The 111866-nt window shown below is 32.6% G+C and overlaps 14 protein-coding genes and 1 non-coding gene across 21 annotated transcripts in view; 4 read left to right on the top strand and 11 right to left on the bottom strand.

The window, feature by feature from the left end:
- The first annotated feature begins 1588 nt into the window (after positions 1-1588).
- Positions 1589-5514, top strand: LOC116002939 (probable GMP synthase [glutamine-hydrolyzing]). Its single transcript, XM_031243130.1, has 5 exons — positions 1589-2081; positions 3519-3576; positions 4099-4182; positions 4298-4439; positions 5061-5514. Exons 1-5 carry the CDS (start codon positions 1682-1684, stop codon positions 5319-5321), a joined length of 945 nt encoding a protein of 314 aa, XP_031098990.1. The 5' UTR covers positions 1589-1681; the 3' UTR covers positions 5322-5514.
- A 4347-nt stretch (positions 5515-9861) lies between these two features.
- On the bottom strand, positions 9862-13378 carry LOC116001788 (phosphatidylinositol 4-kinase gamma 7-like). Of its 2 annotated transcripts, none has more exons than XM_031241730.1 (3): positions 13133-13378; positions 12383-12476; positions 9862-12276 (listed from the first exon to the last, which is right to left on the bottom strand). In XM_031241730.1, exon 3 carries the CDS (start codon positions 12172-12174, stop codon positions 10285-10287), a length of 1890 nt encoding a protein of 629 aa, XP_031097590.1. In that variant the 5' UTR covers positions 12175-12276; positions 12383-12476; positions 13133-13378; the 3' UTR covers positions 9862-10284. The 2 variants fall into 2 exon arrangements, with proteins under 2 accessions (XP_031097590.1, XP_031097591.1); XM_031241731.1 differs by having other exon boundaries at positions 9862-12271.
- Positions 13379-20094: 6716 nt separating this feature from the next.
- On the bottom strand, positions 20095-31713 carry LOC116001882 (putative late blight resistance protein homolog R1B-14). Its single transcript, XM_031241826.1, has 4 exons — positions 31455-31713; positions 31181-31269; positions 20775-23001; positions 20095-20356 (listed from the first exon to the last, which is right to left on the bottom strand). The coding sequence occupies exon 3, from the start codon at positions 22972-22974 to the stop codon at positions 21886-21888; it is 1089 nt and encodes a 362-aa protein (XP_031097686.1). The 5' UTR covers positions 22975-23001; positions 31181-31269; positions 31455-31713; the 3' UTR covers positions 20095-20356; positions 20775-21885.
- Positions 31714-37035: 5322 nt separating this feature from the next.
- LOC116001904 (putative late blight resistance protein homolog R1A-4) lies at positions 37036-50274 on the bottom strand. Of its 5 annotated transcripts, XR_004094325.1 has the most exons (7): positions 50100-50274; positions 49396-49489; positions 44988-47196; positions 43742-43837; positions 40071-40162; positions 39801-39837; positions 37036-37309 (listed from the first exon to the last, which is right to left on the bottom strand). XR_004094325.1 is itself a non-coding variant. In XM_031241855.1 (6 exons), the coding sequence occupies exons 3-5, from the start codon at positions 47167-47169 to the stop codon at positions 40101-40103; spliced, it is 2340 nt and encodes a 779-aa protein (XP_031097715.1). In that variant the 5' UTR covers positions 47170-47196; positions 49396-49489; positions 50100-50274; the 3' UTR covers positions 37036-37309; positions 40071-40100. The 5 variants fall into 5 exon arrangements, 4 of the variants coding, with proteins under 4 accessions (XP_031097715.1, XP_031097717.1, XP_031097716.1 ...); XM_031241855.1 differs by lacking the exon at positions 39801-39837; XM_031241857.1 differs by lacking the exon at positions 40071-40162.
- A 4763-nt stretch (positions 50275-55037) lies between these two features.
- Positions 55038-57219, bottom strand: LOC116001481 (putative late blight resistance protein homolog R1B-16). Its single transcript, XM_031241353.1, has 2 exons — positions 56770-57219; positions 55038-56705 (listed from the first exon to the last, which is right to left on the bottom strand). The coding sequence occupies exons 1-2, from the start codon at positions 57217-57219 to the stop codon at positions 55038-55040; spliced, it is 2118 nt and encodes a 705-aa protein (XP_031097213.1).
- A 4397-nt stretch (positions 57220-61616) lies between these two features.
- Positions 61617-64870, bottom strand: LOC116001749 (putative late blight resistance protein homolog R1B-11). 2 transcript variants are annotated; one of them, XR_004094273.1, is made up of 3 exons: positions 64748-64870; positions 62007-62413; positions 61617-61893 (listed from the first exon to the last, which is right to left on the bottom strand). XR_004094273.1 is itself a non-coding variant. In XM_031241685.1 (2 exons), coding segments are annotated over exons 1-2 (1533 nt in total). In that variant the 5' UTR covers positions 63539-63575; the 3' UTR covers positions 61617-61892. The 2 variants fall into 2 exon arrangements, 1 of the variants encoding a protein (XP_031097545.1); XM_031241685.1 differs by lacking the exon at positions 64748-64870 and having other exon boundaries at positions 62007-63575.
- A 1333-nt stretch (positions 64871-66203) lies between these two features.
- Positions 66204-68233, top strand: LOC116000878 (40S ribosomal protein S10-1-like). The gene is made up of 5 exons (XM_031240742.1): positions 66204-66305; positions 66415-66463; positions 66538-66817; positions 67226-67361; positions 67925-68233. The coding sequence occupies exons 1-5, from the start codon at positions 66303-66305 to the stop codon at positions 68003-68005; spliced, it is 549 nt and encodes a 182-aa protein (XP_031096602.1). The 5' UTR covers positions 66204-66302; the 3' UTR covers positions 68006-68233.
- Positions 68234-69110: 877 nt separating this feature from the next.
- On the bottom strand, positions 69111-73213 carry LOC116000870 (protease 2). Its single transcript, XM_031240734.1, has 11 exons — positions 72706-73213; positions 72208-72371; positions 71899-72121; positions 71669-71813; positions 71363-71572; positions 71058-71192; positions 70825-70953; positions 70360-70736; positions 69833-70052; positions 69559-69752; positions 69111-69471 (listed from the first exon to the last, which is right to left on the bottom strand). Exons 1-11 carry the CDS (start codon positions 73080-73082, stop codon positions 69240-69242), a joined length of 2406 nt encoding a protein of 801 aa, XP_031096594.1. The 5' UTR covers positions 73083-73213; the 3' UTR covers positions 69111-69239.
- A 761-nt stretch (positions 73214-73974) lies between these two features.
- On the bottom strand, positions 73975-77363 carry LOC116003173. The gene is made up of 5 exons (XM_031243336.1): positions 77084-77363; positions 76905-76973; positions 74948-75634; positions 74467-74804; positions 73975-74385 (listed from the first exon to the last, which is right to left on the bottom strand). The coding sequence occupies exons 3-5, from the start codon at positions 75497-75499 to the stop codon at positions 74292-74294; spliced, it is 984 nt and encodes a 327-aa protein (XP_031099196.1). The 5' UTR covers positions 75500-75634; positions 76905-76973; positions 77084-77363; the 3' UTR covers positions 73975-74291.
- Positions 77364-89367: 12004 nt separating this feature from the next.
- Positions 89368-89440, bottom strand: TRNAV-UAC. The gene has a single exon. It is a non-coding gene; the product is annotated as a tRNA-Val (tRNA).
- Positions 89441-92309: 2869 nt separating this feature from the next.
- Positions 92310-93698, top strand: LOC116002979 (cytosolic sulfotransferase 12-like). The gene has a single exon (XM_031243167.1). It carries the CDS (start codon positions 92533-92535, stop codon positions 93553-93555), a length of 1023 nt encoding a protein of 340 aa, XP_031099027.1. The 5' UTR covers positions 92310-92532; the 3' UTR covers positions 93556-93698.
- A 1770-nt stretch (positions 93699-95468) lies between these two features.
- LOC116001522 (cytosolic sulfotransferase 12-like) lies at positions 95469-96696 on the bottom strand. Its single transcript, XM_031241399.1, has 2 exons — positions 96035-96696; positions 95469-95875 (listed from the first exon to the last, which is right to left on the bottom strand). Exons 1-2 carry the CDS (start codon positions 96661-96663, stop codon positions 95770-95772), a joined length of 735 nt encoding a protein of 244 aa, XP_031097259.1. The 5' UTR covers positions 96664-96696; the 3' UTR covers positions 95469-95769.
- A 2932-nt stretch (positions 96697-99628) lies between these two features.
- Positions 99629-101001, top strand: LOC116001520 (cytosolic sulfotransferase 12-like). The gene is made up of 2 exons (XM_031241397.1): positions 99629-100313; positions 100419-101001. The coding sequence occupies exons 1-2, from the start codon at positions 99685-99687 to the stop codon at positions 100816-100818; spliced, it is 1029 nt and encodes a 342-aa protein (XP_031097257.1). The 5' UTR covers positions 99629-99684; the 3' UTR covers positions 100819-101001.
- A 3807-nt stretch (positions 101002-104808) lies between these two features.
- Positions 104809-106116, bottom strand: LOC116001521 (cytosolic sulfotransferase 12-like). The gene has a single exon (XM_031241398.1). It carries the CDS (start codon positions 106067-106069, stop codon positions 105053-105055), a length of 1017 nt encoding a protein of 338 aa, XP_031097258.1. The 5' UTR covers positions 106070-106116; the 3' UTR covers positions 104809-105052.
- A 3053-nt stretch (positions 106117-109169) lies between these two features.
- Positions 109170-111866, bottom strand: part of LOC116001480 (protein RKD1-like) — a 3365-nt gene continuing 668 nt past the window's right edge. The window contains exon 3 of the mRNA XM_031241352.1: positions 109170-109316. Coding sequence (XP_031097212.1) covers positions 109170-109316 — 147 coding nt within the window. The remainder of the gene's footprint in view (positions 109317-111866) is intronic.

Raw genomic sequence — 111866 nt, 5'->3', positions numbered from 1 at the left:
TATATATATATATATATATATATATATATATATATATATAGTATGGTACGATTCTTGAAAGAAAGTGTGGTGTGTAGTGGTCCTTTGGTGATCGTAGCTACTAGCTAGCTAGTGGATGAATGCATGTGTGAGATTCAACGTAATTGAGTGGTCCAATTGAAACATGTTTCTTCAAGGGCGTATTATCATTTCAATTTATCCCTTCTCTATGGCGGCGTGATCGGATTATTAGAGTGCAATGGAAGGGGAAGGATGCACACTCCTCCTCTACAAGGCCGAGTTGCTTTTGGCTGATTGTATTGGTGAAACGTGACTTGGCATATAGCTAAGAATGCCTATCTTGAAAACCTTATTTGCTTTTATTTGCTTGGATTTTCTCTCTTTTTTAATTTGTTGAAAAAAAATTGCAATAAACTAATAAGTATAAAACAATTTATGATATTTAAAACACAAATATAATAATTGGTGTAAGTATATATAGACAATGATAGTGTATATATTAGATTTTTGTGATGAATTTTGTATCATAACTTCTTATAATAAATTTATATAGTGAAATCAACTAATTCACAATAAATATAAAAAATTGTTACACTTATCATGTCATTTGATATAATATTTTGTACAAATATAAAATACCTATCCAGTAAAAATTAATATTTTATCAATATATTTAATTTAAAACAGAGATGGATATATAGATATATAAGGTAGAATAGTGAACATATTAGATTATTAGTGGAGACCACTAGGCACTAGAGTAGTTTGGCACGCTAACCAAATTATGAAATCCTTAAATTGGTGCCATAACTAATAATCATTCTACCGGTCAATTTGTCCGACCTATACAATTATTGTGGTTGTTTTTGCAATTAATGCTGCTTAGATATGATTCTATGCATGTAAGCACATAATAGTCACATATAAGTACATAAATAATATGAAGCTAAGGTTCAAGGCTACTATCATGGATTGACGTGAAAAACATATATGGTGTACGTGTTTTTGTCACATATATTAAGTAGTGCTCTAGATGATGTATAGGAGTTGCGTTAATTGAGTAGTGAGACTCTCTTTTTTGACCCATTTTTTGATATAATAGTTCGTACACATAAAATACCAGTTTAGCTAGTAAAATGAACACTTTTTCAATATAATTAATTTTTATATTGGTTGGTTAGATTTTTTATTTTGGTGACAAGGGAAACTCACAAGTACTACTCCGAAGGTAGACATTATGTCAACTTCATGTAATAGCCTACAAATCGCACAAGAGATATAAACTACACTAAAAGACTCTATGCGATGAACTCGACCAAAAATATTAACAATAATCGACCACACAATAGATATAAACCACACTAGGAAAACCAACTAGTTCCTCTCTCTAGCTAGCTACATTTTTTTTTTTTCAATTATAAAATTGAAACTAGCTTGATAGACAAATTGATAACAAAGAGAATATATGACCTATTATATCTATCTAATATTGCTTGACATTGAAGAAGAATATAGTAATACCTAACCCAAAGTCCAATGAAACACACATTCTACCTACATACGAACATCCCATTTTCGATCATTAAATCTTCATTAATTCTCTCAATTCAACCACTGTACTATTTCACCTGCTAAATTCTCCCCAAAAAAACCCCCTCACCATTTCTTCTCCTCTTTCAACATGTCCAAACAAAGCGCGAGATCAAAGCATGCAATACTTGACAAACAACCCCAAAAACCATCCAATAATTACTTCATATTCTCCAACAACTTGAAGAAAGTTCACCCCATTAATAATGGCCTCCACAAGACTTGCTCAGCACTTTCCCTGTCTTCTCTCTCGCTTTCGTTATCTCAGACGTCCAATGATTCCTCCCTCACTGACTCTTCTTTATCTCCGTTGGATCAAAACATATCTCTGGCGCTTGCTTTGATCTCTTCGCCGGAAAAAAGAGGCTCTCGCCCGCCGGCTACTAGAAATGCCCGCCGGCAGCGTTGTATTAGTCCGGGCCGGAATATTCCTAGCCCCAGTTCTAGCGAGGACGAGGTGAAGAGATGCAACTGGATTACGAAAAACAGTGGTAAGTTTCATTAACTTCTCCAAAAAAAAAACAAAAAACAAAACAAAAAACAAAGGCGCAGTAGTTAATTAATTTGTATATATTAAGGTATGGAGTAAAAGTTTTAATTTGTTTATTAGGAGAGTTTAATTTTTAGAGTGGCTTGTGTTTAAAAAGGAAAATAATTATGTTTATTTCAATATAATTTTTATTTTTGACTTATAAAAATAATAAGTATGCCAAGTTTAAGTATATATAAGTCGAGTTTACCGTCTCTCAATCCAGTCATGTCATGAGATCATAGTGAACTATGTAGCACATAGTCATATGAGGATTGGAATTTAATTTCCTCGGCCCTATTGTATTCGTAACATGATTCTTTCTCACCACTGATTAATTTCATAAGAGGGATAATAATGATTATTAAACATGCCACTTTTTAGCAGAAGTGAGGTTAGTTTACCTCTGCACATACACCCCCAAATAATAACGACAAGTTACCTTAGCTTCATCATCCATAAATTAAAAGAATATTGTCAATATTCTCATAAATACTATAATTCATACATAGTCAATGGGTTTTGTCAATTACATAATAAGGATTAATTTATATACATATATTCAAATAAGTTTTATCAATTAAATATTACATATTGATTTTTTTTTTTCATTTGATGAGTCTTTGATTTACGGGAAAGGTCACGAACCTTTCTTGAAGGGACACTTTGGATAAAGTCCGGCCACAGTACGTGTGGCCCTAACTGATAAATAAGTAAATAACCTCAAAGAAGTAAACCAATATAGGTTGTCATAGTTGGCCGGCTTAAACCTGCAAGAAGACCAATATTAGACTTAATATTTGGTATAAAGAGAGAATTTTAAGTTGGATCCTCTTAATCCAAATGGTCAAAATTCTAAAACAGGGAAGGTGGAAATTAATTTATTTCATAGCCAACAGAAACAATCTAATGAATTAATGATTGGCTGAAACCTGAAGACTTACTAAAATAAGAAACATTGATAATTTCATTGTATACATGCATATTAGGTAGCATGTTGTTTTAGCTTTCGTTGTACCAACCATTAGTACTATGCATTACCTCAAACTTGTGAATTTAATCCATTATATATTAGCGGTTGTTAGGTCCATTGATGCTTCAACACTATCTAACCTATAAACAAAAATTTAGTCTAGATGCATATAAGATTTTGCATGGCCAGGTTTGAAGAAATTTGTCGTTTTTCTAGCTCAAAATGTTATGCTAGTTGAGTTTTTGGATGGGTTAAAATCGAATTATATTGAATGCTATATATAATTACTTTTTAAAAAAAAAAAACTTATCAGATTAATTATAAGTTGGGTCAGTAGTGCTAATAAAAAAAATATATATGTTGGGTTTGTTGGAATAAAGAATTTATAATGAAGTGATAATTAATATAATATAATTTTGCATGCAGATAATGTATATATGAAGTTCCATGATGAATGCTGGGGAGTTCCAGTCTATGATGATAAGTAAGCATATATACAATAATCTCTTTCAACTTCATTTCTTAAGAAAATTAATTTACAATTAGCCCCCATTGATACATGAGAAAGAATTGTATATCTTACTAATCTTAAGTCTTAGTGCTTGGATTTACCTCGTGTACTTTGCGAATTATTACAAGGAACAGATTTAACCCGTATATATCTATCTCGGGTAGTGATTAGGGTTTCCTTCGTTACCTAAAAAAATGATGTGCCCCATGTCGCCAATTAATGAGAATTTGGGCTAATATATATAACTTAGGTCAAATATATATATCGAGCTGACTTTTGTGGCGCGATTAGAGCCTAGGTTCACAGAGACGGATCTACAGTGGGGGCAGCTGCATAAAAGCCAGCTCGATCTACAGCTAGGTTCGCAGGGGCGGCCGAATCTATGGCCAAATAAACAAAAATTCTGAACTTCATTTCAGTTCTCAACTGGATTCTTGTGTACTACAAAAAGATTTGTTTTGAAGAGTTAATTGCTAAGAAATGTTTTGTGAACAGTCAATTGTTTGAGCTGCTTGCACTGTGTGGCATGTTGATGGATTTTAACTGGACTCAAATTTTGAAGAGGAGAGAAGTACTGAGGTAACATTTAAGGAGACAAAACACTTAATTGTTTCGTTCTACGATGAGTACTCTTTTGCTGTGTGAATTGAAAATCATTTTACTTTGGACTTTGTCATATCTATCAACAATACAGAGAAGCTTTTGGTGGGTTTAATGTAAACAATGTGGCCAAAATGGGGGAGAAAGAGATTCGAGAAATTGCATCCAATAAAGCATTGATGTTAGCAGTCAGCAAAGTAAGGTGCATTGTGCAGAATGCCAAATGCATAGTGAAGGCATGTTTCAGCTCCATCTACCCTTCTTTATCTTTTACTTATTATGATCTTTTTTCTTTTTTCTTTTTCATACTGCATTGATATGGAGACAAAATAATCCGTCCAACCTATATATAATTAGTACTGTCAAAGTGGACCGAAACTCACGAACTGACCCGTGACTCATGCAGGTTGCGGACCAGGCCCTATTTTTTTAAAAAAATTGTGTACTGTGTACACATTATATATTCATGTATACATGGTATATACATAGTGTATTGTGTACACATGCATGAATATATATGAATTCATGTGTACACATTTAAAAAAAAAAAAAAAAAAGCCCGCGGGGCACACCAACCCGCGTGGGGTGAGCTAGGGTTGCATGAACCCTAGCCAGCGAGCCTAACGGGCTGGCTCGCAAAAGCCCGCAAAAATTAGGCCCGTAACGGGACATGCTTAATGGGCTGGGCCGAGCCGCTTTGACAGTATTATACACCGTCGAGCCTATGTTTCCCCCTCATACTCACGCTATTTAAACTCTTTTGTTGGGCAACGGCTTGGAAGGCTAAGCCCAACATTCTGCTATCGAAATTGAAACGAGACACTGACTGATATATATATATATATATGTGTGTGTAGATAGTGATTGAATATGGATCATTCAGCAGCTACATGTGGAAGCATGTGAGCTTCAAACCCATCATCAACAGATTCAAATATCCAAGAAATGTTCCTCTGAGAAGCCCCAAAGCGGAGATGATTAGCAGGGATTTGGTGAAGCGTGGCTTCCGGTTCGTCGGTCCGGTCATCGTTTACTCCTTCATGCAAGCCGCCGGCATGACCATAGATCATCTTCTGGGTTGTTTTAGATACAAGGACTGTGTTAATCTTGCTAGCTAGCTCAAAGACCTTAGCTTGGAGACATGCCTGAACTGATGTATGTATGTGAAATTGAAATTCATTCATGATTGTAACACTAGTTGTTTTTGTTTCCTTTTCTTTTCTTTTAACCAATAATAATAGTAGTGATAATAATATGGAGTGATGAGGTAGTTAAACTCGATCTTGTTGTGTTAGAATTTGGAAATTTGGATTATTGGTTAGTGTTAATGTTAATGGTAGATTTCATTCTAAAATCTTGTTGTATGTTTTGCTCAAAAGGCATTTATAGTGTTAATTTGGATCGAATTGTATGCATGTAAAACAGGCTAGCTACATCTCGAAAGTCCAAAAGTGCTTCAATAATTGGGCCATTAAGTTTGCTACACTATACAATGGGATGCACAAACCCACAAATACTCTCATGGCAATTATTTATATTGTTGACCAGAGTACATCTAAAGACTTCGAATCAAAATGATGTCGTTTTTATATTTAAGTTTTAAAAGATTATGTAGTTTCCCGTTTCTCATGTTTCAATATAAATTTTAATTTATTCTAGGTACAGAATCAATACTCTTTAGGTATAAAATTTCATAACACGAGATATAAAAATTCACAACACAAAACACATACACATGTTATATATTTACTTATTCTCAAATATGATTTGTGTAGATAATATATGTCCTATAGACACATAATTTCATAATACAATACATAAATTCACAAAATAAGACACACAATAATATGTTGTGTGTTACACAACTACTAATCTATTTAAGCTACATAATTCATACACTTAGGGTGTGTTTGGAAGCTCGGAAAATGATTTCCAGAAATCATTTTCCGGGCTTTGGGTGTTTGGCAAGCATTGGAAAACCCAGTCAACGGAAAGCATTTTCCGTTGACTGGGGAAAATAACCCTCATTTGGCGGAAAATGACTTCCGCCAAATTTGGGCGGAAGTCATTTTCTGCCCACAACAACACACACACATCACCGTTTCCGGCGGAAACCAAGTGCTTTGGTTTCCGGCGAGGAACCAGAGCACTGGTTCCTCGCTGCGGAAACCAGAGTGGTTTACGGCGGAAACCAGATCTTGTTTCAGCCGGAAACGGGGGGTGGGGGTTTTAAATTTTGATTATTATTATAAATTTTAAATATTATTATAAATATTATTATAAGTATTTTAAATAAAATAATAAAAATATATAATTATATATTTCTATCCATTTTCCGGAAAATGAACCAAACACACAAATACAGTTTTCCAGAATGCTCCAAACACTGAAAATTAAACCATTTTCCGGAAAATGACTCATTTTCCAGAAAACATTTTTCAGAAGTCATTTTCCTCCTTTCCAAACACACCCTTAAGGTACAGAACTGCATACATAAGACACAGAAACGCATAACACAAAACACATACATATGAGAGGTTGTGGGTTTGAGCCTCAGTGGAGGCGATATTAACTCTTTGTGCTTCAATAGGTTAAGAAAGTAGTTATGAACAGATACTGCATTATAACAGAGTCGGTAATACTAAAAAAAGCCATTTATTTCTCGTAAGCTATTGTTATCCGGTTATCCCTGCAAATATTCTCACTTTCAAAAGCCAAATATGGCAGCTGCCATTTAGCAAGCTTGCTATACATGTATACATAAAAATAAAAAAATAAAAATTAATCCACATCATTTAACAAATAGCTTGTAATTTTTGTTGGGTTGAGGACAACCTTATATAGCTAATGTCACATTATGAATGTGATTTTAATGGGAAAACAATTTTTTTAACCTATAAGTGTATAAATCAATCGATCAAATCACTATATGCTTTGATTTTGTGTTAGTGCTTCTAAAATCGATTGATTTAAAAAAAGTAGAGGTGGATTGCAAATGATAAGGCATTTATAAAGGAATAACCATGCCCAGGCCCCATAACACTACACTTTTAGGTAGAAAGAATCCATCCAATTTGTCTCTTTAAACACGTCTCTAAAGATTCATAATTATTTGATTAATTTCTTGCTAAAGCTGCTAGAGTTGTTAATAATTTGTAAACCAAGACCCCTTTGTTTTAAATGGAAATTAAAATTCGCACCCACTTTTCAAAAGTGTGTAGGACTCGACAGAGCATCTGGAGGATATGATGTACACTGCCGCTGACTCGATTCTGTACTTACAATAATTAATTTTTATACATGTAAACAAAAAACTTGATAATTGCTGACACATAATATGATAACTATAAGTACAAAAACTGTCAACTGCAGGCACATAATGTGCCAACTACAGATTGATAATTCATGGTGTTAGACTTAAATTATCACGTAGGAACATAATATGCCATAAATAGGATCGTACTAACCTCCGACCTGGACTTGCTCGTAGTAGTGGAAGCGGAATGGCTCTTGAACTGTAGACTGTTGGTAATCCTAGATGGTGTATTGGTGTAACAGTATGAGTACAGTTATTCAGTCCAACCATACTTCTTAACAAGCCTAATCAACTTGCACCACTTAATTAAGACTCTAATATATAATATATGATATATATTATTAGGAAAAATCTCACACATGATCCATGATATAATTTACCTACGCCAACCAAACTGGTTATTTGATAACTAATTAATCTTAACATCTAAAACTAAAGATTCAACAAGTTATAAGTTACATATATATAAGGGAAAATGGTACTTTTGGCCCCTCAATTGTTTTGCTTTTGGAAATTTAGCCCCTCACAATTGATTTGAATAAATTTGGTCCTTTAATTGTACATAATGTGTTACATTTAGTCCCTATTATTATATAATTAGAAATTTTGTTAATAATTGTACATTAAGTGTACATAATGTGTTACATTTAGTCCATATGCATTTTGAATGTTTTTTTTTTATTCAAATCTCTACATTATATCCTCATGAAAAAAAATGATAAATATAACCTCATGAAAACAAAAATTACTAACAAAAATTCTAATTATATAATACTAGGGACTAAATGTGACACATTATGTATAAGTAAAGGACCAAATTTGTTCAAATCAATTGTGAGGGGCTAAATTTCTAAAAGTAAAACAATTGAGGGGCCAAAAGCGCAATTTCCCATATATAATTTGATAATGGTGAACTTACATAAACTTTGTTGAAGATAAAAGCAAGCAGACAAACCTCCCATTCTCCTAACCCCACAGGCATTCATCGTTGTTCTTCCATCGTTATAACTTAAATTACAAGCAATATAATGGAACAAATGCCCACTGCATAAATTAAAGAAAAAAAGGTTTCTTTCTGTTAAATAGGTAACGCTGCAATGTGGAAACAGTGGGAGACAGCTATGAGTCCCGTGAATTGACACCACTAACGTACCCCACACAAATTATATGTATACAGAAACTCAAGTTGTCAATATAAAACAAAAACAAGCAATGGCAACATGACAGGAAGACACGCCCATTGTTTGCTGATGAGATTGACCTTTCGTCAATAGTTAATAGTGCAGATTCCTTATTTATCATCTTTGGACTGAACGTGCAATCTTGTCCCCCTTTCCTTATCATTGAAATGTTAAGTTTACCACTTTATATATATATATATATATTAGATAACTAGAAAAATCTGCAGTAATTATAGGAGAGTATACAATGTATTTTCAAGCTAAAAATTGCAATGGGGTGCTAACTCTCATTGTGACTCGAACTTGAAACATTGTGGTTACCAAGTTAATTGTTTCAATTAAGTTGAGGTAGCTAATAGGAAGTGTTGCAAAAATCCCGCCTAAGCGCCGTCGGCCCGCCCTAGCATACCACCATAATCCGTGGTCTAGGCACTGACATGACGCCTAATCGACCGTTTAGCTATTGTTTTCTAATGGGTTATTTCACTCAAAACGATATCGTTTTGAGCGAAATAATCCTAAATTGTTCAAACTCTAATATTTTTAGGTTAATATTTAATACTCCTATTTTATAAAAAAAATATTAAAAAAAAATACACACCTAGGCACCGATTAATCGCTACCTAGGCGCCCCAGAGCGCTCGAGGAGTGCCTAGCGATTTTTTCAACCATAGTTAATAGTTGGGATTACCTCCACCTTTTATCTATATTTGATTTACAAGTGAAAGCAATGGTCAATGGATCATAAAGAAAAAAGCTAACTTAAGTTACCTATAACTGAGGCTAAAACTGAAAAAGCTAATAAGCACACTTGAAATTTTTATTCTTTTTTGAGAAAAAAACGGACGAAAATATATTAAGTTAGACCAAGGTTCAATACATGAGAAATACAAGAAAAATGAACCGAGAAACAGTCCGCACAAAAATGAAACTAAAGGTTAAAAAACTCTCAAACTAGTACTTTAACATCATTGATAAGTAGATCAAAGTATGAGATGAGTTGATCACTGTGAAGAGCATTGATCACTTGATTGCAGTCAGTTTCAATCTGAACCCTCTCAAAACCAAGCTGCTTAAGCCATTAAAGAGCCTCTCGTACGCCAAAGGCTTCATACTTGCTCATATGCAAAGCAGATGGTCTTATCTCCTGATCCCAAATCATATACAGAAGCCGCTAAGATATCTCTATTGGAACATTATTTGCTTAAAAGAAATACAAACAAAAATGACAGTACAAGAAAAAAGAAATCCAATATTTACATTGCTTTCTTGTTTCTCTTTTCACATTACACTCTACAACTTATTTATCTAACAAAGTCTTGAGTAAAAGTCTCATTGCTCGATCGGCTGCTGCCTACAAAACTATATACAGCTCCGGCCTTCTATTACCACTCCCGCCACCAACGGAAGAAGAAAAACCAACCAACCACCTATTACCTATGCTAGGATCCGAATCCTTTACTTTCCACAAGCCAGCACACTCTTATTCCATACCTGCTTCTTATACTGATAGTAAGAAAGTGCCTTTAAACTCAAACCTAGCAAGAATGACGTTCCGAGCCGCTGAAGCTGCTTCTGATAAGGTCAAAACTGGCAAGAAGTTCCAAGCCTCTGAAGCTGCTTCCGACCCACGGTCACTGACCTCCGCTTTGCAAATGCGGGGTAGAGCAATTCTTGGAACTTCTCTAAGAATGTTGCCCACTCTTCCTCGGTCATATCTGCCAGCTTCACAAAGCTAACGCTAGCAGGGAGCTGCTCGTCTGCGCTCCGGTGCCCAGATGATGAACAAGCCAGGTATCCATTTTCTGGTTTTGTTCCGGAAGGATTATGGAGCCCGAGTTTCTTCTCACCCGAACTGGTATTTTTAAGAGACTTGGATAGAATTGGAATTGGAATGTGCTCGTTGTTAGTCACAACAGGACCACCAGTGGACATCTCTGCCTCCTCTTCACTTTCCTCTTCCTCTTGAATACTCTCATCGAGTTTAGAAAGCGGCCATTGGCCATTCCCTCCAAATGCAAAATGAAATGCATTCCTGGTCATGAACTCAGCAGAGGCTATTTTTGGCATAAACTCGTACCTATAATCTTCACAGTCGATGTCAAAATGAAAATTCCCATCATCAACTTCTACTCTGGGAGATAACATCTCTTCCACTGCAATCAGTTTACTTGTCTCAATACATACAGTCTCTAGTTCACTCGGCACCTCATCACCACTACGGAATTCTCTGCTCATCATCTCACCAATTTCTGCTAGGCACAGCCCATAGGCAGCAGCTTCCTTGAGGAAAATGGTGCAAAGGATCAATACTCTAAGGCAAGCTTCACGAATCATTGGGAGTTCACTTCGCAGCATCTCAGAATCATGGAAAGGATCAAGCTTCTTTATGTACTCGAGTTCATCATCTGAGAATGGAATAGAAGCCTGTGGCCAATGAATCCACTCAAAGTATGGATCCTCCAAGCTTTCTGGTAAGCAGAGGCCGTGGTCAATAGGAACGAGTTCCACTTGACCAAACCTCCCAACACCATCAAGTTTCCTAACTAAAATATTTCCTCCATGCCTATCTGTGTTAAAAATCCTAATATCTAATATCCCAATACGATGTACAGCAGCAACTGGGAAGCTTGAGGTTCCATAGTCACTGGCATCAAAATCATGCTGGATAAACTTTTGAAAAGATGCAATCTTGCTGACAAGTTGGCTCTCCTTATGAGGTTTGTTCCCATTTACACCATCATTTACATTGAATATTGAATGCGTGATTTTCACCAATGCAGTGGGTGGCACATTAGCAAAATGATCATAATCAAGCAGATATGCAGCAACTTCTCTGAAACCTGTTTCGCCGACCCTGACTGAACGTTTCAAGCCAGGTTGCCCTAAAGTTTTGCCCACAAATCCTTTTGGATTGTTTGGTGCATATGGTTCTTCATCAGTTGGTTTCACAATGGCAATACTGTCTCCTTTGCTGTTTCTAAAATAATATGCACCCCCAAGTCCGCTATGGACTCGGAGGGGGTCAACCCCAGCCTTCATTCCTTTAACAATTTCCTTGACAAGTTGTTTTGTTTTGGCAAAGCTACTAGACTGCCCCAATATCTCAATAGGACCACTTTGATCTCTCTGCTGGATCTCCGCCCCAGTGGGTGAAAGACAGGGAGTTGATGAACTTCTATGCATATAGTTCCTAGTCAAAAGAAGTGCAGAATCATTCCGAATGGCACTGAGGTCATTCTTCAACACCAAATCACCAAATGTCAAAGAGCTCTCCTCAGTTGGGACATTGAGTGCAAGCTGCAATCTTCTTTTCACAGTATGTGCATTGTCATTGCGGTCTAACTCCATCCCAAGTACACAACCAGTTTCAGTCTGCACAAAAACACGTCTGCTGCCAGCAGGTTTCCCTTCCATCCTCTTATTTCCATGGTACTCCCTTCCAAGTGGACTTTTGAAAATTGCCACAGCCATCTTGGTCAAAACAAGGTTGTCTGAGTTAGTAGACAACCAATGACAACACAAGCCTTCAGATCTCACTAACAGAGATGGCAACAGCCAAGAGCCTTCCCTGCACTGCCAATTTGGAGCAAAAATCAGAAACCAATCATGAGTGGACAATCATCAATCAGCAAAAAAGGATCTTAGTTGCACAACAAATCTCCAAATGATGTCACCTTACCAGAAATCAGAACAAAGGAAGCAGTACACCAAATCCTATAATGAGTGAGCCATCTGAGGGTACGGTATTAGCAGTGGACTACAAATTCTACAATCTGTAAAAAAGAAAATTATATTGTTAAACAAATCAGAAATTTAATGATAAAATTTATTCAGAATGTCATCAATATGAAAACTCACTGACTCTCATGACAATTCAGGAAAATTGCACCATGTTCCTTAATATGGTAGGGGATACCCAACCACTAATCCACAGTTATCCACTAATGTCTAGCCCAACAATCTATATATAAATACCTTTAGAATTCCATTAGCACTTAGAATTCCACTAACTTAACAAAAAAAATTCCTTTTTAATAGGAAAGAATTTAGTATTATCACTTGTGTACTGCTAATAAAAAAGAGACAAGTATTAAGTACCACCTCAATCCATGATCAATGCCGTGATAAGTAAGACAAGACTGTATTCTCTAAGTATTAAGTATTACCCAATCCTTCGTTAAATTACAAAATTGGCACAAAAAAAAAATTACAGAATAGCATTAACCCCCACAAATATTTTACATTCCATTTCCCTGAAAATGGACTCAAGAATCCATCATCTCTACCAAAATCACTCTACGCATCAATTATGGAATTCATCTATGGAAGTTCCTAAAGGACCGGCATTGAAGACTACGCCGAGATAGGAATTACTCCAAACATTACGAGATTAAGAACAAAATCTAAGAAATCGAAGTCAAAGACTGACCGGGGTGGCAGATCTTGGAGATCGGTTAGGGTTCTAATTCCCCGGCGGCCGAGATTTCACAACCACCGTTCAACCGCCCGATTCAGAAGGCTCAACGGCATAACACAGCGATCGGCAGAGTGAACAGACGCCGATACAAAGCCACGAAACCCCTCGTCGTCGTAGTTCTGTTTCGCCTGCGCCGGCAATCTCTCTCCCTCTCTCTCTCTCTCTCTCTCTCTCTCTAGACTCTAAATCTCAATATAAAAATGATTTATTCTGCGATGTATATAAAGAAGATTCACTTTCTCTCTCTTCGAAGGTTCCTTTTTCTTTCTCTTTTCCAGTCTAAAAAGAACCCGCGGTTAACTAACCGCGGTTAATCTGTGTCTATCTGGCGCCACATTAGAGACCGCGATCGTGGCCGTTAGATTAATAGTGCTGTCGAGATCAGGGGCCCAGCAGGCCTGGGTGACGTGGAGATAAGATATTGGATGCTGATCTGGCAGAGCCCATGGTAATTGTGTGATCTGGCTCTCCATTGGTGTGAAACGCCACGATTAATGTGTTACACATTTTACATCTTTTTCAATATACTAACAAAATTTTAGAAAATTTGTATATTTAATAAAGTTATAATATATGTTTTGTTATTGATAATATAAAAAAGAGAGTATAAATCATTAAAAACAAAATACGCTACTCAATTATTGTTACTTAAGACATTACAAGATTTTCTTTAGCGTGCGATTTGGCCATGATATATGATGCAATTCGTTGAAAATGAGCAATGTTGTTGAATCAAAAGATAAGTTGATTGTGACTTACACTAACTTACCAGGACCATTTGGTCTATTTTATTTTAAACATATGATACGAATTCGTGCCTAACTTTGCGAATGAATGTTGATAAAGTATTTATCGTTTTTAAGATAATCTTCTATTTTATGAGTATAGGTAATAAGAAGCTAACAATAAAGTGATATATTATGGCCATTTTTAGTATAAAGTGAGCTAGGTGTTTCTTTCAAAAAAAAAAAAAAGAAGGTGAGCTAGGTGTAGTTTACGTAATTAAATGTAAATGGAAAATATTCATAAAGTACAAGCAACAAATAGTTCATGTATATAATTAAAGGCACATGAGAAGAGTTTTACTCCTTGATGATATGCATGACTTTTTGCTTTGAAACTTTTTGACATTTCTCAGGATTTGAGTATGTATATACTATTTTTTAAAATACATTTCTCATTCATTGGCAAAAGTGAAATAAAAGAAGAAGAAAAAGATGTCAAATATCTTGTGATTTGATAACATCACTGTTACTTACCGTAAGAAATTAAAGATCTTAGGTTTGTTAAACACATATTATGAATAGGTTAGATGCACTAAAAAAAGAGTTGTGTGGAGGTTGTTAACTAGCACCAGGGCCGGTCCTGAGCACGGGCGGGCTGGGCGACCGCCCAGGGCCCCATGTTAGAAGGGGCCCACCCATGTATATGTATATGTATTATACTGTTATAATTAGTAGTGTTATAATTATATTAGAAAATAAAAAATTAAGAATAGATGGACTCATGGAAGCGTAATCCATGTGTGACTGCAAGAAGTTGGGAATCGACGCTTAATTAAATAATTTAGAAATAGAATCAACACGGGGACACATAAATACATAATTATCTATTAGAATCGACGCCCTAACCGGCTAACCCATTCGGCTTATTCAATAATTTTTTTTTTCCAATTCGATTAATCCTTGCATCTTCGTCGACGATTAACGATTGTTCATTTGTTTGCCGGTTTGGGCCCATTGTCCGTTGTAACTTGTAAGTTTATTCTATTTGTAATTTGTTCTGTCTTTATTTCCTCTGCAGCACTGCACAAGCAACACAGCACATCTATAGGACATTAGGGATTTAGGGTTATAAATCTATAATCCTCTAATGAGTAATGCAAATATGTAATGTTTAGATTTTGTGATTTCTGTTATCCTCAGCAGAGAGAAGTTTTTCAAATTTGAAATTATTGAAAACCAACTTCAGATCTTCAATGTCACAAGAAAGATTGAATGATTTGGCGATTTTGTGTATTGAGAAAGATATGCTAGAAAATGTTAATCTTGATGCAATTATGATGATTTTGCATCGAGTAAAGCATGTAGAAATTTATTGTCATGATTACTTTTGTATTTAAAAAATGTTAAAAATTTTCTAATCGTATTTCATGTTATTTGATATTATTATTTTTTAGTATTATTAAATTTAAATTTTAGTTTTTCATACAGGGGTCCATTTTTTTAATTTCGCCCAGGGCCTCTAAAATATTTGGACCAGCCCTGACTAGCACCTTCTTGTGGAAGTCATTCAATCCAGTTGGGACCACCGGCTTACTAACACTTTTATTTGCAAGAACATAATCTGAGACAATTTTTAAATAAGAATGTGAAATTGAGAATCTCATAACTAACATTGGCAAAATCAAGTGCACTTTAATTGTATTGTAACATTGATTGATTCAAGAGGTTTATAATTGTATTATTATATACTCTATATTATCTTTAGTGAGTAAAAGCCAATAACAAAATACAAATTCTAAAAATTCTAAAAATGATTCATCATAAATGTGATTAGGTTAGAAAAGGATCGAATCCAACCCTTGGGAGTCCAACTTATCTTTGCTCTAGAGTTTTGATTGATAGATGAGGTAACAAATTGCATGTAATTTATAAGATTAAAAGCACTAATCTTTTGTCTCTCGGAGCGAGCAAGATTAGTTTGGTGGACCTGGGTCGTTAAATGGACAAAGAAAAACTTGAACCACCTCAAAAATTTACACGCACACACAAAAAAAAGCACTAATTCAAATTTAATATCTTATATTACCAATAAGATGGAATGTAATCAAATTCCATAGTTGTATTTTAAAAATTTATCAACCGAATATTAACTATAATTTTGATTCCATTTATGATATGTAAACCCATGAAAAAACACGCCATTAACTCTTTTTTAAATTGATGAATCTAAGCTATGCTTATGGGAATGAATGATTAGAGTTTGGCAATTTGTAATGGTGGACATGGGGTGGGGTCCATAATGTAAAGAAATCAAATGGAATTTCCAATGGTCAAGGTAGGCTAGCTCATGACATTGACTTGAATGTTTCACTCTAGTCATGGTTGGATTAGGAGTTACGTACGTCCGCTATTGGGGTCGGTTTATTAATTTCGTCAAAAACAATTACGGGATATCCATTCGTCCACACCGTTACAAACAACAATATGAGTTGTATTAGATTAGACGACAAAAAAAAAAACAAAAAAAAAAATTCATGTGCAATAAAATTATTACTTATTTTAACTTTTAACGTAATAACAATGATTTAACTTGCATTGTATAGATAAATTTTAATATCATTGTTAAAAAAATTCAAACACAAATAAGTATGGGCCATTTACAATACATTTAGTTTACATAATGAATTTTAAGTGAATATAAATACATAGGGATTGGAATAGAGCAAGGAATGTAATAAGGATTTCATTCTATTATATTGTTTGTCAAAATAATAGATTTCAATAATTGTATTATAATTCTTGGTTGGATTAAATTTTAAAGAATAAAAATACAATAAGCATTCAAAAAAGACAAAAATACTCTCCATACACATAATTTATGCAACAACAACAACAATAGTTTCTCTTTAATTTGGCTTCTAAGTCCTAACCATTAATAATAACATGTCCCACAGGATAGCATGGAGTAAATTAAGGTGACTTAGTGATCTATTAGGTGGAGGACCAGTGCTTAATGTCTACAAGGACCCCATCAGATTATGTGAAACTCTACAGTAAGGATGCCAAGGCTCAGTCATATGTCTATATCCACAATCTATCACTCAATAACCAATTAAGTTGTCCGTGCTGATACTATTAATAATACTCCGTAACTTGTTTTGGTGTTTAGACGGTTTGAATTTGCTCCCTTTGTTATTGGAGTTTTGATGGCGTTCACACCATCAACACAACACGAGGAACTTGAGTAATATTTGTTTGGAGGCTCAAGAATCTTAATTTTCTCTAGCTAGATTATATTAAATGCATTTCATTTTCCATGTGTCTTTTGCAATTCCTAGAATTTAAATGTTGTGTTGCTTCTTAATTTTATGCCTATACTATATATTAGGCCATTTTATAGACAATTAAGAAGGATAGACTTGAAATCATTTTAATTTGAATTTACTTCCTACTCAATTTGAATGAATGATTAAAACTCCTTATTCTGCTATTGCGTTCTTTATCAAGTTTGAAGTTTTGGTCATATCAGCCAACATACTTAGGTCTCGATCCATATAACCCAACATCCAAGTAGTATAATATTATAGTATTGTAGCTGTTGGTTTTCCTCATCATCTCAAAAAAATATACTAGTACAGTTAAACTAAATTCGGTTGTAAAACCAGATTCAAAGCCAAGAAAAAATGTGAACTAGCTCATCAGTCACATTTTTTTCCCTTCTTCTTCCATATAATTTGTCATTACTAGGTTAAAGAAATTATCAAATATTTTGTTTTTTGGGTTGGAAATATGTGTGGATATTTCTTGTGAGTTGTGAACATACTCTTTTGTTGAACAGGTCAAATGTCATCCTCGTACACAGTCATAAACAAGTAAGCACAAAGAAGGAGATCACATGTCTAGATCATGGTTAGTTGAGCTAAAAAAAGGCTGTGTATTTGGACTGAACTTTACTGCATGCCGTGTACTATATAATATAATAATCAAGAATTCTTGCTGGAGCTGACATGATTCAAATCTGCTCTTATCCATTTTATAATTATTACAATCGGCTCTATATATTGTGTTTATAAGCAAAAATACCAAAATGATTCATGTATTTATGTTCAGTTCATCAAAGAGGTTGAATAAGAGGATTAATGTTGTACTTTTAGTTTAGATCTTTGGAGATGTGAATATTGGTATGTGTAAGTTGGATGACAAATTCCAAGTAAAAATATCAAAATTATTCATGTATTATTGTTCAGTTCATCAAAGAGCTAAGGTTGAATTGAATAAGAGGAATAATGTTATAGTTTTAGTTTAGATCTTTGAAGATGTGTGAATATTGGTATGGGCAAATTGAATGACAAATTTTTGCAGTCATATTAGTATGGACTTCAGGTTCATGAAACTCCACTAGATGGAAGTTTGGGCATTTTCTTTTTATTAATGTTGTTGGTGTTGCAGGGGGTGGGGGTGGGGAGGCGGCGGCTTAGGTAAGTTGACCTAATAATCAGGGCCGGTCCAAACATTTTAGAGGTCCCGGTCGAAATTAAAAAAAATGGGCCCTTATATGAAAAACTAAAATTTAAATGCAATAATACTAAAAAAATAATAATATGAAATAACATGAAATACTAGTAGAAAATTTTCAACATTTTTTAAATACAAAAGTAATCATGACAAAAAAAATTTACGTGCTATGCAAAATCATCGATAATTGCATCAAGATTAACATTCTCTAGCATATCCTTCTCAATACACAAAATCGTCATTAACATGGCCTTGATCATTTAAATTTTCTTTAGATTGTTTTAAATTTTCATTAAATGATTCTGATTTTTTGAAAAATTTATTTATAGCTCATCTTTGTGATTCTATTAGTTGCTCTACTTGTTTTCTTCTTCTTCTTCTTCTTTTTTTTTTTTTTTTTACAATCACATAAATGTTTTTTAGGTAACTTTATATAAAACAATTTTAAAAACTGTGTATAAGAAAAGAACAAAAGTATCTAAACAAAGACAGAACAAATTACAAATAGAAGAAAACTTACAAGTTACAACAGACAATGGGGCCCAAACCGGCAAACAAATGAACAATCGTTGATTAATCGAATTGGAAAAAAAATTTATTGAAGAAGACGAATGAGTTAGCCGGTTAGGGTGTTGATTCTAATAAATAAAAGATAATTAGGTGTCCTCGACTCCCCGTGTCGATTCTATTTCTAAATTATTTAATTATGCGTCGATTCTCAGCTTCCTAGAGTCTCATCTATTCTTAATTTTTTGTTTTCTAATATAATTATAACACTAATTTTTTATTTTATAATATAATTATAACACTAATTATAACACTATAATAGATATATGTATACATATACATATATATGGATGGGCCCCTTCTATCATGGGGCCCTGGGCGGTCGCCCCCGCCTGTGTTCAGGACCGGCCCGGCTAATAATAATAAAAATAACTCAATGGGATAGCTCAAGTGGCAAGTGAGCTCTCTTTGTGGGGAAGAATTTTGGGAGAACCCAGGTTCGATTTCCCTTGGGCCAGCTCCCGTGCCTCCGTAAGACAGACAAGGGACGAGCAAAGACCCAAGATTTACCCAAAAAAATATAGTAATAATATTTTGAATGTTCACAATTTGTATACTACAAACACACAATGTTAACATACACAATTTATGTTTAAGACTAGAGTCCACCTTGTAAGGTGAACCTTGGTTCATGATATAAATTAGCTTATTGTGCATATCAAATTCCAATTTTAAATATTACATGTATATTTTTTTGCAAGCACAATTAATGAAGGCCGAATTTTCCGTGGATTATAAATAAAAAGTATATTTTTAATATATTAAAAGTACGTTATTTATATACTAAATATATATTATTTGATCGATAATATACAAAATAATTTATCTTCCGTACTCAAATAATATACTTTCAAATAATGTAGCTTCAATATATAAATAAAGTACATTTAGTAATTAAAATTTATATTTTATTTGTAGTGCACAAAGCTGTAGAAACCATGATCTATGGAATAATAGACTTCAACATGTAGTGGATTTTTAGTATTAATCCAATGCATTTAAAATTTTGCTTTACACACTGATCAAATATTTCAACAAAAGCATTCTAATTATTATATTTGAATAGAATGCGTGTATAGACTAAATATAAAGAAAAGAGTTACAATATAGAAATATTAATATTATTATTCAAATTTAAAAGATAAAGTAATATCAAGTTGTGATTACTCTATGCATCACTTTGGTCACACACCTAGTCTCTTTCTCCTCTTTTTATTTTAGCACACATGCCATCAAATTTCCTCATCCTGGCATGTAGAACTAATTTGAATTTATTCCAAGGTCTCATTCACAAACTTCGACTCATGCTCCGAGTTGAAAGTAGGATTATCATGCATTGACTCATGCTAAGAGTTGATCCTAGCTGGCCCTGTCAATCATTTTAATAAACAAGAAAAGAGATTTAGTAGGACTCGACATTCTAAAAGTAAAAATGCATTTTAAAATATGATCCTAACTCTATTCTGTACCACTAAAAAAGTGATTTGTAAATATACTATCATTAGAGAAACAATATGAAAGCAACAAGATGTATAAAGCCAAGCCATGGTTTTATGAAAGTCTTTATATGACTGACTCATAATAGGACGACTCATAATATAACTCAATTTTGTATTCATTATATTGTATAGACATGCCAATTTCAAAAATGATAACGAGAAAATTTTAGTGAATTGAGGAATTTCCAGGGCGTTTGATTGGAAGGAGGGGATTAGGGAGAAAAAGGAATTATAATTTAGTGGGTAAGAATTTAAATTACAAACACCCCATTAGTTAATTTCACTTACTGTCGATGTCGATGTCGACCTGGAGTTGCTCATTTCCTAATTCCCGTGCGCATTCCTCAATTTCCTTCACCCAACTGTAAACAATGGGATTGCAATGCTTCACAGAGATCATTTTCAATGTTAAAACATCCTCAAAATCAGAAGGCATCACTTGTAAGTGCCTACAGAATATCAAAGTTAATTGCTCAAGGCAAGGAAAGGACTCAGCAGCACTGTTAATATTCCAAATTTTAGTATAATCCCAAATTAATTGGAGGCTTTTGAGTTTTTGGAATTTGGTTTCCTCCCCCACATTCCATGTTAAGCCCTCCTCAAACATGCATTTCCTTAGTACTAGAGTCTCAAGATTGGGAAGTTGTGCAATTGTTGAAATTGCAAACACCGAAAGAGTAATAGAAGTCAAACGTAGTTCCTTGACACTTGATGGAAACTTGCTGAGTTTAAGATCATTAAGAAGATGTGGACTTCCATTACCACTCCTGGCACTCACTAAGATTAACTTCTCAAGATGATGGAGAAAGTCAATTTTAGGAAAGCTTTCAGAACTTGAAACCTTACAACTCAAAGTTCTGAGACACGGAAGCTCTCTCAATAAACATTCATGATTTGGAGTGAAAGGACATTGCCATTCCCAAGTTTGCAATTCTTTTGAACAAGTAGGAATTGCTTCATTCATAACTGATCTTGATTTCTCCTTACAAGAATCATCACATTCGGCACCAATAATAATCATATGTCTCAATCTTCTCATATTCCAAAAAAAAATTGGGAAATGCACACTTACTGAGTGCAACTTTAATGTTATGAGAAACTCAAGATTCTCTAGTGATACTGGTGAGACATCATCTGCATTAGCATATTTATCTCCATCTACCTTGAGAACTAAATACCTTAGATGAATCAGTGAGTTAACTTCAGACAAAATTGATTGGTGCACACGGATTGCCTCTAAATCCAAAATTGTGAGATGTTCAAAATTTTTAGCAATCCATGAGCCATTATATAAGGATCGATCAGTATAATGGCTGAAAACCAAAATTGTGCGAATAGAAGAATTCCATGGTACCAATTTAGAAGACAGATGAGATATCCCTTGGAAATGCAAACATATTCAATGCGGGGTAAAATTGAGAGTCGGATCCCACTTCTTTTCCATATTATTAATTATCTCCAAGAAAATTTCTTCTCTAGCTTTTGTTAAGCAAAAATCACGTACCAAATCATGAACCCTGCATGCTAGACTTTGATAATTCTTTCCAGACATCATAATTAGGTTACTGCTAACTAGATCATTTAGGTAATCCCTTGCCTCATCTTCTACTCTCCCTTTCTCTTTCATTCCTATGATGAATCCTTCAGATATCCATAGTTCTATTAGTTTCGAAACTTTGATTGCCTTATCCTCTGGGAATGCAGCAAAATAAAGTAAGCATGGTTTCAAATGATCTGATAAATATTTGTAACTAAGCTCTATCGCATCATTGCTCTGTATTCTGTCTCCAAATGTAGCATGTGAGTTTAGAGTATGAAGAAATTCACGCCACATTTGCTCACTCTTTTCAACTTTTTCAAGAAGACCCGCTATCAAACCAACTGTCAAAGGTAATCCCCCACATTTTTTAGATATTTCTCTACCAACATTTTCAAGCTCTTCAATACATCCCTTTTGTTTAACTAACATCATTTGCAATAATTCCCAACTCTCATCAATAGTGAAGAACGGAAGACAAATATGTTTGGCATCAGAAACCACACTTTCTTGTCTGCTTGTTAAAACAATTCTACTTCCATTGTCACATTCGGGGAAAACTCTATTCAACTCTTCCCATGCTTCCACACTCCAAATATCATCCAACACTATGAGGTATCTCCTCCCCATAAGTCTTTTGCGAAGTTCTTCAGCTACATTGTCAATCTCTGTCTTGTGGCCACAAACTTCATTATATATTTTGTTCAACAAGTTCTTACAATCATAATCTTGAGAAACAATACACCACGCACGCTTATCAAAGTGGTTGACTACATTTTTCTTCTCATACACTCTCCTCGCTAAAGTTGTTTTTCCCAATCCGCCCATACCAGTAATTAAAACAACTTCCCTCTCCTTTGACCCATAAATAAGATGCTCTATGATAGTTTTCTCTTCCTCCTTGAAACCCACAACTATACCATTATCTGGATTAGACATGTTTGACATCATTTTGATCTCGAAAAGCTTGTATTATGCCTACAATTACCGAGTTTGGTTAAAATATAGGAATAAGGGTCAAATTGGTCACTGAACTACACACAAAAATGCAATTAGGCCACCGAACTAAAAAACAATGCAATTGGGTCCCTGAACTATACGAATTCATGCAATTTCATCTAAAATGACATGTTTTACCTGATGTGCTGGTTACCAGTTTTAAAAATGATATTTTAAATAAAAATAAAAGATCAAATTAAAGTAGGAAAGTGATAAAATTATGAGAGACAAAGCACTTGATAAGGGACGCGACGAAAACAGAAGAGTATTTTCACAAAAAGGATATAAATTAATATTAAAGTTTTTACTTTTTAGGAAATATAAATGTATCTTTTAGAAAATGAGCTGTCATAAATTGGAAAACTTAATACACTAATAGGTAATTACATGCAATGTTTTATGGGAAGTGAGAATTTGAAAGAAATAGAGATCAGAGAATAAACGAAGGGGAATTGATTTTTGGTGTTAAATGATAGAGGGGAAGAGTTTAGACTTTAGAGGATGGTGGTCAATTGTGTGGATGCGTCATACCAATGTGAACAAAATGAGTATTGTTGTAGATAAATATAATAGAGAATAAAAATAATTTCTTAACAATTTTCATATTAAAATAAATTAAGCATTCCAAATGCAATATTGATGATGAATAGTAAACCTTAATTTATTTTTTGCTAAAAGTAAAATAATATAATAAGTTTACTGATGTTGTTGAATAGTAATTAAAAAGTTATGCAATTAAATTATAACATATGAATTCATAAGTTTTCTTTGTGTATATATGATTGGAACCTCAATTATTGTTATATATAACTATTCATCTTGTAAACTCTTATTGAAATTTTGAAATATTATTTAACATAGAGAGAAATTTTATCTCATGCACAGTATATCAAGTTGTAATAAAATGTACATTTTAATTAAAGAAATATAGATTTGGAATAGAAAATTAAAATTTGTGCTATAACAGATAATGTGATTTAAGTAAAAGTGAAAGATAGTAACTTTGAAAATGTTTTATCATTATACATAGAATAAATTAAAATATACAAGTTACCGTTTCATATTTTATTACACTAACATTATTTTTATTCATGTTATAACCCTCCCAACATTGTAGATAGTTATAATCGAGAATACACATTATGTTCTAACAATTTTTATAAAAAAAATAAACTCAATTTTTAAATGTGATAATTATGAGTCAATAAAACTTTAACTTATTTTTTATTATTAAAAGTGATATGATCATAATAAGTTTACTGATGTTGCCGAATAGTAATTAAAGGGTTATGCAAGGTGTGTTTGGGGGGTATCATTATTAATAGTTTGGGAAGAAATGAAGAAGGGAAATGAAACCCTTATTTAATAAGGGTAACCCAGGTTCTCCCGAAATTCTTCCCCACAAAGAAAGCTCACTTGCCACTTGAGCTACCTTATTGGGTTAACATATAAATTTATTGTAAGTTTTCATGGTGTATATGATTGAGACCTCAATTGTTGTAATATATGAATTATCCATCTTGTAAACTCTCACTACATATTTTGAAATGTTATTTTTTCCTATAATATTGATTAGATAATGAAAAGTGTGCATTAAAATTCTTAAAATATAGAGAAATTTTGTCTCATACATAGTAAATCAACTTATAATAAAATATACTTTTTTTTTGAATGCCAAAAGAAAAACTTCAATTATGATAACAAAATATACATTTTAATTAAATTAATATTAAAATTTTTGAAATAAAATAATTAGTAAACAAATTTTTGGAAAAAAAATGTTTACTACATAAAAATTTACTATAGTCAAATGATTTTCTAACTATTGACATTTACCAATTTTTATTATTGGCTTTCAATTTGACCATATATAAATGGTATTTGGCTATTACTTTTATTCCTAATTTGATCGTTTAGTTAAATAATTATTTAGTAAGTGTTAAATGTAAAAGTGTGAATATAAAAATTGACGTGTTACTAAAATAGACAAATTATAGTCATGAGCTTCATGCATTAGTTAGGTTCATCATTAATGGAAATGTAAAGAACATGTTAATACATAAGTTAACTTAGACCAGATTATTAATAAAAGACTTACTACTATAGTCAAATCTATACTATATATAAAAATAATATCCTCCTCCCAAGTTTTCCCGCCCAAACTCAGGGGCATTTTAGTAAAATGAAATTAAGAATTATTTTATGGTTATTTTATCAATTAACCATTTATATATTTCCATAAAATTTATTGCCAATTACCCAAAAAAATTAAAACCTCTATCATTCTTCCTAATTTTATTCCAACAGATTTAAGTTAACGTCAATTTCTCTCATATAAGTTCCGAGCATGAGATATTGTTCCCTCACAACTTCTGAACTCGGCAAAGTCGGCATTCATTTCATATGTTTCCGATCACAACTCCGATGGACAAGCTCAAGACTCAAGAGTAAGTGAAAATCCTTTGATTTCTTTCTTTATTTTCATGGTTATGCTTTGTTATTCTTCCTTTATTTCATCATTTAGTTTCTGATTTCATGTTAACAATTTATTTTGAAATTTTTTGTAATTCAATTCGGTGATATATCGTTTCCTAGCGATAACGAAGCCCCATCTAACTCCTCTGAGAAAGCTACGGTGGTGCATGCACCAAGAATTGCACCGACCTACTTGAATCGGTTTAAAAAGATGGTTTCCAATGTGTCGTCGCCGGCACCGGTAAATCGCAAACATTCATCGGCGTCATCTAGGGTAAACGATAGGGGTTAGCGGAGGAAGAGGAGAAAGAGCATACCATATTCTCCCCCAAAAGTGAAGCAGAAGAAAGATTTTGTTGACTACAAGTGAGTGGATGGGAAAAAGGTAAACGTGGTTCAAGGTCATGAATTACATATTGGGGTTTTCGACGTGGAAGAACTGATGAAAATTGTTGAGTGTTTTTACCAGTATCAGCAATTGGGTCAGAAAGGGCAATGGATGAGGAGCAAATGGCGTGCAAGGGTTTAATTCAGTTGTTGTTACAATTATGTAGTGTGGTAAAATTACATATTTTTCTATTTCTAAAAGTTATTTTTTTGGAGAAGTTTCTGCGTATTTCTTTTTTAATTTGGTTTGGTTGTTGTTATAAATATGTTGTAGTAAAATTATTTGCTATTCCTATCCCTTAGTTGTGTTTCTTTTGAAAAGTTTATCTTATACTCTTGCATATTATTATGATTTTGTGATAGGATAAAAATAGTAATCCTCCTGGCATGGTATAATCAGATATGAAGAAGTAGATCTATTGCATGAATAATAATAATATAAATTTTATACATTGATATAATCCTGTGTTAAGATAATAATAATAATAATAATAATTCAGAATTCTTAATATAATTTTCTAATGTAGTTTCCTAATATTAATATTAATAATTCAAAATGCTTAATATAAGTTCCTAATTAATTTTTTCTATTAAATCTGTTTATAACGGTAATTACAAATATAATATTAAGAAAAATTAGTAGGATTGATAATCGATTTCCTAATATAATTTTTTATCTTACATAAAAGGCTTCCTCCCAATTTGTTTTTTTAGTACTACCTATCATATTTTTATTAATTGATACTTTTCCTAATATATCTAACCTAAAAGGTTTCATCATTTTTTTTTATAATACTGATCCATATGTTAATCTATTTATTTTGGTAATATATATAGGTAGTAACCATACCATCTAAATAACCTCGTGGTAATTACCAACTGTATTTAACATCTAAATTTATTATGGTAATTAAACATTGAGAATTCCTTCTTATGACGATTATATTTTGTTTTACTGCAAATAATATCAATTACCTGTGCATTTCCTTTTATTACTTTTGAATAATATAAAATCTTAAAAATTATAGAAATAAATGAATTAATACTTTCCGTTATTTAAATTTTATATTTTTATATAATCAATTAAGGAAATTGATAATACACCTATTAAGTCAATCATATTAAATGATATTTAAAAAATTATGATAATTGTTCCAATTCACAGATTATTATGCTAATCCACAAATTATTACGTCCATACAATTATGCAAATTATTCAAATTCACAGATTATTACACATAAAATTATGCTAATAGTTACTTTTGAATAAAATCTTTAATTACAGTAATTAAGAAATTAATTCACACATTATACTTTTATTAATTTTTTTTTATACTTGCCATAATATAGCTTGCCATACTACAGATTTTATCTAATCAATTAAGGAAATAAGTGGTACACATATTACGACATAATTAAAGGAGATTAAAGGTACACATATTACATCAATAATTAAACAAAATTAAACTTACATGTATTATCTATACTATATATAAAAGTAAAATCCTCCTATTTCATTTTTCGCACCCAAACTTTTGTAGTCAATTAATTAAATATTTTATTGGTCAAATAATTAATAAAATTTATTTGGTAAGAAAATGTAAAATGCAAATTAACTAATATCTATTAATNTTCTGATTTCATGTTAACAATTTATTTTGAAATTTTTTGTAATTCAATTCGGTGATATATCGTTTCCTAGCGATAACGAAGCCCCATCTAACTCCTCTGAGAAAGCTACGGTGGTGCATGCACCAAGAATTGCACCGACCTACTTGAATCGGTTTAAAAAGATGGTTTCCAATGTGTCGTCGCCGGCACCGGTAAATCGCAAACATTCATCGGCGTCATCTAGGGTAAACGATAGGGGTTAGCGGAGGAAGAGGAGAAAGAGCATACCATATTCTCCCCCAAAAGTGAAGCAGAAGAAAGATTTTGTTGACTACAAGTGAGTGGATGGGAAAAAGGTAAACGTGGTTCAAGGTCATGAATTACATATTGGGGTTTTCGACGTGGAAGAACTGATGAAAATTGTTGAGTGTTTTTACCAGTATCAGCAATTGGGTCAGAAAGGGCAATGGATGAGGAGCAAATGGCGTGCAAGGGTTTAATTCAGTTGTTGTTACAATTATGTAGTGTGGTAAAATTACATATTTTTCTATTTCTAAAAGTTATTTTTTTGGAGAAGTTTCTGCGTATTTCTTTTTTAATTTGGTTTGGTTGTTGTTATAAATATGTTGTAGTAAAATTATTTGCTATTCCTATCCCTTAGTTGTGTTTCTTTTGAAAAGTTTATCTTATACTCTTGCATATTATTATGATTTTGTGATAGGATAAAAATAGTAATCCTCCTGGCATGGTATAATCAGATATGAAGAAGTAGATCTATTGCATGAATAATAATAATATAAATTTTATACATTGATATAATCCTGTGTTAAGATAATAATAATAATAATAATAATTCAGAATTCTTAATATAATTTTCTAATGTAGTTTCCTAATATTAATATTAATAATTCAAAATGCTTAATATAAGTTCCTAATTAATTTTTTCTATTAAATCTGTTTATAACGGTAATTACAAATATAATATTAAGAAAAATTAGTAGGATTGATAATCGATTTCCTAATATAATTTTTTATCTTACATAAAAGGCTTCCTCCCAATTTGTTTTTTTAGTACTACCTATCATATTTTTATTAATTGATACTTTTCCTAATATATCTAACCTAAAAGGTTTCATCATTTTTTTTTATAATACTGATCCATATGTTAATCTATTTATTTTGGTAATATATATAGGTAGTAACCATACCATCTAAATAACCTCGTGGTAATTACCAACTGTATTTAACATCTAAATTTATTATGGTAATTAAACATTGAGAATTCCTTCTTATGACGATTATATTTTGTTTTACTGCAAATAATATCAATTACCTGTGCATTTCCTTTTATTACTTTTGAATAATATAAAATCTTAAAAATTATAGAAATAAATGAATTAATACTTTCCGTTATTTAAATTTTATATTTTTATATAATCAATTAAGGAAATTGATAATACACCTATTAAGTCAATCATATTAAATGATATTTAAAAAATTATGATAATTGTTCCAATTCACAGATTATTATGCTAATCCACAAATTATTACGTCCATACAATTATGCAAATTATTCAAATTCACAGATTATTACACATAAAATTATGCTAATAGTTACTTTTGAATAAAATCTTTAATTACAGTAATTAAGAAATTAATTCACACATTATACTTTTATTAATTTTTTTTTATACTTGCCATAATATAGCTTGCCATACTACAGATTTTATCTAATCAATTAAGGAAATAAGTGGTACACATATTACGACATAATTAAAGGAGATTAAAGGTACACATATTACATCAATAATTAAACAAAATTAAACTTACATGTATTATCTATACTATATATAAAAGTAAAATCCTCCTATTTCATTTTTCGCACCCAAACTTTTGTAGTCAATTAATTAAATATTTTATTGGTCAAATAATTAATAAAATTTATTTGGTAAGAAAATGTAAAATGCAAATTAACTAATATCTTTATTTGGTAAGAAAATGTAAAATGCAAATTAACTAATATCTATTATTGGTAAGAAAATGTAAAATGCAAATTAACTAATATCTATTAATGGTAAGAAAATGTAAAATGCAAATTAACTAATATCTATTAATTGGAAGAAAATGTAAAATGCAAATTAACTAATATCTATTAATTGGTAATATCGTTTTTATATTCACGTATCAACACTATTAATAAAAGTAAAATTCTCCCATTCATATTTTCGGCACAAGATAATATTATTAATTAATTGGTAAAAAAATTAATAAAATTTAATTGGTAACAAAATTGTATTTACCAAATTCTGTGAATAATTAAACCATTATAATTGTGGAAATAATTGAAACAAATTCTGCGTAATTTTATAAGAAAAAATAATTTATTAATTATTATTATTATTAATTACACCAATAATAATAAAAATAATTCGAATACTTATTTATACTTCTATATCTAGACTACTATTAATAAAAATAAAAATATAAAATCATTATTTGTGAAATTTCCGCAAAAACAATAGAAAAGATAAAATAGAAAAGAAAAAGTGATATTACTAATTGATTTAAAATATAAAAGATCATAATCTATACTTCTATACTATATATAAAAGAAAATTATAATCCTCATATTTTTATTTTCCCGCCCAAACTTTTGTAGTCAATTAATTAAATATTTTATTGATCAAATAATTAATAAAGCTTATTTGTTAAGAAAATGTAAAATGGAAATTAACTCATATCTATTAATTGGTAATATCGTTGCTATATTCATGTATCAACACTATTAATTAAAGTAAAATCATTTATCGAAAAACGAAAATGATATTACTAATTGACCGAAAATTATTTTAAAACTTTGATAAAAAATAATTATACTTTCATTTTGAAAACTTTAAGTTATTTAAACTTTAAAAAAATTTAATTAAACATGGGTTGTTAGATTTTTATAATAATCAAAATTAATTCATTCAAATATGGATTTGAATGAGGAAGATAAAAGTAAATGTAATATGGTGAAAATGAATATGCTTAAAGTATAAAAGTATAATTGCACATATATTAGTGTAATTGACTAATAATAATTGCCTAATAATTATTATGGTAATTAAGCTAAACATTGGTTGTTGAATTTATTTTTATAATAATTATAATTAAATTATTTCTCATTTTTATTTTAGTAATAAGTCATATTACTTATAGATCTTTTTAAGATAACGGTAGATAAACAAGTCATATATTATTCAATTAATTGAGTAATACTTTTGCACTAATCTTATAATCAAATAAATGTACACGTTCAACATTAGAATTTTTTATAATTTTGTATTTATTTTTATTATCTCAATATATAATAAAATAAAATGTATCCGTGCATCGTACGGGTAATTGGACAATTATTTGTTCTAATTCAAGCAAGGAAAACATCATAAAACATAATCGATCCAACCAATTTCATCAATTACGCTATATAATATTCGATGTTATAATTTATATAATTGTATATCAATCCAAATATTCTTAAAATATTATAACGAATTCATTACGTGCAACGCACGGCGAAAATACTAGTAATAGATAAAAGAGTTAATTTCGTGAATAGTCTTTGTCAATTTTTACAATCAACTAATTAGCCTGTTCCAAATTGGTCACAAACTTCATACTAGCAAGATCAGAGCTTACTAACCTTAGTAAGTGCGTATAAACTTTGATCAATCTGGAGATGAACACTTTGAGTTAATTGAAAAAATTAACTTGTCAAAGATTATAATTTGCCTGAAATTAGATAAAGATGAAAGGAAAGAATTCTTAGATTCACACAAACTACAATTCATAAACTAATTTAATGAACATTACATAGCCAACAACACAACAGCAAAAACTAAGCAAACAAGTGAGGAAACAAATACTAAGAATATTACAATATTATTACTCCATATTATATTGCAAAAACAACTTACCTCTGATCTGATCTGATCTATATAAGTGAATGGGCAGAGAAATGAATTTCAGAGCGACTATATATCCAATATCTATCTATCTTTAAGAAATCTGCAGATTTCTTAATTAAAGTAGAAAAAGAGCTGAGGAAGCTAGGAAATGGAGATCAGAGAAGAGAGAGCATTTGGTAGAAGAAGAAGAAGAAGAGAGTGGTTTATATGAAAATATGAAAAGATCGCTCGAGATAGCTGCAGATCATTAATATATGATGAGAGATTGATTTTTGGGTACCGTGGAAGACAACATATATGCTTTAAGCCCATTTATAGATCAAGTTACAAGGAAATGCATGCTGTTCATTTGTTTTGTCTTGCATTATTATATTGATTTTGGTAGGAAACCTAAATGAAATATTGATTGTCCCTCATGCATGTCGTCTAGCTTGACTATTCAAATGGGGATTCATTTTCTTCATTTAAATTATTTATTTATTGTTTTATAATTGACCTTATATTTTTCCTGAATAATAATAATAATAATAATAATTGACCTTATTTTCTTAGCTTGACTCTTCAAAAGTGGATTGATTTTCTTCATTTAAATTATTTATTGTTGAATAATTGACCATATCGTTCTTTTAACGAGGTTTTCTCCTTGCCTTATTACCCTAACCGGCAAAAGACCGCAAGGAGGTAAACCAATACCCATAGCTGACCGGCTCAAACCCAATGGTGGACATACGGTGGGATACGGTCCATAATGTGAGGGAATCAAATGGAATTTCCAATGGTCCCATTTGTCCACACCGTTACAAACAAGGAACAAAGATTAAAAATAAAATAAAATTATTGTATATTTTAACTTTTAACGTAATAACAATGATTTAACTTGCGTTGTATGTATATGATGGATTTAATTAATTGGATTGGTCCGAATTATTAAACCCGATAATAATAGGAATGTTACCAAAGGATGATTCGATAGGGAAACTAATGAATAAATGTCGCGGGGACAATGAGCTATTTTATACTACAAAGCTCTCTAACCGCCCCCCTAGAAAGGAGGGGACGGTTGTAACCGTTGTGGACCGCGTCCACGCGCGAGGCTGGGGTCGCCCGTGACGAGGTCGCTCATGATGAGGTCGCCCCAAGTTGAGGTCGCCCTCAACCCGGATCGTCCTTCGTGTTGCTCCACGGGTTGCCTTCCTCCTCTCCGGGTCGGAGTTCATCTCTAATATATCCATCACTATAAACTTTACTATCACTATTAGAAACAATTCAAACGAAAATAAGTATGGATTGTTTACAATATAATACATTTGGTTTACGTAATGAATTTTGAGCGAATACGAATACATACATAAAGAATAGAATAAAGCAAGGTATGCAATAGGAATTTCATTCTATTATTTGGTTTGTCAAAATAATAGATTTCAAGAATTGTATTATAATGTTTGGTTGGATTAAATTACGGCCCGTGGAAATGAAATTACTGAGAATGTTGATTATATCATTTAGTTAGATTTAGAATGTTAAGGAATAATGATTATAAACATCCAAACAAAGGCGGTATTTATAGCACGCCAAAATGTGATTTAAAAAAAATAAGGATGTGCCTTTCTACAGAGTACTGATTAAACATAAAAGAAAGATTACGCTAAAAAGACAAGAAAAACATTATTATTAAGTTTAAAAAAAAAAGTAATAACAAGTAGTTGTGGTTACTCCATGCATCAAACTAGCAAGGGAGAGAGGATTTGCATGTTTTTGTCCCCTCCAAAGCGTCGCATCACGGCCTGGATCAAATGGTTCAAACCCCCATCGGGTCGTCTTAAACTTAACACGGATGCCACCTTTTCTAGCTTTGGAGCCGCAGGTGGCGCTTGCATAAGAGATTCAGCGGGGCATCTTGTGACAGCTCTCTCTTTCCCGTTAGATGCCTCATCCGCTCAGGAAGCCGAAGTCCTTGCCCTTCACTTTGCATTAACTTGGTGTGCCTCAGCAGCCAAATTCCCCACATTCGTCGAGGTAGATTCCTCCAACTTGGTTAGTTATGTTCAATCTGACTTGCTGAATATTCCTTGGAAAATAAAAAATGCGGTCAACCAGATAAGAAATTTGCTTTTATCTTGGTCAGCATCCCTGTCTCATATTTACCGGGAGGCAAACAAAGTGGCTGACGCTCTTGCTCTCTTTGGTATTAGCCGATCTTATCCTTCAATGTATTTTGACTTCTTCACCTTGCCGGCTCAAGTGCAAGATGCTTTTTTGTATGACTTTAGAGGCTTTACTACCTCTCGTTTGATTAATCAATGAATCTGTCTTTCGATTAAAAAAAAAAAATAATTCTTACCACAAAGGAAAAATAGTTGAAAAATAAAAATTGACACTAATTTAATTGTTTTTTTAATACAACTGACCCTATTACATTGTAGTGTCTGTTCAACCTACTGAAGCATAAAAAAGAGTCAATTCACCCCACTGAGCCTCAATCTCATGACCTCCCATATGGGAGAATCACTACATGTCATCTGAGCACAAGGTGTTTGACACACTAATTTAATTGTTAAAATAACAATACTAGTAATAATAATATAAAATACAAAATGCCATCATGGTGGTTGTTATTATTATTGACAAATGTATGTGACAATGTATTCCTACAAATAATATAATTAATTTCAATTTGACATATTCATTGATAAACACTTACCAACAACTACAACATTTTTTTTATCCTCTCATTCTCAACCATAATCGCTTTGTCATTTTCTACTGTTTATTTTCAACTTACATTATAAAAACATGTATATATTAATTTCAAAGTAGAAATAAAAAGGAAGAAGAAACGGAGAGAATATAGTAGCAGAATTGGATTGGAAGAAACTGCTTTAATTTATAATAAGAAAGAAAATGTTGAAGGGGAGAGAACTGTGACAATGTATTCCTACAAATAATTAATTTCAATTTGAGGCATTTATTGATAAACACTTTCCAACAACTACGTACCACAATTTTTATCCTCACAACCATAATCATTTTGTCATTTTCTAGCATTTATTTTCAACTTAAATTATAAAAACATTATATATATATATATATATATATATATATATATATATATATAGGGTTGCACTCTGGTGCGAACTCTCGCCCAGGTAGGAAATGAGAACGCTCTACAGCCGTCCACGTGTCCAGATCAATGAATCAGATGCAATTTTAAAAAAATGACGTGGTGGCATTTTCGTAAATAACTGGAACTTTGGTGCACCTAGTTTTACTTAAAAGTGCACCTAGTTTCACTTACAAGTGTACCTATTTCCGCATCTATTTTCACTTACAAGTGCAAGTAATTTACCTTATTAATATTCATGCACCTATTTTCGCAAATACTTTCACTTACAAATGCAAGTAATTTACCTTGTTAATATTCATGCACCTGGGTGCAACCTAGGTGCACCTAGTTATAACATTAGGTGCACTTAATATTGATGCTCACTGTACAATTCACCTGCACCTGTAATACATTTTACTTGCATCTGCAATACATTTTACTTGCACTTGTGCAAGTAATTTACTTTTTTAACATTCATGCACCTGGTTGCAACCTATATGCACCTAGTTATAGTAATAGGTGCACCTACTTATAACATTAGGTGCACTTATTATTGATGCTCATTGTACAATTTACTTGCACTTGTAATACATTTTACTTGCACGTGTGCACCTATTTTCACTTGCAGGTGTAAGTAATTTACCTTGTTAACATTTATGCACCTGGGTGCACCTATGTGCACCTAGTTATAACATGACGTGCACCTAGTTATAACGTTAGGTGCAACTACATTCCGGACACGTGGCGCGCTGTGATTCGTCTGCATTTCTCTCCTGAGCGGCCAGTACGCATTTGAACGCGATCATATATATATATATATATATATATATATATATATATATATATATATATATATATTTTCGGCTTAAACTGTTTTTTCGCCTGAACTAACGTTTCTAGAATGCAATTCTTTGTATAATATGAACACGAATTATGTTGAAAATAAAATATATAAGTATATATGCGCAATTCAAGTATCAATTTAGACTTTTAGTTGAAATGGAACATATATTTTAATTTGATATCAAAGTCAACCATGCCAAATATCAGAGACTATGGTTCACATGTTGCTTAGAACCCATCAAAAAGTAATCAGCCCGCACACATCACATGAGAGGAGCGTGACTTTTAGTTGAGATTGAGCACACACTTCAATTAATTAATTTATATTTTTTCAACAACTCTTGCACGTTTTTTAATCTGATTTTGATAGAAAGATTATAACATTTTGTTATAAAATATGATTGAATATGTTTAAACATGATTAAATTAGTGTCAATTTTTTTAATTTTCTATTTTCAACTATTTTTTCTTTGTGATAAGAATTAAAATATAATAATATTAACTTAATTTGATTTGTTTCATCAACTTTATATTAAAAATAATGTAACAACTATTATTTATTTGAATTATTGCAAGTGAAGTTATTTAAAGGGAAGGGATGCCCTAAAAAGCTTGAAAATATTGCGAAAAAATATCTAAAAGTGTGGGGAGACTACCTTTGATAGTTGGTTTGGTAGTCGGGCTTTAGGAGGAGTTGAAAAAAAAAAAAGAGCAAATGTGACAAGAAGTTCTTAATACATTATAGCTTGTTGGGAAAATTTTACTTGAGACAGTTTCACGTGAAACATGTAGTACTTTTTAATTAAAATATAGTACTTTTCTATGCATTAATAGTACATTTTAGCTAAAAATATTATTTTTAATTTCTATAAATAAAGTACCTTTAGTATATTAAAATTTATATTTTATTCATGATACACAAAGTTGTAGAAACCATGGTCCATGGAATAATAGACTTCAATTGTAGTGTATTTTTAGTATTAATCCAATATATTTAAAAATTTCCTTTACACACTCAAATATGGAGTATTTCACTGAAGCATTCTAAGTATTATATTCGAATAGAATGCGTGTACAGAGTACACTACACCAAAAAAGTTATTTACTGGCAGTTAATTTGTTATTTCGCGACAGTTCAGAACCGCCACTAAATTGTTTAGATGCGGTTCTCCAACCGTGTCTAAATAGTGTGTCGTGAAAGATTTAACAACAATTTTAGACAACTGTGAAAATTGTTGACCAGTGCATTGCATTTAGCGGCAGTTTTGTAAACACCGCTAAATACAAGGTAATTTATTCCTTTAAATTTTAGTTGCGATTATTAAGTGCCGCTAAATATTTTAAATTAAATTAGTTACGGTTATTAAGTGTCGCTAAATATTTTTTTAATTTATTTTTAAAAATTTTAGTGACGGTTATTAAGTGTTGCTAAATATTTGTGTTTATTTGTTTTTATAATATTAGAGGCACTTATTAGTGTGGCTAAATAATTTATAATTACATTTTAAATATTTATAATTATCATTGAATTATATTTCTTCAAAAATCTTTATATTAAAATGCGTATTAAAATCACAAATAAACTCTATGTACACATTTTTTTTTGAGTACTCTATGTACACATTTAATTGGAAAGAAAATCAATTGTAACATTCAATAGAATTCAATAATATATTAATATTTGAGCATAATATTCAAAAGCAACATCAAGTGATCAAAAAATAGTAAGCACCAACATTTGACAAACTCCAATAACATCAAGTGGTGAATCCATCAATTCATTCCTCTCTTCTTAACCTTCAACAGAAGTGATAAAAAAAAATACTAAACATCAACATTTGACAAACTCCATCAACAGCAACAAGAAGTGTTGGGTTGAATCCATCAACAACAGCAACAAGTGATCCTTCACAAACTCCTAGAATATAACATCAATGTAAAAAAATAAAAATAAAATGAAATAAGAAACTCAACACTACACATGTGAAATATGTTCCTGATATAGAAAGTGAAGATCCCTCTATAAACCTAAAGGAAGAGAGAAACAGGAAGTAATAGTAGAATTGGATAACATACACCATTTCACTCAAAATGGCAGGACTAAGAATTTAGACAGTTTGTGGTTTGCAAAGGGCAATTAATTAAAGTAGATACTCTCATTAATAGTAGAATTGGATAACACCATTTCACCTTTGCTTTTTAATAAATAGTTCCAAGATGCATCAAATGTCACTCAAGCTTGGTGAGAGTCAAAAAGTCAATAGGCATTTGCAATGAAAGAAATTAATAATAAGGTAAATTACTTATCTACAGAGTATTAGTTTCAATTTTCTATTCCAAGATTTTGACTCAACCATCTCTAAATCATCCATACTAAAATATTCCTTTCTTTTAAAGCCAAAAGTAGTGTGGAGCCAAATGGGAAGTGGAGCAAGGCATTAGAAAGAAAGCATCATATTTCTATTAAACGGTTTTCAGTAGCCATTTATCTAATAGTATGTGAAGAAACAGTATTAGCCTTAACTTGCAATAATCAAATTAAAGTTAGAGTTCTGGATTTCACAGTAGTTTATGGCTATCAATATGAGAAACCAAGCATATGCATTGAATTGAGTTACAGTAGGAGAAATATTAATATTGACTCTAGTTCAGGTGCGGTCGCGCCTTAACGTACAGTTAGTGTGGTCACACCAATAGTTATGAACATATGCACCCATAGAGTAAGGAAAAGCATAACAAAAATGCACCATTACGTATGCATAAAAGCATCAAACAGTGTTTAGAAATGCACCATCAATATAGACTTGGTAACAATTACCATTACGTACGACTGTTACAATACTTAATGACACCACATAATGGCCATTTAAGAGCCCAAATAACTTGCACCGTTTAATCATTTTCTTAATGGAAAATGTTACACATCTTTGTTATTAATACTTTAATTGAAACTTTTACAAGCTCAAAATGTAAAATTGAAGTTTTTTCGTGACTCGAATATGACTAAGAATCAGAAGCCTTATTTCAAAAAAAAAAAAAAAAGAATTAAAAGCCTACTCATAAAAGCTTTTTTTAATCTATTGAAGTGTAAGAGCAACCTCATTTGTTGAGGTTTTTGTGGGTTTTTAGGTTGCCAAGTATTATAGATGAGAGAAGGAAATGTGAGAAAAATAAAAGGGAGAAAATAAAACAAAAGTCTAACAAATGAAAGAAAAAAATAAAATAAAAATGATGTTTTACGCGCCCAGTGTGCGTGGTGCAGATAAGAACCCAGAAAAATTTGGGAAATACAAAAATAGAAGATCAAAGTTAGACTTATAACTACCCTTTTTGTATTTCCTGCTCTATTTGTATATCTTTTTTAGATTTATCATTGCTTCCGTTGAATTCTGTTTTTATATTGAATTGAAAAAGCCTTTATTTCAATTTTATTATGAAAGTTTTGAATTGAAAAAGCCTTTATTTCAATTTTATTATGAAAGTTTTCTTTTTATTTATTTTTTCATTTCTTACACTTTTTTATATCTAGATTCTATATGTAGTGCCAATACAAGTCCTTTTGTTTTTATTTTCATTCATTTAAATGAATATATGAATTATTCATATATTAGTTATTAGTCTTTTTTTTTTCATTTTTCAATTGAACCAATTTCAATTGAAAATGGAATTTCTCATTTTTCAATTGAACCAATTTCAATTGAAAATGGAATTTCTTTTGTTTTTTTTATTGGGTTTTTTCTCAACATTTCTATTGACAACAGCGTATCAAACGGGTTTTTTCTCAACATTTCTATTGACAACAGCGTATCAAACAAATATAATTCATTTTAATTGTCAATTTAAGTAAAGATAAGTGAAGTGGATCTATAACCTCAAATATTCTTTCTCATCAAGTCTCTTCAGCAAATCTGCAAACAAGAGGTTTTAGTAGGAGTCAACATTCAGCAAATCTGCAAACAAGAGGTTTTAGTAGGAGTCAACAGTAGCCCTACAAGAGGTTTTAGTAGGAGTCAACAGTTCAACAGTAGCCCTACAAGAGGTTTTAGTAGGAGTCAACAGTAGCCCTACAGCACAACGAGGTTGAAATATAATTCATTTTAATTGTCAATTTAAGTTCAGCAAATCTGCAAACAAGAGGTTTTAGTAGGAGTCAACANTATGTAATGCCAATACAAGTCCTTTTGTTTTATTTTCATTCATTTAAATGAATCATTTTTCAATTGAACCAATTTCAATTGAAAATGGAATTTCTTTTGTTTTTTTTATTGGGTTTTTTCTCAACATTTCTATTGACAACAGCGTATCAAACGGGTTTTTTCTCAACATTTCTATTGACAACAGCGTATCAAACAAATATAATTCATTTTAATTGTCAATTTAAGTAAAGATAAGTGAAGTGGATCTATAACCTCAAATATTCTTTCTCATCAAGTCTCTTCAGCAAATCTGCAAACAAGAGGTTTTAGTAGGAGTCAACATTCAGCAAATCTGCAAACAAGAGGTTTTAGTAGGAGTCAACAGTAGCCCTACAAGAGGTTTTAGTAGGAGTCAACAGTTCAACAGTAGCCCTACAAGAGGTTTTAGTAGGAGTCAACAGTAGCCCTACAGCACAACGAGGTTGAAATATAATTCATTTTAATTGTCAATTTAAGTAAAGATAAGTGAAGTGGATCTATAACCTCAAATATTCTTCAGCACATCTGCATAATTCATGTTAAATTCATTCGCAAACGAGAAGATAACTTCTTCATCACATCTGCAAAAACGAGTTCTGCAAACAAGAGAAGATAACTGAAGTGGATCTAGATCTATAACCTCAAATATTCTCAGCACATCTGCAAACAAGAGCTACTGAAGCACAAAGAGGTTGCCTCCACTGAAGCTCGAACTCATTCCCATCATTTATGTAGGAGTGTAAACTGGGACACCCGGTGCCACTAGACCACAAGGTCTTTGGCATGTACACACACAATATATATATATATATATATATATATATAGAATTATAATCAAATGAGACAAGCTATTTAGGTGAGAAATGCGAACTAGTACGTGAGTGCACACAGTTTACTACGCGGATGCACACAGCCCGAAGTGTGTGCACTTAGCCTACATGAGGGCACACAGTTTACTACGCGGATGCACACAGCCCGAAGTGTGTGCACTTAGCCTACATGAGGGCACACAGTTTACTACGCGGATGCACACAGCCCGAAGTGTGTGCACTTAGCCTACATGAGGGCACACAGTTTACTACGCGGATGCACACAGCCCGAAGTGTGTGCACTTAGCCTACATGAGTGCACACAGTTTAGGGTGTGTGCATTCGTGAAGTAGACTATGTGCACTCACGTTGTTCGCATTTCTCACCTAAATAGCTTGTCTCATATGAAGTCAACCCTATATATATATATATATATATATAGGGAAAATGACACTTTTCCCCCTGAGTTGTTTGCTTATAGCACATTTTCTCCCTATGTTATTTATGTAACCACTTTATCCCCTCAATTGTTTCTAAAGTGGCTATTTTCCCCCCTCTATGTTAAATAGATGTTTGGGTTGTTAAAAATGAGGGTAAAAATTGCATTTCCCTTATTATTATTATTATTATTATTATTATTATTTTATTTTATTTTATTTAATGGTGACGTCGGACGTCCGTTTGCGATTGGTGACGTCCGTTTTTACCAACTTTTCTTATATGGATTATAATTATTAGAACGCTCAGATGATGGAAGGTGTACATAAAGATTATGTACTGATCAAATAGCTGATTATATAACTCCTAATTTATTTCTAGAGTAAGTGCCTATGACCAATTTCTCCAAAATTACATGACTTTGGAGGTTAGGTACAAAGTCATGTAATTTTGGAGAAACTAGTTGTATTTTGCATTTTATAATAAAAGAATGAAAGCAAGTAAATTTAGTAATGACTTTGCTTTGTATGTATCCTAAATTATTTTTAACAAAAGGAAATGCAAAAATCCACAGGTGAAAGAATGGATTATGGGGAAATTGCTTTTTTTTTTATTCTGTAAAAAAAATAGAATAGGCAGTGTGTAAAAAAAAAGACACCTCCAGTTCCATTAATAATAATAATAATAATAATAATATTAATATTAATATTAATAAGTGAAATACCATTTTTACCCTCATTTTTAACAACCCAAACATCTATTTAACATAGAGGGGGGAAAATAGCCACTTTAGAAACAATTGAGGGGGATAAAATGGTTACATAAATAACATAGGGAGAAAATGTGCTATAAGCAAACAACTCAGGGGGAAAAAGTGTCATTTTCCCTTATATATATATATATATATATATATATATATATATATATAAGTTGGCTCATATGCGGACTGTAGTTTAGATGCGGTCATGTGGCCTAATCAGCACCGTCCAATTTCACTAATCTTACTGAAATTTGCGTATGTTTAAGTGGAGTTATTATGGTAATTTTAGTATTTATATTACATGATTGGAATGGTGCATTTTAGTACATAGTGTGGTGCGTTTTAATACATGCTGTGGTGCGTTTTATTACATATGTTGGTGCATTAACTGTGTTGTAGAATGGTGTGTTTTAATCTATCCGTTGGTGCATTTTCATACGTAGAATGATGTGTAACTGTGTTGTGGAATGGTGTGTTTTAATCTATCCGTTGGTGCATTTTCATACGTAGAATGATGTGTAACTGTGTTGTGGAATGGTGTGTTTTAATACATAGTGTGGTGTGTTTTAATACATGCTGTGGTGCGTTTTATTACGTATGTTGGTGCATTAACTGTGTTGTAGAATGGTGTGTTTTAATCTATCCGTTGGTGCATTTTCATACGTAGAATGATGTGTAACTGTGTTGTGGAATGGTGTGTTTTAATACATAGTGTGGTGTGTTTTAATACATGCTGTGGTGCGTTTTATTACGTATGTTGGTGCATTAACTGTGTTGTAGAATGGTGTGTTTTAATCTATCCGTTGGTGCATTTTCATACGTAGAATGATGTGTAACTGTGTTGTGGAATGGTGTGTTTTAATACGTCGTCTGGTATATTTTAATACATTGAATGGTGTGTATTTTAACATATGCGTTTCTAATAAGTGTGGTGCATTTTAATACGTATAACGGTGCATATTTTAGCACATGTTTTCTAATATGTGTAAATTAATATGTGTAAATAGTGTATGCTTATAATCTGACATGAGGCACGCTGTGGTACATTTTAATATGTAGAATGATGTGTTTTATTAAGTATATTGATGAATTTTAAGTGAATAGACGCATTTGTGTATATTGTGTGGAATGGTGTGTTTTATTGGTCCTCTGGTGCGTTTTAGTACGTAGAATGGTGTGTTCTGTAACATACATATATTGCGCGTTGATTTGATGAGTTGATATGATCTAATGGCTGAAAATAGGCCACACGACCACACCTAATGACCAGGCCACACCTGAACTCTACCCTATATATATATATATATATATATATATATATATATATATATATATATAAGGTTGACATCATATGAGACAACACCTTCCCGTGAGACGGTGAATACACACAATCTACTTTATGAATGCACACACCCTAAACTGTGTGCACTTATGTTGTGCTAAGCGCACACACTCTAGGCTGTGTGCATCCGCGTAGTAAACTGTGTGCACTCACGTTGTGTCTCACCGTCTCATGGAAATGTGTTGTCTCATTTGATTGTAAATATATATATATATATATATATATATATATATATATATAAAAGCATTATTTAAAGTAATTCCCAAACAAGCGTAGCTAGCATCTGCCAATGCACCTAAAAGCAATAACTTGTGTGAGATTGTGTCACAGATCTTTATCCGTGACACAGGTCGGGTTAAGATGAAATGTAATATTTATACTAACAAATATAATACTAAATTAAGAATAAAATATTTATCACTTATATGAGAAAATGTAATATTTTTTAGAAAAAAATGTAATATTTTTTAGAAAAAAATGTAATATTTTTACATCTTTATGTAAAAGTATTACATTTTTATCAAAAGTATTATATTTGTCTTTATAAGTGCAATATTACTTATAAGGGAAAAATATAATATTTTTAATAAAAAAAAGTAATACTTTCACATAAAAATATAAAATTATTATATTTTTCCTTATAAGTAACAAACATTTTGTTTATGATTTAATATTAGATTTGCTAGTATAAGTATTATATTTATATATTAACATGACACGATCCGTCTCACCAATAAAGATTCAAGTGATATTGCAAGTTGTAACTACTTAGTTCATGCATCAAACTGGTCTATTGCTCACACAGTCACACTTCTTTACTTGTTACCTCTTCGCCAGTGCCGATTTCGATCATGTCTTCTCTTCATAGGCCCTGTCATATTTGCTAAACTTACATCTGAATCAGTACTTATCATTATTCCTCCTGTCAATAATTTTGAAAAACAAGAGAAGAAACTTAGTAGGACTTCACGCACTACACCAAAAGTAGAAATGTATTTAAATTAATTTCTCTTCTCAGAAGCTATATATATAGACAGAGAATGAGAAAAAGAGAGAGAACTTGGCCGTAGGAGAGAAGAACCACTTAGAACCACCGTCAATTTGGAAAGATGCAGGTGAATTGACATACTTTTATTCTTATATCTTACTATAATAACTTACTTTATATATATATATATATGCATTATTGCCAAGAAAGCATTCTTGTTTCATTTATTATATCTAAAAACATAATAAGTCTCAATCAAGGTTATATCCTTGATTTATGTCCATCTTTTTGTATGCTAATAAATGTATACATTTTACTTTAAATGTTGTACACTTCAATGTTATTAGAGCGAAATGCGGCAAAAGAAAAAGAAGGAAAATCCATGGACCGACCCCATCATCTCCACCCCGTAAGAACTACGAGATCACCCGAAGGACGCCTTCGGCATCCGGGGGTCATAGACCGACCATAGAACCCTGTTCAATAAGTGGAACACATTATATATCCCTACTATATTCTTGTTATACAAAATTACCCTTACACTGTTATAACACCATTACTTTTTAATTCCATCATTATTACCATACACCTATATCTATCATATATTTTTCATATTCTTTAATTATCATTTTATTAAAATCATTATATTAATTTAATAGTTTTTTTTAGTACATTAATTTAATGGTTGATTATATTTTAATTAAATTTCTATGAATGATAAATCATATGTGTGTATGTAAAATAGATATATTATTTGTGTATATATAATTCAAATTATAAATTTTAATTATTTGTATTTATTAATGTTTTAATATTGGGCATAAACTTTCGCGCATCGCGCGTACAAAATAATAGTTATAGTATAAATGTTAAAGTTTTAATGAGAATAAAAATATTTAAAGATTATCAGAAAAATGGTTTGCATTTACAAAATTCATTTTGAAACACAAGTAGTACAGTTCAACATAGTTTTTAAAAAATTTATGAGATATAATAATGTGTCTTACCATTCTTAGCTTTATATAATATCATCAAAATGAATAGGTACGGAGTATAATATTAGAAGTTTGTTCATTTCACTTACTTGTTAATATAATCTTGAGATGCTCATCTTTTCCCATTCCTTGTACATCTTCCTCAATTTCCTTCACGGAACGTTCACATGTATCAGTGCAGCCACGCACAGAGATTAGTTTCAATGTTAAAATATCTGCCAAACTATAAGGCACCGTCTGTAACTTCCAACAACCATTCAAAATTACTTGCTCAAGGCAAGGAAAAGACTCTGCGGCACTGCTAATATTCCAAATTCTAATACTAGGATTGTTTAATTCCAGGTATTTGAGTTTGCAGAATAGGATTTCCTCCTCCACATTCCATTCTTCCTCCTCAAACTTGCAAGCCACTAGTATTAGAGCTTCAAGATTGGAGAGTTGTGAAATTATTGACATTGTTGACAACGAAAGATAAATACTCTCCAAATTTATTTCCTTAATATTTGGTGGAAACTTTCTGATTTTAAGAAGATGTGGATTCTCATGATACTTCGGAAAACGGGGATCATGTAACTGGAGAAATTCAAGATGATGCAGCATGTCAATTTCATCAGCAAATGGATATGGCGAGACCGCACAATTCAAATATTTGAGATGGGAAAGCTTCCTCAATAAATGTCCATCCGTCCTTATACACAGAAAAGTCTCCAAATCTAAGCTCTGTAAGACTTCTAAACCAGAAATTGTTTCAATACCACCTGCTGGAGTTGGTTCTGTTGGGCATGAATGACAATCATAGTGGCAGATAGTCATATGTCTCAAACTTTTCATATTCAAAAAATATTTTGGCAAATGCAATTCGCTTTCTGAAGTCAACTTTAACGTTATGAGATGCTGAAGATTCTTGAGTGACAATGGTGAGACAGAACCACGTCCAACTAGATAGAGAGCTAGATACTTTAGATGAATTAGTGAGTTCATTTCGGATAAAATTGATTTGTCCACAGTAATGAACTCAAAATTCAAAATTGTGAGATGTTCAAATTTTTTGGCAACCCATGAGCCATTATAAACACCAGATCTGGTTGTGTGAATCTTTGGGTAACCCAAAATTGTGCTGATAGGAGAATTCCATGACACCAATTCATTAAGAATCTTATTACGACCCAGTCTATGGAAAGATATTCGATGTGGAGTAAATTTCAAAATCGGATCCACTTCATCTTTCATCTTAATTATGTGCAAGAAATTTTCCTCTTTAGCTTTTGCTAAGCAAAAATCATGTACCAAATCATGAACAACACAACATAAGATGCCACCATCGTAATTCCTTACAGAAACCATTATTAAGTTACTCCCAACCAAATGGTTCAAATAATGCTTTGCTGTGTCTTCTACTCTCTCCACCGCCATAATCTCTATGAACCCTTCAGATATCCATAGTTCTATTAGATAAGAAACTTCAATTTCTACATCCTCTTTGAATGCACTAAAGTAAAGTAAGCATTGTTTCAAATGATGGGATAAATGCTTGTAACTAAGTTCTATCACATCATTGCTGAGCATTCTGCTTCTAAATGCAACTTGTGAGCTTAAAGTATTAAGAAATTCTTGCCACATTTGCGGACTCTTTTCAACTCCTTCCAGAAGCCCGGCTACCAAACCAACTATCAAAGGTAGTCCCCCACACTCTTTAGATATTTGTTTTCCAATATTTTCAAGCTCTTTAGGGCATTCCTTTCCTTTAAATAACTTCACTTGCAATAATTCCCAGCTCTCATCAACAGTGAAGAATGGAAGGCAAATAGGTTTTGCATCAAAAACTACACTTTCTTGTCTGCTTGTTAAAACAACTCTACTTCCATTGCCACATGAGGGAAAAACTCTGTTAAACTCTTCCCATGCTTTGAGACTCCAAATATCATCCAACACTATGAGGTATCTCCATCCCATCAGGCTTTTGCGAAGCTTTTCAACTATACTACCAGTCTTTGTCTCCTTGCCACAAACTTGATTATATACTTTGTTCAACAAGTCCTCGAAATCATATTCTTGAGAAATAGTACACCATGCATGCTTGTCAAAGTGGTTGACTACAGATTTCTCCTCATACACTCTCTTCACCAAAGTTGTCTTTCCCAATCCGCCCATACCAGTAATTAAAACTACTTCTCTCTCCTTTGACCCATTAACAAGTTGGTTTATAATTTTTGCTGCTTCATTCTCAAAGCCCACAACTTTATCATTATCAATCTCATAGATGTTTGACATCTTTTTTATCTTTGGAACCTTGAATTGCTTCAAGAAGTACCGGTTTTGGTTAGAAATATGTTCAATTTTTTTTAAATATTAAAAAATTAACATAAAATAGTTAATATAAAATAAAAATAACTATTTTCAATATAATCAAAATGAATATTTTCAACTTCTAAAGTATTAGTAAAGATGAGTATCGCTATAGATAGTTAAAATTTATAACAAAAATGATGTCCTAACAATTTTCATATTAAATAAATTTAGTTTTCTTAATGTGATATTGATGAGTCAGTACAAACTTAAAATTTTCTCACACAAAATAGAATTGTAATAAAATGTACAATTTAATTAAAGAAATATATATTTGGAATATAAAATTAAAATTTGTGTTACAACAAATAATGATTGATTTAAGTAAAGAAAGGACAAATTATTCTTAAATAATTATAGTATGGCATTTATATTCGTTTAAGATCAAGATTCTAAAAATAATAGCTTTCACTTTTTTTTTAATATAGTTGAAAGAAACAAACTAAATTAAGTAAATAAAATAAATATTATTATATTTTGATTATTACCAAAAAGAATAAAATAGTTGAAAAAATAGAAAAATAAAAACGAAAAAAAAAACATGAATTCCATTTTGTGTATACTAATATAATAATAATAATAATAATAATAATTATTATTATTATTATTATTAAAATGTTAGAAAATATTTCACAATGAGTAAGTTAATAATAATAAATAGTTTATAGAATATTATTTTTTTAAAGTGTGTACATAAATTTAAAAGTAAAAAGTAAAATAAGGCCAAGTAACTTTGAAAATGTCTTATCATTGTACTTCAGAAGGTTGAGAAAGTAGTTATGAACAGATACTACATTGTAATAGAGTCAGTAGTATTAAAAAAAACATTGACAAAATCAAGTGCACTTTAATTGTAACATTGATTGATTCAAGAGGTTTGTAATTGTATTATTATATACTATACTATATACTATATATTATTTTTTAGTGAGTAAAAGCCAATAACAAAATACAAATTAAATTATAAAAACGATTCATCATAAATGTGAATAGGTTGGATTTTTGTGTATAATATTTGATAGAAATGAATTAGAAAAGGATTGAATCCAACCTTAAGACTCCCACTTATAAGAGAAAAAGTAATACACTTTTCATAATAATAAGTAATGTTGACAAGTGCCACTTACTTTTATAAGGGAAAATATAATACTTTTGAGGAAAAATGTAATACTTTTTAATCAAAATATAAAAGTATTGTATTTTCCTTTAAAAGTATTACATTTACCCTTATAAGTAACAAAAATTTTATTCATGATTAGTATTACATTTGAGCATATAAGTATTATATTTGTATCTTGACCCGACTCAATCCGACCCGACGCACACAAGTTTTTGCCATATATTAATAATAGATAGATTAGTAGATAGTAGATATTTAGTAGAAAATATATTTTTTGGTAAAAATATAATTTTTTGTGGGTCCAACTGTCAAAGTGAAAGAAAATTTTGTTGCAGCTTAATTGGATGATAAGACTATTTGCACAACAAATCTTCTCTCGCTTTTAAAATGACTAAATTTATAATTAATTATTATTCATTCTTCATCCATTTAATTGCCTTTTTTCTTTTAAAAATAATCTCACTTTCACGTCAACTTATAAAAAAATATTATTTTCTTTTATGAATAAAATTTTTTCTACTATTAATCTATTATATCAATATATAAATTACTTTAAGATATTAAAAAATAATTAAAAAATTTAAATTACATCAAATTATTTTACCAGAGTCAAATGATAGATGAGAGAGTAAATTTTAAGAATGATTTCGTAGCTATTGTCATTCACGGTACCAATTTATATTATTGGCTTTTAATTTGACCATAAATGGTGTTTGACTATTAATTTTGTTTCAAATTTCGTTCTTTAATTAAATATTTATTTAGTAAGCATTAAAATTAAAGGTGTGAATGTAAAAATTGACTAGTTACTAAAATAGACAAATTAAATTCATGAGCATCATGCATTAATGAAAATGTAAAGAACATGTTAATACATACGTTTTAATTTAGACCAGATTGTTAATAAAAGACTTACTATAGTCAAATAATAGATAAAAGAGTTAATTTCATAAATAGTGAGCTTTGACAATTTTTATCATCAACTAGTTAGCTTGTTCTAAATTGGCCACACACAGCAAGAGCTTACTAACCTTAGTATAGCAAGTACGTATAAACTTTGATCGATCTAGAGATGAACTCTTTGAGTTGATTGAAAGAACTAATTTATCAAAGATTATAATTTACCTGAAATTAGATAAAGATAAAAAGAAAGAATCCTTAGATTCGCACAAACAATTCATAAACTAATTTAATGAACATTACAGAGCCAACAACACAACACAACAGCAAAAACTAAGTAATTAAACAAGTGAGGAAACAAATGACTTTACACTTAAATAACAATATTATTATATTTGAAAAACGACTTACCTCTGGCTGATCTGTAAGTGAATGGGCAGAGAAATGAATTTCAAAGCTACTATAGTGTGCATACTTAATATTGTGATGATAATATACTTTAATTAACTTCACTAAATTTCATACTAACAAGATCTTAACGAACCTTTATAAGTGCGCAGAAACTTTAATTTTGAGATCCATAAATACTTTGAATTGATTGAAAGAACTAACTAGTGGAAACTAAGATTGTAATTTTTCCGAAATTAGATAAAGATGAAAGGGAAGAATCCTCAGATCCCCACTACACAACCATTCATAAACTAATTTAATGGACATTACAGACCCAACTATATACATACGTTGTTATATACAAATTAAAAGCAAAAACTAAACAAACAAGTGAGGAAAGAAATAGCTTTACTAACAATAAAACAATATTTCAAGAACGACTCACCTCTGATCTGAGAGTGAATGGGCAGACAAATGAATTTCAGATCCAATATGAAGAACAATGCAGTTTTCTTGAAGTAGGAAAAGGAAAAAAGGAAAGCAATGGATAACAGAGAATAATAAGGGAGAAATTAAGGATTATATTTTGTGAGAGATTTATTTTTGGTGTTAAATGATTGAAGGGAAGACTTTAGAGGATAGAGGCCACTTGTGTGGGCGCATCATGCATGCCCCCTGGCCCCTGTGAAGAAAAGCTGTTTGCGGAGTAGGCCAGAGATGCAATTGATCACTACTTGGTCAATCAGTTGTTTTGGCAAATTATTGCATGAATATGTATATCATGTAATATATTAAAAATGTACTTTTTATTTACGGTTCACATAAATGTGTAGATCATGGTCCATGGAATAATGATTGAGTTGTTATACATTGGACCATGCATGGACCTTAACTGTAGGAGACATTTTTAAACTTGTACCATACTCAGACTAATTATCATTCGTAATTAGCTGGCTCAGTTACAAAGTGTTATTTTAAAATAGTGAGGAAAATTTACCAATCAATTAAGGTGTGCACTAATTAACCACACACCTCTGTGATTACTACATTTTCCTTTGAATGGAAGTATGATGTGGGTGATAGTGGTGGGCAAATTTGCTTTTGGAAAGATAAAGATTGATTGTTGCTTTTGGAAAATTAAAGAAAAAAGTCATTGCTTTTAGGTAGTGGCAGACAAACACATTTGTGTTAAAGAAAAAAAGTAATTGCTTTTGGAAATAATGGAGTTATCAATATCAAAATCATTAAACTCATTATACATAATTTATACTTTACTTACTAAGTGAAGTGAGTTGCCAATCTTGTGGTCTAGTGGCATTCGGTTGCACCCCATGTTGGAGGGGACAGGTTTGAGTCTCAGTGGAAGCGATGCTGACTATTTGTGCTTCAGTAGGTTGAGAAAGTAGTTTATGAACAGATACTACATTGTAACCAAGTCAGTAGTACTCAAAAAAAATACTACATTATTATTACTACCACCATGGCACCATACCACACCATCACCGCAACCAACACCACCACAACACGCCTTGTCGCGGATCGTGGCAATGGTCAACCAAAGTTCATTTTTTCTAGCGTTGACAATTGATTATTTTGTGCACACCCCGAGTCAATTAGTTCCATCAATGATGCTTTCATTAAGAGCTCGACATACAAGCTCGAACATGCGATCTACCTTCGATCTACGACTATCATCATTCATTCATATGCACTACAAGAGACACAGAACACAACGCAACACTCCATTTTTGTTAGGTTTTTGAAGTTATGATTAAGAAAAGGGGAGGGAAGGGAAAACCGCCAAAAAAAAATGGGAAGTTGTTTTCACGCGTTCAGCTAGTGCATGCGCCATGTTGAGCGCGGCTCAGTGTGTTTCACGCGTATTTTGCGTGTTTCTTTCTCATATCTTTCCAGTGGCGTTCATAACAAAACTTGAATTTAAAGTTAAGAAAAAACATTAAAAAAAATAAATAAAATTATGCTCTCATTTGTTCAAAAACTACTCCATAATTTTCTTTGGAAAAAACTCTCTAAAGTTCAAAATGGGTTGCTATAATAAGTTGGCACGTTGGATTTCACCTTCCTACTTATCCGAAAAAGAAAAAAAAAAACAACAAAAAACAAATATAGGGTTATATTTTGAAACTATATAAACCTGGCAATATAATTATAGATACAACCCATTAACACGACATAAAATCGGAGACGAAAATAACGGGTTAGTGTTTAGGCTTAATGTGTCCCGCGTCATTAACGGGTTAACCCGTTAAGGACCTGTTATGTTTAGTGTCCTAAAAGGTCAACCCGTTTAACCCGTTAATATTATCGTGTTAACTCGTTTACACGAACACATTTACACAAACATGTTTACAACCCGCTAAGAACCATTGTCATGAATGAGATTACAAAAGATATCATAAAAATGAATAAGGATGAATAATTTACTGTATTAGGTCAAGATTTTACACCAATTATTGTGTTCAATTTTATTCTAAAAATTAGTATGAACTTTTTTAATTATCATTAACAATGACTTGACAACAACCACATATTTTTAATCCTCCCGGCCTACAACAATAATCATTTTGTCATTATCTACTTTTAATTATTTACTTAAAAATACTAACAACGACTAATAATACAACTACTAAAAATATATTATTGATAATACTAGTCTTTGAATTAGTGCAGCAAGTTACGTTGCAGAAGCCATCATAATATTTAACTAAGGGTATGTTTAATTTGGAAATTACAAAAATAAATTCTGAAAAATGAGTCACTTCTCATAAAATAGTTTTATTTTTAGTGTTCCGTTGCATTCTGGAAAGCTATCTTGGTATGTTTGGTTCATTTCTAGAAAATGAGTAGAATTGTATAATTAAACATTTTAATTGTTTTATTTAGAATATAAAAATATTTACAATAATATTAAAAATAATGTTATTTATTAAAAAAAATTAAAAACCTATGGTAACCTGAGCACCAAAGTTGTGATTCTTGTCGAAAACGATTGTGGTCAGAAATAATTTTTTGGTATGTGAAAAATAACTTCCGTCAAATTTTGACGGAAGTCATTTTCGTCCAAAACAACTATATTTCCGTTGGTTTGATTTTCTAGGCACATCAAAATACTGAAAATCCCAAAATGATTTCCAAAAATTATTTTTCTAATTTTTCAAATACACCCTAAAAATGTTTAACTAACTGTGCTCCTGAAGGGTAGCTGAATGTGTGGAATATAATTCCCGTACTTAAAAAATCTTATTATACAAGAGGGAAGTGTACCCTACCACTAAATATTCAATACAATACACTCATAGCAGTCACGCACACTGATTAGCTCCAATGTTAAAATATCTGCCAAATTAGAAGGCACCTCCTCTAAGGAAATACATCCTTCCAAAATCAATAGCTCAAGGCAAGGAAATGATGACTCATCAGCAATGCTAATATTCCAAGCACTAATATCAAGATGGTGTAATTGGAGGGATTTGAGTTTGCACAATTGGGTTTCTTCCTCCACATTCCATTCTAAACCCTCCTCAAACTCACAAAAATCTAGTGTTAGAGCCTCGAGATTGGAGAGTTATGCAATTACTGAAATTGCAGGAAACGAAAGAGTAATGCCGAACAACACTACTTCCTTAATACTGATCATTAAGAAGATGTGGGTAACCGTCACTACGTAACTCGAGATATTCAAGATGATGGAGAAACTCAATTTCAGCAAATGGATACGATGATGAGACTGCACAAGTCAACACTTTGAGATGGGGAAACTTCCTCAAGATATGCTCATCCTCTTTACAGATTGAAGCTAACGAACTCAAGATTTGTAAATCTTCTGACCAGGAAACTGTTTCAATGTCTGATGTCGTTGTTGGTTCCGCTGGGCATGAATCACAATCGGAATGGTAGATAATCATGTGCCTCAAACTTCTCAAGTTCCAAAAAAAAATTTGGCAAACGCAAATCCTCGTCTAACAACATCAGCTTTAATGTTATAAGACACAGAAGATTCTCGAGTGATAATGGTGAGATAGAACCACATCTGCATAAAGAAAGAACTAGATATCTTAGATGAACTAGTGATTTTAATTACCTCCCAGAAATTTTCTTCTCTAGTTTTTGTTAAACAGAAATCATGTACCAAATCACGAACCCTCTAAACTTTTATGCGATCAATAATTTTCTAAATTAAAGATGGTAAATAAAAACCAAAAAAAAAAAAAAAACTAAAAAGTGGCGACATAGAGTTGCTCATTTCCTATGTCCCTTGCATCGTTATTGGTTTGATACTAATAATAACGGCAGTCGTTTCAGTATCTTAAGAATCCACATGTATCTACCATTGAAAATTCATTGATAGTATGTATTACTATATACCCTGTAGCAGGGTATATGATAGAAAACAAATGCACGCATGCCTTATCTTATACCTTATTCAAATCTCACTGAATAGAGAATACATCCTACCCATTAGACCTATAAATTATCAATGAATTCAAATATATTCATTTCATTTTAGGTCCATCTAAAATGTCTGCCAAATTAGAAGGCACCTCCTCTAAGACCTCCCCCCGCCCCCGCCCACACACATATATATAGTTTCTTAGTATTAATCCAATATTTTTAAAATTATGCTTTACACACTCAAATATTTCAGCAGAAGGATTCTAAGTATTATATTCGAATATAATGCCTGTAAAGAGTAAATATAAAGAAAAGAGTTACAACAGTAGAGAAATATTAATATTATTTTTCAAATTTAAAACATAAAAGTAATAGCAAGTTGTGATTACTCTATGCATCACTTTGGTCACACTCATGGTCTCTTTCTCCTCCTTCTTTCTCCTCTTTTTATTTTAGTCGCACATGCCATCAAATTTTCTCATCCAGACATGTAGAGCCAATTTGAATTTATTTCCAGACTGCATTCACAGCGAAAAAAAAAAAGACGATGAAAGTTTTTATATGAATATTAAAGCCACAGGATGTATACACCCAAGATTTGATGAAAATTTTTATATGAATGACTCATAATATAACTCAACTTTATATTCATTATATTGTACAAACATGCCAATTTAAACACAAAGTCAAAAATGATAATGAGAAAATTAAAGTGAATTGAAAAATTTACAGGGCGTTTGGTTGGGAAGGAGGAAATAAGGGAAACAAAGAATTGTAATTTTGTGAGTAAGAATTTAAATTACACTGTTTGATAGAACGTAATAAAATAATTGTAAATTGAAAGGAAAGAAGTGAATAAAGACTAAAATATCATTGTATTAATACTATAATAAGAATGATAAAATAGTAATAAAATAATTGCAATTTCATAGTTTGATTGGAGGGAATTGGTACCAAACAACAGTTAATTTCACTTACAGAGGATGTCGACCTGGAGTTGCTCATTTCCTAAATCCCTTGCACATTCCTGAATTTCCTCCACCCAACTATCAACAGTTAAACTGCAACACCACGCAGAGATCATTTTCAATGTTAAAATATCCTCAAAACCAGAAGGCATCACGTGCATCACACAAAAAATCAAATCTAATTGCTCAAGGCAAGAAAAGGACTCAGCAACACTGCTAATATTCCAAATTCCAATACCAAGATTGAATAATTTGAGGCGTTTGAGTTTTGGGAATTTGGTTTCCTCCTCCACATTCCATGTTAAGCCCTCCTCAAAGATGCAACTCCATAGTACTAGAGTCTCAAGATTGGAAATTTGTGCAATTGTTGAAATTGCAGACACTGAAAGAGTAATAGAATGCAACTGTATTTCCTTAACACTTGATGGAAACTTGCTGAGTTTAAGATTATTAAGAAGATGTGGCTCTCCATTAAAACTAAACAATTCCAACTTTTCAAGGTGATGGAGAAAGTCAATTTTAAGAAAGCTTTCAGAACTTGAGACACCACAACTCAATGTTTTGAGACAGAGAAGCTCTCTCAACAAACATTCATGATTTGGAGTGAGAGAACATGGCCAATCCCATGTTTGCAATTCTTTTGAACAAGGTGCAATCATAACTGATTTTGATTTCTCCTTGCAAGAATCACCACAACGGGAACCAGTAATACTCATATGTCTCAATCTTCTCATATTCCAAAAAAAAACTGGGAAATGCACCTTTTCTGAGTTCAACTTTAATATTATGAGATACTCAAGATTCTCTAGTGATAATGGTGAGGCATCATCATTTTTATCTCCATCTACATTGAGAGCTAGATACCTTAGATGAATTAGTGAGTTAACTTTAGACAAAATTGATTGGTGCACAAGGATTCCCTCTAAATCCAAGATTGTGAGATGTTCAAATTTTTTAGCAATCCATGAGACATTATATACGGGTCCAAAAATATAATCCCAGAAAACCAAAATTGTGTGAATAGAAGAATTCCAAGGTACCAATTCAGAAGAGAGATGAAATACCCCTTCGAAATGCAAACATATTCGATGCGGGGTAAAATTGAGAGTTGGATCCCACTTCTTTTCCGTATTATTAATTATCTCCATGGAAATTTCTTCTCTAGCTTTTGTTAAGCAAAAATCACGTACCAAATCATGAACCCTGCATGATAGGATCACGATGCGATGAACATTTTGTTTTCTAGATACCATAATTAGGTTACTGCTAACCAGATGATTTAGGTAATCCTCGGCCTCATCTTCTACTCTCCCTATTCCTACCATGCCTTCTATGAATCCTTCAGATATCCACAGTTCTATTAGTTCCGAAACATCTATTTCTTTATCCTCAGGGAGTGCAGCTAAGTAAAGTAAGCATGGTTTCAAATGATCTGCTAAGTACTTGTAACTAAGCTCTATCGCATCATTGCTTTGTATTCCGTCTCCAAATGTAACATGTGAGTTTAGAGTAAGAAGAAATTCACGCCACATTTGCTCACTCTTCTCAACTTTTTCAAGAAGACCTGCTATCAATCCAACGGTCAAAGGTAATCCCTTACATTTATTAGATATTTCTCTTCCAACATTTTCAAGCTCTTTAGGACATCCCTTCCCTTTAAATAACTTCACCTGCAATAATTCCCAACTCTCATCAATAGTGAAAAAAGGAAGACAAATATGTTTGGCATCAAACCATGCTTTCTTGTCTGCTTGTTAAAACAATTCTACTTCCATTGTCACATTCAGGGAAAACTCTATTCAACTCTTCCCATGCTTCCACACTCCAAATATCATCCAACACTATGAGGTATCTCATTCCCATCAACCTTTTGCAAAGCTCTTCAGCTACACTACTGCGCATCGTTATCTCACTGCCACATACTTGACTATATATTTTGTTCATCAAGTCCTTGCAATCATATTCTTGAGAAACAGTACACCACGCACGCTTGTCAAAGTGGTTTGCTACATTTTTCTCCTCATACACTCCCCTCACAAAAGTTGTCTTTCCCAATCCGCCCATGCCAGAAATTAAAACAACTTCTCTCTCCTTTGACCCATTAATAAGCTGATTTATGATTGTTTCTTCTGCCTTCTTGAAACCCACAACTATATCATTATCTTGATTAGAGATGTTTGGCATCTTTTTGATCTCGAAAAGCTTGTGTTATGTCTACGATTAAAGAGTTTGATTAGAAATATATTCAACATTTTTTATTAATTAGAATAAAAGAACAAAGTAATAAAGTGATAAAATTATGAGAGATAAAGCACTTAATAAAGGACATGACAAAAAGAGAAGAGTGTTGGCACAAAGAGGATATAAATTAATATTAAAGTTTTAAATTTTAGGAAATATAAATGTATCTTTTAGAAAATGAGTTGCCATAAATTGGGAAACTTTATACAGTAATAGGTAATTACAAGTAGTGTTTCATGGGAAGTGAGAATTTCAATGAAATGGAGATCAGAGAATAAACGAAGGAGAGTTGATTTTTGGTGTTAAATGATAGAGGGGAAGACTTTAAAAGGATAGTTGGACGCGTCATACGGTGAACAAAAGTTGCTAGTAGTGATGCTGTTTAATATTTTGGTCTTATTCATTGACTAGTTATAATGTGTGTATTGCGCTATTAAGTTAATGTCCCATATAAAAAATTAAAATAAGTAAATACTTAATACACTTTTCAAATAATAAATAATTAATATAAATTAAAAATAATTATATTTAATGTAATCAAAATTAATATTTTCAACTTGTAATAAAAGTAATAGTAAATATGAGTATTGTTGTAGATAGCTATAATCGAAAATAAAAATGATTTCTTAACAATTTTATTTCATATTAAAATAATTAAACATTCTAAATTCAATATTGATGATGAGTAGTAAAACTTAATTTATTTTCTATTAAAAGTAACATGATAATAATAAGCTTAATGATGTTGTTAAATAGTAATTAAAAAGTTATACAATTAAGTTATAACATATTAATTCATAAGTTATCCTTGTATATATGATTGGAACATCAATTGTTGTTATATATAACTATTCATCTTCTAAACTCTCAGCTCATTGACATTTTGAAATATTGTTTAAAATAGAGAGAAATTTTATCTCATACATATATAGTATACCAAGTTGTAATAAAATGTACATTTTAATTAAAACAATATAGATTTAGAATAGAAAAATAAAATTTGTGTTATAACAGATAATGTTTGATTTAAGTAAAGAATAATTATAGCATGACATTCATATATCTTTTAGGATGAAAATTTGAATAAATAATAATTTTTACATTTTTTTAATATAAAGTTGATGAAACATATCAAATTAAGTAAATAGTACTATATTTTAATTCTTACCCACAAATTAAATTTATGAGTGAAATTTATGAGCTTCATGCATTAGTTGGGTTCATCATTAATGAAAATGTAAAGAACATGTTAATACATAAGTTAATTTAGACCAGATTATTAATAAAAGACTTACTCAAATAATAGATAGAAGAGTTAATTTCATAAATAGTGAGCTTTGTCAATTTTTATCATCAACTAGTTAGCATGTTCCAAATTTGCCCAGACTTCATACTAACAAGAGTTTACTAACCTTACTATGGTAAGTGCGCATAAACTTTGATCGATCTGAAGATGAACACTTTGAGTTGATTGAAAATTTGTCTGAAATTAGATAAAGATGAAAGGAAAGAATCCTTAGATTCGCACAAACAATTCATAAACTAATTTAATGAACATTACAGAGCCAACAACACAACAGCAAAAACTAAGCAAACAAGTGAGGAAACAAATGACTTTACACTTTACTAACAATACAATATTATTATTATGTTTCAAAAACGACTTACCTCTGATCTGATATGTAAGTGAATGGGCAGAGAAATTACTTTCAGAGCTAGTATAGTGTGCATACTTAATATTATGATAAATGATTGATAAGTGCAAAAGATATCACTTTTATACGGTTGTTCGTGGATCGTTTAGTACACAAGTTAAAGCTTTTATGAATGTTTTAGTGTTAAATTGCGTTAGAATGCTTCATATTGCCATTGGACCCCGTTCCACACTTGGTTAATCATTTTGTAGGTAAAAAGATGGGCAAAAAGGCAGAAAATGGCTAGATTTGGAAGAAGGATTCACGAGTCGAAGTTGGAGTGCGAAATACACCATGGACGCCCAGTGGACGCGCGTCCAACGCGCGTCCACCCCTACGTCCAATTTTTCACTCTCTGAAGTTTGAAGTCTGTGCAGCAGTCTGCTGTGGACGCGCGCGTCCACCCTGGCGTCCATTAGAACGCTCGCAGAAGTTGAAGTCTGGACGCATTTATCGCAGTGGACGCGCCCGTGGACGCGCGTCCACCCGTGCGTCCATCGCGGAAAATTGGCGGTTGGGCGAGATTTAAAAGGGGAATTGAGCCATTTTGCAGGAGATCCATCACATTTTCATTTTAAATCAGTTTAGAATATTTCTCTCTCTAGGATTAGCCTAGAGAGATCTCCCCCAATTCACTCCACATTCCCAATTCACTCCACATTGCAATTCTTAGTTTAGATTAGAATTAGAGAAGAATTCCATTGTTGCAAGATTGAGATCTACATTCAATTTCAAGTTCAAGGTTTAATTTCAAGCTAAGTCTTCCTTTTAATTTCTTGTCATTACTTTTGCTTTTGCTATTTCAATTTCAAGTATGATTAGATAGATCTTTGTGGATTTGGATTGAGCAATGTTGTATAGATATTCTTGAGCTTTGAATTGATTAATTAGGTTTTGCAATTGCTTTGACTATGAGTTTGATTGTGTGAATGGTGATCTTCGTTGACTCTTGTGTGGGAATGATCAACCTATATGAGAGATGTTTGGAGAAGGAGTCTCACTTACGAGAGTAAGGTTACTCCTTAGCCTAGCCTAGCACATTTCCCTCTCACCTTTGAAAAAAGGGAGAAGTGGAAGATAAGAGGCACATAACGTGTTTGACAAAATGCCTCTCCTAGCCTAATGATCACAATGATGACATTACGGTCTAAGGAGTGAGTCCATTGACCACGAGAGTGGCGGTGGTGTTGGTGACCTTGTCTCATCTTCATTATCTAAGTGTTGCTAGCCTAATATCTTAGGAAATCAAGGATACCTATATGAGTTGCAAGATCCAAATCCTCCTTTCCAATTGATTGTTTCCTTTGTTTGTTCCTTATTTTCATGATGTTTCATGTGCATTTTCTTACTATGTTTGGGTTAGCTTTCAAACACTAAACACTCTTGTGCTTAATCCCCTTACCGCTTGAACTCCCTCCTTGCCATCCTTTGAGAACGATACTCGGAAATCTTTCCGTTTTAACACCTATTCCTTTCCATCCACCGCGAAAACTACACCCTTCAATGATAATAATAATATACTTTAATTAACTTCACTAAATTTTAGAACAAGATCTTAACAAACCTTTGTAAGTGCGCACAAACTTTGATTTTGAGATCAATAAACACTTTGAATTGATTGAAAGAACTAACTAGTGAAAACTAAGATTATAAATTTTTCGAAATTAGATAAAAGATGAAAGAGAAGAATCCTCAGATCTCCACTAAACACATTTTTTTCTAATATGTATGTGAATAAAGTTGGAAATTTCAATGGCATGATTGCCCCTAAAATCTTGACGACCTTATCTTCTCAACCATTAAATGTGGCTGCAGAATTTTTTATCATTTAAATTATTGCTCAATATAGGACAGAAATTATTAATGTGGGTAGGACCAAAACTGGTGTTGAAATGATATAATAGAAGATGGGAATGAAGAAATATCATGGGTTTGGTTGATGGAAAATGTTTTCTTAAGAGTGGAGGAAAATGGTGTTCTATGTTATTTGATTGGATGAAAAATATTTTTTATTGGAAAAAGTTTTGTTAAGAATGAGAAAAACTTTTTCTTAACTCATCTTAGGTATTTTGTTTTCTATGGAAAACAAGTACAACAATTTTACGTTCATCATACTTTATTAATTACTCTTATTTTTATTATATTGTTATTGTTGTGTAGAATTATATTTGTCATTATGCCATTATTCCTTACCATTCTAAACATAACCAAACAATGAAATTCATATTTCCATTAATTTCTTTTCCACTAACCAAACAATGAAGTCCATTTTCTTGAAATTTATTTTCAATGGAATTCCAATTCCATTTCTCTTCAAATATTTTCCAGTGAACCAAACGGGCTGTCAGTTCAACACAAGGACATGCAGTTTTTAACGTTTGTTTGAAAATCATTCAATATATCCTCCAAGAACTGGTTCAGGAGCAAATAGTTTGCTTAAATTTTAGAATAAGAATTGAAAGAATGTCTTTTATTAAGAGTAATTATTTTTCTTTGTAGTAAATTAAATGAGAACCGAAATTAGGTCATGCAACTTCATTTCACTCTCACCCAATTTCCATTATGAGAGCACAAGTGAGATATTAAAGTAAATCTATTTTTTCATTTCATTAAGATCTGAATCAAATTTCGAAGTACCAAAAAACATCCTAATAAAGGCGGTATTATATTGAAATCAAATACAATAGGGAGGGTTCATAACACGCCCAAAGATGCTAAAAAACAAGGATGTGCCTTTTTACAGTACTGATTAAACATAAAAGAAAGATTACACTAAAATAAAAAGACAAAGAAAAACATTATTATTAAGTTAAAAAAAAAAAAGAAAAAAAAGTAATAACAAGTTGTGATTACTCCATGCCCGGATTGCCCGCATATCAAACTAGCAAGGGAGAGAGGATTTGTTTTTGTCACCACGAACTCTCTGTCAAGTGTCCATCATCATTTTGATAATCAAGAAAAGAGATTTAATTAGTAGGCCACCAAAAATAGTAAATAGAAATGCATTAATTAGTGAGTTCATTTAATTTTACTTACCAATTAATATGAACAGTGAGTTGCTCACTTCCCATATTCTGTAGCTCTTCTTGGATTTCCTTCACTGAACTGTGAACTCCGGGACAGTTCACCACACTGATTAGTTTCAATGTTGAAATATCTGCGAAGCTATATGACAACCCCTCTAACTGATCACATCCAACCAGAATTAGTTGCTCGAGGCAAGGAAAGGACTCAGCAGCATTGCTAACAATCCAAAATCTTGTACCATTAAGAATGAACAGTTTTAGGTATTTGAGTTTGCAAAATTGGGTTTCCTCATCCACATTCCATTCTAAACCCTCATCGAACAAGCATTGCGATAGTGTTAGAGCCTCGAGCTTGGAGAGTTGAGCAATTATTGAGATTGCAGACGATGAAAGAGTAATCCCAGAGAAACGTATTTCCTTAACATTTGATGGAAACTTGGTGAGTTTAAGATCATTAAGAAGATGTGAATTACCCGCGTCGCGGGTGATTAACGTAAGAGACTCAAGATGATGGAGAAACTCAATTTCAGCAAATGGATATAATTTTGAGACCCTACACCTCAAATATTTGAGACCAGGAAGTTTCCTCAATAAATGTGTGTCCGTTATAGCGAGACTAGTTCTCAAATCCAAGGTTTGTAAGATTTCTGAACCATGGGGAATTGGTTCCATAACTGATGGTCCTTCCATTGGGCATGACTCTAAACAGGAGTGGCCGATAACCATATGTCTCAAACTTCGCATATTCCAAAAAAATTTTGGCAAATGCACTTCTTCTACTGAAGCCAACCTTAACGTTATGAGACATTCAAGATTCTCGAGTAACCATGGAGAGATAGAACCACTTCCACATAATATGAGAGCTAGGTACCTTAGATGAATTAATGAGTTTACTTCGAACATAATTGATTTGTCCACTAAAATAAACTCTAAATCCAAGATTGTGAGATGTTCAAATTTGTTAGCAAGCCATGAGCCATTATAAATATATTGACCAACAGGAGTGTAAATATTTCTAAAACCCAAAAGTGTGTGGATAGAAGAATTCCAAGGTACCAATTCATTAAGAAGCTCATGTTGAGCACTATATCTATGGAAAGATATTCGATGTGGAGTCAACTCTAGAGTTGGATTATCCAACATATTTTCCATCTTAATTATGTGCAAGAAATTTTCATCTTGAACTTTTGTTAAGCAAAAGTCACGTACCAAATCATGAACACCACATGATAAGATGCGACCATCATACTCTCTTCTAAACACCATAACTAGGTTACTACCAACCAAATGATTCAAGCAATCCCTTGCAACATCTTCTACTCTCTCTTTCTCTATAATGTCTATGAATCCTTCAGATATCCATAGATTTATCAATTTCGAAGCTACAAATGCTGCATCCTCTGGGATTGCTGCAAAGTAAAGTAAGCATGGTCTCAAATGAGCTGGTAAATGATTGTAACTAAGTTCTATTGCATTATTGCTCTGTATTCCGCCTCTAAATGCAACGTGAGAGCTTAAAGTATTAAGAACTTCTTGCCACATTTGCTCACTTTTTTCAACTCCTCCTAAAAGTCCGACTACCAAACCAACTACCAACGGTAGCCCCCACACTTTTTAGATATTTCTTTTCCAATACTTTCAAGCTCTTTAGGACATTCCTTCCCTTTAAATAACTTCACTTGCAATAATTCCCAACTCTCATCAATAGTGAAGAAAGGAAGACAAATATGTTTGGCATTAGAGATCACACTTTCTTGTCTGCCTGTTAAGACAATTCTACTTCCATTGTCACATTCGGGGAAAACTCTATTCAACTCTTCCCATGCTTCCACACTCCAAATATCATCCAACACTATGAGGTATCTCATTCCCATCAACTTTTTGCGGAGCTCTTCGGCTACACTATCAATCTCTGTCTCCTTGCCACAAACTTGATTATATATTTTGCACAACAAGTCCTTGCAATCATATTCTTGAGAAATAGTACACCATGCACGCTTGTCAAAGTAGTTGACTACAGCTTTCTTCTCATACACTCTCTTCGCCAAAGTTGTCTTTCCCAATCCGCCCATACCAGTAATTAAAACTACTTCTCTCTCATTTGAGCCATGAACAAGTTGATTTATGATTGTTTCTGTTTCCTTCTTAAAACCCACAACTTTATCCTTATCAATATCATATATGTTTGTCATCTTTAATTTTTGATCTCTGGAACCTTGATTTGCTTCAAGAAGTATAGGGTTTGGTTAGAAATATGTTTTTTTTTTCCATCAATCAAAATAAAAGAAAAAAGTATCAAGTTAGATTAGTAATACACGTGGTATTAATGCTGCCGACATTTGTCTGAAATTATATATAAATTAAAGGCATATTCGAGTGAGCAGTTTGTCTTCTCGTAAAAAAAAATGTAAAATAGTCTTAATCATACATATGAATTTATCAATAGTAAAGGATTAAGAAAAAAAACGCTAAATCAATTTTATAAACAAATTTATGAAACAAAACTCACATTTTTTATTATTATTTTATAACCGTTGTTCAACTTAGATGGATGGATGAAATTAATTTATTTTTATATATAACCCGTGCTTTTCTCAAATTAGACAAACATCAAAGGACTGAATAGAGCAGCATTAGATCCTCAGATTCAGACTAACCATTGTTAAACTAATAATGAACATTACAGATCAGAGCAAAAACTAAGCAAACGAGTAAGTAACAATATAACATTATATTTCAAAAACTACTTACCTGTGATCTGACTTGTAGGTGAATAGGCAGAGAATTGAACTTCAGAGCGACTATCCAATATCTTTAAGATTAAGAAGACTGAAGATTTCTTGAAGTAGAAAAAGAGGAATTGAAGGAAATGGAGATCAGAGAATATAGATCAGAGTATTTGGTAGAAGAAGGAAGTGTTTTATATGAAAAGAGATGGGCATAAATAATTGAGGAGTTTATTACCGAAATAGTCTCTCGACTATTGCGAAACTACCAATTTGGTTCTCGATAATTTTTCGTGCCCAATTAAGTCACTCGACTTTGAAAATTTTAACCAATTTGATCCTCTGTTTATTTTGCCGTTAAAATCGGGACTAAATTGGTAATTTTACTATAGTCAAAGGACCAAATTGGTTACTCCGTATTTTGCTATAGTCAAGGGACCATTTCAGTGAAAAATTAACTATCAATTTGGTCTCTTGACTATAGAAAAATTATCAATTTGATCCCTTGACTATAACAAAATTACCAATTTGATCCTAATTTTAACGGTAAAATAAACGGAAGACCAAATTGGTTAAAATTTTCAAAGTCGATAGACTTAATTGGGTACAAAAAATTATCGATGACCAAATTGAATTTTGCAATAGTCGAGGGACCATTTCCATAATAAACTCATAATTGAGGGAGAGAGGCTTAATTTGATGAGAGATTGATTTTTGGTCAGTAATGAATTAATGATTGAGTCTTTGGGTGGACGACAACATGCTTTTAGCCCATGTGAAGAAAAGTTGTTAACAGGAGATGCTACTCTTTTTACATTTTTTTTTTATAAATCAAACTGAACTATTTATGAAAATTTGATTAAACCTTGAACTAAAAAAATCTTAAATTTTTTTTTAGTACTAATGACTCTATTACAATGTAGTATCTGTTTATAGCTATTTTCTCAATCTAATGAAGCACAAAGAGTCCAATTTGACCTATTATTGTAGAGAACTTTATTGAAATGTCACATTAATATGTTTTGATGACTTGAAAGCTCGATGATGGTGGTGGTGGTGGTGGTAATAATGATAATAATAATAACACTTAACATAATACACATACATATAAACATGAAAATAAGTACATATAGAGTATATGTGTATTATATTATGAATTTATGTGTTTTCATCTATATAATTCTGTACATTATAAATGTCAATTTAATAATGTGTATGTATATTATGTTAAGTGTTTATGTGTCCTCAACTATATAATTTTGTATATTATGAACATAAATTCTGTACACATTATGAAGTCAAATTCTGTATATTAGACCAGGGTTCACAATACATTGTGGTCTTGATCCACGATATAACGATTGCCAATTAATGGCTTCTTAGATTTTCATTCTCAAGATCCAAAAAAATTGACAAAGCCCAAAAGAATGTTGGGCTCACAGGGCCAAACCCAAACTGCAATCAAACCCCATTAACCTCCGACTATATATTTCTTCGCTTTCTAGGGTTTTCAACCCCATTAGCTCAGCTGCTACACTCGTCGGAGGCTTTTCCTTTCTCCCCAACCGGCAAAAGCAGCCATGGTTAGCTCGCCGTTTTCTTCAAGCTTCTAATTTCCTCTCTGCATTTACACATTCGTAAGTATATGGCTGGTAATATGTATTCTAAATATCTGTTCTTGTTTTCTTTCAGATTATTTCAGAGAAGAACAGGAGAGAGATCTGCAAGTACCTCTTCCAAGGTCAGTCTCTGAGTTTACCAATTTATTTTATGTATGTGACGTGTTTGTGAAATTGTCTTCTTTGGATTATGAAGAGGGAGTGTGCTATGCGAAGAAAGATTACAACTTGGCGAAGCATCCCTTGATCGATGTGCCGAATCTTCAGGTGATTAAGCTTATGCAGAGCTTCAAGTCGAAGGAGTACGTGAGGGAGACTTTTGCTTGGATGCACTATTACTGGTACCTTACCAACGATGGGATTGAGTTCCTGAGGACTTACCTCAATCTCCCCTCTGAAATTGTGCCTGCTACTCTCAAGAAATCTGCCAAGCCACTCGGCAGGCCCATGGGTGGCCCTCCTGGCGATCGCCCACGGTAAATATTGTTTTGTTTAGCAAACAATTTGTGGGGTTTAGTTGACTCATGTGGCAGTGTTGGAAAGTTGATAACTTTTGTTGCATTTTAATTAGATTTGGTAAATATAGTTTTGGTTAGCAAACCATTTGTGGGTTTTAGTTGATTCATGTGGTAGTGTTGGAAAGTTGCTAACTTTTGTTGCATTTTAATTGGATTTGGTAAATATAGTTTTGTTTAGCAAAAACCATTTGTGGGGTTTAGTTGATTCATGTGGTAGTGGTGGAATGTTGTTAACTTTTGTTGGTTTTTAATTGGATTTGGTGGTAAATGTTGTTTTGTTTAGCAAACCATTTGTGGGGATTAGTTGATTACTGCAGTAGTGTTGGAAAGTTGCTAATTTTTGTTGGTTTTTAATTGGATTTGCAGTGGACCTCCGAGATTTGGCGATGGAGAGAGAAGGTTTGGTGACAGGGATGGATATCGTGGTGGCCCTAGAGGTCCTCCTGGTGAGTTTGGAGGAGAGAAGGGTGGAGCTCCAGCTGATTACCAGCCTGCTTTCAGGGTAATTCCTCTTTCTTTTATCATTTTTAATTAAAAATTGGCTTCCATTTTTGCTTTGCCAAGCTTTTACTTATTCATTGAGGTTAATTAGGGACCTCGTTTCATTACTGTTTCTCTATTTTATTGTTGTGCATTTCGCTGCTTTTAGTTTCACTTCTATTCTAGATAACCTGGCATGATCAAGTTTAGAAACCAGGTTTTCATAAATTTCCAGCAAGTGCATACATAGATAAAGCAAATGCCAATATTCATATTCTACTATTCTACCTCTTTCATTCAAAATTCCTCATGATTGGTTGATTGATTGACGTAATATATATTTGCTAGTTAATTTCAGCAAATAGTTACCAATTTGATAGTGCATTGTTAGGGGAAATGAAATGCAACGAGAGTTTATCATTTTGAACTTGTTTATATCCTATTAGCAGAAGCTGTATTTGGCCTGTTATTGACTATGGTTTCAGAATTTTTCATTTAGACAGAAACTCTTCAACTATTTAGTTATGGAGAATGTAGTGTTAATAAGCAAGTTTGAATCTTACCCAAACTGGTTTTTACTTGTAGGGGTCTGGTGGAAGGCCTGGATTTGGACGTGGTGCCGGAGGATTTGGAGGTGGTGCTCCCCCAAGCTCTAGCTTCTCCTAGATAATATGCTCATTTCATTAGGTCCATAGCCATTACAGCTTAGAACATTATCAGGCAATGTGAGCTATTGTTTGAGCGTTTATTCCTGTGTTCAAGTACACTATTTGAATGTGATGTTTTCACAATTTTGTATGCTTGTCAAAACTACACATTTTGGATATCATCCTCTACTTTATTCTGTTTTGCTACCATGTTTACAAGGATTTGAACTTGGTTTTCTTCCCTTAAGATTCTTAGGTGTTCTTCAATCTTCATTTCCTTTGATCAAAATCCAAACTAAATCCACATTCTATTGTATAAATGCTATAAAATTGTAAGCAATCTTAGCCAAGTTGTTTAGATTCTTAATTTAGTACTTACAGGTCTTTTTGATTTGAGCCAAACGGACAATGTACGATAACCTATTAGCTTTGAGCCAAATAGTCACGGACAATGTACGATAACCTATTAGCTTTTTTGATTTGAACTGATCAGTCATGTTCTATTAGCCTTTTGGTTTAAGTTGAACTGATCAGTCATGTTCTATTAGCCTTTTGGTTTAAGTTTTGGTTAATGTCACAAAACTAAGTTGGTTTATCGGTTAAGGTCACAAAACAAAACGAAGTCTGGTTAAGGACACAATATCTGAAAATTGATTTCTATATTTAGATTATTGTTCTAGTAACTAGTCAAAATAATGATTTCAAAGAGAATAAATGAGATAAGAATAAACAGGGTTTTTCTTTGGATGAATAAAGAATGACATATGAATAAATTCTTTTTCCTGTCAGGTCAATAAAATCATAAAATTCTTCGATTTATATATTTCTTTAGAATTGATAAAAAAATGGTCATGAAATTCTTTGATTTATATATTTCTTTAGAATTGATAAAAAAATGGATTTACCTGGACTAATACATGATTTTCTTTTAGTTTTTTTAGGATCAGGTCTTATATTAGGGGGTATAAGAGTAGTATTATTTCTCAATCCAATTTATTCGGCCTTTTCGTTGGGATTGGTCACAAAATCAGGTTGGTTTACCACTTTACCGGTTGAGATCAGAAACCTATATTTATTTGTGCACACCCTCAAACAGTGATTGTAAATTTTTTTTGCTATTCAGAGATTCAAATTCTAGCATTGGATAATGATAGTAAGTTTTTCTTGCTATTCAGAGATTGAAGTTCTAAGACTAACAAAAAGCTAGTATGAAAAACAGTTTCATAAACAAGCATTTTGTTCATAAATCTTCTCTAAATGCCAAAAACTTCATTTGCACTTGTTGTTTCATCTCTTTGAAGGTCCCCCAGAGCCTTCATCAGAAAGGCATATTCATAGGCTGCTTCTTGGCAATGACCAAGACGGCCACCTTCTCTAAAATGTCCTCCATTCATATCCGTTTGTAGGATAACTGAACCACAACACCTCGAACACGCTTCGTCTCGGATCTTGGCAACCCATTTCGCAGCTTCCCAGACACCAACTCTAAGAACGAGCAGACAGTTATGCGTTCTGTCTCAACTCTCAACTAAAAGACAACACAAATGAACGATAATAGTTAGACGGGGTTACCTGGAGTCGTTATACGAGGCTGTGACGAGCGTTGCGGGGAAGCATAGTTCATGAGAAATGTTATCATAAGGAGAATACTTGAGAATATAATTGAAGTAAGACTCAATCTGAGGATTCCCAAATTCTTCATAGTCCAAGATTGTGAGGGGTAGAGTGGGATCCAATAATGTATTGCATATATCAAGGAAAGGAACCTGCAACAATAAGTTGGGTAAAACAAGCAACTTAGTAATATGCTAAACATGGCATTCCATTAATGAACAGATAAATAAACCTTCAAAACTGCAGCTTGAAATAGTCCGGGATGTAATCCGATGGCTGCTCCAACGAGAAGACTTCCAGCGCTAATTCCAGCTGCACCAAGTTTGTTTCCATGTGCATAGCCCTCGTTAACAAGGTACTGTCCACAGGAAACAAAGTCGCGAATAGAGTTTAACTTGTTCAGTCCACTTCCCGATCTATGCCACGAGGGATGAGGACCGCCACCACCACCTCTACACCAGATTGAGAACTCATAAGAAAACATCTCCTAACATAACATCAGAAAATGGGCCAAGACCTTGTGGTCTAGTGGCACCCGGTTGCATTTCCATATGGAAGGGCGTAGATTCGAACCTCAGTGGAGGCGATATTGACTCTTTATGCTTCAGTAGGTTGAGAAAGTAGTTACGAACATATACTGCATTGTAACAGAGTCAATAGTACTAAAAAGAAAAACTCCTGTCGGGCTGCAGTGTGGGGGCCTGGAGTGGGCGATTCCAACTTTTATCACAAGAAAACGGTGGCAAATAGTTTACTTACCTAACATCGGCAAACGCTATTGCCCAACCACGATCAAGTAGGGATAAACGGTTGCCACACCAGCTTTTGTCCAGAATCTCACCGTATGCTCCATATGCATGCAGAAGTGCAGGAGACCGACCCTTCTGATGTGCTTTTCTCGAGTACAAGATAGTTAAAGGAATCCTCACTCCATCATGGGAGATAACTTCTGTACTTTCACAAGCATAGATTCCAGAAACATCTCTCCATATATCCCCTTCGGTTTTTTGAATCTCACATCCCTGTCTATCCTCCAGTCCATTGTCGTTCCAAGAGGAGATATTTGTTAATTCCTCTTGCATCACAACATTGGACAATTTCCTTGACATATCATAGTCAATAATAACATCAGGCATCTACAACTCAAAAAAGACGTTTCTAAGCTTAGCACGACGCTTGGCCTTTTAGTTTTGGATGGTCGTAATAAGGTGGATAGAACAGTACCACTGGAGATGAAACAATAACACGGTATACTGAGTTCATGAAATCGTGGTTAGAGCCTGGAGCTACCGAGCACATATCCGAGGGGAGAGGAAAGAACCATGGACTAAGATCCTCGATGTCCTTTTGTTTCTGCAAGGCAACTCAACATCAATTAGAAATACCGCAACATATTTCATCCTCTTCAACTACAACTAGTATCAAAATGTCTAACCTAAAACTAAGAATTAATGTACCTCACAACTGACAATAGTTTTCATCGGAATGGAACATATCGATGAGGAACCCTCTTTGTTGATAAAAAGCACTAGATGTTCGTTAAACATATCCATATCTTTCAAGAAAATATCTCCACTTGGTACAATGATGTTCTACAAGAAATAAAATCTGTCATAGGAGAAAAAAAAAACATAGTATGCCATATAAACATATGTCAAATGTATCTACTGCTTAGAAGCGTTACATTCATGCAAATGATTCAGAAGCAACTGATTTTTTCTACCTATCAACACAAAGCAGAGACAAAGGAACAGAAAATTACTTGCAAATTGGTTGACTGCGAATTTTCTACCCGGCATCTAGCCAAGTAAAAATTCCCACTTTCAGGCAAGGCCATATCATCAATAATCGGAGCATTTGTAAGGACATAAAAATAACCATGATGATGCTCCAAGAAGTATTGTACACCAGAGACACGGTTACAAAATTTTTTAAGTCCCGTTTTTGGATTGGTTGCATTTATGAAATAAACCTGCAGTAAGACCATGAACGAGAAACTTATTCCAACGAGCTAATTCCTATATCAACAGATAGAAATGACTGAGATGAGAAAGGTAAAATTTCTTTCCTCGGATGAAGTCCTTGAATTAGAATTCATAGTAATGAATTTTCCATCTTTTGTACTCGCAATATCCAGACAGAAATTGGAATCATTTTCAGTGAACAGTGCTGCATGATCCACACAATCTGATCCAAGACGTAAGCTCTGTAGCCTGGTAAATCCCCAAAAGGATAATAGTCATAACATATAAGAAGATCTAAACGTAAATTGTTACTCAAACTAGTAAAGAATTTTGCCTGTATGGTCGTTGTTGTTGGTCAGTCAATGTATAAAATAAAATACGAGAATCTTGAGCCCATTCCAAGCTAACAACTCCATTGATATTCAAATTCGGAAGAATGCAGTCACTTTGAAGATCTTTAATTTGAAGCACAAACTCCTCATCGCCACTAATATCAATTGTATACGCTAGGAAATTATGGTCCGGTGAGACTCGACATGTACCTACATGAACATATCCTGCAAGGTATATACAGACAAGAAAACCCTAAACTTCTTCAAAACCTATCCAAAAAATTATTTTTAAGAGTAAAGAATTGATATACCATAATTTTCAGCAATCTCATTCCAGTCAAGCAATATGTCCTCTTTCTTATATGCACTTCTTATATGATTGGCTATTTTCCCCATCCAACCTTTACTATCAGCAGCCAACTTCCTACATAAGATGGGAAACTCCTTCCCCTCTGGAATGTACTGGTAGTATAGCCTATTTAGTTTCACAAGTAATACACACCAATATAAAAAAAATCACATTAAAACACAAGAAATTCATTAACATGTCTTTATTAAACTAAAGGATATAGTCCGGTAAAATAGTTAACCTATCAGCTATTTGACTTTTTGTAACTCTAAAATACTAAAATTAAAAAAGTTGATCAAAACAACTTTTTCAATGAGTTTTTGAGAAACGAAATTATATCAAACAACTATCATCTAATTTACCAAAACGCATTTCTACAATCAGTTAATGTTATCAACTAGTTATACTCTCTAGCTCATCTAACAACTATTTACCAACAGGCATAAGAAAATGAACAAACCAGGGACCCCAGCGTTCAGGAGGGGTGAAAATTGTGGAGGGCATTCTAGAAATCATCTCAGTGTACAGAATCTTCTGCAGATTGTGAGTGTCCTCCATGAAAGCCTCAGCATAGGAGTTCTCTTGCTGGAGATAGGTGATGAAATCCGGGTCATCCGGGTTGCGCATCCAGTGATACGGGTCGACCCAGGATTTCCCATGTGCGGAAACCGTGAAAGGAACTTTCTTGGCGACCGGAGGAGTCTGGCCGCCGATTGGGCGGAGGTGCTGACGGCAAAGAGTGGAGAACGGAGAAGAGGATATGTAGGGGATTAATGTTGAAGGAGAGGGTAAAAGCGTCTTTATAATTGACTTCCTAGTTCTAAATATTATAGCCATGAAAAATGGCGAGGAAGGTTCTCGACGGAGGTGGATTACTGGTCGGCCGTCCGGGTGGAGGCGCTAAGCAGGAATTCAATCAATTTGCACTCTGCGCCCTATTCTTTATAGTTTTTGACTTCGCCCCATAATGTTTATAAATTATTACACTTTATTCCCAACAAATTTATGATTTTCTTTTTGTGAGTGATGAAGGAAACCGTAGTCGTTACCTAAATGTGTGTATTGATTATTGAGTGAATCCGATATTATAACGATACGACCAAAAACTACAGAGAATTAAACCAATCTAAGTTGTTTAAAGTTGGACCAATTAAAACTAAAAAAACCATTTATGACCTTTTGACCTTAGGGTGGTTGTTAAAAGCTAAGCATGTTTGGTTATGAATGACAATGGGTCGATTCAAAATAGAAAATGAGATTTGATCTTAAATTTCTTTAGAGTTAAAATGGATTTAAAATTTTACTTTCTGATGTGGCAAAAATAGATATGACATTTTCATTTTGTGAGTCTCGAAAAAGTTATTTATATACAAAATTTGAGAGTATGAAGTAAAGTTGGAGAATACATATTGTATTTTCCTAGAGCTTAAGTCGGGACCAACCCATAACTGAATCAAGCCTAAAGAATCTAAACTCCTACCACCAAAGTTCAAACCTATGACCACCTATTTAGAATGGTAACCGAAATGGCATCACACTATACGTTAGTCAACACAATGTATGTTATTATGATAATGGTGAGCTTTAGAAAGAATTTGAGTGTGCCTTTTGCAAGTTTTGAAAGTACTTTGGTGCCTTTCAACTTTGGTTATTTTAGTCCGATTTGTATTTATCTTGAGTTAGAGGGTGATTATTCTGTTTTGTTTTAGGGTATACATTAAAAGAGCAATTGAATTTAAACTAGTCTGAGTCAAATAGATTGTATTTACCAACTCAAGAAACTGTATGTGCAAGGAAATTGCCTAAACAACAATTTGGCAAAACTTCCTAAACCTAAATACAATATAATATATAGTGTAGCACAGGAAAGATTTTGAATCTGCAACTCCAAGCAATGCTAAACCCCTACTAGAAACTGCACCCAATAGCCTAAAAGATGATATCAACATGTATACTCAAAAACCAATATAGCAATGAATTGTGAACCCCTCTGGTTTTTGTGATGTATATACCAACCTAAGAGCCTATAGATGAAATGGTAAGAATTCAGAATCTACAGCAGAGAATACTGTGCCTCCACCCTCTCTTCTTCTGCGGTTTTGCCATTCTCACGGGACTGCCATGCCACTCCGATTGTAATCTGGGAAACAAAACATTTTTTTTTTTTTTTCGGTTTCAAGAATGTTGGATTAGTGTCATTGAACAAGGGGTGGAGACTTACACCGGGAAGGCAAAGGATCGGGTGCTCGTTGTGCTACTATCTGAACGAAGAGAAATGCTCCCCGAGTATGCAATCAGAGCCGAGAGAGAGCCTGCTGCAGAGAAACTAGTCTCCCCATCTGTAAACCGATCTGATCTGGTGCTGGCAATTGGGAGATAATTCGAGGCCTTATCCTCGGTTTTAGGCCTATCTTCTAACTCGGGCAGCTGAGCTTGGATGGCGTTCGAGGCTGAAGTTTTATCAGAATTCTCGACCTCGTGCAAAGGTTCTGAGATGAGGACAGATTCGGGGAGCTTTTCAGCGCTCTTCTCAGCTGTGTTCGCCTCTTCAGAAGGCATCTGGAAAGCAAGGAATGACAAAATATCAAGAACCACTATAACATTAGTGATTTGCAAGAACAAAATTTTGTTTTGTTTAATTTTTAACAGTTCATAATTAGTCTTTTATGTGTATGGCTGAAATGGGAAATAAAGACACAAACCTGAGAATTCTGTTCATGTGTTGATTCTACAAAAGCATCTTTGCTATCATCAACTTCTGAGGAAAATTTTCGAGGATCTGAAACAATTGGTTTGATATCTTCCTTTTCCTTTGTTGTACATTCATCAGCAACATCACCATCAAAATCTCCTGGTTTTGATTGATCTTCAGCAAGCAATTTACTGTCATCGTCTTCTTGGATATCACGGTTTTTGTCTTGATCAGGATCGCCTGTCCAGCTTTCTATTGAAATCTTATCGACCCCACGAGCCCCCTCATCGACACAGATATCTTTGACAACATTGTACACTGTTAACTCATGAAGCTCACATTTAATAACACTGTTATCAGGATCTGAGTGTGAAAACTCTGCTGCAGATGATATATCAGACAACAAAAATTGATCTTTACGATCAACAGATGAGTCTAGCGGGGAGATTTCAAGCCCGGGATCATTGGAATCAAACGCCACTTTCTCTTCAAAGAAAGCCAAATCGGCCTCCTCCTTGCAAACACTCGAATGACAGAAAACTCGATTATGATCTTCCTTCATAGCTCGAGTTTTGGAGAGCAAAAATCCATTTGGCAAACAAGATTTTCAAGAAAGCTGCAGGGTTATGATAAATCATGTGAACAAACCACCCAATTCTCCATAGAATACCTTCAGCTAATGATAAACCGAGCACATCTGCCATGAATCATTATGAGCTATGACAGGTTAGTAAAAAAGGCAGCACAGCACAGCACAAACGAAATGTGATAACGAGCATAAGGCGATATAATGATGACATATTCCTGTATAGAAATTGACGATGAGCGCCCACCACAAAGGGAAAGAAAAGGTGCAACTAGGTCGTTATAGCACTAGACGAAATGAAAATGGGAAAGAAATAGCATAATGAGAAGCAAGTAAGTTGAGTTATAATTAAGAGAAAAAGACATCCATTAACTATAACCAGTAAGGATTGAGTTGCCTCATTGAAATCACCAAGAAAAATAAGGTTTCCACTAAAATCACTTATCCAAAAGGAAATTATGGCCAAGAAGGAAAATGCAGCTAAGTTTATGGGCATAGTCTTTTCTTGCTTTTCACTATTTGAATCATATACTTTTTTTCTTTCCCATCTTTTCCTCTCTGCACTCTTCCCCCAGCCACCATACCCCATTTGCCCTTTGGAACTTTTGACCTGGCTTGGTAAGAATAAAGTAGCTGATGAAAGATACTCTCATCTGGGCTCCATTTTTTTTTTTTTCTTTTTTTGATACATTAGGTTTACCAAGACTAATCTTAAGTCCCAGAACCCTTGCCCAAAAATCGCTCCCTATCAATTCCTTAAGCCCCCAGAACCCTTGTCCAAGAATCGCTCCCTATCAATTCCTAGGTTCTCACACCTTGCCTATATAGTCTATGCAAAAGGGGCTTTCATCACCTCTCATCAGCAAAAGTCTTCCAATCGCTCCCTATCAATTCCTTAGACCCCAGAACCCTTGCTCAAGAATCGATCCCCGTCAATACCCAGGTTCTCACACCTCGACTATATAGTCTATGCAAACTGGGCTTTCATCACCTCTAATCGGTAAAAGTCTTCCAATGACCCCTAAACGCCCCGGTTTTTTAAAACCCTTAGTTTAAACTTTTCTTTTAGGCATAAGTAGTAGTCCAATGTTTTGGCACCAACCCACACCATGGAGAATCTTGAACTTGTCCAAAGAACAGAGAAAGACAAGAAAAGACTCCAACTTTTCTTTTATAATTTACCCCAAACACTCACTTCTTTGTCCTTTTTTGCCCTCAGTCACACTCAATTCTAATCACAATCCAGATCTAATTTAAACCATTTTTTTTTTTGAAAACCATTTTTTCAATCAATCCACCTGGAAAGGCACAAAGAACATAATAGAAACAAAATCCTAAAAATCCCAAAAAGATTCATTTAAAAAAAATAAATCAATATTACCTGCCCAAACTCTACCAAAAGAAACTTCCTTGTTCACCTCTCAGAGCACCACAAGAATCTTGAATTTCACTGCAGAGTTTCAAGGAAATAATCATCAGATTAAACAATCCAAAACTTTAGCAGATAAACAAAAAAAAAGCTAAACAAACCCACAATCATAACACCCATAAAAATCCCACCTTTACAACCCAAGTGGATCACTGGACCACCTCAGCTCCAACATACAACAAAACCTCCCTTTGAACACACACATATATACACAGAGAGGATGAAAACACCATCTGGGTTTCTGTGGAGAGAGGTGATAAATGCAGTGGCCGTGAAAGATCATCACACAGACATGAATATAAGCAAAAGAAAGAGAGATAGGAGGAGAGAGAGAAAAGTGGCAGCCAGTCATATTAGGATTACTGCTTTAGAAAAAAAAAGGGTCAATTCTCTCACTCTCTCAGTCCCTTTCTCTCTCTCTCATTGCCATCGATAATCATCAATTAATACTCCGTATAACCTGAGCTGTACATAGTCATAACGTGCAGTGCATGAAGAGGGGCTAATAAATGAAGAGGCAGTTCACAGAAAGACAGATAGTATTAATTGCTGCCGCAGAAAGCAGTCAAAAAGATTAAAAGAAAATAAACAAATAAACTTGCGTACACAGTTCAGTTGATTACAAGAATTAAGTTTGAAAATAAAAGATTACGATCGAGTCTCACCAGAAACCGTGTTAATTTCAAAGTGATGGACTCTTTGTACACAATAGGTAAATGTCTAGCCTTTTTGTTTCTCAATCGAGCTGGGGTTGGGGATTTCACTATTTTGGGGAGAGAGAAAAAAGAAAAGAAAAGAAAATGAAGAGAATCTCCGGTACACCGGAGGAATCTAATCCGACACCGGCGGCTGTTGTGCGCTTAGTATTGAAATCCAAATCCCACAAAGATCTTATAAACTGTCACATGCATATTATTAAAACTTTAAGGATTTTGACTAGATGGTTAAATTATGATTAAGATATGTTGGTGTTGTTTAAGGTTGATTATTGCATGTTTACGTACAGTTAACACTTGAAGTGAAGAAAGGGTAGGTGGACAGATATTCTGACAATGGAATCAAAGGAAGAACAGAAGTGGAATGGGAAAGACTGAAACAGGAAGATGTCTTTTGATTTTGTCGGCCGATGGAGACAAATAGAAAGCCAAAGGTTATCCCAAGACAATATCAATAGACCTCTATCTCATTCAAATTTAAAATAAAAAAAAATTAACATGTATTAGCTAAACTAAAAAAAACTAATAAACAACTAATAACTGCTCGGTAAATATAATTAATAGGTAGTTGCTAACTGTCCGATTAATTTGGTTGGATTGACTCAAAAATCTATATCTATATATATATATATTAAAACAGAAGTACTAGCTTTCCCTCTCATTTTAGTCCAAAAATTTTGAAATCGGTCAACATAATATTATATAATAATTACTTATCAGAAATTCTAGTCTTCCTTATCATTCATTATTTATGGCTAAAATTGACAAAATATTCAAAATATGATTCCATTCCTTATTCTACACGGAAATTAATTTGAAATATTTTAGTCAATTCCATTCCTGTATGGATTCCTTATTTATGTACATATGTTAACAAAATAGTCACACGGAAATAATAATTATTAAACAAAATTATAGTTATTATACCATGCAATTCAATTATTGTTCAAAATATTTTAATCTTGCGTATTATATATATATATTACTATATGATGTATATTATAGTATTCAAAAAAATTACTATATTATGTAATTGTACGTAATTAGATTCCTCTCATGATAATATTCAAAAAAAAATAAAAATTCCAACAATCAAATTACTATATGATGTATATTATAGTATTAAAAAATATTACTATATTATGTTATTGTATGTAATTAAATTCCTCTCATGATAATATTAAAAAAATGAAAATTTCAACAATCAAATTACTATATGATGTATATTATAGTATTTAAAAAAATATTACTATATTATGTTAATGTACGTAACTAAATTACTCTCATTATAATATTCAAAAAAAAAAAATTCAAACAATCAAATTACTATATGATATATATTATAGTATTAAAAAAATATTACTATATTATGTTAATGTACGTAATTAAATTCCTCTCATGATAATATTTAAAAAAATAAAAATTTCAACAATCAAATTACTATATGATGTACATTATAGTATTCCAAAAAAATATTACTATATTATGTTAATGTACATAATTAAATTTCTCTCATGATAATATTCACACACAAAAAAAATTTACAACAATCAAATTACTATATGATGTATATTATAGTATTCCAAAATAGATATGTCAAATTTAATTTATTCTAATAAGATAAAATTGAAATCTTCTCTTCAATTTAATATTTTTGTATTATAGATATTTTTAATTTTATTTGTTTTATTTTTTGAATTTTAATTAAAATTATTAAAATAAAAATAATTTAATTTGATTCGAACATATATATATATTGAATCATTGTTGCATGTCAAAAGTTCACCCAAATAAAAAAAATTGTTGCATGTCAATTTGTTTACTTCATCTAACTTTTAAAAATAACTACAATATTATTACTACTATATATAAATTTCTTCCTACATAAATGATGTTGATTTTCAAAGTTTAAAAATGTGAAAGGTATAATATATCATTATTATGATTTTAGCTCTCTACTAATAACAAATATAAGTATTATTGCATTAATTTAAAAGTTTTATAGTTCAAATGTTGTGAACAAATTTTATAAAATACCATAAATTATAAAAATTTACAAATCTAAAATAATAGTTATTATTTAAATATTATGAGCTCAAAACAAATTAATTTACGTTAATAACATAACTGAAGAAAAACTAACATAAAAATGAACTAATTGAACTAACTTACATTTGCGGAGTTTGAAAAAAATTATAATGTTATTGGGTAAATGTTTCACATTTAAATATAATTTTATTAAATTTATTGGAATTCACATATTTAAGAATGATGCATCATCTCGAGATCTATCAATTTAAAACGAAGAAGAATAAGAAATTTATTTTTTTGAATACAAGGCTCAATCTCATGACCTCCCATACGGGAGAATCACTACATGTCATCTGAGCACAAGATGCATGACAAGAACAATAGGTAATAGAACTAAACGAAAAAGAGATAATAGAACTAAAAGAAATAAACTTTCAAATAAATTAGTTAAAAACATATCATAGATCTACAAATCTTGAACCACAAAGTCTATTGTGAACCTATTATTTAAATAATGATCTAGAGATGTTTTGATTGTGCTACATTTACGGGTTGAAAAATATTTAGAAACAAAACTAAATGGTTTCTAGACATCTATTACTATTTATGATAACAAACAAAAGCTTAAGGAAAAAACTTGTGTGTGACTGTCTCATGGTCTCAATCCGTGAGACGGGTTTGATCTTTAACTAACAAGGTCAAAGATCTGACCTATTAATCAAAGATCTTACCCGTTTAACGGATTAAGACCCGTGAGACGGTCTGACACAAGTGTTACTCAAAGTTTAAAATATCATCAAAGTAGATTTTGATACAAAACTCATATATCAATATAAAATTTTAAAATAAGAAGGTTTTTCATGCAAGGAAAAAAATTATATAATATTTATCAATATCTATATAATAAAAAATTATAAATTTCTCTTTTTATCAATTTTTGTAGACATATTATATTTATAGTATTTTGTACAATATAAAAATATATATACATTTTTTTATAGAATTGTGATTATTGCCATAATTATACACGTTAATTACTACAATGAATATTTATTAAAAAATTATTTTAAAATATGTCTAAACTCATATTCTTAATTAAAAATTTAAAAATATTTAAAAATTTGTCTAAATATATAACATAGTTAGGGACTACATTAATCCATATAGATTTAAAAATTAAATTCTTTTAATTTGTAAATGTAATTTTCTTAATTATAATTAATAAAATATAAAATATAATTAAAAATAAAATTATAAAATTAACAAAATGTGTATTCATAAATATTTAAATTTATAAAAATACATACATACATACATATACTTATGCATTATATTAATCATACAAAATAAAAATTCTATTTGTCAGTTTATAAATTTAATTATTTTAATTATAATATATCAATATAAATTATAATTACAGAAATTATATTATAGAATTTACATATATTATTTGTATATACACTGTATTACACAATCACATATACAAAATTTAAATTTTACATTTTTTTAATTTCTAAGTATAATTTCTTAGTTATTATTCATATTGTTAGAATTATAATATATATGAAATAAGATTAGGAATAATTCAATTTAATAATGTAAATTTTTCTCTATAAATTTATATAAATATGTATATGATTAGAGATTATATTAATCATACAAAATTTTAATTTTGTATGTTATGATAATAGATACTTGACCAAATATAAGAAAATTCAACTATATTATTATATTGTACATTATAATATATTTGTATTTTTAAATTTTATTATTTAAATTTATAATAACAAAATTTTTTCCGTGCAGCGCACGGGTAAAACACTAATATATATTAAAACAGAAGTGCTAGCTTTCCCGCTCATTTTAGTCCAAAAATTTTGAAATTGGTCAACATAATATTATATAATAATTCCTTATTAGAAATTCTAGCCTTCCTTATCATTCATTATTTATGGCTAAAATTGACAAAATATGATTCCATTCCTTATTATACACGGAAATTAATGTAATATTTTAATCAATTCCATTCCTGTATGAATATATTAATCTTGCGTATTATATATATATATATTAGTATATGATCTATTTGGTACTATAAGAACAATAACACATCCATTAAAAATATTACTATATTATTAAATTCCTCTCATGAAATTAATGTAATATTTTAATCAATTCTGTTCCTGTATGAATATATTAATCTTGCGTATTAATATATATATATATATATATATATANATATATATATATATATATATATATATATATATATATATATATATATATATATATATATATATATATATTACTATGTTAATGTACGTAATTAAATTCCTCTCATGATAATATTAAAAGAAAAAATTTTAACAATCAAATTACTATATTTTTCAAAAAAAAAAATTAATATATGATGTATATTATTGTATTCAAAAAATATTAATATATTATGTTAATGTATGTAATTAAATTCCTCTCATGATGATATTTAAAAAAAAAATCCAACAACCAATTACTATATAATTGATAAGTGCCTATTTGTCCATATTTTCACCCTATATATAAACCTATTTTGAGTGATAAATAATTTGATTTTATGCAAAATGTGCCTTAATTCAATTGTTTATATCTTTAGGTGCATAAATTGATGAATTGAAGGAAATGTATGTCTTTCGGGACATTTTTGGATGAATCTCAAGCCATAGGGGAGCCAAGGTGAAGCTAAGATGATGTCAAAAATACTTCCAAGGGAGCCAAAGAGTTGCACTTTCAATGGCTTTGACTACATGAACAAAACAAAGGAAAAGTTGAGCAAGAGATTCCCGCAACCATGGCGACATTTTGGTAATCGGGTCATATCTCTTCCTAGGAATATCCAAATGAGATGATTCTTGAGCCATTGAAAAGAAGACTTAAAGGGCTACAACTCTTATCAAGACATCAAAGTGTAGATCAAAAGGAAAAATGGTCAAAAGATCAAAGAGTTGTAATTCCGACTAAATATGGCGACACCTCGGTGATTGGATCATATCTCAATCTAGGAAATTCCAAATGAGATGATTCTTGAACCATTGGAAAGAAGACTTCANTTCTTGAACCATTGGAAAGAAGACTTCAAGGGCTACAATTCTTGTGAAGACATCAAAGTGTGATTCAAAAGGGAAAAGGGTCAAAATCTGGTTGCAAGTTGGAGCTGCGTCCCAGGCAGATTCTCGCCGCGGCGAAAGTCCCAATATTTGGGCAGTGACGCTCTCGCCGCGGCGAAAGTTGCAGATCTGCGATTTTTCTGTTCTTTGAATTGCCATTTTTGCCCCCCATTCTCCACCCACTATAAAAGCATCACTTCCTATCAACCCTAATAGGCTTGGCTGCGGATTTGGACAAAGGAGATCAAGAAAGGGAAGCTCTCATCTTCTCTAAGAGCTCAAAAAGGAAAAATCAATTGGAGAAGAGAGATCAAAGAGAAGAGCTTGGAGGCTTCATTCGGGAGAATTTCTTCCTCTCTTTTCTATTTTAAAGCTTTATTGTATATTTGTTGAATCTATTTTAGCCATGATAGGCTAAGCTTTCCTTTGGGATTTTTGGATTGATAAGTGTTTATGAACCTATGTGCCTAGTTCTTTAATTGCTTGAATGAAATATCCATTTGGGTTTATTACTTGTGTTGTAATCGTGGCTTAATTTCTTGATGCTTGTAGTTAAGGATCCTAATTACTTGTTCATTGCTAAATTTGTCTATGAATTAGAGCACCCACAATTGCACTTGATTCTTGTACCTCGAGAGAGGACATGTTGAATAAGGGATTTATTGTGAATAGCTCACGAGAGTGAGTATTCCAATTGTGAATAGCCCACGAGAGTGGATATTCCATTTATTGCTAGTTCTTGATTATATGTTGTGAATAGCTCACGAGAGTGAGTATTCCAATTACCTTATTTTGGGATTGAATTACGAGAGTAATCTTTCCCTTTTAGATTGCAATCATCCACACTTGTTGAACCCGAATGATTATTTCACTTTAGATTGGCACTAGGTGATTAAACACTTTGACACCCAAAAATTCCGCGCTTAATCTCTTGTATATAAAAGTCCGTTTGCCTTGCTTCATTTATTTTGTTTTCATAATTATAGATAAATACCCATTGTTAACGTAGGAATAGCTTCTCGTGAATTAATTAGTAACTAGTGCTTGATACCCCGCTTCCCTGTGGATCGATAACCCCGGAATACTCCGGGTATTTGCTTGTACCTCAAAAGGCTACGACCAATAATGTATATTATTATAGTATTAAAAAAAGTATTACTATATTATGTTAATGTACGTAATTTAATTCCTCTCATGATAATATTAAAAAAAAAATCCAACAATCAAATTACTATATGATGTATATTATAGTATTAAAAAAAATATTACTATACTATGTTAATGTACGTAATTAAATTCCTCTCATGATAATATTAAAAAAAAATAANATTCCAAATGAGATGATTCTTGAACCATTGGAAAGAAGACTTCAAGGGCTACAATTCTTGTGAAGACATCAAAGTGTGATTCAAAAGGGAAAAGGGTCAAAATCTGGTTGCAAGTTGGAGCTGCGTCCCAGGCAGATTCTCGCCGCGGCGAAAGTCCCAATATTTGGGCAGTGACGCTCTCGCCGCGGCGAAAGTTGCAGATCTGCGATTTTTCTGTTCTTTGAATTGCCATTTTTGCCCCCCATTCTCCACCCACTATAAAAGCATCACTTCCTATCAACCCTAATAGGCTTGGCTGCGGATTTGGACAAAGGAGATCAAGAAAGGGAAGCTCTCATCTTCTCTAAGAGCTCAAAAAGGAAAAATCAATTGGAGAAGAGAGATCAAAGAGAAGAGCTTGGAGGCTTCATTCGGGAGAATTTCTTCCTCTCTTTTCTATTTTAAAGCTTTATTGTATATTTGTTGAATCTATTTTAGCCATGATAGGCTAAGCTTTCCTTTGGGATTTTTGGATTGATAAGTGTTTATGAACCTATGTGCCTAGTTCTTTAATTGCTTGAATGAAATATCCATTTGGGTTTATTACTTGTGTTGTAATCGTGGCTTAATTTCTTGATGCTTGTAGTTAAGGATCCTAATTACTTGTTCATTGCTAAATTTGTCTATGAATTAGAGCACCCACAATTGCACTTGATTCTTGTACCTCGAGAGAGGACATGTTGAATAAGGGATTTATTGTGAATAGCTCACGAGAGTGAGTATTCCAATTGTGAATAGCCCACGAGAGTGGATATTCCATTTATTGCTAGTTCTTGATTATATGTTGTGAATAGCTCACGAGAGTGAGTATTCCAATTACCTTATTTTGGGATTGAATTACGAGAGTAATCTTTCCCTTTTAGATTGCAATCATCCACACTTGTTGAACCCGAATGATTATTTCACTTTAGATTGGCACTAGGTGATTAAACACTTTGACACCCAAAAATTCCGCGCTTAATCTCTTGTATATAAAAGTCCGTTTGCCTTGCTTCATTTATTTTGTTTTCATAATTATAGATAAATACCCATTGTTAACGTAGGAATAGCTTCTCGTGAATTAATTAGTAACTAGTGCTTGATACCCCGCTTCCCTGTGGATCGATAACCCCGGAATACTCCGGGTATTTGCTTGTACCTCAAAAGGCTACGACCAATAATGTATATTATTATAGTATTAAAAAAAGTATTACTATATTATGTTAATGTACGTAATTTAATTCCTCTCATGATAATATTAAAAAAAAAATCCAACAATCAAATTACTATATGATGTATATTATAGTATTAAAAAAAATATTACTATACTATGTTAATGTACGTAATTAAATTCCTCTCATGATAATATTAAAAAAAAATAAAAATTCCAACAATCAAATTACTATATGATGTATATTATAGTATTAAAAAAATATTACTATATTATGTTAATGTACGTAATTAAATTCGTCTGATGATAATATTCAAAAAAAAAATTCCAACAATCAAATTAATATACGATGTATATTATAGTATTCCAAAAAATATTACTATATTCCGTACATGTATATATATAAAGCTTACCAAATAAAATTATTATTGATTGATGTATACCTGTAATGACTTTATTTGGTAAGCTTTATATAATCTATACTATATATAAAAGTAAAATTCTTCTATTTCATTTTTCCACCCAAACTTTTGAGGTCAATTAATTAAATATTTTGTTGGTCAAATAATCAATAAAACTTATTTGGTAAGAAAATGTAAAATGAAAATTAACTAATATCTATTAATTGGTAATATTGTTTTTATATTCACGTATCAACACTATTAATAAAAGTTATAAAATCCCCCTTCAACTTTCCAGCACAAATTAATATTATTAAATAATTGATAAAAATTTAATAAAGTTTAATTTGTAATAAAATTTTATTTACCAAATTCTGAGAAAAATTAAACCATTATAATTGATAGAATAATGGAAATTTTTTTTATGTAATTTTATAATAAAAATAATTTATTANATTCCAAATGAGATGATTCTTGAACCATTGGAAAGAAGACTTCAAGGGCTACAATTCTTGTGAAGACATCAAAGTGTGATTCAAAAGGGAAAAGGGTCAAAATCTGGTTGCAAGTTGGAGCTGCGTCCCAGGCAGATTCTCGCCGCGGCGAAAGTCCCAATATTTGGGCAGTGACGCTCTCGCCGCGGCGAAAGTTGCAGATCTGCGATTTTTCTGTTCTTTGAATTGCCATTTTTGCCCCCCATTCTCCACCCACTATAAAAGCATCACTTCCTATCAACCCTAATAGGCTTGGCTGCGGATTTGGACAAAGGAGATCAAGAAAGGGAAGCTCTCATCTTCTCTAAGAGCTCAAAAAGGAAAAATCAATTGGAGAAGAGAGATCAAAGAGAAGAGCTTGGAGGCTTCATTCGGGAGAATTTCTTCCTCTCTTTTCTATTTTAAAGCTTTATTGTATATTTGTTGAATCTATTTTAGCCATGATAGGCTAAGCTTTCCTTTGGGATTTTTGGATTGATAAGTGTTTATGAACCTATGTGCCTAGTTCTTTAATTGCTTGAATGAAATATCCATTTGGGTTTATTACTTGTGTTGTAATCGTGGCTTAATTTCTTGATGCTTGTAGTTAAGGATCCTAATTACTTGTTCATTGCTAAATTTGTCTATGAATTAGAGCACCCACAATTGCACTTGATTCTTGTACCTCGAGAGAGGACATGTTGAATAAGGGATTTATTGTGAATAGCTCACGAGAGTGAGTATTCCAATTGTGAATAGCCCACGAGAGTGGATATTCCATTTATTGCTAGTTCTTGATTATATGTTGTGAATAGCTCACGAGAGTGAGTATTCCAATTACCTTATTTTGGGATTGAATTACGAGAGTAATCTTTCCCTTTTAGATTGCAATCATCCACACTTGTTGAACCCGAATGATTATTTCACTTTAGATTGGCACTAGGTGATTAAACACTTTGACACCCAAAAATTCCGCGCTTAATCTCTTGTATATAAAAGTCCGTTTGCCTTGCTTCATTTATTTTGTTTTCATAATTATAGATAAATACCCATTGTTAACGTAGGAATAGCTTCTCGTGAATTAATTAGTAACTAGTGCTTGATACCCCGCTTCCCTGTGGATCGATAACCCCGGAATACTCCGGGTATTTGCTTGTACCTCAAAAGGCTACGACCAATAATGTATATTATTATAGTATTAAAAAAAGTATTACTATATTATGTTAATGTACGTAATTTAATTCCTCTCATGATAATATTAAAAAAAAAATCCAACAATCAAATTACTATATGATGTATATTATAGTATTAAAAAAAATATTACTATACTATGTTAATGTACGTAATTAAATTCCTCTCATGATAATATTAAAAAAAAATAAAAATTCCAACAATCAAATTACTATATGATGTATATTATAGTATTAAAAAAATATTACTATATTATGTTAATGTACGTAATTAAATTCGTCTGATGATAATATTCAAAAAAAAAATTCCAACAATCAAATTAATATACGATGTATATTATAGTATTCCAAAAAATATTACTATATTCCGTACATGTATATATATAAAGCTTACCAAATAAAATTATTATTGATTGATGTATACCTGTAATGACTTTATTTGGTAAGCTTTATATAATCTATACTATATATAAAAGTAAAATTCTTCTATTTCATTTTTCCACCCAAACTTTTGAGGTCAATTAATTAAATATTTTGTTGGTCAAATAATCAATAAAACTTATTTGGTAAGAAAATGTAAAATGAAAATTAACTAATATCTATTAATTGGTAATATTGTTTTTATATTCACGTATCAACACTATTAATAAAAGTTATAAAATCCCCCTTCAACTTTCCAGCACAAATTAATATTATTAAATAATTGATAAAAATTTAATAAAGTTTAATTTGTAATAAAATTTTATTTACCAAATTCTGAGAAAAATTAAACCATTATAATTGATAGAATAATGGAAATTTTTTTTATGTAATTTTATAATAAAAATAATTTATTAATTATTATTTACACCAATAATAATAATTCAAATACTTATTTGTACTTCTATATCTATACTACTATTAATGAAAATAAAATCATCCTTTGTGAAATTTCTGCGCAAACAATAGTAAAGATAAAACGGAAAAGAAAGCTGATTTTTCTAATTTATTGAAAATATAAAAAGATCCTAATGGAAAAGGAGACGAAAACTAGGCAAATTGAAAAAGGAAAAGAATATTACTAATTGATTGAAAATTATTTAAAAACTTTAAAAAAATCAATTACACTTTCCTTTTGAAAACTTTAAATTATTTAAACTTTAAAAAAATTAATTAAACATGGGTTGTTATGTTCTTTATAATAATTAAAATTAATTTATTCGAATATAGAGAAGGAAGAAAAAATTAAATGCGATATGGTAGAAATGAATATGCATAAGGTATAAAAGTATAATTGCACACATATTAGTGTAATTGCCTAATAGTTATTATGGTAATTAAGCTAAACATCGGTCGTTAAGCTTATTTTTATAATAATTATAAATAGATTATTTCTCATTTTTCCAATATTTATTTTAGTAATAATATAATTTCATAAGTCATATTACATATCAATCTTTTTAAGATAATTGTACACAAATAAGTCATGTATTATTCAATTAATTGAGTAATACTTTTGCGCTAATCTTATAATCAAATAAATGTACATGTTAAATATATTTTTTTTTTATAATTTCATCTTTATTTTTATTATATAAATGTATAATAAAAAAAAAATATCCGTACATCGCACGGGTAATTCGACAATTATTTACTCTAATTCAAGCAAGAAAAACATCAGAAAACATAATCGATTCAACCAATTTCATCAATTGCGCTATATAATATTCGATGATATAATTTATATAATTGTATATCGATCCAAATATCCTTAAAATATTATAACAAATCTATTCCGTGCAACGCACGGGAGAAAATACTAGTTAAAATTAATTTCTGTAGTGGTTTAATAACGAATTTTCATCATTAAAATGTGCCAACCAAATTAAGAACACCATTAAACTAATAAAATTAAATTTTGTAGTGATTAGATGATGAACTTTCAAATCAAAACATAAATGCAGATGTTAATGCCCAGGATCGAACTGGGGACCTTAAGTGTGTAAGACTGACGTGATAACCACTACACCACACCAACCAATTGCGAAGAAAAAGCTCTGAAATGAAACTGAATTTAATCAAGACGATTAACTGAATGTGTTGGTAGGGAAGAAACTCTGCAAAAAGTAAATGTTGATGCCCAGACCTTCAGTGTGTAAGACTGACGTGATAACCACTACACCACACCAACTTGTTGAGAAAAAGAATCTCTGAAAGATATATAAATGTTCATGAAACCATTACATATCTAATGATGCCAAAAAGACAAGTACAAATAGGATGTTTAGACAATTTTATTTCCACCGTTCTACACAACTGGCCTGGAGATTTAAAGCTAGTTCATATGCAAAGTTAGGGATCAAACCTTTACCTTTTGATTAAGGATGTATGAGCTGAGTCTCTTGCCACTTAACTACACCATACTCAGGTTATTATAGTGTAAGACCCTGCTATTGAGCATATAACACATTTAATTTAACCTAGGCAATAACAAGCTAAGCTTCCAAATCTCACAAATTAAAACCCCCTCAATCATGATGCTATGGAAAACAACACTAGAGTTTAATTTAGAACCAATATAATATTATTCCATTTCTTTCAAAACTATGAAAGTGTGACATGCTTCAATTCTTATTCAACATATCCATCATTGCACGGACCATCCATCAAGAGGAACACAGAAAGTCATGTGATGATTCAGCTTATGTCAGCAATATAACATAATTAACCTGCATTATATTCCCTAAAAAAAGAGCTTGTGTGCAGTAGCACATCTACCCACCAGACCACCATAAATAACCTCTGCAAAATTGTGGACCTTGTGGTGTGTCATGTGTGTAACACCATTAGGGCAAGCAGGCTAAGGTCCATTACGAGGAAAGTAATTACACGAATTCATAAAACACTAAGCAGATCGATCTTGAGAACATAGATGTATCGTTATCAAAATATGCTAAGGAGTAAAATTTGAATATAATGTCAACTGAAAAATACGGAATAATATATTTTCAATCTGAATACTTCATCTTAAATAACAATTTTTTCCATCTGGTTGTGAGGAATAACAATGCAAACACTACTATTCCTGGTTTAAGGTTTAATCTATTATTCCTAGTACCATGTAGGATGCATAATCAATCACCTACTTGCATTGTGGGTTTTTTGGCCAATTAAATTAAAGATTCTTGTATTAAATACACTTTAGTGACAAAGGTTTGGAGAACTGAAATAATGATAAGGGGAGGAAGAATCATCTTCTACCAAGAAAACAAGTCTTTAATGCTATAAGAAAATTTATAAAGTGTACGTCTTTATCATTCCCTTGGCTATCTAATGACCCACCCTCCACTATGGTCTTCTGGTGGAGGCTTATTTATATTTATGGATGGGCCTCATGCTCTTCTTTGGATCAAGAAGGGCGCGGGCCTTGTATCATACAGCTACAACATGTTAGGAATATAATCTTACAAAAAGATTATTTCTAGTTAAGAACGATGTAGCCTAGGTTTAGCTTGCACAAAAGAATGTCTCTATACTATACAATACAACATTCTTCTAAAAGGCTCTTGTATATATATGGGTGCAAATCCCCTTGCTTTTACAACGTGGGACAAGCGCTTGTTTCAAGCCTTTCTACCTCTATTTTCCAACTCAAATTGGTCTACTTTGATAATCAATTTCCCATTTATCCATTATTTGTTTTGAGCTACAATATATCGATCTCTCCGTCTCACTACGAAAAATCCAAATACACTTTGACCCGATCCAAATCAGAAGTGGACCCCACATATATTTGTACCACAAAATAGCCACTTACAATATCATTTCTTTTTAAATATTTTTTTTTTCCTGCACTACCTCCTCTCCACATCCTTTATGGATTGTCCTTGCATTATGTATTAGAAGATGCTCTCACAGAGTCAAGGTCTCAGCAATATAATGGGATATGATTTGAGCCCTTACTGAGGACCTAAAGAAGGTATTGGTTGTGTCTCTGTACCCAACACTACTACTAAAGAGTACAATAATATTATATATTATATTAAACTAACAAAAGGTACAATAAGCTAAGCTCTCCCATAATTTGGACGACATTGTACTATAGGAGTCAAATGATGCGAGTACGCACTGGACTGTCCGATGTTTTGATGTTTTTTCATCATACCGTCGGTCTGCCCACATCACATGAAAAAGCATCTGAAAAGATGAAAACTTTCATTCATTAATATGCCCATCAATTAACCCACAGAATCTAAAGTCATATCAAGTGCGCACATGATTCTTATGACTTTTTTTCTGCAAAATTTGATCATTATTGTGATTGCCATTAGATCGACATGCATGAATGTTTAATGTGGTTCATGTCTATGATAATTGATATTATAATGATAAAGTAAACACACTAAGAAAAGATGACACTTACAAAATTTTATATCAATTTAAAAAAAAATTATATTTTTATATATATATATCATGGTTTAGTAATCACAAAGGCGAAATTTATCAGGTGCTAATTTTCATATAGTGGTTGCAGGTTCCTTCGTCACCTAAAAGATGTCCACTAAATCAAACTATAAGATATTAAATCACCATTTTATCTCAATACCAAATCAAACATCATGGTGATATTCTAATGAGAACCTTCATTCTTTCCGTGAGAGCGTACGAATTTGCACATAATTAAGTGCACACAAGCGTCTATGCACAATGCACCCCTGTAATAGTTTATGTGCATTTATATTGGTTCGTAGGAGTTTTATATATATATATATATATATATATATATATATATATATATATATACTAAGGATCAAATTACTCCATTCTGTTATATGAGTCTGTGTGGAGTGTAGGCAGATCCGTGCCATTGAATGCTTGAGATCAATGGCTAGATCTGGCCAATGGTGCAAGTGAAATGCACAGTTGCACAATTGCAGTGCCAGCTACGAAGTTGCATAGCTAGTCAGATCTAAATCATTGATCCCAAGTATTCAATGACCCGGATCGATCTACATAGACTCTTATAACATGGTGGACTCACTGAAACACTGGCTATATATAAGAGGATAGGGTTTGCCTAGACATCACAAAGAATTGAAACACCAAAAGCTCCAAGCTAAGTCCATAGCCATGCCTGCACCATCTGACCATAATGCCTCAAACTCTTTGTTACCTCACTATCTACAAGAAGACTTTGGCACCCAAGGCTTCAGAGAACTGATAAGTTCACTGCCCAAAGAGAAAGGATGGCTCACTCCAAATATCTACAACTACAAAGGCTTCTGGTTCGGTGCCTTTCACCTTCAAGGCGCTCTGAGGTTCCAACAACATTTCCAGGCTCAAGATTCCGATATTCTCCTCATTACCCTCCCTAAATCCGGCACCATCTGGTTAAAAGCTCTCATATTTGCAGTAATCACTCGAAAACACTTCCTTGTGTCGCAAGAAACCCACCCTTTGCTCACAAACAACCCCCACGAGCTAATTCCATTTGTAGATGTTTCTTATGCTAGAGAAACCACCCCGGATTTCCCTCTCAGTAATGGGGTTAGGGTTCTTTCCACGCATTTCCCGTACCCGTTTTTGCCGGAATCTGTCCGGGAAAAGAATTGCAAGCTGATTTATCTCTGCCGGAGCCCTAAGGACACGGTGGTGTCTTATTGGCACTTTGCGAATAAAATGAGGGGAGAGAAATCAGAGAATAATAAGGAAATGAAAGAGATATCGCTTGAAGAGGCAGTAGAGAATTATTGCCGGGGAGTGAGCCTTGGAGGGCCGTTTTGGGATCATACTTTGGGGTACTGGAATCAGAGTTCGGAGAATCCTAGGAAGGTGTTGTTCGTGAAGTACGAGGAAATTAAGGAGGAGCCCGAGGCTCATCTGAGGAGATTGGCGGCGTTCTTGGGGTGCCCGTTTTCCAAGGAGGAAGAAAAGGGTGGGGTGGTGGGTGAAATCTTGAGGCTTTGCAGCTTTGATAACCTGAGCGGCTTGGAGGTTAACCGGAGCGGTAAGGGCGTGTTTGGGAACAACAATAGTGTGATGTTCAGGAAAGGTGAGGTTGGGGATTGGAGGAACCATTTGACAGATGAAATGGCCAGCAGAATTGATCAGATTGTTGAAGAAAAGTTCAATGGATCAGGGCTCAAGCCTTGAATGATCACAAATTTTCATAAGTATGGGTGTTATTAGGGGAAAATCACAAGGTTCAATCATCACTAAAAGTGCTAGTTTTCTTTATTTATAAGTGTGTTCACTATTTTTATATATTGTCAATGCATTTCTTTTGTTGCAAATTACATGTGTTTCAATATTATTATGAATTGTGACAAAAAATATGTGATGAATTTTTAATGATTTATAGTTATGATAAATTGGACATACTGTTCCAAAAGAATGACTGAATTGAACTAAGAGAACACAACATGATTCTCGTATTAGTAAGTTTCCTAAATCAATAGAGAACCATGAGAACCAACATTAATGTGAGAACGTGAGTACTAATTTAGACAATTAAATCAGAATGATGCACACCTGAAATTAAAAGGAACAAGTCACACGGATTAAGGAAACAAATTAAATCCCTTTAAAATATTATAAAATATACGAGTGTGAATTTTGTAATTTTGTATTGGCTTAATGTTGAAAAATTAATGCTTTGACATGTGAGTGGTGCAAATTTAACACATATGAGTTGTGTGAATTCTGTGATGGATTATTACAATGGACATGTGAAATGCATTATGAGTACGTTGATGGTGGAATCAAAAAATTAAATGGAAAATGGACATGCGAAATGCATTATTCAAAGTCGGAATATGCATCCTCAATTTTTGCTCAAAACAAGTGGTGTCAATCAAAGTTAGAAACTTAGAATATGAATCCTCAATTTTAGTTTAAAGCAAGTGGGTAAGGAATCACCTCATTTCTCAAAGGCGCAAGGAATGTTGATCCTGGGGAGTCAGTGCCGACATTGAAGCATGGTGGTTGCGAATTATAAGGGCTTATTACACTATAAATAAGCTCCTTGTAATAATTTGAAAGATTGAAGTTTTCAGACAACACAATTGAGAAAGATTCATTCTTATCTAGAAGAAATTTCAAAATGCTGAACAGTGGCAAATTCAAAGTGATACGATTTCAATGATTGAAATTGAAATATTAGGTTGGTTACAATTTGTGTAATTTGTAAAATTAGTGGCTCAAATAGGTGTCACCCAAGTTTGTGTAATTCATTGAATCTTGTAAATTGTAAAAATTTGGAGTTGCACTTGGCTAACAAAATATTTTGGGCTTGGCCCCGCAGAATAGAATACAATTTTCAACCACGTTATCAAATACTTGTGTTCATAAGTACATGCATGTCTCTTATTCTGCAATATTTTCCAAATTTGTTTTTGAGATTGCTTCTTGTGATAATTGAAATTGTTAGTGAATGTACATCCTTACATTATAAACTAACATACGATTATGCCGGGGTAAAAAAAGGAATCAATGTCATCTTAGGAAATCAAATTTGGACCATCCAAAAAAAAAAAAAAACGAAGGCACAAGATTAGTCCTTAGATTCTTAGTAGTTTTCATTTGAATGCAACTATATATATATATATATATATTCTCAATGCTTTTTTGTTTGTTTGTTGCAAATTATTACATGTATTTTAATATATGTATTGTGAACAAAAATATGGAATGAATATTTAATAATTTATAGCTATGATAAAGTGGATATACTATCCCAAAAGGTTGACTGAACCAATAAGTAGATAAAATATTATTCTTCTACTAAAATGCTCCTTAAATTAACAGAGAACAGGATTCCCCACTTGTGATAATACCAATATACCATCGCCATATATGTATATGCTCTTGTCATAAGCTGGTCCACTGCCATGGCCTAGACCTCACTCAATATATAACATCCAAAGCTCCAAAACCATATATGTGCATTGTTGACAATGAAAGCACAACAAAAGCCAGTTCATTTGGTACACTACATCTGCCCACTTCCATCCATCCAAATTCCAAAATGCTTCTTAATATTCTGCAGGAAAACAGCTTTTTTTTTTATTTTAAAATTATTATATTATTGGCTGTCTTCCATAATATCCAACTAAAGAACTATGGCTGAATATAGTACTATATAATAAGACACATATATGAACAAGTAGATTAACATATGTTTTAATGTGCACATAAACTCCCAACAAATTAAAAACCTGGATTGTTGAAGCTGGAAATGACGAGTCCAGCATCCTGTTGTTATTAAAACATAGTACTGTGACTCTTATGTAAGTATAATGAAATAAAATTGTGACTTTATTGAACAATTGGTATCAGAAGCCCAGAAAGTGATGTGATGAGAGGGTATCAGAACTTGAGCCCTGTCCCTGAAAACTTTTCTTCAACAATTTGATCAAGTCTCCTCGCCATTTCATCTGTCAGATGGTTCCTCCAATCTCCAACCTTAAATAGCCTGCAATATAGAGATAGTAAGTGAATAGCTTAAATAGCCTGCATACAACAGCTTCTAATTTAAGCTAATAATATGAAAACTAATTCTAACAAAGGCAGACAAAGCCTAACCACACAAATAAAACTAAACAACGTGAACTAATATACATTACTCCTTTACCTGCAATAACTATCAAACGCCTCAGGAAACGGCATAGCTTCCTGGCCTCGAAGCTCACTCCTCAGCTTATTTATGAAGTGCCAGAACGACACCACGGTGTCCTTCGGGTTCCTGCAGAGATAAATCAGCTTGCATTTCGATTCCCACACCGATTTGGGCAACAACGAGAGCGGTAAATGTGTAGCCAATAGCCTCAACCCGTTAGTCAAAGCGAAATCAGGTCTCTCATTTACTGCATAAGAGAATTCCAAGAAGGGAATGAGGTCATGAGGGTTGTTTGTGTGTAAAGGGTGGGTTTCTTCACTTTCTTGCGATGCAAGGAAGTGTTTTCGAGTGATCAACGCAAATGCCAGAGCTTTCAACCAAACGGTGCCGGATTTAGGGAAGGTGCTTAGTATAACATCAGAGTCTTGAGCCTGGAAATGTTGGTGGGATGTAAGAGCACCTTGCAAGAGAGAGGGTTCCAACCAAAACCCTTTGTAGTTGTACAAATCAGGAGTGAGCCAACCTGTTTCTTTGGGTAGTGAATTCAGAAACTCTCTCAACTCTTCAGTGTAAGAGTTTTCTTGTAAAAATTGAGACAGAGATGATGGTGAGTTTGAGATATTAGTTTCAGATGGCGCAGCCATGGTTATATGTTTTTGGAGCTATGAATATTGTTATTCTATCTGTGAGGTGTGTGTATGCAACCATTCGTGCTAGGTGTATATATATAGTGGTTTGGTTAGGTAAGGTTAATCAAATTAATGATGAAATGGTGATAAATCCCTTTGGGGAGTTAAGTCCAATATAATGCCTTCATAAATGGGCTGACTGCTATACAAGTATATAGAAATAAAGTTGTGTTTCGCTACTAGATATAACTTTTGACATAGTGGTAAACGCATAATTCTACCATTGTTATCTAAAAGCATTTGAGGGTAGGTGTTGAGAGGAGAATTATTGAGGTGCTACTTTGTACAATATATTAATAATATTTCCCACCCTATATATATATATATTTTACACTTTGAATAGCACTCCACCCTAACAACAATGGTTAAACAAATGAAAAATGTATACTTGTGGAATATATATATATATATATATATAATCAATTTGATGGAGGCTAAACTACTAAATCATAGACTTAGAGTGTGATTTGCAAGAGAAAAAAAAAAGGTAGTCATAATTCTCACAAGTTTTTAAGCAATTCACAAAATGGATTTAAGAAGAGTAAAAATATGGATAATAATGCACTTATCAGGGACGTAGAGAAAATATTGAAGGAATTGTAAATTTGATGATGTGGATGTAAGATTCACTTTTAAAAGTGAAGAGAGTATTGCAAAAATAAGGATATTCTAAAGGCTAAATTTACAACGTAGATTAAACTTACACTTACCTTATTACTTAGGGACTAAAAATATAAATTTCTCCAAAAAATTATGACAAGTAGTATTATACAATAATAGCTTTGTTTGTCCCGGGATCACAACTCAATTGGTTGGACCAATCCAAATAAATTGATAGTTGATTTAGAGATCATTGAATCGCGCGATTCACTATTTCCTCCAAATTAGGGGTGTATTCCATCAAAACTTTTATAGAGTTTTAAAGTGATGAACTTTAAATGACTTTTATAGAATTATTCTAACCTTTCCTAAAATTTTACTATTAGAATTATGTCCAATACTCTCGCCCAACATAATTTTGGCCCAGTACCTGCTAGACCAATCCATATTCAACAATAGCCAACCAATTTTAATTCACATTGGAAATTTTGCTAAATAGCTTGCACCAACCTTAAACGTAGTGCAGTTTTATGCTAAAAAGTACAAAAATGTTTATTGTTTATTAATGTATAGAGTTCTACTACATTTGGCCAGTCCCCTATCACTTAGTGTGCTAACCGTTAGGACGGATGATTAGTCTTCTGACTATTGGCTGGAGGGACACCTTGAGAAAAACCCCCCAAAAAATAGAGTTCTACTACATGTATTTTCTATTTTTAATCTCTCAGTTTTACTTCTTGATGTATCAATTGATAATTAGTTATCTTTATTCTGTGGGATCAATGAAAATGTCAACATCAATATTTTGTGGGAGGGAGTAAAAGTTGGAAATAGAATTTGGGAATAGTATTAATGTTTTCATAATGTATATTAATGGAGACTAGAGTTGGGGAGACGTACATGTACTACATCCACCAACCCTATATGTCGGTACATTGATTATGCCATAAGTTTCAAATTACTCATACACTATCAAATCATAAAATTAGTTCTTCTATACTGCAAAATTTTACTATTTTTGCAATTAATAAAATTGGTTAGGTAAGGATGATCAAATTAACGATCAAATTGTGATTCTGATCTGTATCTTAAACATTGATTTGGTATTCATATTTAAATCCATATATTATAAATTTTGTCATTTTCATCGTTTCTTAGCGTCTTTAATTACTTTATCATTATATATCATTGCCATAAACCATTAAAAACTCATATCTTCTGTCTTCTTCTTCTTATTATTGTTATCGTTACTAATTACTATTGTTATTTGGGTAGTGAATTCAGAAATTCTCTGAACCCTTCAGTGTAAGAGTTTTCTTGTAAAAGTTGAGACAGAGATGATGGTGAGTTTGAGATATTAGTTTCAGATGGCGCAGCCATGGTTATATGTTTTTGGAGCTATGAATGTTAGGGTATGTTTGGTTGACAAGTTTAGCTATCAAAAATGGGTATCAAAGTTATTGTTATTGTTTGGTTGAGAAGTTTTTTGAACATTACTATGGGTTTTGATTACCCACTTAATTGCAAAACTTATTTCCTAATAAAATAAGTGTTTCATCCCTTCCTCCTCAATCTTCCCCAATTATTAATAATCATTTTCATTCCACCATAGTACCAAACATGCAAAATATTTTCACAAAACTCCATTACTATTACCAAAGTATTTGATACACATTCCGATTCTGATTTTCATGTGCGAACCAAACACGCCCTTATTCTATCTGTGAAGTGTGTGTATGCAACCATTCGTGCTAGGTGTATCTATATATAGAGTGGTTTGGTTAGGTAAGGTTAATCAAATTAATGATGAAATGGTGATTATTCTGTATCTTAACTTTTTACCGTGGAGTAAACTGTTGATTTTCTGTGCTTCATTAGGGTGAGAAAGTAGGTATGAACAGATAATACGCTGTAATAGAGCCAGTACTACTAAAAAAAATTCCTTTGGGTTAAAATTATATTGGGCCAAAATACCACCATTTCAATCATTAATTTGATTAACCTTACCTAACAAAACCACTCTATATATAGATGGCAAATTATTGTATGGACCATGGTCCACACAGCTGTGTGGACCATGATAAAATGTACATTTTTAATGTACTAAATGTACATTATTTTTGTACTGAATATACATTATTTTTATGCTATCCCACATTCAGTACACAAATAATGTACATCCCCTGAATATAATGTACATTATTTTTATACTGAATGTACATTATTTTTATATTGAATGTGCATTATTTGATAGTATGGTCTACACAGTTGTGTGGACCATATGATTGATATATAGATACACCTAGCACGAATAGTTGCATACACACACCTCAAGATAGAATACAATTCCATTCATAGCTCCAAAAACACATAACCATGGCTGCGCCATCTGAAACTAATGTCTCAAACTCACCATCACTTCTGTCTCAACTTTTACAAGGAAACTCTTACACTGAAGAGTTCAAAGAACTTCTGAATTCACTACCCAAAGAAACAGGTTGGCTCGCTCCTGATTTGTACAACTACAAAGGGTTTTGGTTGGAGCCCTTTTTCTTGCAAGGTGCCCTTACATCCCAACAACATTTCCAGGCTCAAGACTCTGATGTTATACTAAGCACCTTCCCTAAATCCGGCACCGTTTGGTTGAAAGCTCTGGCATTTGCGCTGATCACTCGAAAACAGTTCCTTGCGTCGCAAGAAAGTGAAAAATCCCACCCTTTACACACAAACAACCCTCATGAGCTCATTCCCTACTTGGAATTTTCTTATGCGGTGAAAGAAAGACCGGATTTCGCTTTGGCTAAAGGGTCGAGGCTATTGGCTACACATTTACCGCTCTCGTTGTTCCCCAAATCGGTGTGGGAATCGAAATGCAAGGTGATTTATCTCTGCAGGAACCCCAAAGACACCGTGGTGTCTTTCTGGCACTTCATGAATAAGCTGAGGAGGGAGCTTCGAGGCCTGGAAGCCTTGCCGTTTCCCGAGGCGTTTGACAGTTATTGCAGGTAAAGGAGTAATGTATATTAGTTCAGTTGTTTAGTTTTATTTGTGTGGTTAAGCTATCTTCTTTCCCCATAATGAAGCATTCACTTACTATCTCTATATTGCAGGGGAGTGAGTAACACTGGGCCTTTCTGGGACCATGTATTGGAGCACTGGAAAGAAAGCCTGGAAAATCCCAGAAAAGTTTTATTCTTCAAGTACGAGGAGATGAAGAAAGAGCCGGAGGATCATTTGAGGCGAATGGCGGCGTTCTTGGGGTGCCCATTTTCTCAGGAGGAAGAAGAGAGTGGTGTGGTAAGTGGAATCTTGAAGCTTTGTAGCTTTGAAAGCTTGAGCAATTTGGAGGTTAACAAGAATGCTATTAATGGCGGTCTTGGGGTTGAGAATGGTGTGTTATTCAGGAAAGGTAAAGTTGGAGATTGGAGGAACTATCTGACTGATAAAATGGCTAAGACACTTGATCAAATTGTCCAGGAAAAGTTCACAGGGACAGGACTCATGTTATGATCTCAGCTCAGTCATCGCTGGTACGAGGTGGTCGGGGTTCATCTTATCATATAATTGATCATGTTTTAATTTAATGTTTAATATTTTTCTGTTTGCGAGTAGTGTGTATTGTTTGTTGTTTATCTATCGTTATATCGTGGACTGGAGTATTTATATTGAGGTATTGCATGTTTATTGGATCTACAATGGGACCAGGGACATCCAATTTATACATATTTCTTTTATGCTACTCATATGCCCATCTAAGGTTAAGCTCTTACTATCACACAAAAAACTATTACCAGTAGTAAAGACATAACAATCTCCAACTTTACGGTCGGATGACAAGATGCTGAAGTGTCTCTCCAAGTCCTGACCTAATAGATAGTACAATTTGTACTTTTCTTGATATCTCCTAAGCTATCTCGTCAAGATTGCAATAAACTTACTTTTTTGCACTTATTATATAATATCAATATACCAATAAAAAGTTCAATATACAAGTAACGATTAAAAATATATTAGAAACTTAGAAATGCATAATACATGTGATGAAAAGTACAATTTATCTACAACGGTTAATTATAACGAAGGTGCATGTAATATAATGCCAAAATGAAGAAGGGCCACTTGGGTAGCAAATATTGATTTCATTTTTCTTGAATACCCAAACACTGAAAAATCAATAAAATGGTTTCTAGAAGTCATTCTCCGGGTTCTAAATGTTAAAATTTTTTGCTAAAGTGATGATTTTAAGTATGTATTTTGTAATCTTCAAAAAAAAGTATGTATTTTGTAATATAGATATATGTGGGGTCTATTTCTAATTTGGATCGAGACAAAGTTAATTCGAGTTCTTCGTAGTGAGACAAAAGAATTGATATATTGTACGCTCAAAACAGTTAATGAGCCAATAAGAAATTAATTATCAAAATAAACCCATTTGAATTAGAAAGTTAAGGTGCGAAGACGGGTAAGTTGTAAGTGTGATTTTGTTTAGCCGAAAAGCTGTTTTCGCTAAAACATATCCACAGACCACTTATTACCCATTCCTTTGCAATGAAAGAGTTGTACTTCCCCATTCCTTTTTTGTACACTTGTAGTGCTAATAAATTTACATTGTTGTACTTATTACCCATTCCTTTGCAATGAAAGTACTTATTACCCATTCCTTTGCAATGAAAGAGTTGTTTGTACACTTGTAGTGCTAATAAATTTACATTTTAAATATGGTAGGTAGACTGTCACATCAACTGAATAACCAGCCATTCAAAGATTTTTCCACCATATATATTATATATATAAACAGAGATATGTGGTAGATCTATTACGATGGATATAATGACAGTAAAGACGCTAAGAAATGATGAAAATAACAAAATTTATAATATATTGATTTAATTATGAATACCAAATCAATCTTTAAGATACAGAATCACAATTTGATCGTTAATTCGATTATCCTTACCTAACTGATTCTTTTAATTTCAAAAATAGTAAAATTTTGCACTATCGAAGAACTAATTTAATTTTATGAGTTGATAGCCTATGAGTAATTAGAAACTTGTGTTGAATATTAATCCGATGAAAACCCATCAAGAGTATGCATAATTAAGGGGCAATCTAGACAAATTGGTCGATCAGATAGTTGGCTTTATAATGTTACAAGTTTGATTTTCAGTAGAAACGATCTGTTGACCTTCTTGTTTTGAGCTGGTTAATTATGGATAACATAAGGTAGTTTATCTCGTTGTGATCGTTTACCTGCTGAGATCGTAAAATAAAGTTTACCCCGTGCACACTTTTATATATATATTAGTAGTGGGATTGGAGACGTCAAGTTTAAGCATTTCTTATATGTTACCCGGATACCATTTACGATTAAGCGCTTACAAGTTACCATCACATTAAAAGCTATTTGATAGAGAATATACCCCGAAAATACCGTCCTCCATATTTTATACATGTATTTCAATATTAGGTACGTGTGTTATTAGCCCTATATATAGGCCTTAGCCCTTCACTTTAGGGGACTTTTGGCTCCCCTCTCTTCTTCTCTCTAAAGCTCTCATGCTCTCTCTTCTCTCTAAACAACTCAAGAACAATGAATGAAAGGGCAACTTTGAACTAAATTCTTTCACATATTCTACCATATACATATATTGTTATACTTACAGAGTACATACAAATGAATTAGCTTTATCACTATTATTAGTAGTGGAGAGGCAACTTATTTTCGTATAATTGTATAACAGTCAGTTTTACACTCATACGCTCAGTCCGATAGCAAGATGCTAAATTGTCTTCCTAAGTCCCAATATAATAGATAGTTTGTGGTTTTCTTGATATATCCTAAGCTATCTCGTCATGATTGCAATAAACCTTATATTGTTTTCATATTTTATTACTTTTTGGCACTTATTATATAATATCAATAAAAAGTATAATATTTGTGCATTTCGTTGTTGAGCGTTCGATCTTTACACTATTTATATGTTTTTGCATATTTAATGGTGCGGCCGCACCAGCTGCACGTTAAAGCCTAGCCACACTGGATCTCATGAGAGAAAACTAAGAACTAATCTCAACTTTACATATGTAAAAATTGGACGAATCAGATTATATTTTTAAAAAAATGCGGTGATATTTTTGTAATTATCGTCAACTTCACTTTGCAAACTTGAACACTTAAATATGTAATATGTAACACTTAAATATGCAAACCTGGATAAATTTTTAAAAAAATTTAAATTTCAAATTTAAACCGTAGATGATAGGCCCTAAGCAGCACTAAACAAAATAAAACCAAAACTCCAGTCGTAGCTAATAGCGATATATTTTTTATATTGTAAAATAAAGTTTTTAAAAAGCATTTCAAGCTCGAGATGGTCCCAACATGTCCCTAATAAATCAAAATTATTCAAATAGTTTAATAGGTAATAATTATATCAAATGCAAAGATCCCAATCAATTTTAGCTCAAAATAATTAGGACAAGTAAAATAATAATAATAATAATAATAATAATAATAATAATAATAATGCATGGACAGAAGATATGAGTTTTTAATGGTTCGGCTCCCGGCAGACGCAATTAATTTTTTAGTTTAACCCACTGGGGTAGCTCAAGTGGCAAGTGAGCTCTCTTTGTGGAGAGAAATTTCGGGAGAACCCGGGTTCAATTCCCACAAGTGACGATTCCCCCTGGACCAGCTCCCGTGCCTCCCGGAGCGAACGTGGGTGGACCCCGGACCGTTAAACGGACGGAGAGAAAGACCCTGTAAATTTACCAAAAAAAAAAAAGACGCTAAGAAACGATGAAAATGACAAAATTTATAATATATTGATTTAATTATGAATACCAAATCAATCTTTAAGACACAGAATCACAATTTGTCGTTAATTCGATTTTCCTTACCTAACCAATTTTATTATTTGCATAAATAGTAAAATTTTGCAGTATATATAGAAGAACTAATTTTATTTATTAATTGCAAAAATAGTAAAATTTTGCAGTATAGAAGAACTAATTTTATGAATTGATAGTGTATGAGTAATTTGAAACTTATGGCATAATCAATGTCCTATGCTAAATTTTTAATTTTTTTTAATACAACTGACTCTACTATGCTGAATATTAATCAGATGAAAACCCATCAAGAGTATGCATAATTAAAGGTAATCTAGACAAGTTAGTCGATTAGATCTTTGGCTTTATAACCATGTACAATGTTACAAGTTTGACCTTATTTTGTGCGGATCAGCTATGGGTAATTTAAGATAGTTTATCTCGTACCCGTTGTGTTCGTTTACCTGTTGAGATCGTAACATGAGGTTTATACATACTTTCAAGTAATGGCTGGTTTCCAAATTGTCATCGTGCACACATTTGGCAGTTATAATTTTTTTTGCTCGTTATGTTGAGTATAATATTGTATATAATTGGATGTTGGTGTATTGTTACACATGTCTGAGTAGTACGGTTGTGCATTCGGGTGTGCTAGTTGTACTCTTTCCAACAAATTAAACAACAAAATATTAAACATTAAACATAAAACTAAACATGAATCCCACTAGGGCATCGTACAGAATTGAACCATTATCAAATTAAACCACACTCACAACATGTTCTCTGATCCTATCCATGTACTTGATCATCAGATTCGCATTTGCAGCAAGAAGAAAATTAAACTAGCTAGATGGAGCACAATAATATATGTTCTTAGAAGAGAGACTTATTAATTGTGATCTGATCATCACAACTTGAGACCTGTCCCTTTGAATTTTTCATCAACAATTTGATCAAGCCTGCTGGCCATTTCATCCGTTAGATAGTTCCTCCAATCTCCCACCTTACCTTTCCTGAAAAACAAATTATTCCCAGCTTGCATAAAAACGGTCTTTCCAGTCTTATTAACCTCCAAATTGCTCAACCTTTCAAAGCTACAAAGCCTCAAGATTCCATCCACTACACCACACTCTTCTTCCTCAGAAAATGGACAATCCAAGAACGCCGCTATCCGCTTCAAATGAACATGAGGCCTATCCTTAATCTCCTCGTACTTCAAGAACAACACCTTCCTAGGATTCTCCAAGCTCTCTTTCCAGTACCCCAACAAATGATCCCAGAAAGGCCCATACAGACTTTCTCCCCTGCAATACCTATCGAATGCCTCGGGGAACGGTATATCTCCCAGGCCTTGAACGTCACCCCTCAACTTATTCATGAAGTGCCAAAACGACACAATCGTGTCCTTTTGGTTCCTGCACAGATAAACCACCTTGCATTTCGATTCCCACACCGATTTAGGCAACAAGCTTTGTGGTAAATGGGTAGACAATAGCCTCCGCCCATTACTCATAGCGAAATCGGGGGTTTCTTCTGATGCATACTCATATTCCATGCCTGGAATTAGTGTATGAGGATTTGTTGTGAGTAATGGGTGGATTTCTTGTGATACAAGGAACTGTTTTCGAGTGATCAGGGCAAATAACAGGGCTTTGAGCCAGGTTGTGCCTGATTTTTTGAGGGTACAAAGCATAATATCAGAATCTTGAGCCTGGAAATGTTGTTGGGATCTAAGAGCACCGTGCAAATGAAAGGAACCAAGCCAAACACCTTTGTAGTTGTAGATATTAGGAGTGAGCCAACCTTTTTGTTTGGGCAGGGAAATGATGGATTCTCTCAAGTCTTGAGGGTATGAATCTTCTTCTGTAAATTGATTCGCGACTGTAGTGTTTGAGATACTAAAATCATTAGATGATGCGGCCATGGCTGTCTCTGCAAATTGTTGTCTCTAACCATAGACTTTTATAACGATGACAATTGGTATTGCAGCTCACAACAGTATAATTTTGTTTTGATTGAAAGACTCAATTGTAATTTTGCATGTGATTTGATAACATATTTAACCCTTATTGTTTATATTTTTTGAAAATCAACAAACTAGATATATTAATAATCAACCAAACACGAAATACAGGTCGGAGGAACAGAAATACACAACCTCAGGACGGACACAGAACCAGATGCCGTGCTAACACATGAGCCACATGATTCGTTGACTCACTGACACGGCGAATTAACACGTTCCCAATATCTCTAGCAATATTATGACATTGCTTAATAATCAAACCCACATACCATATGCACAAAACCCTTATTGTTTCTTTTTTTTTTTTTTGTCACTTTCAATTTTGTCATAATAAACTGACTACAATGGGTTGAATGATTTTGGTGTGTTTGGTTTGTATATGGAATATCAAATACTTGGTAATGACAATGAGTTTTGATAAAAGTATTTTGCATGTTTGGTAGTACGGTGGAATGAAAATGATTATTAATAGTTGGGAGGAAAAAATGAAACCCTTATTTTATTAAGGAATGAGTTTTGCAATTAAGGGGATAATAAAAACTCATAGTAGTATTCTATAAACCTGTCCACCAAACAATAACAATGACATTGATACCCATTCCTGATAGCTAAACATGTCAACCAAACATACCCTTAGTTTTGTTCGATTCAATTATGCCTACTTTAAAAAAAAAAGTACTGAGAGAAAGTGACAGCCAGTCAGCCACTACTCGAAAGTATGCATTGAGTAAATATTGCTTTGCGATCTTAGTCAAAATACGATCACAACTAGGTAAACCGACATAATTAAGTTATCTATAGCTGACCAGCTCAAAACAAGAAGGTCAATATAGTGCACTACTCACTAGGAGTCAAATTTGTAATCTTGTGATTATCAGGCTAACACTCTAACAAATTTGTCTGGGGTTGCACCGCCCTCCCCTTCCCCCCAATTATGCACAATCTTGATGGGTTTTCATCCGGTTAATATTGAACATGTTGCATTGATTATGTCATAATTTTTAAATTGGTCATCCACTATCAATTAATCTAAAATAGGTCTTCGATACTGCAAAGTTTTACCATTTTTGCAATGATTTAATTCTTTTTTTTAGTCATAGACTTATTAGGGATCAGACACTTTTAGTCCACCATAAAATAGTTTGTCACATTTTAGTGGAAAAAGGACCAAATAAACTCTCAAACTTTACCTAAGAAGTCAATTAGGCCCTACACTTTTTAAAGTAGCAATTAAATCCATCAACATTGTATTTTGGTGGAAAAAAAGTTCAAAAACTGATTAGTGACCTGTGATCACAAGTTACTAGGATTCCGGTCAAATTTCCAGCACACTCAAGCCATATTTCCGACACAAAAGTCAGCGGCAACCATCAACGGTCGCGGGTGACTCAACAGAGAAGGAAACTTGTGGGTCGCCTTCTCCAGTGAGGAGACGACACAGATGGTCGCCTTCTCACACCATCTGGGTCGACTCCCCACCGGAGAAGGCGACCCAGAAGGTCTCCTTCTTCTTCTTAATAATAATAATAATAACAATAATAATAATAAATAAATAAATAAATAAATAAATAAGCATTGACAGAAGATATGAGTTTTTAATGGTTTATGACAATATGATATATAATGATAAAGTAAAGACGATAAGAAACGATGAAAATGACAAAGTTTATAATATATTGATTTAATTATGAATACCAAATCAATCTTTAAGATACAGAATCACAATTTGTCGTTAATTCGATTTTCCTTACCTAACCAATTTTATTAATTGCAAAAATAGTAAAATTTTGCAGTATCGAAGAACTAATTTTATGAATTGATAGTGTATGAGTAATTTGAAACTTATGGCATAATCAATGTACTATCCGATGAAAACTCATCAGGAGTATGCATAATTAAGGAGCAATCTAGACAAATTGGTTGAGTTATGAATAACTTAAAATAGTTGATCTCCTTGTGACCATTTGACTGCTGATATCGTGAAATAAGGTTTACCGGGTGCAGACTTTCAAGTAATGTCGTAAAGACTGGGTTTCTTGATTGTCATCGCCCACACATTTGGCAATTATAATTTTTAATTTGTGGTTAGCGACAACAATTTGCAGAGACAAACCTCACACAATAACCTCCAAATACGCAGCTAGCCATGGGCGCACCATCTAATATCTCAAAGAATTGATGGATTCGCTACCCAAAGAGAAAGGTTGGATCACTCCACATATATACAACTACAAAGGCTTTTGGCTGGGTTCCATTCACTTGAAAGGTGCTCTAAGATGTCAAAAACACTTCCAGGCTCAAGATTATGATATTATGCTATGTAGCCTCCAAAAAACCGGCACAACCTGGCTGAAAGCTCTATTATTTGCCTTGATCACTCGAAAACAGTACTTCCCTGCCGCTATTGTAAGATTTTCGCTAATATTATATATTATATATTAGGGTATTAATTAAGTGGATAAGTTGATTAGGTTTATTAAGTAATTTGGTTGGACTAAATAACTAAAGTTGTTATTCAACTACTGTGTGCCTAATATAAAACTGGATTGATGGGATACAAGATTTTCATTATATAGCACATACACTTCACGTTAATTATACAACTCACTCAGTAGACACTAATACACCATTACACCATCTAGGATTCTAATTAAGTGTGAGTCAAATATGGCTAACGGTCTACCGTCCAAGAGGCATCAGATCAACTATGGCAGCATCACATATCAACTGTGGCTGGAGATCAACTGTTTACGCTTCCGCTATCAACGGCTTCCGCTTCCGCTACTAGGAGATGTTAGGTTTCTTGTAGATTATTTTGTATGATTAGATTATTTTATATCTAACATTTGGTATCAGAGCCTGTAGAATCTTTGCCTAGTTGATTATTATGCCTAAAATCAACAATTAATTTGTTTTATATACATGGAGTTCTTGGTATATATTTTGCATATTAATTCTCCTGAAGGTCGCCGGTGTGTTCTCCGTCGCCATTCCTCGTCTAGAACAAGCGGCTTTGGTTCTCCGTTGAGAGGACAACACCATGGCATTGAGGTGTTCGAGGACGGTTGGCGGCGGTTGTTGGCGTTGCAATGTGGAGATACGGCGGAGGCGAAGCTGGATTTCCCGGCAACATCATTTCTCCATCCTATTTATATTTGTCAAATATTTATTCTATTGTTTCACTTATACATTCATTAAAGCATGCATTAAGGTTGGATTTAGCATATTATTAACTCATAATATATATCATTCAATTTTGAATCTTTAAGTCAAGACATTTATGGCTTATTAGAGTAGCTTGTTTGGTTTCTCATTTAAATTTTGAGCATATTTCAGTAGACGATTATAATCTTAAACAAAAATTAAGCTAGTTGTCTTATGTATCAATCACAATCCACCATCATAACAAATCATCAATAACTCCCTTATTATTTCCTTTCCTTTCCTTTCACCATTTTCTCAATCTTTTCTCTCTTTTTCTTTTCGCTGTTTTATCCAGAATTTTTCAGTTTTGTTTTGTTTTGTTTTGTTTTTTTTTTCAAATTTTCAAAGCATAAACTCCCCATCTTCTCATAAATATTCATAGCATCTGAAAAGCACAAACTTTCTATTCCAAACAACAACATACCCAACCTACCATCAAATTAATTTTTTTTTTTTTCAAAACAACAAAAAGAAAGACGAGTAGACACAAATAACAGTACACACATGTAAATATAAATTAAATAGCAGTACACACTACTCACAAGCTAAACACAAATATTAAACATTAAAACATAAATTAAGATCGATGAACCCCGGCCACTTCCACTAGAAACCCGAATTGAAAAAAAAGTTAAGGATGATAGTATAATGTGTGAATTGAATTCCTTATGTGTGCATGAAAATTAGAGTCTGAACGTTGATTGCGGGACTCACAATTTATCTTTTCAGTTACATACTTTAGAGACGTGTCCTGTGAGCTTAAGATTAGCTAGTTAAAGCTGAATTACTTAAGTAAAAATGGAAAAAAGGCCGGGTCAGTTAGTCAGATATTTCATCCAAAAACGGACGTGAAAATAAAGATCTTGACAATTCAATTTTGGCTACTCAATTATTGATATTTTTTCCCACTTGGAACAAACAATCATTGAATGCCTGAGCTCAATAGTGTTATGAAACAAAACAAAATGGTGGATGTCCAAGCTATGATTCGAACCTTGGACCTCTTGCTTAAAACTCGAGGCTTAATCCACTTTGCTACTGCTACCATTGATGATTAAAGGGAGAACATTTAATAGCTAAATGTTTCCTGGAAAGCTAGATGAAGCTAGTCCCAGATGAAGACAAAAGCTATCAGCTAGGGGGAATCGATCCTGTGACCTTAGGGCGGCAGGAGCATCTAGGCATTGACAAAACCAGCAGAGCTAAGCAACACATGTGAACCATTCCTGTGCAATTAATATTTATTTATTGATTTCCTGGCACTATAAATACCATCCTCCCCTCCTTGTAAAATCATCTCAGAAACATCAATGAAAGTGCTTCTTCCTTCTTCTAGTTTCGGTGTTTTCCATTTCAGTTTCTTCATTTCATATTATCACTATCATAGTTATTATTAATATTATTTACAACACGTTATCAGCACGAGTGCTCTACCCAAACCCACAACAATACCTTCCACCACTTTTCCGACGAGCCAAGAAAAAAAAATGAAAGCACCACTGCCAACGTTCTCCATGGCTCGTCGTCCACCACCGTCGACGCCGTACTGTCCACGTTGCACACCGCACAGCCACCTGTCGCCGGCTACCTTGGTCACTCGCCGTCGCCTCCCACTGCCGCCGGCGCCATCACCATTTCTGGTATATCTCTTTCTCTCTTCCTTCTCGGTTACGGACAAACAGGTGAAGTTAGAGATGAAAATCACGGCTCACGGGTATGCTTTTACTATTCTTATTATTATTATTAAAATGAAAGGAATAAAGCAAGTGGGGAACCTGGAGATTCTCTACAGTATGCTGTATGCATAATGAAATTGCTGATCTTTCACTTTTATTATTATTATTATTATTATTATTATATTATTTATTAATATAATACGTATATCAGCCATGTGCTCATACACCACATTATAATTGATTATTAATGATGTTTGGAATTAGGCCATCCGTGACTAATCCTGTTAACATCAAACTTGATTGTGTCTCCTGGAAGCTAATCCGATTGACAGATTCAAAATTCGCAACTGGTTAAATACATTAATTATGGAGCACGACTGAAAATGATTAGGGAGAATTATATCGGAGATTTTGACCATACTTCGATGAGGTTTGCTTCCTTCATATTTTAAATATGATATAATATTATCAATGCCATATATATGACAATTATGTGCAAATGATTATTCATTGCACTAGTGAAATATTATTAGGAATTGATCATATTTCCTAGAATTATTATTATGGCATGTTTTAGACAAGAATATAGTCCATATATTTGTTTGATGATTAAATTTTGAGAGCATAATTGAATATTGTCACACTTTTTAGATCACCATTTCATATATTATATAATGATGTATATATATGAATATTATGTGACAATTGTTTTTGTCTCAATTTGCTCCATTATGGTTTATAAATATATGCCATATGATTTATCCCATTTGCTATAAATGTTTTGATATGCTTATCAAAATTATGGGATTAATATG

The sequence above is a fragment of the Ipomoea triloba genome, chromosome 13 (assembly GCF_003576645.1).
Source record: "Ipomoea triloba cultivar NCNSP0323 chromosome 13, ASM357664v1".
NCBI classification, from domain to species: Eukaryota; Viridiplantae; Streptophyta; class Magnoliopsida; order Solanales; family Convolvulaceae; genus Ipomoea; species Ipomoea triloba.
The sequence above is the reverse complement of the archived record's forward strand: the minus strand, read 5'-3'. Positions and strand labels throughout refer to the sequence as shown.

Coding starts and splice junctions, on each gene's coding strand:
- LOC116001788 (XM_031241730.1), bottom strand. CDS start 12,174: ATGGCTGTGGCAATTTTCAAAAGTCCACTTGGAAGGGAGTACCATGGA.
- LOC116000878 (XM_031240742.1), top strand. Junction 66,818..67,225: donor CCTCCTGGCGATCGCCCACG/GTAAATATTGTT, acceptor TTGGATTTGCAG/TGGACCTCCGAGATTTGGCG. Junction 67,362..67,924: donor ATTACCAGCCTGCTTTCAGG/GTAATTCCTCTT, acceptor TTTTACTTGTAG/GGGTCTGGTGGAAGGCCTGG.
- LOC116001749 (XM_031241685.1), bottom strand. CDS start 63,538: ATGTGGCAAGAAGTTCTTAATACTTTAAGCTCTCACGTTGCATTTAGA.
- LOC116002939 (XM_031243130.1), top strand. CDS start 1,682: ATGTCCAAACAAAGCGCGAGATCAAAGCATGCAATACTTGACAAACAA. Junction 4,183..4,297: donor AAGAGGAGAGAAGTACTGAG/GTAACATTTAAG, acceptor TCAACAATACAG/AGAAGCTTTTGGTGGGTTTA. Junction 4,440..5,060: donor ATGCCAAATGCATAGTGAAG/GCATGTTTCAGC, acceptor ATGTGTGTGTAG/ATAGTGATTGAATATGGATC.
- LOC116003173 (XM_031243336.1), bottom strand. CDS start 75,499: ATGAAGGAAGATCATAATCGAGTTTTCTGTCATTCGAGTGTTTGCAAG. Junction 74,805..74,947: donor CACATGAACAGAATTCTCAG/GTTTGTGTCTTT, acceptor CTTGCTTTCCAG/ATGCCTTCTGAAGAGGCGAA. Junction 74,386..74,466: donor CGATCCTTTGCCTTCCCGGT/GTAAGTCTCCAC, acceptor TTTGTTTCCCAG/ATTACAATCGGAGTGGCATG.
- LOC116001481 (XM_031241353.1), bottom strand. CDS start 57,219: ATGCCAAACATCTCTAATCAAGATAATGATATAGTTGTGGGTTTCAAG. Junction 56,706..56,769: donor CAAGCAGACAAGAAAGCATG/GTTTGATGCCAA, acceptor GAATTATTGCAG/GTGAAGTTATTTAAAGGGAA.
- LOC116002979 (XM_031243167.1), top strand. CDS start 92,533: ATGCCTGCACCATCTGACCATAATGCCTCAAACTCTTTGTTACCTCAC.
- LOC116001522 (XM_031241399.1), bottom strand. CDS start 96,663: ATGGCTGCGCCATCTGAAACTAATATCTCAAACTCACCATCATCTCTG. Junction 95,876..96,034: donor GCGTTTGATAGTTATTGCAG/GTAAAGGAGTAA, acceptor TCTATATTGCAG/GCTATTTAAGGTTGGAGATT.
- LOC116001520 (XM_031241397.1), top strand. CDS start 99,685: ATGGCTGCGCCATCTGAAACTAATGTCTCAAACTCACCATCACTTCTG. Junction 100,314..100,418: donor GCGTTTGACAGTTATTGCAG/GTAAAGGAGTAA, acceptor TCTATATTGCAG/GGGAGTGAGTAACACTGGGC.
- LOC116001904 (XM_031241855.1), bottom strand. CDS start 47,169: ATGTCAAACATCTATGAGATTGATAATGATAAAGTTGTGGGCTTTGAG. Junction 43,838..44,987: donor TCTCAAGATTATATTAACAA/GTAAGTGAAATG, acceptor AATTATTGACAG/GAGGAATAATGATAAGTACT. Junction 40,163..43,741: donor AAATCGGCACTGGCGAAGAG/GTAACAAGTAAA, acceptor TCTTGTTTGCAG/AACTCGTTTTTGCAGATGTG.
- LOC116001882 (XM_031241826.1), bottom strand. CDS start 22,974: ATGATGTCAAACATGTCTAATCCAGATAATGGTATAGTTGTGGGTTTC.
- LOC116001521 (XM_031241398.1), bottom strand. CDS start 106,069: ATGGCCGCATCATCTAATGATTTTAGTATCTCAAACACTACAGTCGCG.
- LOC116000870 (XM_031240734.1), bottom strand. CDS start 73,082: ATGGCTATAATATTTAGAACTAGGAAGTCAATTATAAAGACGCTTTTA. Junction 71,814..71,898: donor CAACAACAACGACCATACAG/GCAAAATTCTTT, acceptor GGGATTTACCAG/GCTACAGAGCTTACGTCTTG. Junction 69,753..69,832: donor TTCAAGCTGCAGTTTTGAAG/GTTTATTTATCT, acceptor TTATTGTTGCAG/GTTCCTTTCCTTGATATATG.